General features: G+C 42.0%; 3 protein-coding genes across 13 annotated transcripts; 1 reads left to right on the top strand and 2 right to left on the bottom strand.

Moving 5' to 3' along the window:
* Positions 1-38,286: 38,286 nt before the first annotated feature.
* On the bottom strand, positions 38,287-51,016 carry FAM76B (family with sequence similarity 76 member B). Of its 4 annotated transcripts, none has more exons than XM_058861406.1 (10): positions 50,719-51,016; positions 50,551-50,615; positions 50,014-50,068; positions 48,365-48,520; positions 47,254-47,450; positions 45,303-45,350; positions 45,023-45,103; positions 44,213-44,348; positions 41,470-41,571; positions 38,287-40,860 (listed from the first exon to the last, which is right to left on the bottom strand). In XM_058861406.1, the coding sequence occupies exons 1-10, from the start codon at positions 50,821-50,823 to the stop codon at positions 40,771-40,773; spliced, it is 1,035 nt and encodes a 344-aa protein (XP_058717389.1). In that variant the 5' UTR covers positions 50,824-51,016; the 3' UTR covers positions 38,287-40,770. The 4 variants fall into 4 exon arrangements, with proteins under 4 accessions (XP_058717389.1, XP_058717397.1, XP_058717403.1 ...); XM_058861414.1 differs by having other exon boundaries at positions 44,213-44,345; XM_058861420.1 differs by lacking the exon at positions 45,023-45,103.
* A 458-nt stretch (positions 51,017-51,474) lies between these two features.
* CEP57 (centrosomal protein 57) lies at positions 51,475-74,141 on the top strand. Of its 3 annotated transcripts, none has more exons than XM_058832993.1 (12): positions 51,475-51,585; positions 55,979-56,126; positions 56,559-56,715; positions 59,656-59,835; positions 60,191-60,312; positions 61,192-61,308; positions 65,800-65,877; positions 67,027-67,131; positions 67,290-67,370; positions 67,721-67,965; positions 71,389-71,533; positions 72,912-74,141. In XM_058832993.1, the coding sequence occupies exons 2-12, from the start codon at positions 56,037-56,039 to the stop codon at positions 73,146-73,148; spliced, it is 1,557 nt and encodes a 518-aa protein (XP_058688976.1). In that variant the 5' UTR covers positions 51,475-51,585; positions 55,979-56,036; the 3' UTR covers positions 73,149-74,141. The 3 variants fall into 3 exon arrangements, with proteins under 3 accessions (XP_058688976.1, XP_058688986.1, XP_058688966.1); XM_058832983.1 differs by having other exon boundaries at positions 51,503-51,585; positions 55,918-56,126; XM_058833003.1 differs by lacking the exon at positions 55,979-56,126 and having other exon boundaries at positions 51,477-51,585.
* A 1,405-nt stretch (positions 74,142-75,546) lies between these two features.
* On the bottom strand, positions 75,547-138,089 carry MTMR2 (myotubularin related protein 2). Of its 6 annotated transcripts, XM_058832936.1 has the most exons (16): positions 134,377-134,483; positions 133,561-133,631; positions 116,217-116,322; positions 100,465-100,540; positions 97,137-97,231; positions 96,858-96,968; positions 94,747-94,848; positions 93,975-94,058; positions 87,055-87,204; positions 86,076-86,264; positions 84,210-84,395; positions 83,146-83,352; positions 81,480-81,572; positions 80,068-80,181; positions 78,481-78,657; positions 75,547-77,519 (listed from the first exon to the last, which is right to left on the bottom strand). In XM_058832936.1, the coding sequence occupies exons 2-16, from the start codon at positions 133,563-133,565 to the stop codon at positions 77,358-77,360; spliced, it is 1,857 nt and encodes a 618-aa protein (XP_058688919.1). In that variant the 5' UTR covers positions 133,566-133,631; positions 134,377-134,483; the 3' UTR covers positions 75,547-77,357. The 6 variants fall into 6 exon arrangements, with proteins under 6 accessions (XP_058688919.1, XP_058688911.1, XP_058688944.1 ...); XM_058832928.1 differs by lacking the exons at positions 133,561-133,631; positions 134,377-134,483 and adding an exon at positions 137,909-138,089; XM_058832961.1 differs by lacking the exons at positions 133,561-133,631; positions 134,377-134,483 and adding an exon at positions 134,660-134,678.
* Between the last annotated feature and the right edge of the window lie 6,090 nt (positions 138,090-144,179).

The raw sequence follows: 144,179 nt of genomic DNA, 5'->3' as shown, positions 1-144,179 counted from the left end.
TAGTCAGGCTCAGACCCTGCAGACCAGCGTGTGTCGCAGCTCACATCACAGAGCAGATTAAGCATGGCCTTCTCTGCCATCCATTCAGGAAGGAAATACTCCAGCAGAGTGAGTGCCTGGCTGTGCTGTTGCATTCAGTGCTGGGTAAACACAGAGGCTGTGGTAGACAAGCACGAGTTTGCTTTACTTCCTTAAGAAGCAACTGCGTGCCAAATATGTGTAGCTACATCAATATAACAGAAGTATGCAAAATTCAAACCCTTTGAATTTCATTTACACCAATTACACAATGTCTTTTACACCAGAGGATATTCCAGTCTTTCTTGGCAAAAGACACTTCCGGCATTCAGCAGTGAGTGCCTGTACAAATATCAGAGATATTATGGATTAGGACCTAACCACGTTTATGAAATTATGTCAGGGGAGGTTTGTGTTGGATATTAAGAAGAGTTTCTTCACTCAGAGGGTTGTCAGGTACTGGGACAGGATCCCTAATCACGGCACTGAGCCTGCCAGAATTCAACAAGTGTTTCAACAGACTTCTCAGGCATGTGGTGTGACTTTTGGGGTTGCCCTATGCAGAGCCAGGATCTTCATGATCTTCCAACTCAAGATATTCTATGATTCTATAACATTTAGGGTGACACCTCAAGCCCCAACTGTATGGCTGTTTATTTCCAATCTTGATATTGAGGATCCCATTCTAATTGCTGGCAGTCAAGGATTCCTTTGATTCTAAACTCATTTGAGATGCTATAGGGCATCCTCATCTCATCTGCTCCAAAAGGGCACAGGTGTCCAGATCCTGTGCTATATCTGACAGCCTTCAGGGGTGTCCCAAACAGCTCTACTTGCCCATGTGTGGATGCTCTGGCACATCTCTTCAGGTTAATTTTGTGTTTGCTCTCCTTACAGATCCAGTCATTGCACATCCCTCACAAAGCTGCTGTTTTCACCTTTCCTCTGCCAGACCATATGATTTAATGACACCTTTCCATTTCTGCTTTCTGATGCTGAAAGATCATTGTAGCACTAACACTGGCTTGCTTAATGTATTGCAAAGAAGACACCTTCAGTTGCTAATGATGATTCAACAATTATTGACACCAAACCTTCCTTGCTTAGAAGAGCTGAGCCCTTCTGGCTGGGCGTCATGTTTGTTAAAAGCTATGGATGTTTTAACTACCTTCCCAAGCAAAACCCATCATCATTTAGGCTTCAATTAAAGAGAAAATAAAAAAGATTAAATACTACACAACAGTGTTTCCATACCTTTATTTTATAAGTTGCTGCTCCCAACCCCCTACGTTTGCTCCTGACAGCCTGGTGAAGAGGGTGTGGGACTGGGGCAGGGAGAGGCTGGAGGCAGATTAATGGTGACTTTCTGAAATTTATGCCTCTTTGAGAGAAGTGAGACTACAACCAGAGGTGGCTGTTAAGTGTCAATGTGACAGGGAATTGCAGACACCTCAGGCAACGTTGGGCTCATGCTTCACAGCTTTTATTTACTGAGCCAGACCCAAATGAATATGAGCAGTAGGCAGGAAGGAACAGAACAGCATAAGGAATGTTTCCTCTTTCAGCTTCTTAGTGCTAAAACTGACCCTGAATCCTGCTCATTCACATTGTAAGCTTTAATCCATTCTCTTTTATTTTCTTATAGGTGCCAGCAAAATCTCCTCTGTGGGATGCTGGATGCATGGCAAGTTGTGCTAACTGCATATCCAAAATTTGCAGCAGGTGCTTGATTTGGCTTTTACCCTTTATATGGGCCTGAAGTGAAATCCTGACTCTGCCCTTTATGTAACCTCCCCAGAGGAATGGGGCACCAGCACGGATGAAGGAAATTTTGAGGAAAGGATGTCATGAGCTTCCTTCTGTGCTGACACTTAAATAGCTGGACAACCTCTGAAATGCCCTCTCACAAACTCTTGCTTCTTGAAAGGATTCAGTCCTTCCTGCCAGAAAGCAGCCCATTTGTTACTGCCACTCTGGTGAAATTCTACAAGACAATTCAAGCACAGAGGGCTCATCTGAGCAAGGCTGCACTTCCTTTAAAACTATACAGCACCAGTGGAGAAAACTCTCAGTTTTGGTTTTGGCCATAAACACTGCAGTTCATTGGGGGCCACTTCTGTGTTAAAGAATGCATTTCCCCACTTTGTGGGGAAGGCTTGTTCCTGTGCAGAGCTGGTCCTTATTACCCACTTATTACATGTAGATCCCTTATTCCAGAAGCACACTGGCTGATGTACAAAGGAGCAAGGTTGTCCTCTCTGGCGCCAAGGTGTATCTTCACCTACCACTGTAGGTGAAGCAAGCCAGGACAGCGTCTGGATGAGCTGACAGGTACAGTCTGTACCTGTGTTGCCTACCAAAGTAGGCTCTCAGCCTCTGAAACAAGGTTTTTATTTGGAATGGTGAGAAAGTTGAAATGCTGAAATTGTCTGTGCATGGAGAAGCTGTACATTAGCGCAGGGCTCAGGATGCAGGTCCAGACCACTCTGTAGGAACTGATGCCTTGAGAAGGCTGACCTAGAACAGAAGCTAGACAGAGTTCAGAATAACTCTGTGTTTATTGAAAGGCCTTAAAGGATACTCCTTGGGCAGTACAAGAACCTGGCCAGGGCCACACCCAAGATGGACCTAAAAATGGTCAAAAACAAAAGGACAACCAGTCACAAGGTCTCACATTTTTAAAAGTTTTGATCTATCTGTATATTTGGGTTAATTGTCCAATTACAGCTTCAGATTATGAAATCACATCCTTCTTTTCTCTCTTCAGTCCACTGTTGTTTATGCTTTTGGGCCTGAAACTTGTAACGATTGTCCTTGGTATCAAGCTGGAAAAGGAATTGTTTTGTCTACCTACTCTGTGAAGAGAGCTCACTAACACTATGAAGCTCAGAACCACACACCTAGGCAGCACAGAACCTGGAAAATATGAAAGCTAAAACTCAGGGCATCAGAAGAGACTCATCCTTTCCCGCAGCCCTTGGGTGCTGGTGGATGCAGGCTGTTTGCCTCAGTCCATTCCAGCAAGGTTCCAGATTACTGGGCACACCACACCTTCCCATGGGCCTTTCACCTGACCAAGAGGCAAAACATGCAAACATGCCATGCATTCACTGCAGCCTCACTTCACAGGCTGAGCCAGGCCTGGGAAAAGGCTATTTGTCAGGTAAAGAGAAGGGTGGAGACTGTAGTGAAGAAGCCCTGCTCCCACATCAGACCTGGTGAGATGCCAGCAGTGATGTTGCATAGCCTCCAAGCAAGGTCCAATTTTAAATTTACATCACATCTGTGCATTTTACCAGTGCAATACTCCTCATAAAACATTCACATGGATTGGATTTCTACCAGGTCTTCAATGTTTTGAAAGTACAAGGTGCTGCTTTGGCAGAACTGTCTTGCTGTAAGGCCCTGGATGGCCTGAGGACTTGTGAGAATTTTGCAAGCTTGACTTATTCTTTTGCTTTTTCTAAGGTTCTGCCAGCCTGTACAGATCTTTGGTGATCTTCAAGAAGGCCGTGACTGACACTACATGGGCAAAAATGTTTAAGACTATAATGGATAAGGCCCTTAATGGGAATAGAAGAGCTCGGGAACCCAACCTCTCATGCAACTTATGAATCTCTCTGCGGAAATCACTTAGGACAGGATCCTCACAAAACACTTGTGTTGGAGTCTGAAATACAGACTGTGTGCCCTTGCTTTTAATGTTTAGTTCTGAGATTCAAGAAAACACTGAATTTCATATAACATGAAATTCATGAGCATGTTTTCATAGTAATACATGAAAACAAATGCTAAAGTTAGATAAGAAAGGTAGGTGTGTAGATTAGAAAGTTTCTTAAATCACTGGGTGAAAAAAGTAGTTTAGAGAACAGGAGACAAGATGGAGGATTTAGGGTGTTGTCTCTTGTCCTTCTTCTTTCTTCTTCATGTTCTTCTCCTGGAGGTTTTTGGGTAATAGTGAGTGATTGGATAGAAAATGCCGCAGTGCATCACAGAGGTGATGGGTCATTGGGTCATTAAGAAAAATAATATACGTGTCTATTGTTAATTGGGTAAAAATAGGTATAAAGATAAAAGAACTGCGTAGTTCGGGGCCATTTTGTGTATCAGACATGAAGTGTGCCACAAGGCCTTGTTTGTACCATCAGAAGAAAGAAATGTACCAAATTGCAAAGATTAACCTTGTAACCAGCCTGGAGAGACCTGTTAACTTTTGTAAGGATCCTGCAATAAACACGAGAAACAAGATTCTAAGGAGCTCGAGAGTTTACTTCAAATAATGAGAACTGAGAGATAAGTGGAACTCCCCACGAGGGAGGATCCCAGAAGAATTCAGCCCAGAGAAGGCTGGGGAACTATAGAAAGCTGTATTCACAGAAAATTCAGCCCAGAGGAGGCTGGGAGACTATAGAAAGGCTGTATCTACAGAAAATTCAGCCCAGAGGAGGCTGGGAGACTATAGAGAGCTGTATTCACAGAGAATTGAGCCCAGAGAAGGCTGAGAGACTAAAGAAAAGATATATCCACAGAGAACAGAGCCCAAAGGAGGCAAGGAAAAGAGAGACAGAGGTAACAACTTGTGTCACCCAAGGACTCCTGAAACAGGGGAAGTCCAGCTTTATAACTTTCAAGGCCATTTTCAAATCCCACTCTTCTTGAATGTCTACCTGGTACTTTATAAACTACAGGAAACTATGAATTTCTGTATGCAGTTCAGTGTGAGATGAGGCCATGAGAACTACTGAATATTTCTGCATTACAAACACTGTTGAAAAAGTAAATCCCAGCCTTGTCTTTCCTGTGTTGTTTTGTTTTGAATTTTCCTCTGATTCATCTGAAGAGAGCATGTTCCAGAGATGTTTCTACCCACAGTGTGTCACATTGATCAGTTTCTGCAAGTAAATAATTTTCCCACTGATCTTCCCCATTCTGTATTCCCAGCACACTTGGTTAGATGGACGTGAGTCTCTCAAGAAACACCTGGTAGCTTCTGAAAGCTGTGAAGTCACAGGGGAGGAGGTAATCTCCTTCCTGAGTCAGCTCTCAGCTTGTGTCCCAGACTGGTGACAGTGAGTATTGCACATCCACTGAAGGTGCAGTTGAAGAGGCTGGGTTTTTTTCCTCCACACACTGAATGAGATTTCCCAAGATCACTTTGTGACAGCTGAGCATTAATGATGCTTCAAAGCTTGGTGGGACCTGGGAACCAGACTGCCATGAATACCTTCATGCCAATCCATAACAGATATGTAGGATAGGTATAAGGCATAAGGAAGATTTGGTACTACTGCTACCAACAGAGAAAAGGCAAGCAGCCCCCTCCCTCTTTAGTCTCATCCTGTCCCTTCTTTCCTCTTGTTATTCTAAAACCTTCATTCAGACTTGAGTCTTTGCTTGGCTGAGTCTTCATTTTCTTTTCCTCCCAGCAGTCAGGTCACACCCAGATCCTGCTTTCCTGCATAGCACAGTGAAATGCCTGCACTGCCTTCAGCCTGCACAGCCAAAATGTGGCCAGACTCTCTCCCACTCACACTTTCCTGACTGCTGGCTCTTCCTTGCTGACTTGGCCAGTGACCCCTTTGGTCTTTCTCAGATGTCTTTCAAAATTCAGCTGCTGGCATCATTTTCCAGCACCCACTCAGTCTGAGCAAAATAACTCCCACACCCCATTTGTGAAAACATCTTTAAAGCAAACAGAGAAACATGTTCAATTGTTGGGTTTTTTTAATCCTTCCCACATTGCTGGGCATTTGAGTGCTAAAACTTGAACAGCAAGTAACATTATACCTGGAAATATTTCATCAGCCACTGAGGATTTTTGAGTGATGATGCCCTAAGAAAAGCCAGTCTAGTTCTGCAGAACCTTGATGAGAAGCAGCTCAGCGCCGGAGCAGAGGGAGCAGCAGGAGAATGTAACTGTCCTCTAGTAAAAGACACAGAGAAAAATATGGAAACACACAAAAACAGTGTGAACGTCCATCTTCCAACCATCTGGTGCCCTCTGAGGCTGCTCTTGTTTCACTCTTCTTTGCCAAGGAACTTGGATTAAATATTGCACAGAACAGCTCGTGGAAGGGGAGAAAATGGAGAATGAAGAAAGGCCCTGTGGAGATAGGCACAGGCCTGATGTTGGGACAAAGTACTGTCTTGTGCCCCAGGTGAGACCCTAAAGCACCATTACTGATGTTCCCTCACTCATCTGGTCAGTCCCAAGACTTCCCAGTACACAGATTCCAAAGGAGACTAGAATTTGTGTGCATCCCTCCTCTTCCTCAGTCTGTCAGTGGGCAGCTTGGGCACACTGGGATGTGGGTGGAAACCTACAGCCTCAAACCTGTGCTTCCCACCTCTGGGATCAATGTCTCAAATCCCAGGCCAGAAGCACAGGGGTGAGGTCACACCTCAGGCCAACAACAGAGGTTGGATCCAGCCTATTCAGTCTGACCCTTCTGGGAGAATGGCTCAGGAAGAAGACGCAAGGACAAAGCATGTGTATGGCTGAAGTGCATCTAGAGGTTCATGTTTTGCAGAGAAGTCAGACAAGAGAATATATATTTTGATGGTCTTAATGAAATTACAAATTCTTTGATGCCCAACTGAGGTGAATCGCACATTTGAAATAAAATCTTGTGCAGGTTCATAAGTTAATTTATATTTTCTCTTCCTATCTGATCTTTCATAGTAGAAGACTTATGAATACAGACTACACAGAAAATTGGCCATTATCTGCTGGAGAAGAATTAGAAATCCAGAAGAGTCCATTTAGCCCCTACTTTTCCAAACACTGAGGTTATGTGTAAGCCTTGGGTCAGATCTGTTGTTGCTATCAGTTGGCACAATTCTGTTTACTTGAGGTTATATAATCAGAGGATGACAATCTTCACCTCATGAGGACATGAACTCTGTACACAAGAGCATGGAATGATCCTCCTGCTCATTGCAGGGCCCACCCAAACCCACTACAAAGTGGTGACTCTCTCCAACACACCTGTAGAAATATGAAGAAGAGGAAAATCCAAAACAAGCCATGCAGAGGCACAACACTTTCAGCCCTAAGATACAATCCAGGTACCATTTTCCTGCCATCCCAAGGGTATCAATGCTTAGTACCCAAAGACTTACATGGGGTGAGAGTTGAACCAGCTTTCCCTTCCCCTCCCTCATGCTGAGGTGCCCCTCCTGGGCCTTTAGTAAACCTGCCTCCCTGATGAGAAGAGGGTCATTGTGATGGAAATACAGTGAGGCAATGGGCAAACACGTCTTCACATCCTGATCAGAGCCCTCTGAAGTTCCATGAACAGTTTTCATTTTAAGAGCTTTGCTTTGCATTCTGCATTTGGCTCAGCTATTGTGATGGTAATTACTCTATTATCTCACCCTTGGCTTTCAGCCTTGTGTTATCATGCTGAGCAAGTCCTTGGGAACATCTTCAGCAGGATAACTGTTTATAACTTTGTTAGAGCTGGAGCATTCCATGGGATCTCATATCTCTACTCTGAGACCATCTCTTCTATGCTTGTTGCTGTGGAGCCAGAAAGCTCTTACGGAGACTTCTTTAGAGGGAGGGGGAAGAAAGTGTACACTGGCTGGAAACCGAAGGAAAAAAATCATGAGAAGGGTGGATGCAGAAGACAAAGTAGTGACCAGCTTCTTGTAGGAACATGGTATCCACACGGTTACAGTCTGGCCAGAAGGAAGGTAGCATGTACACACACAAAATCATTGAATCAACTTAAGGATGTTTACTGCTTTTTAGGACGCACTGTACTGCTTTGCAAAACTTGGCTTTCCTGTCTCAGGTCTCTCACTGTCTCTTTGTTAAAAAGCATCTCTACAACCTGCCTCCTTGTGCTCATTCAGGAAAGGCTGCCAGGCTGCCTCTTTGCTTTGCCCTCTGCTTCCCAGAGGGACCTCAGCTGCAATGGAGAATAACTTCTGTCTCTTGATCACTTCACATTCCACCACAGTTTTCCTGGTTACCAGCAGTATAACCTAGCAGCCATCTTTCACTTAAACAGCAATGAGAGAGTGCTGTCAAAACCAGGCAGGCATCTGTGATCAAAAGTCAGAGCTGCATGCTGACCACATATGAAGGCATGCTCCAGGGTCCTGCCCAGCTGCCTGGCTCATGAGAAGATGGTGTTTTGTGGTGTGGTTGTTAATCTCTGAACCTTGGAATGGCTGGAGAGATGACATCTCCCCTGCCACCTTGCTGCAACTTTGACAAACAGGGGTATGTGAATGGGCACTACGTTACAACACACGTGTGCGAGTCCCTGACAGATATTTCCCAGGGAGGAGGCAGGCCAAGTTAAACTTGGTGCTGATCCTACCCCTTCTCTCAGCCTACATCTGGGATGTAAAGGGCACTTTGAAAAACATTTCTTTTTCAAGCTTTGCATGTGCACATCTCCTAACAGCTGTGAAGGCTGTTTTCCTTTCTGCAGGTTTTGATGATAAATACTTTAAAAGTAAAGAAAATAAGGTGCTGGAGGTTTTATTGTCTACCAAGTAACCAGAGAAACCAAGTTATTCCAAATATACTGGCATATCCAGAATAAATAAATGGCAATCGATACTTGAGTGGAAGTTGGGCATTTCCTTATCAGTCATGCCCTTGTAATGTTATTGTCAGTGATAATATCAATATCCTACATAGCAGGATTTGTCTGACAGTGCTCTTGGGTTTTTTAACAATAAAAAAAGAACTTGGATCGTAATCTCAGAAGCACAGATGAACTTTTATCTGGGCTTTGCTTTGACATTACAGTGCAGGTCACAGTGTTTCCTCAGCATCATTTCTGCAAGTACGTCAGCCTATAGGCATTTCTTCATTGATCAAAGGGAAAAATGCAGCTTGGTAGGGACCGTGGGAGATATTCTGGCCTCACCTGAGGCAGGGCTAGCTTCAGAACCTGGACTGTATTGTGCTCATGTGTCAACCACTGAGATGCTTTAGCTGGGCTCCAAGGAAGAGGTCACCAGTGTTTAAGAGGATCCCAAGGGAATACAAAATATTGTCCTGAGTTCTCTATTTAGTGAGGAGAGACGCTGATGGGGAGGGAGCTGGGACTGGGGACAGATCTCTGTTTGCCCTTCATGTAAAAGTCATTCAAGGTAAAAGCTTATGGAGGCATTAAAGCTTTAAGCACACAGGGGATGTCTAGAGCTGATACAGGCACCCCGGTACACGGATGTCTCTTACCCATACATGAGAGGGAGATACTGAAGTTCAGCAACTCCAAATGAGAGCTGACACACTGAACAAAGATTCAGGCAAGCAGCACTGTTAAGCAGTGGGTTGTCTCTGAAATCTCACCTTTCTTCAGATTTCTTGATGAGGCTGAGCATCTTCAATTCCTGTAGTCCATGAGAGTATGGAGACAGGCGTTTTTCCACAGCATGCATTACAAAACACCTCCAGGAAGCAGGAGATGTAAACTCTGGAATGCCTGGAGGTTTTGAACCCAGGGGTCCCACATCTGGCATGTATGGCACACCCTGCTGGGGAGAGGTGACCCAGGATGCTGGGACCAGACCAGGACTAAGAAGGAACCCAAGAATGCAGACCAGCAATGGACTGGAGAGAGGTGGGATTTCTCAGGAAAGGAGAGTCCAGGAGCTGCAGCCCTGCAGACTAGCTATGTGTGACTGCACATAGATAGTGAGGGTATTTTTGGGACACAGCAGTAAAGCCAAGTGAAAATTAACCTCCCCCTCAAAAACAAGTAGGTAAGCACAAAGGGCAAGCTGGGTCACCCTTCATGCTATGTTCACTTCTGATGAGCTGCTACTGGTGGTTTTTTACAGTCTAACAGATCAATAGGTTACCTGCAGCAATGGCTTGCATCTATGTATGATACGATCTGTAACATGTGTAACACATTTAGAATCTCCATACCTGTTTATAACAGACAATAATCATCACATAAACTTCTATAAACTACAAGTGCACAGGGCCCTAACATGTTTCAGCACAGTTTAATGTGAAGTGGCATCATCAATTGAAGTCATGTTCACACGTCTCATATGTGTTATCTGTATTAGGGATCAAGTCCTCAGGGCTTCAGTCCTCACGAGGCAAAAGAAATGCCTAATTTTCTGAGGTTTTAAAGATTCTATAAAGGGTCACCTTGGCTTTTCTGCAGAGTCTGTATCCCATTATTCCTGACTCTGTTTTGAATTACTTTTCTCGTACTGCAGGGAGGAAACTCTCGCAAAATAAAAAGGGGTTTATATAAAATGTCTATGCAGTGAAATACAGGTGCATTTATTGATAATATGGATGTAGCCTTGATAGTTTAAGGACATAGAGAAGGCATGTTTTATAGACAGAGGCAATACTTTTTTATTGAGTAGACTTTCTGGTCTTTACATCTTTTTCTGCAGTTGGAAAAGGGTGTCAGTTCACAGGCAGGCTCACAAGCCGTTCTCCAAGTCCCTGTTTGCTTTGCTCCTCTGGTCAGGACACATGCCAGGGCGTGTTGCCAGGAGCTCGGGTGCATGCTGCAGTCATGTCTACAGCACAGCATTGCTTTTCACCCACACCTGCTTGGCAGCTTTATAATGAACTGTCCTGTGTTTTAAAAAAGGAAGTGGCAGAGTGTTTCCACCAAACTGCACCTGGACAGTAGAGGACAGGCCAGGCAGGGTCCACGGGCAATGGAGGGAGAGGGCAGTGCCCTTCCCAGCATGGCACCATCCTGCAGCACCCAGCCAGAGGAGCAGAGCAAGGATGGGGATGGTGACCAGAGGGGCACAGCCCAGCAATGTCTGTCCCCGGCTGCACGCAGCTGCTGAAAACACAGCCACAGCTTCCTGATGCTCTGGCAGCCCTGAGAGCACTGGCCCCTCCCTGAGCTGGACTGTCCCAGCTCAGCAGTCTCAGCACATGCCAGCAGGATCCAGCACTGCCCAGAGCCCAGAAGGGCTTTGTGTTAATCTTATTCTGCAACACAGCAGCAGCAGCAGCAAGTAGCTCACCTATTCATGTGAACTGCAGCACACCAATAGCAACATTTCATGTAGGTGTATGAGAGATGTGCAAATGCTGTCCTGCTTCTGGGCTTGCTGGTTTTGGCTGTAGAGAGAGGCAGCCAGTTACCACATTTACCACCCTGGAGAGAAGGGTAAGTCAGAAATGAGTGTCAAGTGTTGTTTGAAGTACCACCACTGTGCACATGGTGTGGTTAGAGTGGCCTCAGCCCACGCTGGGTGCTACTGCAGCAGCAAGCTCAACACTGTCCCTGAACCTCAAGCAGCATCTCCCAGCCAGGACAGATGGGCTGTGCTGAGCATGTCTGCACCCCCGTAAGCCACAGTATCCACATAGCCCAGGTCACAGCTGTCATAATGTGGAGATCAAAGCCGAAAAAGCTCAAGAAGATCTCCCAATGGTTTACAGATAAACCACTCTTAGAGGGGATTAAGGGAGACAATTGTAACTTGTATTATATGAGCCAGGAGCTGACTTGGTTTGAAAAAGTTTGTCAGTGAGTAACTTCCCACCATAGACTGCTGTCAACTTGTGTAATGCTGAGCCTGATCATGCAGAGGTGCCTTGACAGGTCTGTGCAGTGTTATTTTTCAACTCATTACTCAATGTTGCAGCTGAATCCATCAAACCAAAGGTGATTTTACTGCCTTTTGGATAAGCAAGTCAGTGTTTATTCAAAAGGCAGGCTCTTCAGTACAGCTGCTATCAGTCTTTTCACTGAGTCAGACTCAAAATGAAATGTTTCATCTCAGCAGATTGGAAAGGGCAGAGTCAGTATTTCCCCTGAGGATTTCAGGAGAGCTCAGCTCCAGGAGGTTGCTTCATTATGGTACTGCAAACAGATTCCAAGGCACGCATGTCCGTGTGTGCGTGTGTGCCTGTATGCCCACACAGACAGGTCAGATTTTGCTCTTATCCTTCCAATACACTTGCTAAACAAAATGAGTATTTAGGGAACGATTCTCCTATGGTTTTTGAAAATTTCAGCTTGGAGCAAGTTGAAATACCCACCTGTTGTCACCTCTTCATTACCTAAAGTGTTAAGTGTTCTCTTTGCATGGCTGTCAGAAGTAGCATTAATAACAATCTCCTGCCTTGTTGGCTGAGTTGGGGCAGGCTTTTGTCGTACTAGTTAGTAAGAAAATGCCTTGAATAGTTGATGATCTAAAAAACGAAATAGGAATGAAAAGTCCCCTATTTTCCAGATGTTCAGCTGTGGTTTAGACACACAAAAAATTAAATCCTCTCTGTGCTGAAGTCAATGCTGAAGCCTCAGTAGGACTGCAGGTTTTATCCCAGCTACTGAAACAAAACATGAAAAAATGTTAAAGACCTGGATACTTGCCTCCTTAAAAAGGCTTGATGGAAGTCCGTACGGAGGCGGGCATTGAACATATTTCTTTGGTCCCATATTTGTATATTAGAACTCAACCTTTTAGTTGCTAACTCCTAATGCTAAAAAATGTAAGGGGCAATGAAAAACTGGCCATGACATTGGTCTGAGCTATGCAATGAAAAAAGCTCAGCTGCTGGTTATCTGATAAACTGTTCTAAGCAAGTGACAAATGCCAGTCTTTACAAAGGAGAGCAGTACCTCACGCTGTGCTGTGATGAAGTGTTTGCAAGCCCTGTGCCATTCCACTGCTCTCAATACCCTTGCCTACCAATCCATCGCTTTCAGAGAGCCGTGGCTGGTGCCGTCTCTCTCCTGTCTCCAGATGGCTGCAGGATAGATGTTGGTGTGGGAGCCAGTCATTGCAGCTTCCTAGAGAGTGGATGTGGAAGGGTAGGTGATTCTGAGGCACAGCACATGTCATCCAAAGGCTGGCAGTGGAAGTGAGGGGATTGCATGATAGCGAGCTGGAGAAGCATAAGGCTTCGTGATTGAAATGAAGTAAAAGAGGGACAGGATGAAGACCCAGGGGAAAGAACTGACTAAGCCATGAGAAGATGGACAAGGCACCAACTGGAACTCTTCCAGCTCCAGTTCTCTCCTCATGAAGAGACCTGTATGAACTCACACACACACACGTAATGAATGCTCCTTCATATAAACCAGCTGCAAATGTCTTACCTGCATTGGATTATTTGTTGAGGTCTGTTTTAAAGGAGAGCTGTATGTGAGAGGGGATGATTGCAAATGGTTTGACCTTTCACCAGAGTCCAGCTCCAACACAAACTGGAAGGGCTGCCATTTGATGACTCTCTAATTATTTTCAGGAGACATAATGAGACAAAATCTATCAGCAATAAAAAAAATAGTCAGAGGTGAAGGTGCTTTCCAGCTGGACTAGGAAGAGGCAGCTGGTTATAAAATGCCTGCTTTGGGTCTTTGTCTTGCCAAACTTGGAGAGAAATCATAGGGCATGCAGAGAAAAAAGCCTTGTACTTCAAAAAATGGAGCTGAAAGTACTCTCAGGTTGATCTCCTTTAAAGTGTTTTCTGCAATTTTACAAGTGAAGTATGCTGCTTACAAATGGAAAGGTAAAATTAAACTTTTGTCCAAAATTATTCATGGTTGCTGGTTTTTCAGTTGCAGTAACTTCAACATTGATAGCACAGATAAATCCATCACAGTCCATCAAGGAGATTATTTTTTGCCTTCAGCCTATTCTCAATCTCCTCAGTTTCCCAAACATGAGACTGGACTCCCAGTCTGTTACAGCCTGATGCCCACAATAAAAACCCAAAATGCAATTTAATTCCCCCAAGAAGTCTAAGAAAATCCAGTTCAAGTCCTACTATATAACATGTCAAAGCCCAAAATAATATCCTGTTCCCCAGATTCAAACAACAACAACAACCAACAAGCAAATGATCAATCAGGATTATAATTTTTTTTATGATGGTCACTGTTGAAGAAAATATTTATTGGCAATCTGTAGTATCCTAAATTAATTTTCTCCACTCAAGTCCATAATTTTTTATTGCATATGACATGCTGACTCAAGACGTCTCACTGTTCAATATAAAGCTTGCTCTGTCTTATTAGCCATGCAGCCCATAGGCAAAACAGTGTGATGGACCCCATGTGGCACAGAAATGTTCTGAATGAACAGAAACATCAGGAGGTGCATTCTTCTGCTCAGAATGAGTCTTAACAACAGCTGTTCACAGTTTCATGATAAACTTCTTCTTCCAGTTTGGGGCAATTATAGCACCCCCTCCCCCATGTGCACACTCTGTTGTGCTGTTATCTGTTGATGTCTGCTCAGAAGCTGAGAGGAATGATCTTAACACAGATTGTTTTAAAATAATATATTTGTCTTAAAACATATTTTTGGTGGGAATATGTATTTAATTAAAGCCAATGTGAACTAGTTATCAGGTTTGTTTTAAGGAAAAAAAAAAGCACTCACCTTAAATACATTTTCTTATCTGCAGATCAGCCACAGTCAACCAAATCAAAATTTGACAGAAGTCAGAATGCCATATTCATATTATAAAAGATGATACCAGAAATATGGATAATTTCTTTTGATCTTGGACTGGAAAAAAAGTTTAAAATCTTGGTGCTATGAAATCTGTATTAAGGCTCTTGAATACCATGTGTTCCAGTAGAAGAGAATTCTTTGCAATAAAGTGTTAGCAAAAAACAACTCAACCTCCATCACCATCAGCTCTTGGACTCTCCATTAACATGAAAAATATAAGGTCACAGCAGTGAAAGCACTTTTGCTCTAGGGGCTGCTACCTGTTACCTCATTATACACAAGCCAAAGTACACTTGATGACTCAGGGTAGACTTTAATGAGAAATGTGCTGTTCATTTTTTGTGACCCTGTACACTGTTATTAACTCTTCTGTCCTCACAGCAGTTCAGTAATATACATATGGATTTGAGATATGTGCTCTGAATGTGAAAGCAACATTATTTTCAGATGAAGTACAGTTGTGGGGATATTTAAACAAGAACAGGCTGCTCCAAGCAGAAAACATACTGAAAGAATTGGCTCTAAAACCAATATGAGACGGAAAAGTATATCTTAATATAAAGAGACATTGTTTATAATTTGTATGGCTAAAAAGAGAATGGAAAGCAACATCTGTATCCTCTTTGCTAATTTTGTTTTACAAATGCACTCCAGCAGCACACACCACAAAAGGGTCTTGTGGAATAAAAACTGGTGCAGATTAAAAGAAGAATAAACACTCTTCCATAATTGCAAGGTAGAAAGGTAAAGAGGAAAGTTCTTCCCTATAATTATCCCCAAGCTTTCTGTCATTCCAACAATGCTATTTATTGCTGATATACATGTTGTTTACCCAGAAAAAAAATGATTAAAGCCTCAGATATTGTGAGAGACTAGATTGTTAATGGTTAATGGCTCAAACAATCAGCAGGGTGCTTTGCTAACGATGAGCAAAGAAACCACACAGGTGCAGAGGGGTGCACACCCAACATCAGAGGCTACAGCTGGGTGTTGAAAAAAATAAGGGAAGAGGCTGAGGAGAGGCAAATCTTTCAAAGTGAGGTAGTGTTTTCTATCATGCTGAAGCTGAAGTCCTTACACAAGTGGCTCATCCTTGAAAACTCCGCTCCAGAGAAGTGCCAGGACATTCAGCCTGAAGGTGTTCATCCCTTCTGGTGGGCCAAAATTGACTCAACTACATGTAAGAGGCAGCTGTGGTGTCTTTGAATGTGTCAAACACTCCTGAAGTGTCCTGTGATCCACAGCACTACATCATCCAGTGTAAAACTCTCTGGAGGAGGTGACTGGGCATTCCCAGTGAGCCTGAACATAATATGAAGACACCAGACTTTGTGTTTTGTGGGTTTCCTCCACCCCAGTGGATGAAGACTTGGCACTAGCTGTACTTTGTCCATGAAAATGTATCTTGAAGAGTTGCTCTCAACCTTGGTAGGCTGGAAGAACCAAGATAGCATAGGGGCCTTGACCCCCAGAGCGTGGAGCTGTGGAATTTGTTTTGTTTTTCTGCCTAGGGAAAGGGAATGGATTCCTGATGGATCAAAACCATCATTTCAACCAATGCAGTCTGGCCATGTGATCCACGGGTGGGGACTATGTACCTTCCCTTCCCTTCCCTTCCCTTCCCTTCCCTTCCCTTCCCTTCCCTTCCCTTCCCTTCCCTTCCCTTCCCTTCCCTTCCCTTCCCTTCCCGTCCCTTCCCCTTTATATTGTTGCATTTCTAACCAAAATGGACACATTTTAAAATTTGCCAAGGACCTTGTTCTACCTAAATGCTATAAAGTTTGTTTATAAAGTCTCAGGACTTCCTGAGAATTTTGCTGTTCCTCCTGCTCGCTGCTGCTCCTTGACACTCCTCTGCTGACATACTTCAGAAGCCCCCTGGGCCAGTGGCTCATCCGACCTTCAATGCACAGCCAGTGCGCAGAGAGCCAGCCCAGTGTGAAGCCTGAGCCAGCAGCTGCCCCTGGCTCTGCTCAGTGACCTGGGCTGATGGATGGGCACTGGGGCTATGCTCTGACTGTAGGGAATTGAGTGCCAGTGCCGGCACGTGTGTGCAAGCTCCGGGAGCACAGAAGGGAGATCTGAGCACCATGGTCCCCTTTATTGACCTCTCTTTATATCTGTCATGTTAGTAATGTGCTTAACTGGAAGCCATAGGACTTCTTCCCCCCCTCCTCCCCAGTATCAACAAATAGCTCATGACATTGAAGTTAAACAAAAGCTTTGCCTTTGCTTTCCCTGTTGCTGCAGTAAATCATGCTGTCACGTTGCCATAGAAACGGCAGCTATCACAAATATCGGCACATCGTGGCATCAGAGCAGCCCCAATAGCCAGGTCTTCATTCTGGGGCCAGTCTTCTGTGTTCCTTCATCCAGCCCTGTGTTTCCAACTCTTCTACAACATGCTACAATTTTTGAAAGGAAAGATGAAAAAAGAGATATTTAAGTTTTATTCTTGGGAGTGGAGAGTTTTATCAAAGGGGATTATTTGTAAAAACCCACGCTTTTGTTAGCTCTCAAATACTCAAGCAGAGTTGGACAACAGACTATGGAGACTTGAGACTTTGGTGATATAAATTGTTAAGTTTACTAACATTTGAAAGACAGTGAAGAGAAAACTAATTAATTGCAAGTTGATTTGAAATAATCTGTAAACATCTTTGTCAGAGAGGACAGAGAGTTTTTTTTCCTCAAATATTTATGAACCTAGAGATACAGATGGGTAGTGGGTGAGATTTTTAAGACATGCTATGCTAATTTATATTCATCGGGGATTTTTGCATTTTCTATAGCAGAATTGGAAACCAGTGGAACATTTCCCTTCAATCCTCCAGCTCCCCTATGGACAAATATCTATTACTTTCATTGAAAACCCATTATAACTTCAGTATTGTCCAAATAAAGGACATTGAGCTGTGTTTTAATTTTGCTCTAGTGTAATGAAGAATATCTTTTGGGATAGGCTTGAAATCTCATCAATTTTCACTTACAAGAAAGGTTTGCAGTCACATCAGCACATGCACATCATGTTTCATGCACTGAGTACAACAGACAATTTTAACTTTTTTTTTTCAGGGAACAGTAACATGAGTTTTCAAAGACACTTGCTTTTTTATTATTAAAATGCCTGTCTTTTATTTCATTTATTCTGCTTTTGCTAGCCACATGGTTAAAGTTAGGAAAACAAACAGCAGATACCTTCCAGTGAGGAATGTTTACATTAGGTCTAGCTTATCTGTGCAAAGAATAAGCTATGAACTCTCCCTGGCCTTTTGGATAAGCAAACATAAACCTCATTTCCCTTTATTGTCCACTCCACGTAATAACTAGCCTTTCCAGAGGGCTTCACAGAGGTTATTCAGTCCAGGATGGCTCCTGGGGTTTTCCTTTAATGACTGAAGGGATCACTGTGTGTGTTATTGAGCAGTAATATTGCAGTTGTGATGGTCCAAGGATAAAGCACACAAGTTTGTAGGGAGAGGCATCAGCTCGTATCAAGAATAATCAATACAGCTGGAAAAAGAGGAGTCTTCAAGCGTGAGTCTTTCCTTCTGTCTCTGGAGGTAAACTGGTGTGCTCCACAGTTCATACCTCCAATCCCACAATCCCATCTCTTTTTTCTGAGCATTCATACAAATCCTGTGAGCTAAACCAGCTCAGGAAACTGGTAGAGAGCTAATCCAACAAAGAGTAGTGGATTTTTTGGGGTGGGTAAAGAATCTGATTTAGCTCCTTACAGGGTGATGCTCAGACCTGTAGGTGCAGAAGCAAGGGAGAAGACGAACAAAAGAGACAGAACGCCCTTTTTGGTGACCATGACATGTATAATTTTTGCAGTTGTCTCATTTCATGGTAGTGAGGCTCTGGTTTGGTTTGGACATTTCAAAGGGCTTCTTTAACTCTGCTCACATGACATTCTTCAGAAACAGCAATCAGCCTAACCACAGTAAGGATACGCTTACGCTTTCAGTAGCAATCAAGAGGTGGATGATGCTGTTAACATGCTTCATCAGAGCCTTTTCAGCACTTCCCGCAGCTCCTGCTCTTTCTGGCAGGTAGGCACTGAGACTGTGGCTTTCTCAGGGCACCCACAGAGCTGGTGCCAGCACTAGCCTGAGTAAGATTCCTTGTTTCTGATCATCCCCTTATCTCTATAAAGACATGCAAGATTAAATAGCTTGAGTATCATATTCTTAGTGTGAGGGCCTCCTCCCTAGAACACCAAAGTTATTGAAATTGCTCACTCTAATTTAAGTGAGATTTGGATCTGGTCTCACACAGGTTGGCAATCAAAGTGTGTTTAGGTATCTTGACCTGCTGTAGAGATTATTTCATTTAAAAGGCAAGGTAAAACTATCAAATCTAAGCTGCAGGCTAAAACATGGCAAACACCTCTATTTATTTTTTTTTTTATTATATATTGTGGTATAAATCTTCATTGGAGTAATTAGATGATTTGTTTTAAGGAGATGTACAATTTTGATACAAAAAGTACAAGGATAAAGTTTTCACCACACTTATTAACATTCAAACTGTAAAAAATTATCAGTGTTTTCTTTTTGAATATGTGCAGACTGGTAATGTATATTTTGACAAAACCAGCTAATAACTGTGTACTTTTAAGAAGAAATATTTTTTAAGGCAATAAAGTTATGAGCTAAGAGGCCTAGAGCCTGTGTACAGTTCTAAAGCCTCCTGTTTCATTCAATTCATAAAACTGCACTATGTTTTATTGTCTCCCACATGAACACAACATGAACACGAGCTGACTAAACTGAGGTGCTTAACTGTGTTATGAGCATAAAATGCCTCACCCTTATCTCATTTCTGTCTGCTTTCACGTGCTGCAAACTTCATGGTGGTTCCTTTGAAAGCTGCTCTGTTCCAGTGACTCACTTGAAAATTATGGAGGGTTGTGTCTAAATGTTCTGTTATGAAAGAGAGAAAAATAAAGATGCTTCACTGTTCTCTAATTTAAGTAGATTTACACAGTTACTGTCAGCAGTCAAGATTATTTTTCGGTAAAGGCATGACTCCAAGATCTTACCTTGGTATTTCTCCGTCAGAAACCTTCCAGAGAGATCTCTTCCCTAGGAAATATTTATTTTGTTCACTCAGGTTTGCAGTGTGAGCTTTGTAATACTGAGGGACAGGCTGCTGTCTACCTGGGCAAGAAGAAGCTATGGAGATGTTCAGGGAGAAGTGGCAGCAGCACAGATTTCTTGTGTAGCCTGTGAATGGATCATTCCTGCAGCCTGTGATGGAGCTCAGCTCCCTGTGAGGGCTCTTGCATGGGTGTAATCACACCCAGACAATCACATCAATCACAGATGCTGTCTGCTCCATGCTGCAAGCCACACTGCAGGCCATGGAGCAAGCCATGGCCACCAAGTTTTAGTCCTAGCGAAAGGTCAGATCATGTTGGCCAGAGTGAGGCAGCAGGAAAAACTAATGGTGTGTCCCTCCAAAGTTTTGTTTGGGGTATGTTACATAAAAATCAGGCCAGCTCCTCTAAGTAAACAATACCTCATGCTCTAGAGGAAGGCAACTCTTCTCCCGTGAGTCGCTGAAAATCTGAGGTGAAAGCAAATTTCTCATCCCAAATCATAATATAGGAGAATCAGATAAATGGGCAAAACCAAGTTTCTGAGATACAGCAAAATACCTGCACTGAAACACGGCACCAAAGCATCACTGATCTCCAGGGAAGGAAAACCCTGCTCCCTACTCTTTCTGCAGACAAATTTTGTAATCAGAGAGTGAAAATATTCTCCTTGATCCCTATCTTTCTTATAGGCCATCCTTCAGTATTGAAAGGGCCCAATTTGTCTCTCCCTGGAGCCTTCCAGTCTCCAGGTTGAACAACCCCAACTCTCTCAGCCTGTCCTCACAGGAGAGGTGCTCCAGCCCTCTGATCAGCTCTGTGACCTCCTCTGGATTCACTGCAACAGGTCCACATCCTTCTTCTGCTGGGGGCCCCAGATCAGGACACAACACTCCAGGTGGGGTGTTACCAGAGCAGAGGAGGAGAATCCCCTCCCTTGACCTGCTGGTCAGGTTGCTTTTTAGGCAGCCCAGTCATGTTTCTGCCAGCATTCATCCTGCTATTCTGATTTCTCTCTCATTTATTGAGCAAACTTCTGAGAAACTTAGGTTAGGGTTCAGGGTTCACATCTTGGATTCACATCTTGCCAGCCACCTGCAAGCAACATGATATCCCAAAAAGCCACATCTTGTAGAATTTCCTGGGTCTTCTGCTGCTGCCCTTTGCATCAGCAGGTGCCCTGACCAGGTCTTTCAGAAAGAGCCATATTAAAAATTAAGAAAAGATGTTCTCTGGAGGGCTTGCTATAGAGGAGGATAAATCTTCATCACAACAGGCAGCACCTGGAAGGGAACCTTCAGATGCTCAGAGTCGAACCAGGTCAATCAGGGGATGCAGATTGGTTATCTTGCCTTGGCCCCAACTCATTATCATACTCAATTTTTCAGACCTTTCAGATTTTTTTCTGATCCACCTTGGGAAACTGAACTACATCATGTTTTTGGGAGGGCCTGTATTGGGTCAGTGGTCTGGAGAGAGACTGTAGCAGCGGGGTGCTCTGTGCATCCTGAAGAAAAGTACAGTTTTCCAACTCAAGTGAATCACCACGCCAATTTCTGATACAGACCTCCCCAGCACTCCTAAATCTATACACAGTATGGAGGAGGTTGAATGTCACCTCAGAGGACCTCTCAGAATTAGCACTCTCATACCAGAGAATTTTTAAAAATACATTTTCCCTAGATTTAATGCCAAATTGTGTACCTTTGCTGAATTTTACAATTTAATCTTCTCTTGCACAGCCTTTTCACCATTGCTGTGACTGAAAGCTGCTTAGTGACCTCTGTTGCAAGACCTTTTGCACCTGATTTCCTTGCATTTTCTACAAAAATAAAATTTCAAGACCCTTAAAGAAAACTGAGGCTTCCTAGGTAATAAAATCCAGACATCCAGTGGTTTATTTCTTGTCCACAGATTCCTTTTAGGGTCTGCAGGCACAACACCAAGGTACTAATTTTCTTCTGTAAATGTGGTACTGGTACTGTGACCACTCGTATCACACCACCATATATTGCTCTAAGAAATCACCACTTGCTAGGATTCAACTCTGTCATGATAATAATTCCTTTTTTTCTCCTGCATTTGAAGTTTGCACTTGCTTGCCTTAGTTTGTATGCCCAGGGGATTCTGTTTCCCATCTGATATTCTGGGGAGGATAATATTCTCAGTGACACTGCATTACTTTCCTTTTGTTGATTTCTTTCCCATGCACTAGGGAGAATATCATCTTAAGATGAGCACTTTGTATATTCTGTTCATTTAGAGCATTGGTTGTTGGAGCAAAGGTCAATGAAAGACAAAAATATCCATGTTCCTCTGCAGGGCACTGGAACATGTAGTCTGAGCTAGAGGAATGGTCCCAGAAACAGCTGTGGCACGAGGTTCTTCACAGGGCCCAGCTGGCTCTGACTTCTCCCTTGTCCCACAACACTGACAAGTAGCAGCAAGTCCAGACTGAAAAATCAGATAAAGAACAGGCACCTGTTCTTTATCATTGTTTTCTTCCATGGGCTGGTTCATGGGAAAAAGGGAGGAAGCATCAACAGTATTCTCATGCAGGTGTGAATTTAGCAGGAGCAGGGCTTGAGTGAGGATCCAGCTTTTCATCAAGAGCACAACACCACCACCAACTTAGCCCCACAGGTAACCCATGCAAAGGGAAAAATGGAAATTTCATCTCACTTTCTTCCTCTCTGTAAGCAAGTGGATAAAATTAATTTCTCTCTTTTTCTGCAGTATCTTCTGATGGAAATACTTGCATTCTAAAAGTCTTTCCTGGAGCAAAATCTGCACATTTGTTCACCTTGGACTCCAAAATTCTAAATAATGTTATTTCTCCTCAGTTACACAGGCTTGGCACTGGCTATGCTGGAGTGATGTCAATCAAATTGGGAAAGTCATCTCACTCTGTTATTGCTCCATCCTTGATTGTCTTTCTCTACAGTTTATTCTTTTGCAATTATATAGAGATCTGTCACACGATTAGTAGCTAGCATAACAAAGTTCAGCAGTTCATAATCACTTAAATTTCCTTGTTATGAAATTCCATGGAAAAAAAAGAGAAGGTATAGCAAAAGTTTATTTGGAAAAGCAAATGTTCCAGGTTGGTATTCCAGTCATTAACTACTGTCTAATAGTCAAATTCTTGGCACATTATTGTTGCAACTTTTCCCAGCAGGACACAGAAATTGGCAAGGCAATCATCAAAGCACATAAGTGCATGTCTTAAGTAGATGCTTTAAGTTAATCATACGGCCAAGCACTTTGCTGAACTGGGAACTCTGCATTACACAGTGGCTGCTTCCAGAGGTCTGGCCCACAGACAAGGAAGTGTAGGATTGAGAAAAGGAAAAACTTGAAATTATATGGTAACTACTTCTGCTTCAGAAAATATACAGTCTTAGTGATGTAATGAAGCATGAATTTAAATAAAAAAGAACATTATTTTACTAGTCAAAACCTATCCACAGCTTTATACTCAGCCTATAACCATGGAAGGACATCCATGAAAAACAGGCAGAGGCCACATGGACAGAAAAAGTGTAGGAATAGGCAAAGGTGATTTCTGGGAGATGAGGACAAATGATATGTCAAGGCTGATGCCACTGGCAAACCATAAAGGATGGTTGCTGTAGGAAGATGAGAGGCATGGCTGAAGCAGAAGTACAACATTGGTAGAAGCTTTAAGCAACACAGAGTGGAAGAGTAAAGACCTATTAACAATTGACTACATGCAACCCTTCTGATTTGACTTGCTATAAGCATGGCTTGACATAAGCATCCATAACATGCTGTCATACCAGGAGTGATTGACAGCACTCTGCCTCCATCCTCCTCCACAGCTCACCTCATCAGTATAATCATCTCCACACCATTTGTGAACATGTATGAAGAGGCATTTTGAGCCATTTCCATATGCAGGGATACTTTCAATGTATGTGTGTTTATTCTGTTCTTCTACCTATGGTTCAAACCTGATTCTTTAGCCTATGAGCCTGCCCTGCTATGCTATTATCACAAGAGCGTTTGAAGTGTTTTTCCAAATAAAAGACAGGCACAGACTTTTAAAAACACTTAAAGGACTGTAGTTCCATGAAACCTGAAGTCTCAAGATAACAGAGATAAGGCACTGATTGGAAGATTCTTCTGAACTTTCTGATAGGAGTGTCAGGAAGACAACAATTAGCTCTAAAATGGCTTTAATAACAATGTACTTTTCCAAGAAAACAAACATCATTTTCCACACAAAGTTCAGCATGTACAGATCTGTAGTGCAAGTCAGGTTTTTTTTATATGCAAACAAATTACTCAATAAATATCAGCATCTAATCATGCTATTTTGCAGTAACAAAGTTCTATTATGGCTCCCATGGCAGAGATGCATTATGAGAAACAAACAAATTTGAAACAAATAATCACCTCTAAAAAATAATAGAAAGAGAGAGGACTGCTTTTGTTCAAATGCATTTTCTGTTTTGGGATGCATGAATTATTAATCATCACTGTACAGGAAAGTGACTTCCACTCCCAAAAAAGAAGACTAAAGTTAAAACAAGGTGGGCTCGTTCTTATTCTAAACACATGAATTTAAGAGAAGACGGTCTCCTCTGTTTTCAGCATAGTCTTTCTGTATTTAAACAATTTAAGCAAGTATAAATGAGATCAGCATACCTTTCAGATACCTACAAGGAGAACACTCAGATAGCAAAACATCATTTCCACGCAGTTCCAGTAAGCATTATGTTGGTAATTTAATGACTAATTGCAAAATCTATTATCCTGGAGAAGAAAAGATTTTGGAAGATTTGAGATCAGGTTTCAAGTTTAAGAAAAGAAGGAAACAAAAAAAAGAACAATAAACTAAATACTGAAAAACACATGCATGACTCAAAGTTCTGCAATAGAAACTGCTGTAACTTCCATACACATTAACATGATTAAAAACAATTACATGATATGCAGTAAAGTTGAGCTCTGTATCAAATGTAATTAGAAAATTTCAGAGAACAATTGAAAATAAAAGGGACAAAGAAGCACGAACCTTGCTTTGCCAAAACTGAACAGCAAATGCCTGGGAGGCCTAAGCAGTAACACTTACCAGGCAAAACAGCAACATCTGGAAAAGGCTTGGGAGGCCACCATTTTCCAAAACCATCCATCAGAACTGCCAGGTGCACAGAGTGTCTCAAGCACTGAAGTGTCTAAGGCTGCCTACTCAGCAGAGGACAGATAAAGGAGTAGGGGAACAAAAACCAGCCCAGGAGAATATGGAGATCAAACTATTATGTTAGAGGTGGCAGAGCTTATAAATATTGTTACTGGGACCTGGTTGTGTGAGCACAGTGGGACAAGATGGTGACTCTTGCTGGGTAAAATCTGCCTCTGAGGAAAGGCCAGTTTGTTTTGAAGACTTGAGTCAGACATAAATAATGGAAAAGCCTCATAATGGCTGAATTTAGCCTCCTGTGCCTACCCTAGTGACTAGAAGCAGAAATAGAATATTTGGGGCAAGAAAAAGAGTGCTGAGTTAATTTAGAGCTGTTTTTCAAATAAGCTTCTGGGCCAGAGGCTGGTGTTGGACTTGATGATCCTTGTGGGCCCCTTCCAACTCAGAGTATTCTATTGACTCTAGGTTTCATGCACATTTTTGTAGGTTTGGAATATTTTCCCTTACTTTTATCTCAGTCTTTGAAATGAAAATAATCTGCAATTTTCCAGGCTGTACATAACAGCTTCAAGTGCTCAGGAGGCATAGAAACATGCAAATCCTTGGTTTATCTGAGGAAAGAAAGAGCATCCTGACAGTAGTCACTGCAATGCTGGAAACTATGAGCCATTAGTGGTATTGGCATAGATACACTTAATGTAAATGGCAGCACAGACTCAGAACATTGATACCCGAGCAAAATCAACTCTGCACACTTGTAAATATAAATGCCAAATAACTGCTTTGCAAAGAATGGTAAAATATGATTAAATAGGGAAAAGCAGATGATAAACACTTTAAAGGAAAGAAAAGATGTGCCTCCATTTTCTTCTGATCATGTTGACCTACTTCTAGAGATAGACACATCTTATGCACACAGCTTATGCGCACAGCTTATCCCTTGCAATATATCAGTTGTTAACTCAAATGGCTGCTTTGGAATCAGGGAATCAGGGATGATAGCAGATCTGTTGTGCAATGCTCACAGGCAAGGGAAGGATAGACACCAGCTAACTCAAGACCACAGAAGACTGGCACAAAGAAAGTCCATTTAATTTGAAGTTAGCTTGCCCTTCCCAGTGGGACACGATGCAGATTCCAGACCTAATCTTACTACACCACCACCATTTCATATAAGACCAACATTTACACATACACAGATAATAAGAACAGGAAATGTCTTCTATACATGAAAATCTTACCTATGTCGTAGACTCCAGGGCATGATGTTAGTCATCCCTGCAGTAAACTCTAATCATTCAGGGCTATAATTTGATAAGCAGGCAAAGGTGGGCCAACTATGCATTTGAAGATAATCAAATCTCTCAGCCATTCAGGTCAACCAAAGCCAGGGTGGGAGACACTGGGAAGGGCAGAAGTGAGGCTGCAGGACAGAGGTGCACTGAGAAATCTGTGCAGAAAGGAGACCAGGAGACCCTCAATCCCTCTCACTCCTATGGAGACACTGACACATGCTGGAAAGCACAAGATTCCTTGTGCTGCTTCTCTTCTTTCTGCCCCAGCTCCTTTGTAACTATTGATCTTTCCCACAGCCATCATCCTGCTTCCATAGGACCCTTCAGCCTGCACCTACTATCCTGCTCCTAGAGGCCGTTTGGAAACGTCTCCTCCACAATCCACCCTGGGAGAGGAGGGGATAAGCATCCTACTGTTACTCTCCACAATGAACATGAGAAAACCGAAAGGAAAAAGAGAACATGAAAAAGTGTGAACATCTCTAGTCTAAACAGTCAAGGAAGACAAAAAGAGCATGGGAAAAAAGTAATCTGAATTCCGGGTGTAAATGGGAAACTAAAAGCGGAGGTGAAGTCCCAAGAAGGCTGGCAGAGGAACCAGAAAAGCAATCAATCTCCCCAAAAAGTGATGCAGTATCAAGCTCAAATCTTATTTGCAATATTTTAGATTTCATACAAAGAAATTTAGTATGTGTCTAATAACCAGCATTCAGCAGGTAGTTAGCCATGTTTTAAAAACCTCTCTAATTTCCTTCTTTTATCAGATTTCCAACATCTAATGTCAGATATTTACTGAGATCTATTTATTTTCCTTCCTATGCTTCTCAGTCCATGTAGCTATCAAGTATAAGGACCGGTATTTTACTAAAGTATCTGTAGTTACTGGAGCTTTTTTTTCCCAAAAAAAAGCTGTTCTCTTTGTCTAATCCTTGTGCTTTTCTAGTCTCACTGTGTGAAAGCAAAATCAAAATTAATATCCACAGCCAAATGAGGTGCAATTCATGAATACAAACCTAGAGAAGGATAAGCTGAAACTCCCTCTGCTGTCATGCATGGCATTAATTTCTCCATTAATTAATGCCTCTTTTCCCTTAGGGTTGCTTTGTCCATTGATAATTTCTCAAAACAATTCATTATTTTATCCATCTGATTATATTGCCACTTTATAAAAGGCATTTATTATTTTTCATCTTAAGAATTATTTTTACAGCCCCAGTGTAGAGACAAGATGTTTTGCTTTTGTTCTTCCTGAAGGACTTGTATTTTAATCAATTCACAACATAATTACTGTGTTTTATATAAATACCAACATAAAATCTTAACTACAACATTCTCCATTTATCCAGTTAAGTGTTTCAGTGCTCCCCAACAGTTTTGTGTTTGACCATCTAATGTTGTTTAAGGTATTTTCAGAGAGCAGAGCTATTTTACTGGATAGAGAAATGAAGCAAAGCTGGAGAGTTCATTGAAAGAACGAACAGGTCCAGATTTGCACTATGGATGGGGGTTGAGCTGATCTCCCCACACACCCAGCCCAGGATGCTCCCAGGTTCCTTTCTCCAGAACCAGCTCTGACACAGTGCATCCAGCCAGCCTCATCAGACACTGAATTACAGCTGCTGTTCCCCAGGCATCAGGGCCGCATACTTCTGCCTGGTAAACACTTTTGGTGCACAAAGCATGGATGGGGCTTTGAGCAGTCTGGTCTAGACACAGGTGTCCCTCCCTGCCCATGACATGGATCTGGAGCTAGATGATCTTTAAGGTCCCTCCAACCCAAGCAACTCTATGAACACAGCTTCTAAAATTCTGTCTTGTGAAGTGTTTGTATTTGACAGGGATTTATTTTTTTCCATGGAATTTAGTTCAGCCTGCAAGATGTGGCATGCAATAATATTCCTCCTCTAGAAGGATGCATGATGCTCTCCTGGAGAAGTCTGCCAGTTCATTTTGGATATTGACAACAAGCTACATCTTTCTCACAAAACCAGGATGCAGATCAAACGGGAAAAACAAGCGGCAATAGATCTCCTCTTTGTCATGAACAGGTGCTATAAATTCTTAATCAGGTTACTAAGCCTCTTTGCACTCTGACAGAACTAATTGTGGACTTGGCTATTTATTGCCAGAAGTAGGAAAGAGGAGTAATATTACACAGCAATGATCTCATGATGTCCTCTCTGGATACCCCAGGACAGCAGTTCTGACTCTGTAGCTGCACTTCAGCCCTCTGCAATCTCAGCCCTACAGGAATGGGACTGGAAGAGCTTATGCAGCAACACAGACTGAAATGTCAGGATTAGTTCAGCTACTATAAAATGGCATAGGTTGGAAAAAATATGGAAATTATAAAAAAGTAATTTAGGGTGAAAGGACATTCTTTTAAAAAGCTTCATGCTATCAAACTGTGAGAGAGAAAAGATCCTTAAATCTATAAGATGGTCTGCAGCCTGACATTTTTCACTACTCTGGCATTTCCAGATAGTTGTGATTAAGGAAAAAATACCTTGGCTATAAGTATCTGGTTCCTCTTCTGGAATCCTGTCTTGGCAGGAAGTATGACAACCTTCCAAGACATGTTCTCCCTCCCCAAATACAACTGATTTTTGTTAGAAGACTAACATCATCCTCATTTCATGACTGCTTCAGAATAAGACTGCTGATCTCTAAGTGTTGGTTGGAATTCCAGGAAGCCATCTCTTCAGGAGACATAGGTTTCCCAAAGTACACCAACCTGTCATTTAGCTCCATCCCAGACTCAGAGACAAGATAACAACAGACAACCAATTTGGGTTCCAGCTGGTGAAACAAGGGGAGAGTTAAAAACACCTTTGAGTACTCCTTGATTTGGATAAATATTAACTTACCCATAGTGTGAAAGGTCATTTAAGACACATTAGAAAACACTGGGGAAGTAAAATGGTTATTGTAAAGAAGTAAAAAGGTTTAGAGTATTCCTGTGATGTTATTTTAGCTCTAACAGTAATAAATATGCTATTTGTTTTTCATACTAATATGTTTCCATTTACTTGGCAAAAGTGATGACAACAAAATTCTGGATCACATGACAAAGTAAATACTTACAATAATGATTTGGTTAAATTTTTTCCTCCTCAGTAATTTAGGATTACTGAGTTCTAGTATTGTCAAAAAGAGCCTTTGTAGAATACCATATGGCTAAAAACATAATGAGTTTTACTAAAGTTCAGCAGAAGGTGTGTGTTTGTATGCAGTGACTAAGCATATGCAAGTAGGAGGCAATTACAGATGGTTGGAAATATGCTACTACTGCAGAACACATATGATGTTTTGTATCGCAGAGCAGAAAGCAGAAATGCTCTAAAGTACCAAGCTTGGCTACTAGCAAATACTGTGATTCTGAATTTGTGTTATTTAGGACCAGAGCATCACACTCAGCAGCTGCAGATCAGCAACAAAAAGTTGCTCACTTCTGTTTCTTATATTGAAAACAAGTTAATGCAACCATGAAAAGTGTGCAGAGGGAAGGAGAATAGACCAAGGGGGAAACAGTATGATACATCCAGTAAAAGCCCCATTAAAAAGAAAACTATGAATTACCTGTGACACAGCCATGCTTAGAGCACTTAGGAAATTAAATCTTTTTACTAAATATGCCAGAGTGGTTAGCCTGCATTCTCTCCTCTGTTTTGGGGTTGCCTTGTTGATTTTTTGCTATACTACAGTTCTGAGATTGGTTTGGGCTGCTACTGACTGTAAAATGTTAATCTGAGGGGTGTTCATTCTATTAGATAAACTATACACGTGTACTTGCCACTTCATCTAAGCAGTTGCTGGTGTGTTGAAATATCAGCCCTAGCAGTATTTGCCAATTTTCACCCGTCCTGGAGATGGAGGTGTCCTGGAGAGGCTTATCAAGGGATTGCTTTGGAAGTGCTGAGTGGGAACTGTCATAAATAGGAGGTTTGTTGGAGAGGTCAGGGAAATAAACAAGTCACAGTCCCTTCCCACCCATGTGAAGGAACAGAGACCTGGCACTGGATGACAGGTTTGTATTTGGAAAAGAGGTATTTACAAAATAAAACCCAAAACAACAACTTCAAAACCAAACCACAAACCACTCCCCATTCCACCTATTTATGTTTTAAACCAAAGAACAATCCTACTATGTCTACCAGCTGATCCAAGGTAGGCTGAATGGAAAGAGACATCCTGATTTTAAAAGAAAATAAGTCTATAAAAGGATAGAAGGCATGACTAGGACCCATGACCAAATGACATGTTACTAATGCCACCAGCTTTAGTCAAGAGAAAAGACAAATAACAAGGTATTTTATATAGATATGAAAAAATATTTATATTCTCAATAAAAAATATTATACAGTACATTGTATTGTATAATATTATAGTATATTATACATAATTATATTTTATATAGATGATATATATAATCTATATAAATTAGAGCTACTCATTTCTTTTTTATTTTCCCCTCTAAGGTCTGTTTAGCAACATTATTGTATAGTCAGCAGGGCATAGAATTCTGCCTTTGAGCCTCAAAATTGTATCAATGAGTGCAATTGCATTTTGAAAGTCTGGGAAAATGAAAAGAAGCAAGCATTTCCCACTTGGACACAGGAGGTAATATACATTAGCATACTCTGCCCAGAATTTGCATGTGCAGCAAAACCCTAAGAAATAAGTGAAACAGAGGCCTCTTTAGGAAAAGTTGCTCTAAGAGCATTCACACTTCCTCTGTTAGGAAGTTAAGACCCATATACAATGATGTAAAATAGGCTCATCCAGAGGGCAACAATGAAAACTCTTTTTTTTTTTTTTACTCTAAATTGCTCTCTGGTGACTTGATGGGAAGCCTATAGGCTGACTGTCCCCCTCGTGGGCAGTGTGAATGGCCAAAAGTGACAGAGATGTTTATTCTGGTGGAACTGATCATTGAAAACATCTCAGCTTGATGTTAAAGAAGCTAACAGAGGTGCAATTTGAGCAAATTCTGGTCTACCCCTCAGGGGTCCACCATCTGCATTGCCTCTTCCTTCTCCAATGAGCCTCATATATTTTCCCTCTCAAGGCTTCCATCTTCTGACTGGCCATCAGTACTGGTTGTTGTGAGGCTGGCAGCACACCTTCAAAAGGACAGAGAGAGAAAATCCTGGGCAGGATGAGCACCCAAGCAATTCCAGCTCCCTCTCTCTTGTTTAGGAGAGCAGATCCCTGCTGAAGCACCGTGTCAGGCTTTTTGGGGTGTGCAGCGCTGTCAGTCATGAAGACCTATGCCCCACTACGAGGTAACGCGTGGCGGCTTGATGAGCACAACCTCTGCCAGCCTCTTGGAGAATGGCTGTAGGTGGACATGGGCTGGACCTCAGCCATCCCAGTGCGTGGGATGAGTTGGAGAATAGTCACTCCGGGGTGGGCCAGAACAGCTCTTTCACTAGTGCCAGCACCCAAAAACTGGGGATTTTTACTCTTGGTAAACAATAACCCTAGAACAACAGCTGGAAATGTATTTTACATTAAGGAGCTGATGCTCCTCTTTCATTTCTCCCCCCGCCCTCACCCCCCCTCCCCCCCCAGATGTACGGTGACTAACTTATTGACTCCTGGAAGAACAAATCTTACTGTGAAGAGGAAAAGTCAATGGTGCTAATTAGCAGCAAAGTGACAAAATTGAATAAAAGTGCTAGGAGAATCTTTGAATACACTGACCCTTGAGGGCAGAGTCACAGTCTTTAAATCCTAAGCTAATGAATGTATTAATGAAGAAAAACCATCACAGAAATTGTGATAAAATTGATCAATTTATGGACCTTTTTGCCAGAAAATGCAACTATGGTTACAACACTAGTACGATTTAAGAAACAAGTTAGGCTAGAGGGAACTTCCAGTGGGTTTAAAAAGAAAACTTACCTCTTGAGAAATTATTTTCTGTCAACTACCAAAAGAAACCTTTCATGTTCTACCGAAGAAGCAGAGAAATTTTTAGCCTACATAAATTACTGTTTTTATAAGCTCGATTCTATTTCAGTAAATAATATATCAATATCTGTGTTCCCAACTATAGTGGAAGAATGAAAAGCATGTTTTTGTTGTGTTTTCTAAAACATACTCATGTTTTTGTCTTTATAAGATAAAGCATGTTTATCAGTCTGATAGCAGTCTTGACAGTAGAAGCAAGTTTATGGGTGTATTCTGAATCACTATAAAATTCATATGTACTGCTTTTTCAAATTATATCAGTTGCTAATTTTTTTCCCACACTATCACTTAGTTTAATCAAAATGTAAACTATGACAGAATTATGAACAGATTAGGATGGTATCTTATTTTTGCTATCATTTCTGTATGCCTCAGGAACAATATTCAATGAGTTGTTGCAATGATACTTTTCAGGAAAATAAATGCACACGTCCTCATGAGAGCAAGCCAAAAAGAGTTACACTCCTCATTCAAGTGGAGGAATATTCTCCTGACACAAGGAAAGATGTGAAGAGCTACTCTGTACTGTGAGTTTGCTTTTTCAACTGAATTAATAAAGTAAAAATATATAATAATATAAAAATTGTGGAAAAAATACATAATAAACCCCAACAGTTCCAAAATACTGCTTTTCTGACTCATGACTTAGGATTTTGATACACATCCAAACCCAGTTTTAAGAAAACAGAAGTTGTTTTAGAAGTAGAGTGCTTGGGACTTCACAGACAAGAGGGGATACAGACTGAATGTGATCTACTATTGTACTCCAACCATAGCCACTTGACAAAAGGTAGTAGGTATCTATGGATAAAGGGAAAGGAGCACTTCACATATTCTTGAGGTCCTACATGCTTCACACCAAACTTAGAATGCTGTTGCCTAACACAAAACAAAATAATGTAAAAGGGCTTTAGAGATATGGACAGCAAGATAAGTACTCTTGGGAACTTTACTATTTTAAAACAGACTTGCTTATAACTTTGCATAGTACAAGAATTATATCATGCTGGCAACAGATTAACAGGAAAGAAATAGATGGGAAGTTACTTCTCATTGCTCTGTTTTGCTACCAAAAATAGTTTTTAGAAATGCTTCTTCATGCAAAGCTATTTCTTTTACAAGCTCAGCAAACTATCTTGATGTTTATGTAACAAACGTACATATAATTTGATATGCTTCCCTAGTGCAGCACTCTGTCTAGCAGGTGAATGGCTATTACAAAAAATGTTGGGGCTTTTTTTTGTTCTATTCAAATGAACTGAACACTGTGAGGGAAAAACTGAACACATCAAATCATTGCTTACCTACTTTTTTCATTCAAAAATATTGTATTTTAATAGATGAAGGAAAAAAAAATAATTATTGCCCTGTTTAGGTTTCAGAGTTACAGGACAGTTGAAGTTGGGAGTATCCTCTGGAGGTCATCTGGTCCAACCCTGCTGCTCAAGTAGGGCCACTAGTTGCCCAGGAACATGACTGGGTAGCTTTTGAGTATCTCCATGGATGGAGACTTTACCACCAACTGGACAACTTGTTCCACTGCACACGTAGAAAAAAGCATTCTGAAGTACTATATTCAGCATTTAGGATATTCTCATTTTAGCCTCAGTGTTGTATTTGAACAGGAACAGCTATCCACTGTGCGTGCTGGCTGCTGCACAGAAAGCAGAACCATACACTGTGGGGTTCAAGCAGCATCTAGTGGCTAATCTTAGGTAGGCAGCCTTCCTACTTAGCTCTATTTTCCCTTAATATATTTAGCATCAGGAAGTAAGGGAAGGGATGCATTCCACCAGTTTTGATAAACAGGATCCAAAAGTGTGCTTGCATTAAAAAAATCTTTATATATCACTACATTTAGAGCAAACTAAGAGAAAAAAAACACTGTACTAATCAAACCCTACAAACTGCGTATTTATCACTGGAGAAAGACTGAAGTATCTTCAAGTATCTTCAATGAAAGAATGAATAAATAATTTTCAAATGCATCTTACAAGGCAATTTGTTCTTTATGCGAATTAGCATTATGCCATTGCAGGAAAAGGAGGTAGCAAGTGCTCACTCCACTTTTGCAGGTGTTATAAGATAGCTGGAGGCTGTCTTGTGCACAGCGAACATGAAATGTACCTCAGTGATGGGGAAGGTCATGGAGCAGATCATCCTGTGTGCATCACATGGCACGTGCACGACAACCAGGGGATCAGGCCCAACAAGCATGGATTTGGGAAAGGCAGGTCTTGCTTGACCAACCTGATCTTGTATGCTGACCCACTTGGTAGATAGGGGAATAGTGTGGATATTGTCTGTTATATGTTATATATTATATATATAATAATATGGACTTTAGTAAAGCCTTTGACACCATTTCCCACAGCGTTCTCCTGGTCAAGCTGGTCGCCTGTGGCTTGGACAGGTTCACTGCTAACTGGATAAATATCTGGCTGGATGCCCAAGTTCAGAGGGTGGTGACGAATGCAGTTACATCCATCTGGCAGCCAGTCAGAAGTGGGGTTCCCCAGGGATCAGTATTGGGGCCACTCCTGTTTAATGTCTTTATCAGTGGTTCAGGGAAAGGGATTGGGTGCCCTCAGTCAGCTTGCAGGTGACACTGAGTATGATCGTTGATCTGCTGGAAGGTAGGAAGGGTTCGCAGAGGGAGTTGAACAGACTGGATTGATGGGTTGAGGCCAATTATACAAGGTTCAACAAGGCCACGTGCTGGGTCCAACACTTGGATCACAGCTGAAGAGTGGGAATGCTGGACAACAGCAGCTGAACATGATCCAGGGTGTGCCCAGGTGGCCAAGAAGGCCAGTGGCCTTGTGGCATCCTGGCCTGGATCAGCAGTGGTGTGGCCAGCAGGAGCAGGGCAGTGACCGTCCCCCTGGACTCGGCACTGCTGAGGCCACACCTCAAATGCTGTGCTCAGTTCTGGGCCCCTCAGTGCAAGAAAGACATTGAGGGGCTGGAGCGTGTCCAGAGAAGGGCAGCAGAGCTGGGGAAGGGTCTGGGGCACAAGTCTGGTGAGAAATGGCTGAGGGAGCTGGGGGTGTTTAGCCTGGAGATAAGGATTGGCAGGGAAATACTGCTCTCAAAAACCACCTGAAAGGAGGTTATAGTGTGGTGAGAGTCAGTCTCTTCTCCCAGATAACAAGGACAAAAGGAGATAACCTCCCCAGTGCAGTTGGAGGCTTATATTGATTATTAAGAAACATTTCCTCATGAAAGGGCTGTCAAGCATTGGAGCAGGCTACCCAAGCAAGTAGTGGAATCACCATCCCTGTGTAGATTTTGTACTTAGGGACATGGATTGGGGGGTGGACATGGCTGGGTTAATGGTTGGATCTCCATGATCATTCGCAACTTGAAGTCCATGTTTGTATGATAAAGGCTTTTTGTCTATAGTAACTTTATTGTACCTGTCAGGTAAGTGACCAGCAAACAAATCCTTTTACATCTTGAAGGAATGATTGAAATTATTGTTCCTGGTTGTGTTTTGTAACATGCTCTGCAACTACAGCACTGCAACAGGTTGTATGAGCACTACTAGACTGCTTCGGTGGAGTTGCCTTGAATTAATGTGTTTGCCTTTCAGCAGTGGTTTAAGTTATTCCAGCAAATACAGCTTTACAGCTCTTCCTTCCCCTTTTTGGAAGGTTGTGAAAAGTTTCCCAAGGAACCTCTCGAAGTAAAACTGAAGACATGAGTTGATACACCTGATGAAGGACAAAATGTGAATGCTCTACACCTTTTATTGAAACACATTTATCTGTTGATTTAAATAATGGAAAACTTCTTAGGGTTTTCAGCATTCAGTTCAAAATAAATTGCTCTAAAGTACTGAAAAAGTGGGAGAGGTGTTACAACAGGAGGTAAAAATCAATTTGGGAAAAATCAATTTGCAAATTCTAATACCCACAGAAGCCATAGGAGGAATACATTACATTCCTCTGATCCAACCCATAATAAGATTGCCTGGGTCTAAACTCTCACCTATTTGTTAGTCCAATCTATTTTTTTTGTCCACAAGCCCTTTGCCGTCAAAAGAAGACCCTATAAAAATAGTCTTCTGCTTACACTTCCAATACTAACCTTTTATATGCAAAGGTGATGCAGGTTTAACTTTAAGTTAAAATTAACTTAATTAAATTAAATTTATTTATTTAATTAAAATTACTATTAAAATTAAAAATAATAAATTATTTAATTAAATTAATTAAATTAATTTTAACTTTAGCCTTCAGTATTATCCGGAAGCTGGAAAGCCTGTTTTCCAATTGACAATTAAAAATGAATGTACTTACCCAAGTACTCCAAAGCCAGAAACTTTTAGCACAAGGAAAATGGACACATCACAAACAAATCTCTATTTTCCCCGGCTTGTCTAGCACATCAGTGTCCATGGCACTTAAATCTCCTTCAGCCAAAATGCAAAATTAACTTTACCCATCAGGACATATACTGAAGAGAAATTACCAGGAGCAACAAAGTCAGTTAGAACAGTGCTAGCTTACTACAATGAACATTTTCAAAGGCAAACAGACAAATCCAGACTTGTTTTGTGTTTAGGTTAAAGCAAGGGAAAATGTCAATGATTCATGTGCTGTTGAGTGACATATCTTCAGGGACAATTTCTGTCTAATGTGTAAGAACAGGGAGATAGTCACTTGGAGTCATACAGTGAAACTCGCACCATTGCGAGCTGGGGTTATGGTATGCAGTGGTCTGTTGCACTTTTAGCTGTTTTTTCCAACTTACACAGTTATAACTGCTTATAAGGCAGATGTTACATTGTACATCTCATACAATACAACTTGTATTTCAATTTAATCAAGTGGTTTGTTCCATTCATTTCTAAAATCTGGACTCTAGTATTGCTATAAACAAACCCCAACAAAACCAAAAATCTCCCATAAGCAATGCTGCATTTTAGATATAGAAAATATGTATCTCTTAAAAAACCCAGCTGTATGATTCAGTACATTGCATAAACAAGTAACACTGGTATCTCAGAGGTCTCTCTTCCCCATTAGCCCTGACACCTCCATTCTCCTCCTTTCTCCAAGAGCACCACAAACATCTTCTTTCACCTCAATAATCCCCTTGTCTGATACCCCCTGCTTTTTCTGTGGGATTCAACAGAAGTAATTTCATATATCAGTACCTCTTCCATGAGGAAACCTAAAGCAATTGCACATAATATATCAGAAAATATATCTTCTATTGCAGTACAATATTTTTAGTAATAATTTGAATGAATAAAAATTACATGAAAAGCTTTTACTCCATTTCAAAATATATAGTTTATAATCATAAACATCAGTGTTTTCATAAAAATCAGTGTGGATTCTGAACTCTTGAAGGTACTAATGACCATTAAGAACTGCCTGAATGCCTATACACAGGTTATAACAATTCAAATCTTCTTTAAGGAAGTTTGCTTCAAATGATCCAAATCTCTTTTCAGGAGTCAATCAGTTACATGGCCAGTTATACACATATTTTGCATGTGTCACATGGAAGCCACACCTAAAATAAATACACCACAGCTGGTTTTGACTTGCTCTCAGCTTTAAAAATAAATGGCTTCAAAGCTGCTGTTGCAAGTTTGCATTCAAATGAATCCAAGAACAATCCAGTATTAGAATAGCATATTGTTCATTACTATACCTAACACAAAGAATCAACAGTCTTGATTCTTGCGCTCTGAGACTCAAAGATTCTCCCCTGCTCAGTAATTGCCTTGACCAGATAGATACAGAATCTGACTCTCTTGTTGTAGTTGGGGTTGTTGGTTGGTTTGGGATTTTTTTTTCCATTTTGGACTTTAATTGTTGAATGAGAAGTATTCTTTTGGATTGTAGAACGACGAAGATCAGTTGCTGAGAAAAACAAAATGAGATTTACAATGTGGAGCAGCAGTGCTCTAAACACTAGGAGCCACCATGACTGACAGCCAGCAGGATGCTGGTGTGGGGGCACCTAACTCCTCCTGCCACAAGAAAGGGAACAAAGAAATTATCAATGTCACTTCATGTGTTTTTCTTCTCCATTTTCCAGGGAAATATTTCCATGTATTTATAATTCTGTTGTAGAAAACAAAAATATTTTTATGACACAAAGTAATCTGTAGCTCTAGTTTGTTACAATCTGTAGACAGCCTAAGGTGTCTAATCTTAACAGAAACTGAAATATTAAATTCTGCCCATTTTTTGGCCACAGACTTTTAGTGAGTGATGCAGCATGAAAGATTAACACAAAATAAGGATTTTTGAATAATTTTTAAAGGACAGATGAATGTTTTGACAAGATTTTATTGTGAAACATTTGATTTAGAAAAGGTACAAAATGCCAACGGTCAGATGTGTGCCAGTACAGTATTTCAATAATCTATACATGTGGACAGCTGAACAGCTTCACTGCAGAACGTGGATTTGGACAAACTATCTAAAAGGGGCCCGCGATATTCACAGGTTTAAAGTACATAAATAACTTGAGCCAAAATGGCCATTACTGGTCAATGCTAATCAACATCTGGAAACAGGCTAAAAAGCACAATACAGTACAACAATCTCCTCGCAGATCCACGTTTAAAGAACATCAGTTTATTCTGTCAATAATCTACAGCTCCAGGACATGATTCTCAGGACTGGGATTTAGTTGGCTAGTTAAGAACTTTTAAAAAATTAATGTTAAAAATGAGATTATGTAAGAAAACCCACAGGTATTTAATCAGAACTAAACACTGTGAAACCCCTAAAAATTCTTCTGACTGGGATTTATAAAGTCTATTACTTCTAATACAGAACTTCTGTTTGTTTCTTTAAAATGTCCTGACTGCAGCTTGAACTGATAACATTAAGTAATCATAATTCAAACATTTAATTATGCTATTCATTTCTGTATTTTAAAACTCATTTCAATGAATATGGGTCACCATCAAACTGGAAAAAAAAAATGACCCAAATACTAACGCTGAATTAATAAAAATCACAAATTTGTATATTAAAAAATTAATAACAACCCCAAAGATAGCAGCATTCTCCACCCTAGTTTAATATGTTTAAAGAGGAGCTTTTATAAACTTAAAAAGTTGATTTTAGGGTATAAAAATACACATATACAATATGAAACAAGGTATCTCAAGCTTTTCATATTTTTCAGTAGTCTGTAGCTGCTGGAACTCATTTGAACTATTGAAAAGGTGTTCATAGTTCAGTAGCTAGGTGAACAGACAAGGGTCTATAGACTTTTGTTCTTTAATTAAAAAGGTGTAGCTGTTTCTACACAATTAAGCTTGTTGAAATATCAACAGCTACCCTGTTACCAGTCAGTATCCAGAGCTGACTTAAACCTTTATCCAAGTAAGTCTACTTCCTTTTATGCTGATTCATAATTTACCTTCCTGAACACATACCTTGGGGTATACTAAAATATTGTATAATAGAAATTTCTGAATATGACTCATGTCCATTAGCAGAGCTAAACTTAAACTGATGTAATTTAGAATGAAAATCCACCCAAAACATTAAAACCCACCCTATGACACCACATCCATTCCCTTAATTAATTTCAAGGCCATTAATTTTGGCTACTCTTTTCTCATTGTGTATCTTCAGTGGGAGATGTGAATCTTACAATTCATTAAGAAGAATCATCATAAGTTACAACCAAGTATATTAAATCAGACAGCGGGGAGTAAATGCATTTAAAACTTTGAGTGTGTATCACTAGCTAAGGATGTAACATTGGAGGTACGATGTCTGCTATGGAATTAAAATTAGTGCTGTGCCAAATGGGAAAAATGTATAAACAAACCACAAAACTCCAGTGTGGCAAAAAAAACTTTTTTTTTTTTTTTGTTCAGGAAGTGTTTGGCATAAGCAGCACTAATAAAATTCTACACCTCACAGACACAAGCTACAAAGGTTATATAAAGCCAATACTCACTGTCCATCAATCAGCTAGCCAGCTCTTAATGCTGCCTCGAGCACTGCACTAGCCACGGTGAACTTTGTTTCAGATTCCTCTGTACACACATTTATATTTACATAAAACATTTATTAAACATGATTTTAAAACATAAAAACCTTATGTACAAAATACCAACATTCCTATAAATAAACAGTTGGAGAAAGGCACTTGCAAGAAAAGTCTACAGTAAATCTTACAAAAACCACACTGCCTCTGTTACTGTACAATAGATAATCTTTCAGTCAGTCCCTATCACAAGAATGTAAAACACTAATTACTTGTTATAACTAAGAATATAACCGTTACAGTTGTATTTACACATACATATATGCCTCTTTTTAGTTCCACTTGAGAGCACCATGATTTTCATTCCAAATTTATATTTTCATACAAAGTAAAAGAACAGTTACCAGAAACCAGTGTTCAGTGTCACTGCGGATTCATAAACTTTTGGCTGACATCAGTGTAGTTTAAAAGACTCAGTTGCTACTTTGTAAAAAGTACACCTAGTTATTGCATGTTGTCCTTTCAGAGAGAGCACTGCTATGTTCTCTATGCAATTGTTTAATACTATTGCTGGCAAAAGGTTTCCAATATCAAAAAAATAAAAACATCCTTCAATCCAGTTGAAGTATTTCATCTGAACAGTAACTAAAAAATGCTGCATATTAATTATAAAAACATGTAGGAAACATGCCAACTAATCTGGTGTGCAAAAATATTTCTTCCACTACACAGGATTTTAAGGGCTTCACAGAATTACTCAAATGTACATTGAGTAGCAAACCTCACAAAGAACCAGTTCCTCAAGGAGATGTGAGGATACTCCCACTTTTATCAAACTTTTTACCCTTTGACAATGCTGCGACCTGTTTGAGCAGTTCTCTGTTTTTGGCCTGCAATACAGATTAAAAAAGTATGAGTTACTGAAATACTAGTGTCATGCACTTTGCATTTATGAACAAATTCTCAAAATGGACATGCTTAGAACATTCAGAGAATGTAATGATCACTTTTCAAAGATCTGTATATGCTTTTTGATATGCATATTCTGTCTTCAACAGTGAAAGTAACCACATTCCCTATACTGCAAAATTTAGTATACCCACTATTGCACCGAGTGTCTGTTCAGTCTATGATTTATAAGGCAACTGATTCAGACTTTCTTCCCAATAAAGCATGCTTTAACAAAAGACATCTAGCTGTCAATGTGTCAATGCTGATAAATTGTCAGAGAACAGACACAAAAAATAAACTTTGAGAAAGCATGTGAGGTAAGGTTTTACCTTTTAAAGTTAAAAGAGTGAGTTTAACTCATACGGAGACTGTCTGTTGACTGCAGAACTGCTGTACAATGCATCTGAAGTTAAGCAAGGCAATGACCACTCATGAGCTTGGTATTGCTGTACTGGAGTGAACAATCCTGAGCGAACAAGCTGAGTGAGCAGCCTGAGTATACGATTCCATCTGAAGTGTTTCCTAAGTATTGATAAGCAATTACGCACCTGCAACTGTTCCACAGTTTCCTTGTGAGCTTTCTCCATACTGTTCATCTTTGTCCTCAAGTTAGACTCTTGGTACTGGAAGTCTGCCTTCAATTCTGTCAACTGAAAAACACAGATCCTGTGAAGATTCCTTGAACTGCAACAGGATGCATCTTCTAGTCAATATATGAAATATTTAGTGAAGGCTCAGGAATCTCAGGAAACACTGTATTTATTTACTGTTGCAGTATTGACAGCTCAGCACTTGAGAAGCAGTTTGAAAATCTGTATACCTATTTTATTTGCTCAGGATTTTGTATAAAAAAGGCTAAACCTCAACAAAAAAACATTCAAATACAAGACTGGTGATTTATAATGTTTGCTGCTCTTTCAGCTGTGAGATGCTTATCACAATCTTCAGTTGCATCTCTCAGTTATATGATATGGTAGCACCCAAAAAAACTTCTTCACAAAGACAATAAAAAAAGATTATTTTGTGTTCTTTTCTGCTACATTTCCTCCTAAGCAGAAGGATAAATACATACAATGTATACATTCCAGATTTACCAGGAGATGAAGCCTCTTTGCTGCCAAAGATGCCTGCTATAACAAACCAGAGCATACCCTCCTAAAGTGACTACCAAGACTGCTATTGCCAACCTCAGTATGTGTCAAATCACATGTAGTGAAACAGACACTGTTCAAAAAACCAGTCAATCAAATGGTCAAGTGCAGGTGTGTTATTATAATGGTACATAACTCACTGAACACACACTGCTGCTCAAAGCATGCACTTATGGCTGTGGGTCTGCACAGGGCATCCAGTGCAAACCCACATATGTCACAGTAAACGTAAAAAAAAAACTACTGGTAGTGTTGCACCACAGTAAAGTATGCAACCAGATGAGCAAACACGCTACCTGTGAACATTCAGTAACCTGTGGTCCTCTCCTAATAATGAAGTCTCAGGGCCCCACAGTAATGTTTCGGTTTATCACTACCATTTTTGTGCAGAAAGACAAACAAGGCTAGTACTGCAAACAATAAGCACTGATAACAACATGGCTGATAACCTGACTCATAACAGAAAGTGATGAATGAGTATTATCTGTAAAGCTGGTGTACTGAGCAGGTTTTGTTGCCATGCCATAGAATTCAGAGGTTTTACTTTTGGAGCTCACACACAACAATTCAAAATTGTTCAAATGCTGTCCCTTCAAAGGACCTTAACAGGAATCTCCCACAGGTATGGCTCAGGCTTTTCACCCAGTATACGTCTTCAAATTTACGATCTCACAGTTAAAAGAAAATCTGCAGTATGTTCATTTGTTGTGATTTTTCCAACTATGCAAACACTGTATAATGTGTTCAGCTTTTCTCCTCCCTGCAGCAGCTGAAAAACCAAGTGCCATTCTGCAAGTGAGGACTTCATGCCTGAAGGAGACTAGGTTTGAAGAAGTCTAAAGTCAAATAGTTTTAGCAGTGGAGATATTAAAAATACAAGAGGCTCTCCCTACTGAAACAGCACAAAACAAGTCACTGCAGTGATTATGCAGAAGTAGGTGACATTCCTTACCTACCACTTTTGTTAGCTTTTCCCAGTAGACTAAAAATAAAAAGATAAGTGAATTTCCTACTGACTCATGATCTACTCCTGCCTCTATAAGAGAGATCAGGGCCTAATGTCCATCCTTTGAAGCAAATACCTAAAGAGAATCCATGACAGACTGTTCAGCTCTTTCACATTAGACACTTAAAGGCTTGAAATAGCAAGTACTTCTAACACTAGGTATAATTTAACAGTGACATAGATGAAAATGGGTTCAATATCCTTTACAAAACACAACTACGTGTGGAAATGAAGATTCTGAACTGTGGTTTAAAAGTGGAAGCATTTTCCTTCCAGTATGAATGTTTCTTAGCCATCAATGTTTGGTAGGCCACCATCCACAATCAAAATTTTACTTGAAAATATAATAAATTTGATTGAAATACAATTCCGTAACCTACTCAATCCTGAACAGATACTCTGGAGCCACTGTTACAGTGTCCTAAAAGCATCTAATTATCCAGATGGCAGAGAAATAAAGTAAATGCAAATCAAAGTGTGTATTTGTTGTTATTTCTCTTTTCTTGTTAGTCATTAGTTTGTTTGAAGGATGAATATTCTGTAAGAGTTTTGCTGCAGTCACTTGGGCCTGATGATTTCACTTAACTTTTGTTGACTGATAGCCACTTAATCCAAGCTCTTCTTCTAGTCTCTGACTAACCATGAAGACTTGACAACCCACAGTACACATGCTTACCAATCCTATAAAAACAAACCACTTAATTTTCATACATTTCAAATGTAAATTTGGACACTGACTTACTATGGTTAGAGTTGCTTTAGTTTAAAACTAAATAAAAAATATGCTAAACTCAGAATGGTTACTACTATTTGCCATGATTCAGTTAAGAGAATGTAAAACACACAAACCACTGTCTGGCACTTTATCCATGACCTGTGGCACGCAGCCTGAGTAACAGGCTAACTTCTTCGTGGCTGAAGAGAGTTAAAATGAAATACTCTTCGACTTAGAGCCAAAATATATTCATGATACAAGAGTCCAAAACCCTTCCTTTAAATGTTAAGATCTGATTAGCTGCTATATAAAACAATTGTATCAGACTTTTGTTTTATCTTATTGTTTTGACATTTTTAGGAGACTACAAAACGGGAAACAAAATTATAAAGTTCTTATTAAGCAGGTGTAATTTTCACCTTTTTATCTTTCTCTAAAATAGTCTGATCTCTTTGCTGCAGAAGACGTTTAAGTGACATTACTTCTTCTTTCAGTTGACTTATGAGGACAAAGTTGTCAGTTCCTCCACTGTCTGCAGATTGATTTATAGAGCTACTAAAAATGAAAAACAATAGTTATTTACAGCATCAAAAGAAAAAAGAAAAACACTTTAAAATAAAAAATTCAAATTCAATAATTAATCATTCCATAAACATCCTTAAGGACTAATGCAAAAAAAGTATGTACCTGACAGAAATTGATGCAACTGGCAAATTACCTTACTAATGGCACACATTACATACACCTGCAGAAATATAATTCAGTATTAGCTTTGAGGGGGACAAATACCTTTTGACTGAAGCAGCCACTTTTAACTTTTATTCTGACCATTTGGCCAGAGACAGAATAAAGATTCAGTCTCCCACATTAAGATTCAAAAGAATTCTCTAGATACTGGGTCAGCTTAAAGTAGCAGGTTCTACCCTGCATCTAACTGATAACACAATTCCCGATGTAAGGAAACACCATTGTGTTGATAACTGTTACTTTATACATAAGCTTTGTTTAATTTTGCCCCAAACATATTAAATGCAGGAAAATAGTGCTAAGTTTCTGCTAACAAAGTAACTTAATTGACTGACAGCACTCAGATGCCACCCAGTAATCCATCTGGCAGGACATTAAGTTTTACATCCCTCATTCTTCAGACAAACACAGAAGGGCAACTGGCCACAAATCAGTGCTCTTTTTGGTTGAAATGGCTCAGCTTTACAAAAATGTAACTTTACCTATCTCCATTTGATGGCTTGGATTCCAGTTTGGGCTTTTTCTTTGGAGTTTCATTCTGAATAGCTGCAGAGGATTTATGGCTGAAATCAAACAAAATGTAAACCTAAAGCCTCATACTATGCAACTCTCTAATATCACCATTTGGTACATGTAAAAAAACTAACTCATGCTCCTAGGTGGAATGCTAGAGACTAGCCAGAAATGCAAGAAAAAAGAAATTCTTTAAATGAAAACTGCAAGATAAATTAAGAGAAAATTAATAAATAATATCATATTTACCTCTGTTTCCATAGTCCCTGATCTTGTTCTGGACTTAGATTGCTGATTCTGAAATATGTAAAATGTACACGGTAAATGATCAAACATGCCATTATTTATAAGCTTGTGATTGGTATCGGTACTTGAGAAAAACCCTTCCCCCCCTTTTTTTCCTAATACAGTGAGCATTTATGAATTTTCAGTTGCATACTGAAGTTCCTGACCATGCTTTAGTATGTCAGGATGCTAAAAAAGTATTTCTTGGCTAAATATCTACACTATTACAAGTCACAAGGGGTAGACCTCAAGACTGATGGCCAAACTATTTTACTGATACCTCCGTATTTTTGTGAACTTTGTCTTGCTAATCTTGTACTCAGCAAGATGGTCTAAAGCAGCTCTCCATACTGCCATATGAACACTGCCTGAAGTGGTGCTCATTTGGTGCCATAAGAGTAAAGTTAAGTTTTGGATCCCTGAAAATAACTGCTGCTCAGGTCTACCCTCTTGCTTTCAATTGTTTCAAAAGGAACTAATAAAGAACACTGATATAGGAATGGTGGAATGTAAAAGATTGCACTGAGTGGAATAGTTTGTATTTCTACCTCATTGTCTCTATTGTCTGATCTTAACAATAACTGAAATGAACAGGGAAAAAGAGCCAATGGACCCATGGCAGTCTACAGAAAAAAAAAAGGTGGGAAACCAGGAACATTGTGATCTGTATCGATATGCATGCTGTTGTAACTCTTGAGTACATCAGATGCTCTGCTCTGTAGCAAAGAGCTAATTTTTTTTTAATTTCATCCTTACTGTACCTGTGCCAAATGCATTAAATTAGATTTAACTTTCTGTAATTCAATTTTCAGCAGAGACTTGAAAGAACAGGAACAGTACAATAACTCTATGCATGACAAGAATAATTTTTTTCTATGAATTCCTAAAACTCTTTCTTAAAGTGGAGGTATGGGCCTTTCTCCTTTACTCATTGCCAATGTAATTTCATCTTATTTTGCTTCTATCTCTAAGTCACACTTAGGCAAATTTCAGACAAGATGAAAAATCATAAGCACTGGAAATGTGAAGTTTAGAAGGAAAGTGTCTGTGTGTCTGGGATCAGGGGCATAACTATTGCAGACCTAGCACTTACTATCAAACACAAAAAATAAGTAGTTCTGAAGTTATGCTGCCACAAATCTATCAGTGAGAATAAGAATCATGGCTACTATTATAGCAGCACAAAATCCCAAATGAATTCTGGGGTTTATGACTAAATAAATTGGTATGTACGTTAAGGTTGGTTTATGCCATGGCCAGAGATGATGTGTTGAGAAAAGTTGCAGAAAATGGGACAAAACTATGTGAAATGTTATTAAAGTGACAGAGTTAACTGAACCAACAGTCTTACATCCCTATGTCTGTATCACAGCCACTCCCAAACTGCCTACTTCAGCAGTTTGAATTAAGAATTGATTATTAAAACTAGCAAAGAGGTACAAACTGGTCCTAGACTGAAGGTAATCCCACACTCCTGTTTCTGCTTCTCCTCTTAACTGTATTTGTACAAATAAGTCAGGGTGAGGCAAGTCAGGAGGAGGATTCTCACTGCTAATATACACCTTTGGCAAATGCATGTAAAATAGCAGGTACCACACAGCAGTTGCTGCCTAGAAACACAAATACAAGTTTACCCTCCAGTAACCGGTTTCTGTAGCCATTCCTAGAGCCTTTTTCCTAGACTTGTTACAATTTATTAAGTCAACTAGTTTGACAATCACCAAGAATTTCTTTTTTTTTTTATGAACCACCTTCATTCAAACTCTAAGAATCCAGGGATTTTGACAGACCATGAAGAACAATGCTCTGCTACTGCTTTTGACACCATGTTTTAAACAGTTTTTCTTATTCAGTACAAACAGAACACAGAAGATGAAGAGCTACCAACAACTATTTCAATTTTTGAAATACTTACTTATGATGACTGCTGCTGTGACGATGATGATGGTGGTGATGGTGGTGGTGTTTTGAATGATGCTGGTCTTTCTCAGTAAGAGATGAGGATGAGGAGTTAGAATGTGAAGATCCCAGACTCTTCCTCTGTTCTTTTGTCTTCTGTAGCACCCTCTTGTAGGACAGCGTGCAGAGCCAACACAACAACTTTCCATCAACCTTTTGAGAAATAATTTAGGTTTTATTTCCAAGTACATTGCACTAGAGAGATATACTCAATATTTGCAAGGATATTTTGTTTCACTTCATCCACTATCTTGGGGAAAAACAGACATCTTTGCTATGAAACATTGCTATTGTATATCCAATACGTGCAAGTTTCTTTTAGTAAAGTGAATCTGTTCCACTTTTCATTTCAAATTAGGCTACAAAGAGTCCTAGCAATTTTTGGACGTGGTCTGCATCACAGAAATAACAATAACTTTTTAAAAGGAAGGGTCTTTTTTAGGATAGACATCATGTGCCCTCTCTCAACCTATGATACTGCAGGCAGAATCAAGGTGTCCAGCCAACGTGTTACTTGTACCAAGTAAATTCTTCTGTAAAAACAGCATTATTCTTGGGTTCAGTCAAGAGGCTTTTGAGGTCATTTTCTCAGCACCTTCTGGAATGAGAAAGTGGCACTCACCAAAGCTATTTCACAAAACAGAACACAAAGAGCTGCTCAGAGCAGTCTACCTCTCTGGTGCTCTACTTAAAGGCAAGGCAGGCAAATAAGAAGAAGGAAAGTGACAGATTCAAGTTATGAACATACATAAAATCCAGCAGAAAATAGAAGTAAAATAAATATCAAAACATGAGGAACTGTTAATCTGCTTAGCTTCTGTTCCCCAGCTACAACTGTCTGCTAACACTTATGCCTATTTTTAGAAAGAGTGATTTAAGTAAAAGTTAGCTCAGTAGCTAAAACAACACTTGCAAGTTACAAAATTTAATTCAAATATTGTAAAGCACAGATCAGCAACTTTATTCTAGTATGAGAGAATCTAAGATACATTCCTGTTAATCTTTCTCTTCTGAAAGATGAACACTGTTGTCAGCCTAAGCCATGAGAGATGTGGAACAAAGCCTACCTTTCTTCTTCCCTCCTCTTTTCGGTCAAAAGCACATTGCTGTTTGCACTGCTCACAGGTCTGAGGCGGGCCATACTTCTTCTCTGAGTTGGTGCAACGCTGGCATTTTGTGCCAATAAATGCTGCAATAATGTTACAATATTGACAAGGCTTGGGCTGAAAAAAAAAGGTTGAACTGAAGTCAATACATTTGTATTTTCAGTAATGAGGACAGGTATTTCAATTCACACAATGATGCATTGAAACTAGTAGAGCTTCAAATTATCTACCTTAAAGAACCTTTTTCCTAACACTTTTATCTTCAGTACTAAACTTTTCCTCTAAAATGATGCTTCTTCAGGGGTTAAAACCAGCCTGGACTTTCCATGAAAACCCAGACACAATAAAAGAAACACACACAACTAACTGGTTACTAACCTCTACAACTACTGCTTTTTATTTTATAAATATGTTGATATTTTCTCTCAGTTTTATTACATTACTTAAGAAGTTACTTAGGGAAATTTAAAAAAAGAGTAACCAAGTGGGTTTTTTTTTGGACAAGAAATTTCTGACGGCATCCCTCTCCTTTGCACAGCTCAGGGATTCAATAACCCTACAGTTCCAAGATCAGTATCCTAATCCCTGCAATTCTGCAGGAAACTTAAACAAAGAAAGCTCCACCACCAAACAAAAACCAAGTTCACATCTATCTGGTCAGGTTATCAATTTTTATATCAACTAGACTAACACAGTGCTGAAAAATAAAATTGATGTCAGTTTTCATAGGTTAGAATTGGCTGATTATCTTCAGTGCAGTTCTGTTTTCTGATGAACTACTGATAAAATTGTTGCTGGCTCTGTCCTGCAATTCATTTTGCTGCATTTTAAGCTTTTGAAAGCATTTCTTTGTTCAGTTTACATACACATTCACAAAGTGCCTGACTACATACCAACAGCTATTACATTTCTCAAGTAAGTTGAATTTCAACTAATATGGTTTTTGTCAAGTATAGGGAAGTTATGCCTTTTTGTTTCACAACAAGATTATCTTGATACCTCCTAAAAACTTGTATCTCCAGGGCGGCTCAGATACAATGTGTGCATTCACATAATAGAAAAATTCATTTTTCCAGCAGAACTGAAGCTAAAATTCAATATGAGAAAATGCAAAGTAACATGAATGTAGATAACACTCAAAATCTTCTGTACTTATTAGCTTAACACGATTAACATGCATTTTTTAAGACTCACATAATATAAAGTATGTGGTATTACTAGATTTTCACATTTACCACTTCTTAAGAACAACGAGAGCTAATGGTCTTCCTGCCATGAAGCACGTGCTTATGAGAATATGCAGGGAATAACTTAACATGCTTGGCATGAATTAATGCTGCTTTGTTACAAATAGCTATACTGAAATTATTCTTAACTGTTAAGCTATACATAATCCAAAATGATTTCAATTTGGGAAAAGAAATGGTAACCCACAGAAGAAATCAAGAGATGTCAATCTTTTCCATCACCTTTCTGGATGGTAATCTATAGTGTGGGTTTGTTTTTTGTTTTTTTTTCCTCAAAAGAAGATTAGTTACAAGAGAACTTTGTCTTCAGTTTGAAGCACAAATAAGCTCAACTTCAGCCTTAAGAACCAAGTAACTACGCACCGTTCCGAACTGCTTCACGTTTTGGGCACATTTCTTGCATATTGTGTTGGTTTTGCTAAAGAGATAAAATGGCATAACATTGAATTAGGTGACAAAAAGACACTTTGACATTCTTTCCCCACGCAATTACTTGCAAACAGAATCAAAAAGAGTTGGGTTGGAAGGGACCTCCAGGCCAATCTCCCTGCCAAGGCCTTGAGCAGGTGACACAGGAACGTGCACAGGTGGATTCTGAACCTCTCCGGAGAGGGAGACCCCAGCACCTCCCTGCACAGCCTGATCCAGTGCTCTGCCACCCTCAGTGTAAGTAAGTTCTTCACGTGGAGGTGAAACTTCCTGTGTTTTAGTTTATCGCCACGGCTCCTCATCTTGTCCCAGAGCAACACCGAAAAGAGCCTGGCACCATCCTCTTGGCACCCGCCTGCCTTGGAGATATTTATACGCATTGATGAGATCGCCTCTCAGCCTGCTCTTCTCCGGACCAGCCAGGCCCAGCTCCCGCAAACGCGCTCGCCCCCGAGCAGACGCGGGCCGTACCTCTCCTGCTGGAACTCGGAGCGGCAGTAGGTGCACTTCACGATGGGGTGGGCGATGCGGCACTCCTGCGGGGGAAGCGCCGCGTTACTGCCCGGCCGAGCCCCGGCCCGCGCTCCGCCCCCGCCCGCCGCCCCGCCAGCAGCCCCGGCCGGGGCCGCCCCGCCGCACCTTGCACAGCTGCTGGCCCTGGGAGAGCTCCTCGAACGGGTACCGCTGATTGCACTTGGTGCAGGCATAAAGCGCCGGGGCGGCCGCCGCGCCCGCCGCCGCCATCCGGCGGGGCGGACACGGGCGGGCCGAGGGAGGGGAATGGGGAGGTGCCGCCGGGGCGAGGGACGGAGCGGCCGCCGGGGCCGCCGAGGAGGAGGAGGAGCCGCCGCCGCCGCCGTCCCGGTGCCGCTCCCGCCGGTGCCGCCCTGGGCCCCGCGCGCCGCCCGCCCGCCCGCGTCCCCCTTGTGTCGGCGGCAGCGGCGTCACCCCGCGCGCGCCCCCCGCCCTTCCCTCCCTCCCTCCGCCCCGGGCCCGGGCTCGCGCTGCGCCCGCGCAGCCAATCGCCGCCCCGCGCCAAACCTGCCTTCGAACGCCGCCGCCCAATCGCCGCCCCCGCCGGCCCCGCCGCCGCCAATCCCGCCGCGGGCGCCCTGCCCTGCGCCGGGCGGCGGCGGCGCCCCTGCTCTGCGATTGGCCGGGGAGCGGGGGCTCCCTCTGACAAAGGCCGGCCTCCTCCGCCCTCCTCCTTCCGCGCGTGCCCACGCGCCGCCCCCCCGCCCGCGCGCCTGCCTTCAGGGGCCCGCCTCCCGCCCGTCCTTCTCGATTGGCCGAGCGGCGCCCTCCCTCTTATTGGACATCTACTGTGTCACTCAATTCTGAGAGGGGAAGGGGCGGGACTTACACCCGATCCTTCCTTCTCATTGGCAGGCTGGGATAGCAGTCAAGCGAGCCGCCGCGCGGGTGGCGTGCCTTAAAGCGACATGGGCTAGCGCGGGCTCCCGTACGGCCGACATGGCGACGGCGGAGCGCGGCCATCAGCACACGGTGAGGCTCGGAGAGGGGCCCCGCGGTGAGGGGCGGGACGGGTGGGAGGCTTATGAAATCCCGGGGGTAGCGGCCCGGCAGTGGGGGCTGGCGGCTTACCTGCCCCCAGCGTACCGGGAGCCGTACAGGCTGTGGAAGCTGGCTTGTCTGTTAAATGATGTATATATCTGTTTTATATATATATTGCATGTATATGTTACATATATTATATATGTATGCATCCCTGTGTATATCTACACATGTATGTAGGTGTTTATATGTGCGTATGTACGTGTGTGTATATATATACACTTATGTGTGCATATATGTATGTGTATATATATATATGTGTGTGTGTGTGTGTATACATCTATATATATCTATGCATAAACCTATGATGCTTTTGCACACGTTTTCTAAAGCGGCAGGAAAAAAAGGTACTCTGTTATTGAAAGGAGCCCTCTTGCTGTGCCCGTAGCAGTGTCTGAAGATCCTGTTTGTGAGTGCGTGGGAATAAATTGTTGAATTTGGTTTGTTCTCAGCAGGAGCCCGGGGCCGTGGCTTTGGAAACACCTGTTCGCGGGCAGCTCACACCGCTCTGTGCAGCGCTGGGGCAGCCGGGCGAGCACGGCAAGCCCGGAGCTGCCAGCCAGAGCTGGTGGAGGATTCCGCGTCTGGTTGTTTCTCTTTGTCAGATGGAAACATTCCCTTCAGCTGAGGTTTAGCTTTAGGCGATCCCTGTGCCCTTAGGCGCGTGTGGGAGCAGCTGGCGGGTTGGGACAGGGAAGCGCCTCCACGCCGGGGAGCAGAATTTCCGTGTGCGCCCTGCTCCCGAGGCGCGGTGCAGGGGAGCAGCGGGACGCGTGGCACAGCTGGTGACAGGTGACACGAGGAGGGAGCCTGTGCTGAGCTCTGTGCACTGAAGCTGGCTGCCTCCACCAGGTCGACACCTCAAACAGATTCCCAGCTGGGGTTCTTGTTTGAAGTTTTGCCGCGATGTTTGTAGCTTTCTGGAATTAGTTGTCTTTTTCGTTGCTTTTCCTTGTTTTGGCTTTTTTTTCGTGTGAGCTGTGTTTTACCTGTGCTTCGGAGGAGCAGAGATGGTGAAAAGGCTGCAGCGTGATGGCCAGAACAAAGTGCGAGACCACTCTTGTGAGGATTTGTAGTTTGGGATCTCACTTGCCTGGGTGGTGGGCACCCATCGAGGGGGGTTCCCTCTTGTGAGTCTCTTGCCCTGCAGTGTGCTCCCATGCTTACAGCTGGGCCAGCAAGAGGAATTTGAGGATTCCTATCTCTTTCCTGACTGGAATTGTTTCTAGCATGCCTGGAGAAGAAGACTCAAAAGAGTCTTCGACAGGTATACGGAAGCTCTTTAATCAATTTAGTTATCTGAACAAAACTGTTTTGGGGAAAAAGTTGCCCACTGTAGACTTTCTGTACGTGTTCAAAAAAAGAAACAAGCCCTGACTTTATATTTTTCTGAACTTTGAAAGTAGTTGCTTTTAATACATCTGGCACTCTATGGCAGATAGTTGACAAAAATTACTGTATTGTGCCAACATTTTTTTCTCCCCCTTTGATGTAATTGCTTAACTAAGTTACCTTTTTTTAATGTCTGCTTTTAACTAGAGATGTTATTGAATTGTAGAGTGCTCTTGACTCAGTCTATATCAGGGAGCCAGCACTTGGCCTGTGGGTGATAGGGGCTGTCCTTCCTTCCCCACTTTCCTAATACTGCAGTAATGAGGGAGGGAAGGCTGCTAATTGAGATTGTCCCTCCAAAATGGCTATGAAAGTTTGAATAACCGGGTACCTGGATATTTTATAATCACTACATTCAGTATCTCATTATTTTGGATTTTTTTTTTCCTCATTCCCTACATAATTTTCCTGAGTTTACTTTTTTTATTTTTTTTTTTTTAATGAAGTGCAAAGACTTATGTGTGTCACTTAAAACATTACCAGGTATCAGTGTTTTTTTCTTTGTTTTCTGGTTGTGAGCAGCCAGATGAGAACTTGCAATAGCACCCATTCTAATTTAATCCCTTTTTAAAAATACTTTGTGTATGAGTTTGTGCCTTTTTTTTCCCTGCTCTGTTCAGCCTTTGAGAGCTTTGGGAGGTCCCTTCGTGCTGGTAATGTGTTATCTCTGGTCTGTGTTTTTAACATTGCCTTTTGTCTGCTTGAGTAGGCAGCTGATATGCAGTGGTGAAAGCCGTGGATTTTGGAAGGCAGTGTTCTCAGACCTGTGGAGATAAAATGTGCTCAGCTCACTGTTATGTAACAGGTTGCACTTGCCTCCTTGTGGGACTGTTAAGCTTCTTCATCTACTGCTCTGAGGCTTTAGTGTGGTTTACAGAAGGAAGGACTATGAGGAGTACCCTGAAGGAGAGGAGATGCAGCAAGCATGACCTAGCTGAGATGCAGAACAAATATATAGTTCCCTTTTTTTTTTTTATTTTTCACAAATTTCCTGAGCATCAGAACATGATATTCTCTGTGAGACTTTCCAAGAGCAGGAACAAACTTAAATTATTTTTAATGACTTGAGAGCTAGGGAAGAAGAGCAGATAATTGCTGTGATTTTTGAATTTTGTGATGGGAAATTCCTTGATCCTATTTGATAAACTCCCAATGCGTTCAAATTATTTCAAGTCACTATTTATGAAACTGAATATAAGCCGCTCTTTTGCTTAAAAATAGATAAGAAAAATATATATGATAGCAGATTATTTCTTAAACTGACAAAAGATCGATTGCCTGTGTAATAGATGATATACCAGCACAATATTTTTCAGTAGTTATTTGAAGCAGATATCTGTACTGACTGTTACACTATTCAAATTACTATAACTAACTATTCAAATTAATGCCTATTCTCTGCATCCAGGTGGAATTTAGAAGACATGTAACTAGTCAAAACCTCAATTTGCTTTGCTTTTTGTGACTTTGGTGCTCCAGGGTTTTGAGTACACCAGCCTTTTCTTTCAGTTAGTCTGCTGTTAGCTAGAAGAATGTTACTAATGTCAGTAAAAACAAACAGAAGAATTCCTTTACTTTGGTGTTTTTATGCAGTTACATTTAATTCTCAGACGAGGCTTTACCTGTAAAGACATAAAAGACGAGAGTGACATCTAGAAGGATTGTGATGCTGTCAGCCCTATTTTGTTTTCAAACTGATTCCCATTTTTCTTTAGACTTTCATGGGGTACCTTTGGTTTGAATCATAGCAGCCAGGATATTGATATTTGAATCGATAGTTACTGGCTGGGTTATTATTATTTGAGGCTCGTGTTGCTGCTGTTTGCACTGCCTGCTGCAGAAGTGCTGTGTTTTGCTTAGCTCATTTTTACTCCATCGTTTCATTTCAGTATTCTGTGCTCATCAATGCCATATCCTGTAACACTGATGGTATTTTTGATGTTAGCACATAACAGGCTTTTGATCAGATGGATTCCTGTGTTCCGGTTAGGTTTGTGAGTGTAAAACAGTGTGTTTATGCATAAAACACCTGTTCAAAATAATTTTATTAAAATACTCTTAATTAGGGATTAGTGTTTTAATTCTCTTTCTGTGGTGTGCAAATGCAGTTATTTTGAGAAAAGACATTATGTTCTGTAGGAGAATGTTATAAAGGCAGACTGCAAAGCAGTCATAAAACTGTGCTTAGAAACACCAATTGATACATTCAGAGTAGTTAGGATCCTAATTTTCTTGCCCACAGTGAATCACTTTATTTGTAAGAGGAAATCAGTTGTATATGGGGTTTAAATAACTTTAAAAATTTCTTAAATTTTTTTCCCCATATTTGGCTCCTCGTAATGCATTATGGGCTGTTGTGTAATTTGCTACGAGATACTTAATACTTTGTGTATTTTAGTTTTGGTCATGATATGCTTCCAATGACTGGTATTTGCAAATGCATAGAAACACCCTAGCAAGATCAGCAATTGCTTATTTGACTTACTGATGAAGGGGAAAGCTGTAGGAGTTTTGCATCTGCCTGCAGCCCATCTCTTAGGTTGCCTTCAAATTCTGTCACTGAAATGTTTAGTCATGTGTGCAGTTAAGAGAAGTTAAAAATAAACATTTCATTTAACTTATATATGCAGGTTGTAAAGCTTAGGCTAGGTAGAGAGGTTTTTGGGTTGAAAACATAAACACTGTATTCTGCCAAGGCTCCTTTATTTAGAGGAGCATCTTCCCAGGGAGGTGGTCCTTTCAGGTCATTGCAACATCCAGAGCACAGCAGGTGTTTGCAAAATTGGTGCAGACTTCTGGGAAATCCCTGATCTCTATAGCCTCATTTTTCAGAGCAGTCTGAAGCTGATTTAAGAGTATGTTTCTGCTTAGAGGGAGAAGTACTTTCCTGGCTGTGATCTGCTGGTTTTCCTGTGTTGACACCACTAATCAGGTGTAGCATAAAGTTAGCTGGATGTGTCTTGTGAAGTTCCATCTACTAATGGAAAGATATGGAGGATGAATTGAAGCGAGTGGAATTAGAGGGATTGGGACTCTCACCTCACCTTCCCAGCTGCAGTGTATCCTGTGCCCCAAGTGCAGTAAGTGAGCTCTCGTGTTAGATCAGGGGTGTGGAACCATGGTTCTGGGTGTGCCTTATCAGGTTTTGCCACCATAGTGCAGTATTTGTGCAGTAAATATAGCCAGTAATTAAGAAGGTGGTTGTTTTCCAACTGATTTGTGGATTGCCTTCTCCCAATATGCAGTGGACAGTACAAGTAAATGGAAAACAAAAGTGTAGATCAGAAACTAGTATGGGAAAGACATTCCTCTGTTTGCTACTGGGGGGGGGGGGGGGGGGAGTTGGATGTAAAAATGGCACATCCTAAGGCTATAAAGAAGGAAACTTTTGAGTTATGAGTTTCCTGTAGCAGTACTTCTACACATCATCTGATAGAATCTTGCTTTTCTTTATTTTTCTTTCTATGACAAAGAAACAAATGTGCTGAATAACAGTTTTGTTTTGTTTTCAGGATGATCTGCACAAAACTCCTAACTCTACATCAGCCACAGATGGACTTTCTTCAGCTTCATTTATAGAATATCCAAAGCACAAGCCATTTATTAATTCAGATTTGCAGTGTTCCTCGTGGAAACCAGTAATTCCATATCCTGAAAGCAACAGCAGAGGTAATAGTTCAGCAAAGTTGTTTTCTTAGGTATTTCCAAATTGTGGTAAAATACTTCCACATCTATGAAGGTTGCAGCCTTTTTATCCTTATATCAATTCCCAGTGATGTCCAGCTCACCTGTTTTGTAGGTCCTTGGCACTTCTCTTTCCAAAGAGCACCTGAAGATAAAAGCCATCTTACAGATGGAGAAAGAAGCTCCTCTTCGGTAGTAGGGAATTGTAAAATTGTCTGAGTACTCTGTGAAATTGTACTGACATGTTTTCTTTGTCCCTTCTTCAGTTTTCCTCTCCTTCAGCCTTTCCCCTCCTGAGTTGATAGCCGAGTTAGAAATAAGGAGACTTTAGTCCCCAGAATGGTTTGGATCAAAGGAAGAGGTTTGATTCTGTTAAAATTGGAAGGCTTGTCATGGATGAAGGGTGTGTTGTGAGTATTTATTTTATCAGTGAAGACTTAAAGGATATAGAGAAGGTTTCAGCAAAGTGCTGAACTGAGAACTCACAACACCAAAAAGGAAGGCAATTTTAATCCCATTTATTCTTCTTGTTTCTAGGCTGTTCCTTCTCCCTCCTTTCCCACTCTGGTCCTGGTGTTCATCTCCATGTAAACAGATTTATCTTGCATGACTGGACATGAACAAAAAAACTATTCTTGGTTAGTTTTCTGTTGTTTTAGTGAATTAGCTTGTCATGTAGTGAGACTTACTCCAGAGCTGCCTTGGCGTACATATAGGTTGCATCATGAGGAGTTGGGAGGCCAGAGCAGGACAGATCCTTTGAAGAGCTGTTTGGCTCAGGGTCATTGCAGAAATGCTCCCTTTAAGACTGGAGTGTTACAGAGGCTTAAGGGTATGAACTACTTGATATTTTTTCCTTATCTGGAGAAAAGTGAGAAATGTTTAGGATGAATCCTAATATTACCCAAACTAAGTAAAAAATCAGGGTGATAGCCTCAAGTCCCTGTTCCAATAACACAATTAATGTCTGAGTTACTGGGGACTTGTGTGTTAATGACCTAAAAGATGAAATCTCAGTTCTTGCAGTGCTATTTAAAATGCAGTATGTATTCTCAAGGCCATCGGTTTTGAGAGTGCTGTTGACACAAAACTAAAACAATCTTTACAGATGAAAAATTGGATGTGCAGGGAAGAGCTTCCTTGTGAATTACTGATGCAAGTGTATTTTTCTAGAGTGTGCTTCATGTTTCATTAGCAATAAAGTTTTGATTTCCAAGTTTTCACTTGGCAATTTTTTTTCTAGCAGTGACTCTGCCAACTCTGAAATAAGGATGGCTGGTGGAAGACAATAGGATAAATTATACCCCTTTTTAAAAACTATCAAATGTTTTTATTTTCAAAAAATGTTTAAATGACATGCAAATGAATGTGATTATGTACTGAAAATTGAATCCAACACATGGATGATCCAATATGCTGCTTTTTTTGCATAGCTTTTAAAAATGCAAAAATGTTCTGGAGTGTATATTTTAGTAAATTTAAGGATATGAGAATTAATTTTAAATGGCAAAATTGATTTGATTGTTTTTGAGGGTCCTTATGGCTCCTCCCATTCCCCATATGAAATAAATCTTATTGAAAAATGCTGAAATTGAGTATAGTAAAATCTGTTTGTTGTGGGTTTAATGTCTTTGTGTGGTATATGTGTGCTAACATGCACAGTTGGCTTTTAATACTAACAAGAATGACTGAATGATACTTGGCCTGTTGGGTTTCACCTTTATCTATTCACTCCTTGAGTTGCTTCATTGCTGTTTTTGTTAGTCCTTATTGTGTGCATATACAGAGATTTCAACATAGCTTTTAACAATAATAGTAACAAATCTGTTTATTGTTTCAGCTATGCCCATTTCAGCTGAATCCTAGGGACAGTAATGTAAATAGAGGGGGCAGTTGGCGATTCTGATATCGCAAATAGGATCAAATTATCAATAACTTCCTGTTAACTGTTACTGCTGTTGCTGTTTCTTATGTACTTAGCAGGTTTGCATTGATGTGATACTCTCTTGTGCTGTTATTCATTTCAAGATTTGATGAATTTTTATTCTGGAATGGGTTTAAGCACAAAGGAGTGGGCTAATGTGACCTTGCAGATTAGTCTGCTATTTGAGCTGTGTGTACAGGTGTTCTTATGTCTAACTTCAGCAGCACTGTATAGGGGAAACGGCTTATGGTTATGGTTCCCTTCACAGAATTAAATGGCTCAGCTAAGAGATGTAATACATCAGATTACCAGCAGATGGTCTGATTGCAAGGTGATGTGAGTTCTGTTACAACTGCTTTTCTTTTTGTGGTGAAGAATATAGAAAGGCTTTGTTCAGTAACTGCTAAAGCTAGGAGTGCAGCTGAAGGGGAAAATGGTTCAGCACAAAGGGGATGTATGTTTTTAGGTGGAGGAGTGGAACACAAGTACAGAACCAATAGAATAAAAAAGAAGTCCACTTGTAAATAAGCACGTATATAGCTCTTCTCAGAGTTTATCTTTACTATGCTCTGTGGCCATTTGTGGGAACACTGTGTTGTGTACTTGTTGTCATAGGAATAATACTAATACAGCAAATTGGCACTGTTTTAACTATCTAGTTGTGACTCTTCATTTCCTTTTGATAAAGGGTCAGAGGATGCACTGGTTGTTCTTAATCAACACAATATTTATAGGCCTTGTTCTGGGAAATAGTTGTATCTTGCCCAAATGTGTCAGGTGAAGAGTGTGCACTAAGGGCATCTCTTTGTTTGAGACTAGTTTTAGAATCAGTTATGGTTTAAAGGGAAACAGGTCTTAATTCCTGGAAGGACTGTTGGATGCTGGTAAGGAACACTCTGACCTTCTTACATAACATGCTTTTATAATAACATTTCAAGTTCAGTGTTGTCTTGAAGTGGTGATTTAATGGTATCTAACAAAAGGTGCTTGTTCAATTGCAGCAATATTTTCTGCTCTGAAGAATCTCCAGGAAAAAATTCATCGACTGGAGTTGGAACGGTTTCAGGCAGAGGAAAATGTAAAACACCTCAGCCGGGAAACAGCAGACTATAAAAAAGTACTGACTGAACAAATGCAACAGGAAGAGCATGACAAGACTGAAGTGTCAAAGAAAAATCAAGGTTGTTTGCAAACCATGTATAAATACTATACAACATTGATGTGGATGAAACTTGATTCCTATCAGTGCATAGACCAATTTTAATTTACTTTGTTAAGCATCTTTTAATTTGTAATGGCATGGGGCGCTACAAAGATATAATTTTAAGGTATTCTTCATTTTAGGGATGTTTATGTATACAAAAGTTCATTAGGCATAATATGTAAGTTTCTTACATAGGTCCTTTTCTTGTTTGCTTTGAAACTGTCCTGAAAACAACAACCAAAAAAAGTCAAAACAAAAAAAAACCCAACAACAACAAAATCCCAGGAACAAGCAATGCATGATACCTACTTTCTGCCTTCTGTTATCTTCAGAATTGTCTTCTCAGCTGGCAGCTGCTGTGTCTCGATGCAGCCTTCTAGAGAAACAGCTGGACTACATGAGAAAAATGATCCAGCATGCAGAAAACGAGAAGTCACATCTCTTGGAGAAACAGGTGTGTTCCCAAAACTATCTCATGGTAAAATAATAAAAGTCATTAATTATGTCATGATTTTTCATAGTTACTGTCATTTTAATACTTTTAAGTATGGATGTCTACTTCTGCTGGATGGTGTGTATTTAGCTATGGATAGCTTCCCTACTTAAATTTCCCAGTCTTCTCACGAACCTGGTATTTTCTTTGTGCACCTGTTTCTAAGGCAATAGCAGGCTCTGGTATTAATATGAATTGTTTGCTTCTGCATGATTGGCTTACTGCAGTAGCTCATCCTTATCTTCCAGTGTTATACCTGTGTGCCACTGGGAAAAAACCTCCCTTTCGTGTTTACAAGTCTTCAGGTCCTTGATAATTTACTAGCACTACTCCTGCTAGTAAGAGCAAGAGGGCTGAAATACTGTTTCTCTAGAAATAGCAGTAGAATTTCTATTTCCCACCATCAGTGGCTGGGATTTGGCCTAATCTAAAATGAACTTGAATTCTGTTTTGTAGGCTTATGGGTCGTCTAGAGCTGTTTGTTCATTGGTTTCTGTGGCTATTCTGTTTCAGTCTGTTAAATATTTACTGAAAAAAAAAATTAATAAAGCTGTTTCTAATTTCTGAATTTTTTTTTTCCTGTGTTGTGTTGGGAGGAAGGAGAGACTGCACAGTCCTCTTTCAGATCTGGTTAAATGTGCGGTTTCCATATGTTGGTGGACCGGTGGTGCAGTTTGTTCCCTGATTGTGGCAGCATCTAAAATTGCACAGAGGAAGTTGTAGTTCCTTTGGTCCCTTTTTGTTTATGGGCCTCTTTTGTGCTCCAGACACAGGGTTTACAATAGATGGTCTTGTTTTCTTGTGTTTATAATTATTTTCCTTTTCACTTCTCCCTTCAAGGGCTCCCTGGAAAGAGATCGGCTTCTTGACCAATCGCATGTTCAGTCGAAATTGGAAAAGCTGGATATACTGGAAAAAGAGTATAGCAGACTAACTATGATGCAGTCCATAGCAGAGGTCTGTCATTTGTCTTGGATACTGTATCAGATTTGTCTTGTTTATTGTAAACTGCACTTTATAGCTGTATGGCAGTAGCAGAGCTTAGCAAAACTTTGTGCTTTAGAGTAAGACGGCAACTAAACTTCATTTTAAACTGAGGTGTTGTGAAAACTTGAAGTTATTGCTGAAAGTCTACGTGTCCAGGTAGGCTTTGGGTCACTGTACAGTGCAGGAGTTGGAGTTTTATTATGCCTTAACAGTCTGCTGGTGTTCCTTTTTTGTGCTTAGTTGGTGCTTAGGCATTATAAGATTGCAGCTATTCATAAGATCTTGACTTGCTTTGCATGCTACTGGATGCTAACAGTTATTTTCTGTTATTATCCAGATTTATCTTGACTTGTATGAATTTGATGTATTTTTTTTCCTTTTAGCCTTCCTTATTAAGAAAGACAATTATTACTAGTTATTTTGTGTACAGACTTCTGGAGCTTTGTGTTGCAAGGCCTCTAGCACTGGGTGACTCCCTGTGGGTTTCTGCCTTTTCAGGACTCTATTTGAATTGGACTTCTACAAACTCAACATGACTGTGTTTTGTCATATTCTGTTGTGGTGGGTTCACCCTTGAATTTTTATAATTTTTGTAATTTTATGGTGAGAAATTAAACTCAGTCTCAGCATGGGCTGCAAGGGGAATCTCTGCTCTGGCATCTGGAATATCTCCTCCTCTTCCCTTGTTGACCTTAGGGTCTGCAAGGCTTCTGCTTTCAAATATTGTCACTCCTCACTTCTAGCTGCAGTTCCCCAGCAGTTTTTCCCCGCCCCCCGCCCTTAAGTCTGTAATCCCAGAGGTGCTACCACCATTGCTGTTGTGCTCAGCCTTGGCCAGTGGTGGGTCTGTCTTGGAGCCAGCTGGCGTTGGCTCCATTGGCATTGGTTCGGTTGCAATGGGGAAGTTTCTGGCAGCTCCTCAGAGAAGCCACCCCTGTAGCCCCATGGCTACCAATGCCTTAAACCCCATACATCTGTGTACCCACTGATGTCCCATCCACATACCTCTCTGCTGCTCTAAGAGAGACCACAAGTCTCCCAAGCCTGGAAACTGCAGAGAGGTTAACCAGGGAGAGAATTTCTTCTGCAAATTTCTTTCCTGTTCCCCCAAAAAGACCAGATGGTACATGATTATATTGTGGTATTGTGGATGGCAACTCTGGAATCTATCAAAATATAGGCTTGTCACCCTACTTACCACCTCTTGCCTCAGGTGGTGAAGTAGATGGTGTTTCTCCAGAAGTACATAAGGAGATGTTTGGTAGTAAATCTTTACTGCTTGGCTTGCTGCAGGATATTTAGCTGCTACAACTATTATTGGGAGTCCTTGAGCCAAAGCAGCTGTAACAAGCATTTTAAGATCTTGACACCTTGTTGTGGTGAGCTGCAGTTGTGGAGTACAAGTGGTTGCGTTGTTTACTTAGGCCAAACACTTGGAAGGAGAAATAGGAGTCTCCTGGGTCTTGTACTGTGAAAGTAGCAGTAGTTTCCTTGGGTTAGACTTGAAATAACCTGTTCAGCAATTGGCATTCCCTCTGAAAGGCTTTTAGCAAGTTTTTCACTGGTAATAGCTGAAGTTTGATGAGACTGGGTTGTTTGCCCTTTTGTGCCTGGCTGATGAAAACAATTTCAGCCTTATGGTTCTTTTGCGTTCTTTTCTGGATCAAACCAGAGGCCTTTGATTCTTTAGGAATTAGTAGCTGTCACAAATACGTTTTGGAGGAATTGGGTGTTAAATTCACACAGTTTTGAAGCAATTGTAGGACCTGAAATAAATCTGGATTTAGCTATGATAAGTCATTTTCCTTATGATCAGTATGTAGTCATGAGCCATTTTCTGGCTGACGGGTCTGCCTGACTCTGTGGTTATAGGCTATGTTCCTATGTAAGCATTTATATGATAGGTGTTACTGGAATATCTTCAAAGAATGACTGCACTCTACTCAGAAGCATTGCATCTGTTCCCTCTTTAATCTCTGTTGTAGTTCTGGTGAGATTGTAGGAACATTTTCAAGTTGAATTTGAAGCAAGAAATAAGAGACTGTTTTGTACATGATGTGCTGAAATGGATGGAAAGTGGTGAGGTGATGGCTTGTGAGTGAGCAGTGATGTATCTGCCTCTGAGTTCAGACACTGACAGAGCTCAAGTTGTGTGTGGGTCTTACTTGAGAGCATTTAATCTCCTCAGAGCCACTACTTGGCCCTATAATTACTGTCTTCAAGTAATTTGCTAATGTCAGGAGTGGCTGTGAAAAAGAAATGCTGAGATTCCTATTTATGTGGAGCACTTACCCTTTGGAAGTGCTTTGGAGGCATCTTTATTTCAACTGGAGTCCTGCAGTGCACTCTCTGGACAGTTAACTGAGAAGATCTGAACATGTCTGTGTCTGAAGATGGAGTAAAGAAACGTAGCTGTTCCCTAAAAGTGCAGTTTAGGCTGTGGTCTTCTGTGTAGCCAGATGACCAGAATTTGAATGTGTGTGTGGACGACATTTTCAACAACTGTAGTTTGTAGTAATTGATCTTAATGCTAACCATGAGACTTAAAACCACCCCCCAGTTCTGTGGGTTGGGCAAAACACTGGAACAGATTGTCCACAGAGGTGGGAGATGCCCTATTCCTGGAAACATTCAAGATGTGTTTGGACAAAGTTCTGAGCAATCACCTGGTTTAGTGGAAAGTGTCCCTTGGACTTAGGTGACCTTTTAAAGGTCCCTTTCAACTTAAACCGTCCTATGAGTCTGAGATTCTATGACTAGGTGGTTCCATGAAATTAATTTTCTGTTAAAAAACAGGTCAAAAATATGACAATGAAATATTTCTAATTTGTCGTTAAAGTTTTTTGCAGCAGCTCCTGGTGATGGAGTGGATGTTCAGGCAGCCCGGTGTTGACCTGCAGTCTGCTTGCTGCAGCTTGCAGTGCTGTCTTACATGATGGGCAGCACTGCTGGCCAGGGTCGCTTGGCTTGGCTTTGTGGTCTCTCTCTTAGGGACAATCCAGTAATATGCATAATACCTTCTTCTATAAAAAAGTAAAAAGAAATTATTTAGGGAAGCTAAGGTGGAAAAATAATTTCTAACAGGGTCTGTCACAGATGATACAGTAAGATATATTCTTGCTGTGTAGTCTGAGCTGCAGCTGAACAGGTAGCTGAGGGAATCCTCATTCATTTTAGAATAAAAGCCTTGGCCCGGCTCCATGTCAATCTTTAGTTTAAACAGAATATTTTCCTCAATATTTTCGTACTAAAAATTCTGTCAGATTTAAGAGGTTAATAAAAGGTCCTTGAGACTGACCACATGGATATCAAGAGTTGTATCAATAACTGTAAAGGGCAGAAGGTGATTTTAAGTTACTTGGAATGCCTTTGTTTTGAATGGAAAAAAAAAAAAATCATCAGAATGATTCTTTCATTCAGAAGAAAAAGTTGGTTCCTTTGTATAGTGCCCTTGTCCTCAGTGTTCATCCAGGCTTTTGCCTTTCAACACCTTTGTATAACAGCTGCTTACATTATTCTTGCAGTTAATGCTTGAGTAAAGCAGAACTAAAATATTTATTACTTCAATGTAGTGGGTTTATAAACAAGCAAGTGTACAAATACAGCTGTCACTGTATAGCATGCTTTTCTGCCTTAAGTTTGGTTAGTGTCTCTGTGAATGATCAGTCTTTGGGGGAAGAGAAGGGAAATTGTTTTGGATACTGGAGCTCTGAATTATTTTTTCACTGCTGTATAAAGCCAGAAAGTTATTTGATAACTTCCGCATTGGGAATTTCAGTGTATCTTGTTTAAACAATGTTTTCATCTTGTTGGAGGTTTGCAAAGAAATGTGGTTTTTTCTTTTCTTTTGAAAAAGAGTTTTAAAAGTGTTCTTACATGCTTTTGTGATAAGAAGATGAAATTACTTCAGTTTTATTTAAAGGTATCTCAGGGGCATCATACAACCTTTCCTCCCTCTTCTTTATTAGTAAGGTGGCTAGATGTTCAAAAATTCTTTCCTTGTAAGAGTGTAAGTTACAGGTTTTAGCAAAAATACTAGTGGTTTAAATAAAGCAAGTCTTCACTTGCCTTACAACAACATGTCTTTGTTAGCTCTTTTGTAGTACAGAATCTTGGAGGAGAACGTACACAAAGCAATCTACTGTCTCGGGTGTTTTTAAAATTGAAGAGAAAGAGCCCTGTGTATTGCTCTCTGTGTGTTTGGCTGTGACTTAACTTCAGATACCAGTTGTGAAAGTAAGAATAGAAAATTCAGTTTAAATTTTAAGCGTAAGTTTTTGACTGCTGTATTTATGCCTATACAGGTGAAGCATCAGCAATCATTCTAATACTCAAGTCTTCATTTATCCTTAAGTTGTAAAATGAACTCACAGTTTTGTGCAAGCTCTTAGTATTGTAGGCGTCAGGAGGAAAAAAAATATTTTGTTAGTAATGCTATTATTTTTGTTCAACTTTGACTAGAAAAAAATGAAAGAGCTGGAACAGAAGCTTCATGAGGAAGAACATGCAAGGAAGCTTGTTCAGGAAAAAGCAGCTGAGGTAACCAACAGGAAATTTCTTTTGTACTGGTATGCACTGTAATTAGCTCTTCCTTTTTATCAAATTTTCAGCTAAGCTTACTGAAAGTGCCCCCATGTACCTCACAGAATAGTGAAATCCTGGTTTTAGTCTTTTTTTTTTTAATCTCTTTTGTTTCTCCTCCTGCCTGAGGTACCAAATGTTCTGAAGTTCTCTGAGCTTTTTGGAAATTTTCTTCTATCACCACATGTGCATTGAAGCTTTGATTTTTTACTAGAAGTTGGAAAAGAGGAGTAGCAATTCAGACTAATCCATAATTGAGTATGCATGGGAACCTCTCAATATATCAAAGTCAACGAATGGGCTCCCTTATTCATAATTGTAGTTAAAATACTGTAGAAGGTAGCAAAAAAGAGGCAACATGCTCTTGATTATGAGCCCTTAAGGATGCTGGCTGGTCCTCTAAGCTGAAAGTGTGGTGTTCGTTATGCATTCATTGTATGCTGGAGAATTATGGAGGTAATGTGTTAGGCTCTAACACTAACCTTTGCCATGAATTTGGTGTGATGGGGAAAGTGGTGTCTCAAATTAATAATCAAATTAATTATGAAAATAATAATGAAAAATTGTGCTGTGAATGCTACTTCAGGACACGATTTCTAAAGCTATGCCGTATATTCTTCTTGAACGGCAAAGTGTGCTAGGATTCTCACTGTTGACAGGAAGTTCTAACCTTAGCTCTTTCAATAGATGGCTTGGTGGTTAGTTTTTTATTGTGGCTGGTTGGCTGGAGGTTTTTTTACTGTCAAATTCAATAGAACAGAAGGAGTAGTTGCCTAGTAACTCTGTCATGGGATCAATTGATCATGGTTGGGTGGCTTTATCTCCCCAGTACCTTGCCAAGTGTAAAGCACAGCTGATGTTTTGGCACTTGCCTGCATGGGACTAATGGACTAAGGCTAATTCTCTAATTTACTAGGATTACTGATGAGTAGTGCTAACAGAGGAAGTATTTAATGTTTAAGTTGACCTTGGACTGCAAAAATAACCTAAAAATTTACAGCCCTTCTGGAGAGCCTGTGTTTTAAAAATTCTTGCAGTTCTCCACTTGCACTGTCTAACTATTTATTAATATAATTTCAGTAACTCCCCTTATTCCCTCAATTGTAGCTTCAGACAGGCCTGGAAACCAACAGACTACTGATTCAAGCAGCATCACCACTGCTTTCTCCAAAAGCAAGACAACCCAGGAAAAAAGCTAAGCAGCCAGAGAAGGTAAGATGTGGGGAAGGGAAGGGCAGTTCCTGAGGAGTTAAGTAAGGTTGTGTGCATGTGATTAGGGAGCAGGCTGCCCCTTTTACTACAAAGTAAAGGGAAAGTGGGTTTGCTGTAGTATAATTTTTGCTGAATACTTGTCTCTTCTTTCTTTCCAGAAATGCTCTCGTGTAAGACATCCCACTGTGCAGCCCCATTACAGATTGTGTCTGGGTGATGTACCCTTTGTGGCTGGGAAGGTGAGCTGATTAATTCCAAGGCTTAGAGCTCAGTAGCTGCAGCTCCTTAAGGGACTTTGTCTTGGTGCACTCCTGACACCCAGTGGTCAGATCATTTAATTTTCTTCAACACTTTTCATACAGATTGTCTTTGAAATATTTGTTGGTGCATATTGACAACTAGCTGAGTTAGTATTTCCAAAAATGGGCCTGTACTATGCTGCTTGACAGGATGTTCTTGTTAGTGCATATTAATTCAAACAAAAATTACATTCTTGTCAGCAAAACAAAAGTGGCACTGTTTTTAAATGCTCTTCAGTATTATTGAGTTGTTGATAATGCCATTTAAAAGAAGTCTCTTTTCCTTTCAGTCTACCAGTCCCAGTCATTCAGTTGCTGCCAACGTGCAACACGTGCTACACCTGATGAAACATCACACAAAAGCTTTGTGCAACAGACATGTGGTAAACGATACTCCACTAGCAAAACCCACCAGCATTGGCCATCCTGCCAGCAAAAGCAGAAGGCCACCCCTGCCAATGGACTCGTCCTCATCTCAGGAAGAGCTCTCAGAAGTGTTGCTGACTTTACAAGATGAATTTGGACAGATGAGTTTGTGAGTGTGGTACATTTTCTTCTGCAGATTATGAATGCAGCTGTTTCAAAGCCTTGTTGCTTTGAACTTGAGAAAGTTCTTAGTTTAGGAAATCTCTAGAATGTAACCTTTGTCTTCCTGGCTGCAGAGGCTGTCAGTTTTCCTTGCAGTTAGAGGCTCTGCTAAACAGTCTGTACACCAGACCTGTGTTTATGTGCAGCAGTATTAATTTCAGAAGAGGGAAGGGAGAAGTGTGGTCATGGCCCCAGTGCAGTGAACTGTTCTGGTGTGGACCCAGCCAGCACAGGACCCTGCTGCCACTCTGCACATACCCCTGCACCCATCCTTCCCCTGTGTTGGGATGGGCAGTATTCACCCCTTATACTGTACCATTTATGTCCTGCCCAAGCCCCACACTTTCCAATATGTCCCAGTTAACCACCATCACCTTTCCAATCTTTTGATGTAGGTACACACAAATATTATTCCTGTAGTCTATGGACTACATTACTAGTCCATTGAGTTAATTTAGTCCGTGACTTTGGACTCAGCTGTCATAACAGTCTTCCAGCGCAAGAAGAACTGGTGGGTGGATAGCTGAATGGCTGAAGTGACTTAGGGATGTGGGTGGATGAGAAGCTGGACTTGAGCCAGCCATGTACACTCACAGCTCAGAAAGCCAATCCTGTCCTGGGCTGCATCCACAGCAGCGTGGGCAGCAGGGCCAGGGAGGGGATTCTGCCCCTCTACTCTGCTGAGACCCCACTGCAGTGCTGTGTCCAGCTCTGGGGTCCCAACATAAGGATATGAGCCTTCTTGAGTGAGTCCAGAGGAGGCCTACAAGGACAATCAGAGGGCTGGAGCACCTCTCCTTTGAAGACAGGCTGAGAGCGGGGGCTGGAGAAGAGAAGGCTGTAGGGGGACCTCATTGTGGCCTTTCAGGGCTCAAAGGAGGCTACAAGAGAGCTGGAGAGGGACTTTCTACAAGGGTGTGTAGTGTTTGCATGAGGGGTAATGACTTTAAACTGAAAGAGGGCAGACCTAGATTAGATATTAGGAAGAAATACTTTACTGTGAGGATGGTGAGGTACTAGAACAGGTTACCCAGGGAAGGTGTGGATGCCCATTCCTGGAAACATTCAAGGCCGGGTTGGATGAGGCTGTGGGTAGCCTGTTCTACTTTAAAAGGTCCCTGTCTATGGTAGGGAGTTTGGAACTCAGTGATTTTTAAGGTCCCTTCCAACCCAAATAATTCGATCAGTCTGTTCTTTGACCTTCAGCAGCCCCGCACCGGAAGGGTTGTCTGAGAGGCAAGGCTGGGTTGACAGATGCTTCATTTCCTTTGTCTCCAAGGCAGCTGTGTGGAAAGCCCACCAGTACCCTTTTGAGTCCTTAAAATGCCCTTGCCCGAGACAGTCAGTGCCAAGGGTGCACAGAACCTCTGGGCCACTCACAATGGGGTGCTTTTGTCAGTCATTTTGTCAGGCTGGTTTCAGCCTCCAAGACCATCAGCTATTGGGATGCCCATGTGTCCTGGGGTCACTTCAGAAATACAAATGGGTTCTGGCCCTGTACAACTTGATGGCATTAGGGTACACCACTGTACACCAGAGTCTGCTGAAGCTTTGTCTCCCAGGGGCTGATGTGCCCAGACCATCTGATCCACACAGTCCAGTAAACCTGGTTGTCCCTCTCCTGAACCTGGCTCAAGACAGGGCTCCTCTAATATTGGTCCTAGGGTTTTCCATTTTCTGTAAAAAATAATTAGAATTCCTTTCCATAGGATCAGGAATAAGATCAGCCCTGCCACTCTATCTGGGAACTACCTACTAAAGACTTAAGCAGCAACTTCCCTGGAAGAATTCCTATTTGTGCTTGCTTTTTTCCTACATTTCACTTACCTGTGCCTCTAGGGTTGAGGTATAGGTTTTTCATCCCACTTCATGTTCTCCCTGTGGTCCCACAGGGGAAACTCGGGATTCCCTGTGGTGTGTATATCCTGTCTTGTGCAGAAGGTAGCTTACTCTGTTGTGGTTTCACCAGCACCTCAGTCCCACGCAGCTGCTCGCTCACTGCCCCCAGACACAAATCCTCCCCTGACCCGAACCCCATTCAGCACCATGCTGGATCCCAGCACTGGGACCACGCTGGATTTAGCTCCCGTGGGATATTGCGAGTTCTCAAAGGCTGTTGTAACCGGCCTGGAGAAGGGGGAGCTGTGTGCGTGCTCGCTAGGCTGGCTGGCCGAGCAGGGGAGGAGAAAGGTGTAATTACAGCGCTCCCCCAGCAGATGGCTCCCGCAGCGCGCGGAGGACACCCGCTCCTCCAGGAATTTCATGGCCAGGGAATCCGTGGCAACATAAACCAGCATTGCCACCCGCCACTATTAAACCAATACAACGATGCCTAGAAAAAATGTGTCTTCGCACGCTCTGGCCAGACCTGTCATTAATCCCTCACGGCACATTGGGTGCCAAAAAATACTGTCTTGGTTTAACCCCAGCTGGCAGCTCAGCACTGTGCAGCTGTTTTCCTGCCCCTCTGCTCTGGTGGGATGGGGAGGGAAATCAGGAAAAGGAAAAACCCATGGGCTGGAACAAGGACAGGTTAGTAACATAAATAAAGTAAAATGTAATGAAAAAGGGAGAGAAATAAAATCCAAGCATGTGATGCGCAGTACAGTTTTTCACCAGCTGCTGACCAAGGGCTGTCCCCAGCAGCAATTGTCTCCTCATGGCTAACTCCCCCTAGTTTATATACTGGGCATGATCTTCTGTGGTATGGAATATCCCTTTGGCCGGTTTGAGTCAGCTATCCCAAATATATCCCTGTCCCAGTTTCTTGTGCCCCTGCTCACTAGCATAGCAGGAGACACTGAAAAACCCCCGGCTTAGGGTAAGTACTGCTCAGCAACAATGAAAACATCAGTGTTATCAACATTATTTTTGTACTGAATCCAAAATGCAGCAATGTAACAGCTTCTAAAAATGAAAACTATCCTAACCAAAAGCAGGATGTGGACAAATCCTGGACAAGTCCATTAAAGGACAGCTTTGCTGGGTGTTTTGCTTGTCCTGGTTAACAGAACATGAATTGTTACTGTACTGCACAGCTGCAGTTAAGTACAGATACACAAAATATTAACTGAATGAGTGCTGAGATTAAGCTCTCAAGGGGTTATTTGGTCATTTTGAATATGCATTTTGAAGTTGGAAGCTATTTAGATTATTGAGCCTCAGTGTTGCAGCAGCCTGCCACCATGATGTGCTACTGTAATAATGCTGCAGACTAGCAAAACAGTTCTTACAGGTTTGTTATGGTGTGTTGAACATGTCTGGCTGCTGATGCTGTGGTTTCCTAGAAGTGTTATTTCTGAACTGGATACAAGATGTAGAAGCCAATGGAGCCTGATGCAAGCCTTGTTCTGTCTGAATTGTGTGCTAGTGATCACCAGCAGCTGTCAAAGCTCATCCAGGAAGCCCCAACTGTTGCAGTGAGGGAAGATCTGGAGAGGGAATTGGAGGCACTGGTGGGAAAGATGGAAGCAAAGGCAGACCAAATCAGCAAAGTTCGGAGGCATCGTTTGCAGGTGAGTTTTTTTTGCCTGTGTTCATGCTCATGTAGAGTTGCTGACTTAAGCAGGGCTTTTGTATGTTATATCCTAATCTAGCAGCAATTGCATAAAGCAGAAGTAACTAGAGTAGCATTGTCTAATTCCACCTTTGATGTCCCAAAGTTAGTCTGCATACCTCCATCTACCCCAGTATTTTTGCAGAAACCTTTCTGTTACCCTTGTGCCCACTCTTCAACCTGTCCTGGACAGAGCTTTCACATCTGTTCTCACATTGCATTTTACACTCCTCTTGTCCCTTGAACATTGTTGAACAGTTTTCCTTTACTTGGAGTAAAGAACATATTTATGTTTTGATTTGCATTTTTTTAAGACTCAAAATACTTGTTTTGCCTGCTTTATAACTTTCAGAATGTTTTGGATAGTGAAACCTTCTCATTCACTGATTCCCCATTTTCTTTTGTCTTCATTAATTTGAGTGAATTTCTTTCAAAGAGCTTAACCCCATGTGTTTAATCTGGTTCAGTTCATATGAATAACGATTCACCCTCACCTGATGTAGCTTATACACAAAACATGTGCTGAGATCTGACATTCAGAATGGACCTGTGAAATGCTTGCTGTTAGAAGCATTACTCACTTTTGATATCTTCAGAGGAACTGCTGATTCCTGACAGAGAAGCAGATGTGCTGTAGTTCCCAGCAGTAATGATGCTGCATGTGCTATTGGCAAAAGTTTTAGGAGCTGGGGTTTAGGAAAACTGCTTCATGCTGTCAGCTAGGAGGAGGGTGCACCCCCACCTGCAGAGAGGGGAGCTATAGAAGCCACCCATGTTGTGGTTTGGGTGAGAGAAGATATGAAGAAGAGAGAATGTGTCTGAATCTGTTCAGTTCCCCATTCAGTCTTTGCTGGGGAGTACTGAGACTCACATGCTGTGATTTTACAGAGCTGTGTATGGGTACCACCTTTTCACTCCAGCAGAGCTCTGGTACTCTTTCAGAGCTACATCTGACAGTGACTACCTAAAATTACTAGTATGTATGTAAAAAAACCACTGTTTTGTTTTTAATCACTGGATGGTAAAAGTGATAAATCAACTTTTTTCTCTGCATCTTTTTATGTTACATTCCTGATGGCAATGTTCCCCCATAATGAACTACTCAGTTTTTAGAGAGGTGGTAGATCACTGTAAGCTAAACACAGCTCTAAAGATACAAATATAATGATGCTTTGTAATGAAAATAAAGTATTTATTGTTCAGTGTGACTTGGAAACAACCATTTGCTTACCTGAGCAAGGTAAGTGGTGGGATATTTCAGCTGATTGGAAGAATTGCTGGACATAAAACTGAAACAAGATCAGTTCTTAATGTTTTTCTTTGGACTTCTCTTTCAGCTAGAGAGACTTAAGAGAGAATGCAAGTCCAGAAAGACTCCTGCTAAACAAATAAAAGACAGCAGGTTCCCAGTCAGTGAGGTTAAAGTAACAACTACAGTAACCACAAAAGGAAAGAATGCAGGTCCCATCAAAGTGAAGCCTGGAGAAAAGAGTCGGAAAAATCTTCAGTTGCTGAGAGACATGCAGAGCATACAGACTTCACTACAGAAAGATGATATCAGCTGGGACTACTGACTTTTCTGCAGAAGATGTTCTTGAACCATCGTGGCCAAACTTACATTCTGGATCTAAAGCAGCTGCCTTTCTTGCAGTGTGGAAGAGACTACTATACGCTAACCGCACTTTTGAAATACAGGCTTACAGGCCCTTGGCTCTCCATCCCTGCATTTGGTTGTATATATTATGGTCTAGCTTAAATCACATTCCATTTTCAAGGTACATGGACAGTGAACCTTAACAACAGGGCTCCCCCAGTTCCCTGTGTTATGGTTCCAGCACACTGAGCACCGCACATTTGCGTGGGTTGGTGTGGGGGTGTGTGTGTGATGTGCCGTTTCATGCTGTTGATCCAGGAGGCCTCTCAGGATGCATCTTGTGTGAAAACAGTGCTGCAGCCCTGCGTGTTGAGGGCTTTTGTCAGTTCTGTTCTGTGTGCAGCTGCACTGACTCCATCTCTGGGAGGGTCTGAGGGAGAACAGGTAAACTCTTTCAAAGGTGTTCTGTAGGGTTCCCTTCAAAAGGTGTCCCTGGTTCTCGTTCTGCTGTGTTGCATTAGTCAGCATCAGTGGCAGTGGATGTTTGAGTACTCAGAAAGGGAGCAAAGTAATTTATGAATTATGTTGCTTAATGATCAAGTGAAATTTTTCTACAGAAATCCTGCTTTAGCAAAAAGCTGTAGGATAGGGGATAATACCCTGTTGTTTCTAGCTGACAGCTTTGAGTGGTAAAGGAGTGAGAGAAGCTGTAAGTGTTTTAAACTGCAAGTGCCTCAATCGTGCCATTTGGTCCTGGCGTCTTGCTTTTAACTTGAAGTATGTGCTTTGATGAGCTATCAACTTTGGTAGTAGTGCAATTAAGTTTGTGCTCTGACTTGCACAGCTGATTAAATGTTATTTATTATGTTAATAATTTATAGAACTTCCTATTAATGGAATGTATAGAAGACCCAGATTACCTGTATATACAGTTGAAAAATAATAAAGCCGACTTGCCTGATGAATGCATTGTGGGAAAGCTGCACTTCTCTGTATTAGCTGGGTGCTTGCTGCAGCACTGTGCCACAGCCAGTGGGCTTTTCATGGCAGGGTGGCTTCTCCCTGGTCAGGGTGGTGAATGAGAGCTGCAGGTAAGGGTAGAGTCAGAGTAGTCCACCCTTGCCTGTGGCTGAACAGGCAGGGGACTCTGCAGGGTCAACACAGGCACAAGGGCGTTGAGTTTGTTGCCTGGAGGTGATCCACCCAGCTTGTCTTCTTCCACGTAAGGCACATAGGGTGTTAGCTGCTCTTAGATGCTGCTAACCAGCTGTGGTGGTTTAACCACTTAAAGAGCAGTTAATGCCAGGGGTCCTGAAAAATCAGCTGAGACTTACACTCTCATTTTGCCTGGGAAGGAGCTTTGGAGATAAGCTTGCTCGAAGATGGGTCAACTTCAGCATGACCTCAGGCTGCCCTCTTGCAGCTCCGTGACTGGTGGAGGGGAGTATTTTAGGCTCCATCTATGCTCCCTGCAGCGAATGAATGAAGTGCCCGAGTTAGAATTAAGCCCACTGAGCATCAGGGAGCATCCACTGAGTTGATCACAAATCATCCCAGTGAATTTAGGCATAAGTTATATGCAAAAATGTCTTTCTTTCACAGAGAAGTTACTGTGTTGCCAATGCACTGTAAGGTGCAGAAATTGTGGAAGTCTGTTTTAGTCATGAACATATTTCAGAATACTTTGAGCAAAATACTTTCACAACTTAAAAAAACTCTGCACTTCACAGTGCATTAGACAGTAGCTTCTGTGAGAGTTGGGGTTGTTTAGCATGGAGAGGATGAGGCTCTGGGGTGACCTTCTAGCACCTGAAAGGGTTATTAAGAGAGCTGGAGAGGGCATGTAATGATATGACAAGGGAGAATGGCAGGGAGAGGGCAGGTTTAGATTAGCTATCAGGAAGAAATTCTTTACTGTGAGGGTGGTGAGACACTGGCACAGCTTTCCCAGAGAAGCTCAGGATGCCCCACCCCTGGAAGTGTTCAAGGCCAGCTTCAATGGGACTTTGAGCAACCTGATCCAGTGAAAGGTGTTCCTGCCAATGAGGGGGGGTTGGAACTGGATGATCCTTAAAGTTCCCTTCCAACTCAAACCATTCTGTGATTCTATTTTTATAACACTGAGCAGCTAAGCACTGTATCTGTATTAATACTGGTCTATACAGGATAAATGAAACTTGTCCAAAGATGAATCTTTGTTTTCTGTCATTCTAGACTTCAGAGTTTCAACATTAGCAACTTGAAAGGCCTGCTGCAGAAGAATGAGAGAGATTTGGATTTCACACACTGAACTTGCAGTGCTATTTATTTAATGTCTGCATGTCCTGCAAGCACTTTGGAAAACCACATAGTTGAAAATAAAGAGTACAGGAACTTAATCCATTTATCCATTTTTATTAGTGTTAAGGAAACCAAACAGCCTTCATCAAGAAACAAAATATACACACACAGTCAGTTTGCTAATACAGAATAATGCTTTAAACCATCTTATATAGCGATTGTACGTAAGAGCAGACCTGCCCTTTAACCTCAAAGCAAATCCAAGTCCTTAGAAAGTATTTTGTGTGGATTCTTTGCACTATTGAACCATAATGTGTCAGGCCACCCTATACCAAACGTGGTGATGCTGTGTAGCCTGTTACTCATCCTGTTGGAAGGTGGCTGTGGATTTCTCTGTAAGCACAGTGTGGTGATTGCAGCAGTAGAGCAGGCAGAAGTGGAGAATGCAGGAGGAAATGACTGCTAACTGCCTCGGAAGGAATGTGGCTTTTGAAAGGCTGTTTCTTAGGTGGAAATGGGTCTACTCTTATGCTCCCTCCAAAAATCCTTCTCTAGAGGAATAGCAGCTGACAGGTATATTAAACAGGTGACCACGGTCTGGGATCTGGTCCTAAAAGAGCAACACAGGAACCCACACCAAGTAGCACCCCTTCTCCTCAGCAGAGAGGTGGAGAAGCAGCCTGAAGACCTTGGACATACCTACCTTTGCTCTAAGACCCCTCCTCGGCAACCCTGTGCTTACCTGTTTGGAAGAGCAGGGGGCAGTCATAGTTTCACCAAGTGTGAATCTCCTACAGTAAATTTTTGTATTAAAATTGAATTTCAGCTTGAGTTTGAGTGACACAGTTCTTGAAGCAGACTATGAGGAAAAAGGTAGGGTGTAGAAAATGGCTAAGCTGTTCAGTCTGCCAGAAAAACCTAAAGCAGCAGTTGCAATGCAGGCAGAAAGGCGTCTTTGGTTGATGCACAGTTGCTTCCATTAGTTAGCAGAAAGCTGAAATACCATAAGTACACCACTATAACCCTGCACAGAAGCATTAAAATTGCTAATTATGCTTACCCAAGCAAAATGTAATGGTTGATCCCAGCAGTTCACATGTGCCCCTTGGTATTCCACTACCTTTTGCCCTGATGACTGAGGCACTGGAGGCCAGAGGGGCTATGGAAAGCCCAGGGGAGGCACACTCTGCTCCCCCCTCTGAAATAAAGGTGCTTAAGTTGCATCCTGGCACACCCACTGTAAACCATAAGTGAGATTCTAAAGTTGCAGAGGTGGAAGTAAAAGTTGTCCTACAAAGTCAAGTCCTGTATTGTTGTTCCTCTACCGCAGTGTTTTATTAGGAGAAGCTGCCCTTTCTTTAAATAAGGCATTGTTTACATGGCTTCCTATGATCTAGGTTGAGGTGAAGGGAATGACTTGTTTCAGACACTGCTGTTGCTTGTTTCCAGGTGTGCTGGCAAATGCCCTCATTCACTCTGCTGTGCAGGAGGGTGTGGATGGCACAGCTGCATCTGAGGCTCCAATACAAAGTCAGGTTTGGCCTTTCAAACTTCTGAGCAGATGTTTTTCCCCCAGGGTACTTCATGGTTGTGCACAGACTCTTTCAAGCCAAGTGATTTCCAGCACATCAGTGAACAAAGAGCAAGCTCCAGGCTTCTTACAGATGGTAAGTGCAATTGGCTTGTATTATAAGCTAGCCACTGAGAAGGGTAATTGCATAGGGAGCCTTGTCTGTGTTGGTTTTTGCTTTAAGCTTTCTCTAGTGCTACAGTACTAATAAATTACCCTGGAGAGAAATAAATAAATAGGTTGGCATCTCCCAGGCACCATGCTGGAAATCCAGGAGGTTTCAGAAAAGTTGTCTCCCATGGTTCTGGGAAGGTAGTCAGCAAAAAAAAAAAGTCTGTATTATACAACTGTCTGTACGGGCGTGACGCACTGTGCGGGAGAGCTGGCTCGCTCCGAGGATGAGGTGGAACGGTTGGTGATTTCTCTCTGCAGCTCCTCCACCTTCTTCTGCAGCTCAGCCCGCTTGGCCAGAAGCTCCTTGTAGCGATTGTGAACAGGTTCCTGCAAGGAAATGTGTAGCTGAGGACTGGGGGGGGGCAGCATGGAAGCCTGAAGCACAATACTGTTGCTGACCTTACAGACAGCTATGAGGGAAGGAGGTGGCTGAGTGTCATCAGTCTCCAGCCCACAGGTACCTGAGTGATTGCTCTGGCTCTGGGCTGCTCACTTGGATCCAACATGCACAGTGCAATGGTGGCTAAACAAAGTCTGTTTTGAAAGACAGCAGTTGCTAAACTCTGATCTCTGGCATTTCTGGGGGATACTGGCCATGGTATCTCAGCCTAGACATACTTTCAGGGGCTTGGGAGGAAAAAAGCCCAGCCAGATTTTTCTAAATATTTTCACATAGTTCTGACTGTTTAACAGTCAGTACTGCCAAGTGTTTGTTCCTGTCTCTAACGCCGCAGATCTGCAAAACTGTTACCTGCAGACAGGCACTGAGGCAATTGGGAATTTTTGTCCCTACTAAAAAGTGATGTCAGTGTTCAGGGTCATGCTCAGACTGCTTGTCTCAGGTGCCTGCCCTGGGCAAGCCAGCTTCCCTGCTGGCTGGGGTCAGACTCCTGTGCCTCAGGCAGCCAAAGCAAGCAGCAAGTTCCCATTACCAGTAATTTAAATACAGCCCCAAGATTCCTATCTAGAACCCCACATCCAGAGAAGTCTTAGGCGTTTTAAGATCATTTGTAAAGAGAATTCAGATCATTTTTTCCCACATTCTAAGTGAGAAGTTTCCCAGACTGCTGAGAATCCCTGAAGATTTCACAGGGTGGTGATGTTCAGCTGGGCACCGGCACTAGGCAGCTCTAGGTGGTGCTTGCTCTTGCTGCCATTTGAATTGAGGCGTTTGTTTTCAGATTTAAGCAGTGGCAGCATAAGCATGTGCATTACCTAAAGGTCTTGACCTCTGGAGTAACAGTATTGGTACTAGCAGAGAGGGAAGCAGGAGTAGGAAGAGGCATACCTGAGGCTTCATCCTGGGGTTCCAGCGGATGTAGTAGCCAACCCACAGCTCGAGGTGGCGCATGCTGGCCACAGGATACAGGACGTGGTTGGAGTAGCTCACGTACAAGGGGTTAGTAAAGTCTTCCAGTTGGCTGTTGATGTAAGACCAAAGTGATACAGTCTTTTTTGGAAGGCTCTGTAAGGGAAGGGGTGGAGGAGGCTTTATTTGCCATACGAATCCCAGCTATCTACAAACTATAGCAGCACAGACACATGCCTGTCATTAATAATGGAGCTGGTTGTTTTTTGTAGCTTAAAAAAAACCCCAAGACTGTTCTTTTGATGTGGTTATTGTACTCAAAGCACATGGATGCAGGCAGGCACACACGCCCTGGCATGGAACAACTCCTCTGGCCCACCCAGCTGTCAACACAGACGAAGAATCACCATTGCTACAGCGAGGGGACACTGGCATGTGAACTCCTAGTGCTTCAGCTAAACTTCACTTCTCTGAAGTGCTCCTGGAGGACTTGCTGGAGTATTTAATTGCAAAGGAAGAAAAGAAAACATTTGACTTAGGCCCTGATCTAGTGGAATAATTATGCCTGTGAATACTCCCACTGAAACCAGTGCTGAAGTACTTTTTAGATTAAGTACTTCACTAGGCTGAGGCCTTTAAAAAAAACCAAACCCACATGCAAACAGCATGCAGGTTTTCTTCCCTGGAAATGACAATCATTCAATCACTGTGGACTCTAGAGAAACAGGGACACTGATTTCACTATAGTAAAATGCTATCACTTATATCCTCCAGCTAGTTCTTATGATTATTTTTAACTGATGTTCTAGCAAATGTAATCACATCAGGTCCACACAGCACTGCCCTTGTGTACCTCTGTGCTGTGAGGCTGCAGCCTTTGGTGACAGAATGCTTCATCATCAGGTAGGTGAGACAGAATGAGTGCCACAGTTTTCCTTCTAATTCCAGACTGGGTCTGGATGTACACATCTCTACACTCCTCCCTGGGCAAACAAACCTTGTCCAGACAGCAGGGCAGAGCTGGCTTGTGGCAGGATAGAGAGGCACGTCCTTAATCATAGTAGGAGAGTTATCCTCTCCCAGGATAGCAAGCACAGCAAGAACACACATAAAGACCAGTTACTTGCTGTAACCTGTGTGTGCAGAATGACAGCACACACACTGGGTAGTTAAAAGCACCCTAAAGGGACCACTTCAAAGAAAGGGCACAAAAAAGTACCAGTTCCCACTGAGATGGTTATAGTAAACTGGAATTCAAAGCAAAACTGTGTTTCCACTGCCTGGGAGACACCAGGAGCCATTCAACCACTACTGACTAGCTGGAAGTAGCCAGAGTGTCCAGAAGGGAGATGGTGTTGCTCTGAAACATGAAGCCTCCAGTTTCCATGAACAGCAGTTTATGCAAAATAGGAAAATCTCCCAAGTCCCAGCTGTTGAGAAGGGGGCTTGGCATTTCCAAGACTCACATCTATAACTATCTCTGAGTGAGGAGCCAGCTTCTGTAGCAATATCTGACCAGCTAAAGCAGTCAGAACAGGCTTCTACTTCAGAGAGAAGCTGTCTTACCTCCTTCACTCTCTGCTGCTCACTGCTGCACAGGAAGGTCCCAAACAAACAGCTGTACAGGTGATCCAGGATGGTGATCAGGAAGTACTCATTAAACTCAAATGCTGTAGGAAACTTTAGGCAGAAATAGAAAATTAGATTGGGATTTTAAAACAGGAAAATAAACTTTCTCCCATGCTGTAGTCTTGGTAAGGAGTTGGTCTCTTGACTTGCAGAACAAGATCTGTTCCCTGCATGGCTGGATATTCAGGGTCATATTTGCTCCTTCCAGGAGCAAGAGTTTCCCTCTTGGAGTGCTGCTTTCCATGTGCAGAGAGGAATTTTGAGCAAAAGCCAGAGGTCTGAGGGGTTTAGAGCACTGTGTTTATAGACACTCAGTGCTGCTTCAAATTGAAGCTTGCTCTGCTATGCCTGCCCCTCATGACAAGCCATGGAGCTGGACTATGAACAAAAGGCACACGTGAAATAAATACATCCAAAAAGTGGAGATTTCCCAGGGCCAAATAGAAAAAACCTGGATGCCTAACACAGGACATCCCCAAGGGAACAGCAGAGGCACCTTGTGACACAGGTCAGCAGGAGCAAAAGGTCTATGGGCACAGGCCATGTTTGCTGCTGAGTTCTGTGCAGAAACAACCTGACCTGAGACAGGGACAACTGAAGCTCATGAAGGGTAAATAAGAATAAATGCAGTGAACTGCAAAGACATGCAGGGGTGATGGAGAGGAGAGCAGAAGGCCTTCCTCCCTCACAACCACCCTCCTCTTCCCAGGCTGCCCCAGCTGTGACATCCTGGCCTCACCAGCTGCAGGTCAGGATGCCCAGCTGTAGGAGCAATCCAAGGAGACCACAATGAAAGTGACTTTTGATGATGGTAAAGCCTCCTCTTCTCTATGCATGGATGTGGTACAGTGTCATATATCTTCTCTTCCAGCTTTTTTGCAGTGAACTGCCTCACCACAGCTGACTTTGGTGTCACACAAGATACAAAAAACCTTCCAGGTTCCATGTGCCTGGGGAAAAACCTCCCAGACACAGGGGATCTCTTCCGGACTGTACCTATGCCATGCCTGCTCTGAAGTGAGGCACTCAGCTCTCTACCCCACATAATGAACAGGGAACAGTACATTTGCCTTCAGAAGAAGTTAAAAAGGAGCAGGTTACAGGATCAGCTTGAGCAGAGGCAACAGGGATCCACTGCACCTACCATGCAAGGGACTTACATTAGCAAGTGCTTTTGGGCTCTTTCCTAAACAGACTCCCAAAAAGCCTGCTGCCAGAATCAAAGCAAGAGTACAAGCCCAGGAGGGAGAGCCTGCACAGGTCAGCTCGGAAATCATTCCTGTGTGCAGATACTGTGCCATGTCTCGGTGCACTGGCTCTGTGGACGAGGGTGCCACCCAGCAGTTTACCTGTCTTGTCATTTGCCAGACACAGTCGATGAACTGCAGGAAGACGGGAGAGCGATCTGCATCTGCATGATTCTTGTCCCCGTGGCCAACTCTCTGAAACAGCAGGACAAAGAACACGAGTCACGCAGGGCTTCATGGGGAAACTGCTGGGGTCTGCTCTCAGTCACCTAAACCTTTACCAACGGCTTTAAAAAACTTCAAATGAATCCTGATATTGCTTTGTCCCTATCAGTGGGTAAAGGAGTAAAGGACAGCTACTCTCTTTGTCTTTGAAGTGAAAATTCTTTATGGGGATATTTTCATGCTAAGTTAAAACAAGAGTTGTTTGAGTAGAGGCTCCAGATGCTATGCTGGCACTGATTTCAGTTAATAGCTAAAGTTCAGAAGGAAAAAAATGAGAATGCTTTTTGTTTCAGCTGCAGCTGTTGTCCTGGCTACTTCAGTAGTAGAGGGTGCTAGATGCAAACACTACCTACAGGCACGGCATGCAGCGATAACCGTCACGCAACACCTCGCGTCTTCCAAGAGCTGTACAAACACCAGCACAGCCCATCTCCTGCCACCTCCAGAGAGGCAGCAATGACAGTATTCTCAGAAGCAGGCCTCCAACCCTGACCGTGCTGTGTGGCCAACACATGTGAGGCACGACTCCTCAGACCTAGCAGAGTACATTAATGGTTATATATTATCCAGGAGCCCCAAGTACTGCACAAAGATAGAACAGGAATAAGTAACAGAGATCCCTAATACTGTTCTCTCCTCACCAAAGGAAATAGCTGTCAGTATCTTCCATGTCTAGACAGTGAAGTAGCTAAAACACTCGTTGTTCAAATACCAGGTAACAAGTTTTGCTGCAGCAGAACTTTAGTTGCTTTAGTGCCTCAGTTTCCCCACCTTCCTCAGAGCATTTGACAGTGCAGCCCACCACTGCAAGTGCTGTACACAGACCTTGTTCTAGCCCTTGCAAAATTAACAACCACTAGAGATCAGCGATGAGCAAAACACAATAGGAACAAAGACTGAAAGGATACTACTGAAAGGCTCTCTCAATTCCCGTCAGTGCAAACCATAACAAACTGCTGTGTCACAAGCCCACAAAGCTGCCTCTCTGCCAACTGCAAGGGCACAGCCACAAACTACTCTTGGTCCAGGTGCAAACTGCTCCTCTTTCACCTAAATAATTAGAAGCCTCTCCAAAAATAAAGTGCTGTGCCTGAAGAAAATGTGAGGTCAAGGCTATAAACAAATTCCACAGCCTCTTCAATACCAAAGTATTTCTTAGATGATGGTGTCCATGCAGTCTGAGAAAATGGACTGAACTGGAAAGAAAGACAAAAAATACCCCAGTGGTCTCTGCCTGCTCCCAGCAGAAATGCCAGCACTGAACCCAAAGCACACTGCTAGTTTAAGCCTAAACGTGGGATGGCATTAACAGTCAGACACCTGAGACATTTAAATACCACCTGTTCATTGTAACTAATCAATACAGCCCCAAGGAAGTTAAGAGATTAATAGAACTATAGGTAGAAAACAATAACATCAGCATTCACTTCTCTTCTGTGAGTTCAGCCAGGAAACTTCTCACAGGAAATGTTAAACTCCTCTGAAATCCTTCAAGAGGGACAGTAACTTGCTGTTCAGTGCCATCCGTGGGCTAGTGACTCACCAGCTGAAATCTGTGGCCGAAACTCAGCCACTCCTTCTCCACGAGCACTTCAAAGCCCCTGATTGTTCGGTAGTAGCCATCCAACATGAGCAGGGCGAGAGAGGTGAGCTGGGCTGTCCGGTCCCAGCCATCACTGCAGTGTACAACCACAGATGTCTTCCCTGATTCCACTTTGTCAGCAATCCGAAGGGCTCCAGCAAGAATGAGCTAGGACAAGGGAAAAAACAAATTACAAAATCTCTTTGGAAGAGAAACTATAAATGAAAAATGGCTAGTGACAGCACAGGACAAACCAAGGGCTCTGCTTGCCTCAAGGAGCATGGTAAATCAGTTCCAACTACTTTATAACTAGGACAGCGAACTGGTGAACACATTTTCTGTTCCAGCAAGATGACGACACATCTAAACTGTAGTGTAGGCACAACTCTAGAAGAGCCCTTGCATAAAGCTCAGTCCTTGGACAAGTCAAGATTTACATGCAGGAGCATTTTGTGTCTGATAGGAATGGCCATCACCCTGCACCTGCCCCAGGAGCAGATCTGCCCCTGTCTGCATAAGCAGAGCAACAATGTAAGCTGGATATTTTTAGAACAGAAAGAATATTATTTGAAAACCCGTATCTTGAGAAGCCAAAACATTTTGCCTCCTTATTCTGACTCTGCTTGGATTCCTGAAAGGCTGAGAGGGCCCCAAACTCACAGTGTTTGCTTGTCTGGACCAGCAATAATGCCGGGATGTCAAGGAGTGGAGTCAAGAACTTGGAAACTCTGTGACTCCTGAGCTCTAAGCAGAGCTTTCAGAGTTACACATCACCCAGGAACATCCTTCACTTCCAAAACACCATCTTTCAGTATCTCAGTCCCCTCCCTTCTCCCTCTTCTCATCTGCTTAAGATTCCTCACTCCAAGAAACTATGGTTTTAATTGCTTATAAATGGAAAACAAATTCTAAGTCTTCAAATTTACAAGGAATTGAGAATCCTGGAGTTAGCTCTGGTAATCTTTCCCAGACTGATAAGGACTTGTGGTTGCTCAGCCACATGCAGTGGACGCAGACATACATACCTTGATATGCTCTAGCCAGTGAGTTGACTCTAAATTAGACAGCCAATGAGTCTCCTCGATATTGGGATACACAATTTCTTTCAGTTTTCTCAGCGACTCTCTCATAACATGAATATTGTGAATATCCAGGAACACTAATTCTGCATTCTGATAGGCATCCTCGCTCTCATAGCCCCCTCCTTTAGCCTGAAGAACAAAATTCACATACAAATCATTAAGCAAAACCATATTTTGTACTTTATCCCAGTCATTTGTCCTGAGAAAGTAGCAGCTGACAAAATACCACAGTGGCTGGGCTATCTAAAGCAGGCAAAACCCATTGGCTTTATCTTACAGCTGGGCGCAAACATGTACAGCCACACACTTTGCATCTCTTCTGCAATACCTAATGAATGCTATAATTTTTACCAAAGAATATCACATTACAAGCATTTTTTCCCTCTATAATTATCATTTATCCCCATTCAAGCTCATTACATTTGCTAATCTATCATTTAAAAATTTACCATACTATTACAGAGGAGGATAACCCACACACTAATTGCCTTTCCTAAGTAGTGGGAAAGGCAGATTTAAAAAAAAAAAAATAAAATAATCTTTACTGCAACAAAGCAGCTCCACCATTAAAAAAAGCTTGAAGTGATGGCATGGAACACAATTTTTAGAAGGGTAGAATGATGGACTCTGGGAACTACTGACCTGTCAGCCTCATATCTGTGCATGGCAGGATCATGGAACAGATCCTTCCAGAACTAGCGCACATGGAGGACAGGGAGGTGATTCAGGATAGCCAGTAGGGCTTCACCAAGGGCAAATCCTACCTGAGCAGCCCAGTGGCCTTCTAGGATGGAGAGACTACAGTAGCAGACAAGGGAAGGGCTATAGGTGTCATCTACCTAGACTCCTGCAAAGCCCTTGACACAGTTCCCCACAACATCCTTCTCTCTAGACTGGAGATGATGGGCAGACAGTTTGATGGATAGAAGTTGGATAGTCACAGCCAGAGGACAGCAGCCAATTGCTCAATGTCCAGGCAGTGACAAGTGGTGTCTCTGAGGAGTCCATATTGGGTCTAGTGCTATTTAATGTCTTCATTGGTGACACAAACAATGGTTCACTTGATCCCTCATCAGGTGTACATCTCAAGTGTACAAGTGATCAAGTGAACCCTCATCAGGTGTGCAGATGACACCAAGCTGAGTGGTACAGCTGACACTCCTGAAGGATGGAATGCCATGTCTGGAGTACCTCTCCTGTAAGGAAAGGCTGAGAAGGGAAGGACCTGGAGAGACCTTATAGCAACCTTCCAGTACTTAAAGGAGGCTTATAAGAAAGATGGGGACAGATATTTTAGTTAGGCCTGTTGTGATAGGACAAGGGATAATGGTTTGGAAGTAATAGAGGGTAGGTTCAGACTAGAAAAAGAGATTTTTCACAATGAGGGTGGTAAAACACTGGAGCAGGTTTTCCAGAGCAGTGCTAGATGCCACATTCTTGAAAACATTTAAGGTCAGGTTTGACAGGGCTCTGAGCCCTGTTAGAGGAAGCAGTCTTTCAACCATGTGAATTGAAAAATGGTAATACACAAGGTCCAGGTCTGACATCAGTACTACTTTAATTTTTTTGTCCCACTTCCAATCTCATTTCCCATTGTAAATTACTATAATGGAACTTTAGCAGTCACACTGACATCTTACAGCTACCAGCACAGGTTTAAGTCTATCTAAAGAATCATTTCATTGCATGCAGACTTCTTCTGCAGTGGAAAACCCTTTTGTGATCCTTAAGAATAATATGAAACAGTGGTGGGAAATGTGCTCTAAATTATTACTTTCCCAGTTTTAGACAGAGAAAAAAGTACCCAACCTTATTGGCTACAGCATTCACACTAGGCCTTGCATCAAATATGAAGATTTTATGGGACTGAGCATTAGAATCCATGATGGCTTGAAGGTACTTTTCATCTTCCTTGCTCCGCTTGCCACTCACTCCCACCATGGGCTGGCTACAGCGAGTGATTGTTGCTTGACTTTCTGGGTGAATCCAGGACAAGACCTTTGAAAACAAATGGGAAATAAATAAAGGGAAAATGGGATTCATTAAACCAGTGAAGTGAACTACCTGAAATGGCTTGCTCTGGAATCCTGTATCAGTGGGTTCCAGAAGGCTGGATGCTATTAAATCACAACTGAATGAAAGAAAGAACTCTTCTGTCCTTATTCGTTCTGGTGGCATTCCCAAAGTTTGAGCAAACAAAAGGTGATCAAATTGTTTAAGTCTGACTTTTAAATACGATGCAGATTGTTTTTCTGGCTGTTGTGTGAGTCAGTATGTGGGCTATGCCTTATTTATCTTACACCATGTAAAAGTTAAGCATTTTAGGAACAGATTGAATTTTCTATAGACCTGAGGAATAAACCAGAACCTTTCCATTTACCCCTTAAATAATCATCATAACAATGTGCTTTGTCTTAATTTCATTAAATAAGTGCTGTCATCAAGACTATCACTACATATTTCTCTGTCCTGAAAGTCAGAGTAGGCCAGACAAGTGTAAACAGCCAAACAGGGCTGCCTTGTGTTTCCCGGGAACTGAATTGAGATTTGGTCTGAATTGTACTAAATTATCTTATCTTCTAGTTTTGGTTTAGTCTACATCTCATTCACAACAGTTGTTTCAGCAGATACTGTTTTCTATGTTCTCAAACATGTTGTTGTCACTTTTATTATCTGCTGACCATATATTTGCTCCCTGGAATCCACTCAGCCTGATCTTGGTATTACTTATTGCCCAAAGGTATGTGTAACAAAACCACATCAAAGTGGCTTCTTCTGTCCCACTCACTGGTATGCGTCCTCTGGATCTGAAGGATGCCACTCTCTTTAATTCCTCGTCGGGAATGTTTACAGGCACAGCTAGAATGGCAGGGTATGTATCACACAGCTCATAGCGCTCGTTAATCTTGGTCAGCCTCCAGCTTTCATTGGGAATTCCCTAAAGAGGAAACTGCAGGTTAGCAAATGAGTTGTTCTGAGACCCCAGCACAAGACAAATCCCCAGACCTGAAATTCAAGGCAACTTTTGTTAATGAAAGACATTTAGGGCTCGCACCTGGGAATGCATTATCTTGGTAACTTGCATTTCATGTGTCTCCCCAGAGAGGTGGATGTTTTGCTCAAGTCACTGAATAGCAGGGAAACTGGGCTTCGGGCAGGGTCACCTATGGCAAAGTAACTGTGGAGGTTACAGGTGCAGCAACACAGGTGGTCCCCCTGAGCCCATCTTTAAGATACCTCCTGATCTCATCATGGGCTTACAGGAGAGCCAGGAGCAGGATAGAATGGGTGACCAACTCACTCCCCTCATGGCACTTAGCTCAAATGTGTTGGGTGAAAACTGGGGATACAAAGTGGAGCTATCAGATAGAATGGAGGGGAGGGGGAGAAGGGAAAACGGGCAGTAAAACATCCCAAAAAATCAGCCTAATTTGGGCTTAGTTCAGTGTTTGTGGCACAACTGTACAAACCTCTAAAGACACCAAAAATTTAACAATTGTATGTCTCTGCTTCCATGACTGTGTGTGATGAGTAACTCCCTTGTTTCCATCACACTAAGCTCTCTGGTTGTACTAAGGACTTAGGCTGGGAGAGCAGGGAATCTCCACACATCATACTCATGATCATAGAGCTCATAGAGCTCAGCATGCTGTGATGGAGAAGCCACTCAAAAAGCTTCCTAGACAACCATCTCCAAGTAACACCTGAAGCACAATGGGGATGACCCTGACAACCTGCAGACGTGGTTTGGCTCATGCTGGGAGAGAACAGACCAACAGGGAGTGGCTGGTGCAGCTGCCTGCAAGGAGAAATTTAAACAGACCCCTGCTGCAGGAGGGGTGAGCACTGACACAAAGCATCTCTGTGGGGAAGACACATCTGCTGCAGCAAACATGGCCAGGCTGTGAAACACCGAGTGTGTTTCAGGGGAACATCAACTCTTTACACAATACACTTCTCTGTTCTAATAAACACTGCTTCATTTTCAAGGAGGGTGGTGGGACACTGATTGCCACTGTCGCGGCTCCCACAGGAAATAAACGACACATCCAACACGAGTCAGACGAGCTGTGATAATTACAGCTGACCCACACACACACTGCAGCGCTTCCCCATCCCAGTGGTGAGTCACGCTGTCAAAAAAGGTCATGGTTAGAAATCTGAGGGGAGGCCAGACCTTCTGTCTAATATCAGTCACACAACCTGCTTTGTGAACCACTGCTGTCCTTCGGCCCTCCCTGGGAAGGAAATGTTACTACAAGGATCACCCCAAAAGCCTGAAGGAAAGCTATTTTTGGCACTGTCTGAAGCCAAAGAATTGGCAGAACCAGACATCAAGCAGTGTGTACTCACAGTTCAAGCTCACTGATGGGTAAAACATGCTCGGAGGTCTACCTGCTGTACACAGCAAGGATGGAATCTGCTGGGCCCACCAGCTCTGCTTCCAGCCAGGGAATAGCTAGACTCTTGCCAGTGACCAATGCGTTTACTGCCTGGAAGTGGACTAATGGCAAATCAGTTCTCAGTCCTGTCCTAATAAGCACATGCAATGGAACCATAAGCAATTCCTGAAAATTTCATCTCCCCAAAATCTGAATGAAAGCTGTCAGCACAGTCTTGGCAAGAAAAATGGGAGCTAGCAAGCAGCTGCATGGAAGAAAGGCTCCTTTTCATTTTACCCAGCAACTCTGCCAATGCTTATGGAGAAGACCAAGGAGTGGGCACTGCAAAGCACCCTCTTCACAGTGTTGGGCAGTGTGGCTTCAGAACACACTGCCTGGGCCAGAACTGAGCTCTAAAGCTCTCCAAAGCTCTAAGTCTTTCAGCTGCCACACTAACAAATTTGAAAGAAATCTTTCCTCTGCAATAGTCCAGACCAGAAAAATCCATGACAAGCCCTCAAAGAAAGAAAAGATGCTGTGTGTCAGCATTCAAATTTCTTTTGACTCATGGGGAATGTCTGCTTTTCCCTGGCCCAGAAGCCTTGAATCACAGCACCACCCATAACGCTCTGGATTTGGATCGTGACTTTCTCTAAGGACTGGAAACAAACAGAATTAAGCCAAGTGGGCTAGAAGAGAAGCTGAATTTGCATCTTCCCTGGATGTTTGCCATAATGCAGTGTAGCTTCTGCATTTATTCGTGCTCCTTCACATTTGCCCTTTCTCCAGCTGGAATCAATAGAAAAAGCTAAACGTGATATAAAGCACACTGGTATTTCCTCATCTAAGCAGCATTTCACTGCTTCCCGGTAAGTTGTAAGCACCCAAAGCCTACTATGAAACCAAACTGTTACAGATGTAACTCAATAAGCCTCTGCAGGCTAAGGAGTGGCTCTCTGTGCTGCCTGCCTGTGCACCTGCAGGAGGAGCTCAGGCATGCCTCTCTAAAAGCAGGGTTGTGATCATCCTGAAGCTGCCAGGACACATGGCATGGCCATATTAGTGACCAGAGACTTCTGCACAGGTATGTCTTCTTCAGATAAATTAATGCTGCTAGCAGCCCCTGATTCTAGGGGCATTCATATCGCTGGTGGCTGCCTGAGGGCAAAATGAGGAAGGCAGCAAAGCCACAGCTATAGTCATAAATTAAATATACCCATGACTGTTCTCACTAAGCCCCACTGAACCAATGCATTTCACATCTGTACTAATAAACTCATTTATCCTCCAAACAGGATATTTTTTCCAAACTGCCACTGGTGATCCTTGACTTGCATCACAGTACCTCTGTGAGTGGCTAAAGATGCTCAAACACACTCACTCAAAAGATGAATGGTAACAGTATTTAGCTATACCTGAAACTTGCCCCTGTGCTTGGGTACACTCCTTACAACTGTATCATCTAACCACAGAGACATAGCCTTTGTGTCCTCTCCGCACACAAACTGGATTTGGTTTCCCTCTAGAACGACATTCATGCCTTACTGTAATGACTTGGGTTTGGTTATCACTTGATTTATGCTTGACATTATAGAAGACAGAAATTCTTTGTTTGCAGGGAAAAACTGTTGATGCCACACCAGCACAGCACAGACACCACCACCATGCAAAGCACATGGTTAAGGTTAAGCACATGGGGATCCTTCACTGATTGGAAAAAAGAAAATTTCCCTACATGCAGTCACACCTCTCTATGGGATCAAGCAGATGCACTCTGAGATTAGATATGTAAGTGCACCTTGATCTGCAGCAGGCAACACAGGACAGAGCTGCAGAGCCAAGCTGGTCCCTCTGCCATTTACTGAGCCCAGGCCGTGTCCGCTCCGTTCTGCAGTGGAGACATACCCAGCATAAGCAGGACCTCAGTTAAACCATGGGACATTTAACAGTTCAATCCTCACTTTGCTCCCCTAAGATACACCCAACAATTCTCTGGAGGATAATATTATCAACTCTACCTTTCCCACTCTGCTTGTACACTAATGCTGGGCACTTCTTTTATCCTCAAAACAGGTCAGTTCTTCTGAATTATTAGTTTCTACATGTTTTCTCTGAAAGCAGCAACCACAGCCCTACACTGTGGCTCCCCGGTAGATATGACCAGAGCAAAAGATATTAGACAAGAATTACTTTTGTAGGGAAACATCACACAACTTCACAACCTCTTGTAATATTTTCCAAATGCTCCCCACCTTATTAAGGAAAATAAAGCTTTAAGTTACTCCAAAGGCATCTTAAGGACTTTTGGTTTCAAGTGAGTCTTATTCACTTTACAATTCTGTTTTATATTCTGCCAGCCCATGTGTAATAAAAATCAGGGAGCAATTTCAGTTTTAAATTTCATTTGCCACATGTGATTCCATTTACCAACTAAATCTCAAACCTCTCTGAGTTCCTTTTGTTCTCTACAGGTTGTTTATTACTCCCCATAGTTTTACACAATCACAGATTTTTAATAAGTTACACATTTCCATCCTTCCCGAGAATGCTAACAGGGAAGTTAGTAGTTTACTGAGCATCTTTCCTAATTGCTACAACTGCTATCATCTCAACATATTCGTATTTATCTTTATAAAATATATAATAAATAATTAATACCACACTCAGCTTGCCACGCCTACCAGTGTGGGCATAGATCTTACCATGGATCTTGGTTTAAAAGTCTTTTCTGGATGTCTGGTAGCTGGAGTTCAGTTCTGCTCTACTGCCCTCTCCATGTGCCCCTGCTCCCACAGGGAAAAGACTGACCCGGCCTAAGATATACCAAGTTAATGCCTGGCCATCTTGCTGGGCTGCTGATACCCTAGGCCAGCTCTTCTCTAACAGTTTTTAAACCAATTCCAGAAGGTCCTGCTGACAGTACATATGTCCTGCTTTTCTATTTCTGATCACAATTCATAGAGTCAGAGACAGGTAATCCCATTATCTGATTTGATGATGCCAGTTTTGTTTCACTGTTAACGAATCCCTGCTGCCATTTCAAGACATAATCCTGATTTACTGCAGTATTTGTTATTGCTTTAGCAGAACCTGGTTGGATTAAGAAAAAAGGCTATGACATTCACACAGATAAATTGAACATCCATAGTTACAAATGCTGGAATTAAATAAACAGACTGAAATACCTAAAAGTTTTGGAGGGAACATAAAGCATCAGCCTGCAGGACCTAAATCAATCTACCAAAAGGGATGAAATTCTCCTCCTGGCCAGATCACAACATAAACATCTACTGCAGTATGGTTTTCCTCTTCTTCAGCAGCTGGTGTTGGTCACTTTTGGAGATAAGGAACTGGAACAGATGGATTGTGTGATCTGGAATGGTAGTGACCATAGCCTATCACAGGTAAAACTCAGAAAGGCTGTGGCTGCAAAAAATCCTGGTTTGGATTCACTTTTGCAGCTACCAACATAAGGAAATGACCGCGGGCTTTAGCACATGGACATTAGTTTGGTTTCTTGACACAGAGGCCATCACACAAGTTTGTCCTTCTCACTCACAAACAACACAAAAGCAGGCCACAGCACAAGTACACAGTGCAGCAATCCCTCAGCTGTGTCATGTTTTACATCCATTTGCTTTACAGAAAGGCCATGAAGAGCTGCAAATCACAGGCATGCAAACACATGTATCCTTTCACCATGTAACCAAATTCCTGACGAATTTGAGATGCACCAAATCACAATAAAAAACTAGTATGAACAGAAAAGCTTCTAACATAAAAAACAACATGCCAGGATTTAGAAAGTGGAATAATCTACATTGAAATTATCTAAGGTCACCCTTTCTTCCTTCCAGGTGCTGTAAAAATGTCTTCTGTACTTCACCTGTTTTGACATGCTTGGCTGAGTGAATGCTGTGTTTTCCAGTAGAGATTATTTTGATAGCACAGGTATTCTTTAGCTGTTACTCCAAAATTCTCAGCCCTAAAAAGAAGCATCTTGCTCAAATAGCTTGGGCTGCAAATCCTTCTCTACAAGCAGATCTTCCAATAAAATAACCACCAAGAAGGAGGTAAAAAAACAAAGCAGTAATTGCTGCATTATCTGATCTTATGGTCAAGTTGACCTTAGACACAAAGTGATTACAAACAATTAGAGTTTGTATCAGCCAGGAGTTTAGATTGTGGCATCTCTTTGCAAAACATACACTTCTTTGCAATGAAGTCAGCATACAGTAAGATACAGTAAGATACATCTCACTTCCCATTAGCAGCCTAGAAGCCAGTGATCTATCTTAGGCAGCTATTTTAGGAGAGAACAAATCACCCCCAACAGTGAAGCGCTCTCTCCCATCTGTTAATGACAGGCCTAGATTACCAATTTAGAAGGCATGAAGACTAGAGCTAGAAAAATGAATCCTTAGGTTTTGGGTTCCAGGAATCGATGAAAAACTAGGCTGGGACAGAGGTCTGGTTTTGTTTAATTTGATGAGAAAGACCCAAATAAATCTTTAAATTGCATGGCTTAAAATTTCTTAATTTTACAACGGAAAATTGGTTTTACTCTGACGGATCTGGAAGAGACAGAAGCTTATGCCCAGGGCAAACCTGCCGCCAAATAACGCTCCTTCTTCTACTTGAGAATTTTATTATAAAATAATAGTGTGATTTCATTATAAAAATCAAAATTCTCCCATCTTTCACTCCAGAGAGGACTACTCAAGTTTTTACCACAGTATTCCTAATCGATAGCCTGTCACTTCATAATCATTAATACCTTCGATCAGTCTACTCTGGACACACTACAACTGTGTGTTCTAAACTGTGACGGTAAATCACAGTACTCTCTCTCTAGGTTGATCCTTATGATGGGAAACCACACCTAAGATAGTGAAGGCATTCTACACTTAATTTTTTACCCCCAAGTTGCTGTTTAAGACAGGAGAACTTGGAAAGAATTAAAACTAATACAAGCAAGCACTGAAGTGTGAAATTCAACAATGGGATGCCTGTACATGAAATACACACCATCCATTCCTCACTGCCAGCAGCACCTGATCACTAAGCCAGAGCATTAGTTTTTTCTACCAGAGCCTAAAGTCAGCTCTCTGCCACCTGAGCTAATGTCCATCAGTGGATGCCTCCATCTCTAAAGCTGTACTGCTGTCAACAAGCACTGCAGTCTGGAGATCAACATCCTAACTAAGCCTGCATGGCATTTGTCAGCAGAATCATTCTCTGTTCCATGTAACCTGTAATTATATTACTGCACAGACCTTTGTTCCTGAAGAGTAGAGGATGAGGAAGGATCTGGCATGATACCCACCTGTCTTCTGTACTCCCAAATTGGGTCATACACTTTCCATCCATTTTCTGGGAAAACCTCTTTGTACTCAAAGGCAAAAAGTGGCTGAAAGAAAGAAAATTACCATTAAGAGCCCATTCAGAGCCCATTTGCAGGATGTTTGATATCTCCAATAGTAATTCAAGACTGACCCTTCTTTTTCCCCACTGCATCACTTTTATTTCAGGGCTTTATAGAAAAGATTAACACTCTCACTGTAGCAGGTAATTAGTACAGCAATATACTTTCCAATATGTCCCTGATTTTGCTTGGCTATTACCTAGTACTTCATGGACAAAAGGAGTTTTTTATCAAAGAGAAAAGAAAAAACTACTTAGGTAAGAATACTCTTACAGATTAACAACCAGATCCTTTCAACCAGCATTTGAAACAACAATTGCAGTGTCATAACATTAGAGAACAGAGGGGTGCATTCCAGATTTGGGACAGTGCACCATTAGCTGTAAACCTCTGACAGATGTCACTGTGATTTGACTACTTTCCCTCCGTTACAAGGCTTTATCAGTAAGTCATTCCCTATGCATGAAGGAAGGCCCTGTAACAGACTTTTCCTGTTTCCTATATGATCTAAACTCCTACAGAATTAAGTTTAAAACAGATTTGAAAACCAGCACTTCACATCCTTCAAGAAAATGCACCCCACGTGTGAATACTGTATTAAGTAGATGGGACAGAACAAAACAGTTTACTGCTACTCTGTGTGTGTTGGCAATTGCTGAAGGAAAACACTTACCAGATTATTTGAAACTGGAAAAGCGTATTTCATTAGGTTCTCAAATATGGATCGTCTAGTTCTCCCTTCAGGCTTATGAGCAAACCGCAAGTTTCGAATATCCTAGGGGAAAAAAAGAGAGAAATCAAGTTGCAAATTTCTGAACCACTTCAAAATCCAAGAAATCCAAATGGGAGAATTCAAAATGGGGTCACATGACAATCTCTTTCTAGCACTGATTTAATACTGTACTTTGAACAATGTTGTATTGCAACACTGGGCTTGGTTCAGGGGTTTTCTACAGCCTCCAACAACATCAGTGCACCCAAGGGAGGGCACAGCTGTGCCTGACCACAGCATCTTGCCTTCACATGAAGCTCTTCACCTGCTGGAAGTCTTGAGGAGTGCTCTGCTCAGGAAGAAGCTGTTTGACCAGCAGGACTTTGTGAGACAGACCTCCTTGGCTCTCACTGAACTCTCAGGCCAAGCCCTAAGACCACTGGAGGGGATGGACTAACAAAGGCTCTACAGAGCTACTGCAAGTAGGGGGCCCAAGAACAGCCAGCTGGGTGCAAAGCATCCAATACCATCTCCCTTCAAAGCTTCCATCTCTCAGAGCACTCAAGAGGATGTCTTGAAACCAAGAACTCCTCCAGTTTGTGCAGCAGCACAGTGTAGACAGAAAGCGGTCATTCAGGACCTCCTTTCCATAGTCATCTACAAAACCAAATTTGGAAAGTAAATAAAGCATCTCTAAGTTTTTCTACCCAAGCCTGCAACTATAATGCTTGCAGTAAAGAGTCTAACACCAATCAACAGGAAACGAGTTATCAAGTTCAAGTACATGAAGATGGTAGAGCAAGTCAGAAAATGAGACAAACAGCTGAAGACTTTGCTTCCTCACAGGGATTATATGCCTTGTCTCAGAGAGAGAACTTTTCAGGATGTATAAGATGTATCTGTACCACTCTGTTACTGCTGTGTGCATATCCCGGTGAAGCAAATTGACATATATAAATATGCTATAAAGGGCCAAAACACCCCTGCTACTGTTTGTGCCTGAGTTTGCCATACAGGGAAATAATACAGTTCACTCTAAACCTGACCAAGTGTGCTTACACACAAAATGGCTGAGGACTAGGAATCCAGATCAAAACAGGGAACAAATTAGCTTGCCAGCACAAGCACCCCACCCTATGTTAGCCAGGGTGGACTATGACTGCCATGGGATATGGGAGCAGCTGGATGATTTGGTACGGATTGCAGTAACTGGTCTTGACTCAGCACACCCACAGCTTGACAGTCTGCTTAGCTTCCTGGTGCCTCTAAATCACAGCAGTGACCAGAGCAGTTTGGGATTCCTTTTCATTCCTCCATCTGCTCTTATCCAGCAAGTGGCATCCTTTTAGCATTGAGGGGCTCTGACAAGCTTCTAAGCAGCCCAAGACCTACAAGGTTCTGAATCCAGCTCTTCCGATGTGGTCACTGAGGGAAGCAGAAGAGCCATGCTGTCTAGAAATATGGATTTAGGAGATGAGATGGTAGCTTTATCTGCTTTGTGGGCCTATAGTTAAGCAGACATGAGGAGGCAAATTGTTAATTTTTACTGCAGTCTGTATTTCCAATTATTCCAAGGGCTCTTGAGAGGCACATGTGAAATATGTACTGCCTTGAAAGAAATGAAAGAACAGCCCTGACGAGGACTGAAGGCTACTCACCAGCCCCTCACGGCAAAGCCCTCACGGCAAAGCACAGCAGCAGGTGGACATGAGCTAATGATTTAGGGGATGAAACGTGCCCCTTTCTTGCTGTTGAAATGCAAATGAGTGAAAGGTCTACTGAATTCCACAGTAACTGGAGTCTATCTAGGATAAGTCTGGTGGGCAACCATGAGAGCTGAGGATGCAGGCCTATATTTCCGTTCAGGCACAAAGCCTGAAAAAAGGTTTGGACCTCTTCTCAAATGAGTGGAGCTGGAGAATACTGAAAATTACTTCTAAAATCATGTTTTTTGACACCTGTGAAGTCATGCTGACTGAAACATTTTGCAGAACTTCCTACAGTACTACAGAGAAAACCTTTAAAAATACATGTTCCCCTTCCCCTGTTGTAAAACACAGATAAAATTTTACCTTGCATACAATCTCCAGCCCATATGAATTTTCACCGCGACTGGAAGCACCTCCAATTTTCTCCACTCTGTTGATTACACCTAAAGATGCATCTAGGACAAAAGGAGGGTCCTGTAGACAGTTGAAATTTGTGAGTTTAAAAAGGGGAGGGGGAACAAATCCCCAGCTCCTGCTCCCTTATGTCTATATTCCAAAACATATTGCCACACTTCACACAGAAATACTCTCAAACAACACCTAAGTCTACAGATTGAAAAGCAGATTATTTCATAAGCTTACCCGTTCCATGCTTTTAAAATACAGTCTATAATTGGTAACAGTAAGGGTTCCTCTGATTGCTCCAGTGAAGGGGCAGATGTAAGTAACATCCTTAGCTTAAGGAAAAAAAAAAAAAAGAGTAGCTGTTAATTTCACAGTTAATTTACGGGAGAAAAATTATGCCAGCAACAATAATTGTGGGCTCTACCTTGCAGATCATGAAAGCAAAACAAGCTTAATCTGTGGTTCTAGCCTAGAGCTAACTTGCAAGTTTCAGTTCTGTAGCAAAGGTAAGAGTTTGGGTAGAGACAGTACCATCACCCAGAATCCTAAATTTGCACAAAAATACTACCCCTGTCAACAGGCCAGTGTTTGGTGCAAACTGTTTGCTCTTGCTGCCAGTAGCTGAGAACATCATGCATGAAAAGAGGAGAGCACTCCTGCCTGGATGCACACATTTGAAGCTGACAACAATCTGTATAAAAGCTAAGGATTGTGCCCAAGATGGTTTGTGCCACCAGGAGCAGGAGAAGGCAGCTCTCATACATGTGACTTTAGGATGCTTGGGTCTTTCTGTCCACCTTTACACATGGAGTCAGCCCTGGGACGAAGGGCCTCATGCTAAAAGCCAGCAGAGCTGCAGTGATTTGCAGAAGCCATGAATCTGTGTAACACCCAGCTGCCAGTGATCTTAGGTCTGAAGTCAGCGATCAAGTTACTCTGCACAATTCAATTATTTTTGAGCCTGAGTGACGGTGACTCAAAACAGTCCCCTTCTTAAAAGGCCTCAAATGTTTCTCACTTATTCCAGCAAAAGGCAAGAGGTGCTGCTGGCTTTCCACAGCAAACACCTCTCCTAACTGCCCTTCTGTTTTATATCAATTAAAAATGCCAAGATTTAAGTTGCTGCCTCCCTACCTCTATCACGTCTTCTGCCACTGAAGCAGTTGTCTGGCAGTGTCGAGCCAATGGTTTACAATATCACCAAGAAGTTATGACACCCCTCAAAAACACAGAGGAGACACACTGGCCAGAGCTACCAGATCCATGAAAAAGCTCCCTGGATAATCTTAATAACCTCAAGCCCCCAAGCCCTAGGGGACCCATTTTGCAAGGGCTGTGTCAGAAGGACGGCTCGCCTCCCACCCAGAAGACAGCCACCATGAACATGAGGTGTGAGGCTACTGGGGGTCAGAATGGGAATCTAAATTTCTTCCAGCTTTACCCCATGAGATTTAGCCCAGAGGGGGAAAGAGAAGAAGTCTGCCTTATTCCAGGGCACTGGCAATTAATATAACTAAATCATCCTCAAGTCAGCTCTGCTTCTGCATTGTCTTCATTGACTCTCGAGATCTGATGTGGAGAAAGATCCTTAAAATATTAGAAGTGAGTAATTTCGAGCAAAATATGTAGCACGCAATATCTGGTTAAAAAGAAATAAAATATACATATCTATAAAAAACATGCCAGTAATTCCATTATTTATTTACTTACATAAATTTACATGTATTTGTTTGAAGGACAATTAAATACAAAATGCTTATAGCCATTTCTAATTAAACCAAGTGTTTCATTAGTGTCCAATTATTAATCACTTCTTTTCAAAGACTAGTTTGACAGAGGTTTGAAAGCAGACTCAGGAAGCATAACAAGGGTGAGGGCAGCCTGCCTAGTTTTTCCACTGGAGTTCTCATTACTCAAAATGTAATTTTGAAATGCTTAAAAAAACCCCAGCAAAATCCACTAATAAGAAAAGCGTGCATTTACATCTGAAAAGGAACAGGATTTCTGGGTAAAGAGGAAAGGTGCTAGAAAAATGTTTTCCAGGTAAGGAACCCCAGGCACGATCTCAAACACTGGCCTTGCCAGCTTGTAAGCCACACCACCTTTCACATTTGCATTTTATTAGCCTGGTTTCCTAAGGAAATAATTTTACTTAATTACACTGCGCATGTACAAGCGTACCTACACACATGGCTCGTCTGACCTTAACCCTGCCACAGCTGTATGATTTCAGCAGTCTCTACTTGATAAACAGGCATCTCCAAGGCATTAAAGTGCTTCACTGTTTGTGAGAATGAATGCCAGGTATAATAGAGAGGTTGTGGTGGTGCTATCACCATGGGAAAGCCTAATGAGCTCAGCCTTTGGTATGTATAAGAGAATACATATGGGGGAAAGAAACTGGAAGCCACATTTACTAATTCCCCTACTTGTGGAATTCCTGTCTTTTACAGGCCAATCTTACCCTAGATTATTGGGTTGGCTGAAAATATTTTTTCTTCCCTTCCCTGTAAAATACAAGGAGGATTACATTTGCCTTTCTTCACACTCTTAACAGGAAACAATTATTGCTGATGAATAACAAAGATTTCCTTTTTGCTGCCTTTAGCTTCTTGGTGGAACAGGCAGCTGCTGTCTGGGCTACTCCAAAAACCACCCAGTCTTATAGATTTACATGGCTCATCACACCATTTGCCAACAGATAAAACACTGGTAATTCTGATCTCTTAAACCATTCCCTAGGAACCCTTCTGCCTCACTGTCAGAGCTAATTATATCTGTGGAGTGAGTTAGATATCAATCTGCAGTGTATGGTTGGAGTACGAGTTCAAAGTCCTTAGGAAAGAGGTTGAGAAAAAGATTAATCATTGAGGTGGGCTGTTTGAAGGTTTTCTTGCTTGTTTTTATATTGTTGTTGATGAGTGCATTGTTTTGTGAAGTGTTTTCAATTTTCATTTTTTTGGGTTTTTTTTTTATGTTTAGGACTGAAGTTGCACTCTTCCTTGTCATCTTAAGAGGAAGGCAACATGTTAAAAAGGCAAATGCAAAATCTTTCACAGCAAATTAATCAAGAGGCTTACTCAAGCCTTCAGAATGGAGAGCATCAGCAAATCTGATGCATGTCAGGTGGTCTGGATGAAAAAAGAAAAAAAACATCCCACATCACAGTAAATTCCCTGCAAAAGCACTGTATCCTTTCTTAGAGCCCATGACAGAGATTTGACACATAACTGTGCTGTGTCAGCCTAGGAAGTTACCCTGTGGCAAGGACAAACTGAAACAGTTGATCCACATCCTCTCAGGATGCAGCAAATGAAGAGTGGTACAATTCACCCCATCATTCATGGTAAGAGTCTTGAATTGCTTTGTACTTGCTGCGTGCTGAAAGAAGACACAGTTACCTTGGCCCATGTGACGTGCAGTAGCTCAAATAATGAAACAACCTGATCATGGTTCCCAAAACATCTGCAATTTGCTGTTGTTGATCAGTGACCACCAAGATATTTTGCTCTTAGGATATTCTACTGTTTGTCAGCAAACAACAAGGAATTTCCTCTTCACATACCCATGTCTTTAATGGTTTCCCCAGGCAGCAAAGGTGGCTCTTCCATTTCAGCCAATTTATTAGCCTCCCTCAGGACCTAGGCAAAAGATACAAGTACAAACAGAAATTCATTATGTTCTCACAAAGCAAGAAGCTTACACTTAGAGGTCATCAGTGCCAAGGACAACAAATATTGAAAGATCTTCAAGTACTGCCTAGGGTCTCTTCAGAGGTCAACACCAGGCTCTGTGCTTTGGCAGCACACTTTCCAGGTATCCTTTCACGCTCCAGCCTTCTCTTGCCCAGGCCACCTTCACAAGTCAAATTCTCTCACAAGTATGGACAGAGCCAAAGGAATCAGTTCCTTTCCCAGTTGAAGTGCTCAGCGATTACCACAATGACACCAACTATTCAGCAGAGCAATTTCTACTTAACACTGAGGAAAGTTGAAGAGGACACCCTGGTCACTCCACTGTGCCCAGTGAGGGTCCCACAACTGCAAAAGTCCTGACTTGACTCAGTTACAAAGGTACCATTTTGACAGGCATATATAGGAGATACAGTTTTGATTTTATTTTTTTGGCTGCCAAATGACCAATTCTTCACTGTTCTTTGGGTTCATGTTATACCACAGGCCATGACTTCTCAGACCTGTGATTGCATTTACACAAGGGTTTTCACAGGAACAGCTGCTATCAGGGGCAGATAGACATTTTAGGAAAGCATGGCTGTAACTAGGAGAAAGTCTAAACCTGTAAGACCTAGGAGAGAAGTGATCAAGATTAAAGTTATGTCTATGTGGCCAAATGCAGACAGATTTAATCATGTCCATGCCTCAAACTGGACAAATGACCACAATCTCAGCAGTACAGTTTGCTCAACCTCTTCAAACAGACAGACAGAGCAGGTAAATTAGTCCAGACTCTGCCTCATGCTGTAGCATGAACTTTGAGTTCAAGGTTGGTGTGTGCCTACCTGGTGGAGACAGGCAGAGGGAGCTCACTGCTGCTCACAACTGAATGTGCAGGCTCACCCAAAATGTTTTTCTTTATTATAATGCAAGGAAAGAGAAAAGTAATTGTTTCAATTTGGTATCAGGAAATCCTTGCAAAGAAAATTCAAAGACATAGCCTAACGTGGCATTCTAGAACCTGACATGTCTGTGGTCAACTTTCATGTAGGATCAAGCCAGAGGGAGAGCCTCAGGGAAGAAAAATTCCCTAAACTATGCAAAAAAAATTGGAAACAAACCCAAAGAAAGCCCTTGCCACAATAAGAGCACATTCCAGCATTTTCACACAACAGATTGATGCATAGATGAAAAGATTAACAAGATCAAAGCCTTCTTGAGAACAAGATGTACATTTTTAAAAATGCATTCAAAAGACTCTTAGGGAAAAAAAAAATTAATAATAAAAGCAAGTACAGTCCCAGCTTACTAACAGAAACCTCACAACTGCACCCACTTAGATCATGTCTTACCAGGGAGGCTGCCAGAGAAGCTGGGCTGGGGTCCACAGGGTGAGCAAGGAGAAGTCACCATTGACAGAACTCACAGTGGCAGCAACTTGCTGGGAAAGTTCTCTTCCCCCACATCAGCAGTATCAGTAAAAATAAGGTTTTGCTGGTATAACAAGCAGAAATCGATGCTGAGGACTTCTTGTCAGCACAGCTGTGCTGGCCAAAGATCATACACCCCATCAAAGCTCTGACTGAGGACCTCCCTTACAAAAGCCTGTGATGTAGACCCACTCTCAACTCCTGTGCGTCCAATTTTGCGCTTGAGTAACAGCCCTGAAATTTGCAGGATAACATCTGGGTTATGATAAATGAGATGGAGGCTTCTGGCTAATTAGCCCATAAGTGGTGGTCATCTTTTTGGCCTTTCATCTTGGAAGGACATTAGTGAAAATACACTCTGCGTTCAGAACACGATCACAGCTTCTTTGAGAAGGTCCGTACCCCACGCGGGCAGCAGCTGCTGCCAGGATCACTTCGGTCAACAGCTGGACTCGCCGCTCTCCTGCAGATGTCAGCGGGAGCACGTCCAGCTGTAAACATTTGCAGGACTGGGCTGTATCTTAAGCCAAAACAAATATGAGGTAAGACACATAGAAAGAACTCGGTATGACAAACATCTGCTGAGGTGGCAGAGGTGGGCAGTGCTCAGGTGGGCTTTAAACACTGTCCTGCAAGTGGGGGAGAGAAGGAGGGAATAGGCAAGCAGAATGAAAGACAAGGACCTGCATGTCAACACTATTCTCTAAAGACAAGGTTGAAAGTCTATTCAGTTTAAAAAGTGTCTTTTGTAAGTCTAATAAAATCCATCTGCTCACTCACAGTTCTCTGAGATGTCTCCAGGATCAGAGGAAAGGGTAAGCAATCCAAACCTATGCTTACCTCAACACAGGGCAGCAGACAGCTGGCTTCCTGGAAGCACAGCACTTCAAGGTCAGCCTCCTTGCCTCCCCTCTTATTATTTCGTTGGGTTGGTTTTTTTTTTGCTACAGTCTTGAGGACTAAACTCATTTTCACCACCCCTCAAGTGACTTCAGCACAGTACCTATATCAGGTAGCAAAGCACTGACTCCATGATGATTTCAAAGTCGGTGCGAGAACATAATCCCCTGGACAAGTCATCCTTCCCATGAGGCTGAGACAGACATGGTTAGAAAGCCCAGGACAAACACTTCTCTGTTGTGCCAGTCTATGCACTGTCTGCTCAGCACTAGATTTTCAGTGAGCCTCCAGTTGGAACATGGGCACTTGAAACCCATCCTGAAAGAAACCAAAAAATGAACGGTAGGCATTTTCCTGAAACCCATCTCCATCAATGGCTCCATAAAATTGATTCAGGGAAATGCAATCTGTGGGGCTGAAAATGTAGGCAGCAGGCAGGAGAAGACATCTGCAGCACCACTGAAGGACAGGGGCCAGCAGCAGGTAAGAAAAGTGGGTGGATAAGAGAAGAGGAGTTTTGGAAACAGATCAAGGAGAAATAATGGTATGGGACAATGCACATGAAGATCTGAGATGACGTCAGTGTCATAAATGGGCCCTTTGCTCTTTATATGACTAAGGAGATGACATGAAAAGCCCTTCCATCTTACTGCCAATCCTTCTCTCCCCCTCAAAATCCAAAAATGGTTCATTAAACTGTGAGAAAAATCTTTTTTTGTACATTAGCCTATTTTCAAGACTCTAAAAATAACACTCTTGGGCCCAAATTTAGCCCTCTGAAAACCTTACAAAATTAAATTAAGAGCACCAGTAAGGCGAGGAAGCAGGGAAGGGAGCCAGGGACACGACTGCGGCAGCCTGGCTGCAGGGGGGGTTCAGCAGCTGCTGATACATAAATGCTATTGAGGCAGGTACCACATATGCCTGCAGCTGAAATGTGCTACCTGCATGTACCTTAGCCTTTTAAATTCTTTTAAAAAATTAATTTCCTTTAAATTCATTTCCTACTGGAAGTGCAATAAAAAGAATTCTTAGAAATCTGCAATGAAGAACATATCTACAGCTGGGCAAATCATTATTACTTAGGAATAGGACCACACTGACATAGTCACACACGGCTCTTTCTGCAACAATCATTGTCAAACTAAGACCCTTTCTGTAAGAAACCGATACAATGACCAAAAACTAGTGGAATACTCTGCCTTGACTCTAAGTCAAACAAGGTCTTTGTTATTTTTTCCCCACAAAATTGTTACGCTTGGAAACTGAATCTCTGAAGGAATGAAGGCCTGTTACACACCAGAACAGCCTTTATTTCTGTATTCTTTTACTAAGTAACATCATCTATCCATCCCACCTGTCAGCAGCTCTCCCTCTAGATGAAACAGCTCTCTAAGATTCTGAGAATGGGAGTACCTTAGAATCTAAACACAAGTCCTGGCTCAGCTCGGAGGGTGTGAGGACTTTGTGCCACCACCTACCTTTGTCCTCTGCTCAAGCAGCGACTTGGCAGAACAAACCCACACTGCTACATTCAACAACCACTTCTCTACTCCAGCATCCCACCCTGTGTAAGCTCCAGCACAGTCACCCCCAGCTGAAGGTGCAGAGCTCTCTCATGCCCTCCCAGCTACTTCCCTCAAGACAGGGAAGCTGCTGTTTTTTGAGGCAACCTCCAGATATGAGCAACAAAAGAATCATCTCCTTTCCTTGCATGTATGGGGTCAGGAAAAGAGATTTAGGTCCTGCTGAAAAGGTAAGACTGCTGTGATTCAGAGTATTGCAGTTCTGGCTAGTGTCTCCAACCATATATTCACATTGCCTCCTAACACAGCAGCCAGCATGCTGCTACAAAAATCCCTCTCCTGGATGATGTTCCTGCACAATTTGTGCATGCAGCTCATCCTGAGCAGCTGCATCCAATCCAGGGTGTTACAGAGTTGAACTGCAAGCACACTCTCTGCATAGGGTCTTGAAAGTCCGTGCACCACTGAACAGTGTTCCAGAGGGACCTGAGAGGGTACATGACACTCTAAATTCAGGGTCTGCTTTTTAACTGTGAACCAAACAGACGCCGTGTTTTCCTGTTGTAGTGCCTGGTGAGGTGCTTGCCTACCAGCGATGCTGCACAGCCTGGCTGACAACCCCCATCCTGCGCTGAGGCCAAGCCAGGACTGCCTCCTCCTACCCACCCTGCCAGTGCTGCCATTGCTTCTCTGCCTAGTTCAGTCAAGATGCCCGGGTCCACTCTATGGCTCTTATAATGGAAGTTTTTCATTTCATTTTTTCAAACCTGGATCATTTTGCCAGGACTAGCTTAGGGTGTGACTGCAGGAGTGAAGGCAAGCAAATCCTGGGCAAGAGAGAGGGAGCAGCTTGAACCATCCAGGGAGAGAGTAATTTTATCCCCGGATACTGCACAAGCCTCCTGATAATGAAGATGCACGAGGACAGCACCTGAGGTCCCTCCTAACCATTTACCAGTTATTCTTTTTTTACTTTCTCCTGAATATTTGAGTCCTGAAATCCACAAAGGTCAGATTGTTTGGCTTCACACAACTTAAGGGGAGACAGGTTTGTGTTACCAAATTGTTGTGTAATATTTTTCCCAAGTCTGCAGAGATTCTTCTACCCTGAATCACAATAAAAATGAGCAAAAGGAATCTTTTTTGGCTTAGACAATATTAAAATGTACCCTTTCTGTATTTTTTTTTTTTCTTTCCTCTGAGTTAATCTCTCCTTGGTAACCTCCTACACACTCCAAGTCACTTTGCACATTTTGAACAGAGCTTTTGTGCATAAAGCCACAGCACTGGTACGACACGTTCAACCCGACAGCATGAACACCTTGCTCCTGTATTACTCCTTTCCCCAAAAGCATGTCTGCTCCATCTACTGAAAAGACAAGCCCTCCAAGCTGGGAACTGCTTTTGTTCCAGATACGCAGTCCTGGTTTTATGTTTCCTACAGCAGGAAGGCGGTCGCTTAACTGGTCCCTTGACATAAACATATCTAACCTGCCTGTACAGACAAACATTGCACATGCAAGAAGTGCCCTCGCTTCTGCAGCCCCTGCACTCGGATTTGGCATGTCTCTGTCTGCTTCATGAGCATGCACTGGTCAGCAGCTACAGGTAAAAGATATGCTGCAGGGACAAGAAAGCACATGTTGTACATTTACAAAAACATGTCTGAGAGAGAACGAGTAGAGTTCAAAAAAATGTATCTTTTCAAATCAAGTGTGAAATATGGAATTGCAACTCAACAGCCAAGTGAGAGGTTTAATCTCCTGTAGGAAAATACCTCTCTGATGTTACACATTTAAAGGACTACCTAGGAATATTCTGGTTATACTCAACATATCTAAACTTTTCTTTACTCCCTTTTTTTTAATGTCTTTGTCTTAAAAGATGGAAAATTATTAAATGCCCTCCTTAACCACCATTTTTGCCACTTTGCAGGCAGGTAGTGAGTAAGCTCCAGGAATATCCATTTCACCTGAAACTGGAGATATGCATCTGTGCTGGTCCCCCTAGGCACTCTGTACCAGTTGGTGGAAAGCAGGATACCTAGGAGATGCACCTTTAGGATAAGTACCTTTCTTCCAACTGAAGGCTAAGAACTAGGGTAAAGGAATGTCAGTGCAGATCTGGAAGGGAAAAGCCCAATGCTGGTCCTTCCTTGTGGCCAGCATAGCAAAACGCAGTCTCCTGGACACCTACAAAAAACTGAGCAGTCATATCCTATACTTTTAAGAGAAGTACAAATGCACTGTGTATAGAGAGGCAGCAGGGAATGAGTCAAGTCAGATACAAATACTGCATGGATTTAATTTAAAAAGGCATGACTTCAAAGCTTGTAGGACAGGTTGTCTTAGCTGAGGTATAAAAAACAGCTTTTGTGACAGAGCTGGCTCTTACCTGCTGTCACAAAAAACCACATAAGAGAAGTCAGCCTCTGTGCAATGACTTAGCCATACGACTACTTTTACATACTTGATTAATTTATAAACTTTGTTTGTAAATTAATAGCAAAAAATATACACTTACATAACTAATGCTTCTCTGCTTTAAATGCCTTTTTTTTAAATGCCTTTTTGGGGGTCTCAAACCACATTCACCTATTCCTTCCCCTGAATTTCCCTGCCACTCCATTTATTCCCTCTTTCATGGCTGTTTCCATCAGTCAGTCAATGAAGGACAGTGCCACTGTGGCAACTGCATCAAGATTTATCATAACTCCAATGATAGTATAAAAATACCCAAAACAAAACCGATAGTAAAGCTCTTTCAATTCGTGACAGAAAAAAATCCCCACAGCAGTCTTAATTCTGTCCAGCTGACATTGACAGAAGCTGCAGAACTGACACAAATCTGTGCAGAAACAAGATGACTGTGCATAGGACATTTTCTCACAGGTGCGTAGGTTTCTTCTCTAAATGAAACATTTCTTACCACAGGAAAAAGGGCATATTTTTCCCAGCATTTTACTGCTAAGGTGCTTCTGTCCTTTCAGTGCTCAACCATCAGGACCATGGAACAGAAGCCATTCTTAGTTGACTGCAAACACTGCATTACTTGGAGGAGAATTTCAGCTGCCATTTACGGCTATTTCAAGTGTACTTGGAGAAGATTTGTGTGCTAAGAATCCTACTGGAAATGCAATAAAACATAAACTGAGCAAGTAAATGGACTTCGGTGATTATTTTTGAATCATTAAGAATACCACAGCAGAAAGACTATGGGAAAGAACAGAAATATCTCTGCATGACTGAGGCACAGGGACTTTTCTGAGGATTATGACCAGATGGCTTGAAAAACTATGTTAGAGGCATTCAGAGCTGCAAGATATTAATTGCAGGGAAATGCTTTATGTCTTATTCCTTTGGGATATTAAAAGTTCAAAGGGGAAAAGACAAAACACCATGGACACATGGATCATTTCAGAAGAGTACACAAAGAATCAAATATACCATCCAAAGACCACATCAAGCCCATTCAGCTCCTAAGAGAGCACTTGGCCAAAGGCAGCCTCCTAGCTTGGTTGAAAAAAAAAACAACACAAGAAGTACTTCAGTTATCAAAAAATGTTCTGACAACAGATCACATATTACACTACTCTAAAGACAGTAATCACATACAAAGTACACTGCAACTACCTTTTAACTACACCTTCCTGACACATCTAAAAAAACAAATCACAAACTGTGATCTCTACCTACCATATAGGTTTTGAGAAAGCATAAAAGTGCTTGAGAAATCACTTGCTTACTTACCACTGCCTTGAAAATCCTTAAAAAGAAGCTGAGGATTATTGTATTTTAAAAAAAAGAAATACAGCCCCCAAGGTAATATAAAGGGACTCCTCTGCAGGAGGAAGCAGTCACCATGCAGTGTTTCCCTGGGGTTTTCTGCTTTGTTTTTTCCACGATGCTCTTCTCCACTCAGACCCAAATGTCCAGTGATGAAGAACAGCCTCTCTGGGCTCCCTGGGCTGGTGAATCTCCTGGGCCTTCGCTGCACAACTACAAGGCAAAGCTCAGAAGCTCAAAGGAACACATTGTTGAGGGCCACTCACTCAACCATGGCTGGCTTGTCTCTTCAAGTTTGTATGGCTTGGTGCCTCAAGACAATTCTCTCATTAGGCTCTGACAGAAAGTCGTCATTGACTCAACTCAGCAACGCTCCCTGGCACAGAAGGTTGCAGATATTATCTATTCAGACAAGTCCAACATTTTTTAATACAGAACCTTCTTCACTGCCAAGGGTTCCACATACGTCTCAAACCACAACGCCTCTGTTCTCCATAAGCTGCTCAAAAACTTTGGACAGCACATTAGCTTGACTCTATTTTTCTGAATTTTGTTTAGCAAACAACTTAAATGTGAAAAGAAGATTAAAAGTTTCAAGGACACCATTCAACCAGTTCAGTGAATTTCATATCAACAGTGTTAAGTGACAGAAAAACACTCTGACCAAAAACAGTGACTTATAAATTCTACCAACTAAAATAAGTCACAGAATATTGCCGTCATTACTAAGAATTTCACTTTCGAGTTTGATCCAGATAATTATATATTTATAATGAGAAAATAATCATACAGAGGAGAACAAAGATGTTGCATTCCGTGCAAAAAACATCTACAGAAAATCAAATCTTGGCAGGCACTGCATGTAATCACAAATCCATGTACTCCCTTTAAATACCATGCTTGTTCATTCCTGCCTGATCTGTCCTTCAGTTTACAAAACTGTATCTAACGGGGGCAGGGGGGGAAGCTACCTCTTACCTGGTTTTACTCAACAAAAAGAAAATTCTTGCACTTTGTAGCTAGGAGAAATACGGCAGTCGATTAGGAAGAGATGAAAATACTTTTGAGAACATATGAAGGCCATTTGCTTATTCTCTTTAGCTTTCCATTCCTAATAGATGGCAATCATAAATACTTCCAGAGATTTCTTTCACTGTGCCTTACTTCATATTTGAGCATTTAGGTACCTCTATATAAGAAAAATTAGTGATGTTTGCTGTCTTTGCTCTTTTCTAACTAGATAAGCACTTAGGGAGTATTATTTCCATGTAAAGGAAACAGAAAACTGACTGTATCTGGCTTTTTTCCCTATCTAATTTGCATGAAATCAGTATTTTTCAACCCAGAGGCTGACTACTCTGTGGGTTTGTTTCCTTGAAAGTGGGAGGTGCAGAAAAGGACTTACTGGGGAGAGGTGCAAGGAGGGGACCAAGATTTTCCACATCTTGGGATATTTTAATATATATATAGTTTACATAAAAATACTATAATTCTTATGAAATAGGCACCATTTACTATAAACTGTAGTCCTCAAAAAATGTGGCAATGGCAGGGGCTAAATTCCACTCACTGACAGGGCTGTCCTGGTATGACTGTGCTTATGGACAAGAGCATCATTCATTCTCCAGAACCAGTCCTTTGTGCCTTTGTTCATCAACAGCTTAACGCTCCAAAGAAAGGGAGCCCATTTCCCCCAGGCACACACACGCAATTCGTATGGTCAAAATCAGAATTTCAAGACAGTTAAAATATGTTTTCCTGTAAGACTTCCTTACTTCTCTTCTGCTGCTCTTTAAGTCCCTCTGTTTGACACCTTTGATAACAAAGAGCACTGCCTGTTCTTGGATTTGGCCCTTGGACTGCATCCCTGTGTACAAAGGGACCTTTGGAAATACTACTGGCAGGTCAGGTAAAGGCCACTTCTGCCTGCATAGCTTCTATTCCTGTACAGTCACACGAAAACGTGAAGTACCTCCATGTGAGAACGGAACCGAGCAATGATGCAGAGAGATATACGGTCAAGTCCTCATACAGTGACAGTAAAAAGATGAACAGTTTATTCAATTTCACTGCTGCATCACCAGCTTGCATCTAGCCAAGTGTTTTGTGACCACAGGTCAATTATCTTCACCATCTGGTGGCTTGTGCAATACAGTCTGCAACTTAATAGCAGTCACAGTCCAGTGCACCAGGAAGGAAACCCCCCAACATGGAAGACATCTTTGCATTTGCTATGAACTAGGCTGCTTACAGGCAGTCCTATGCAAAGAGTCAAGGGTCAGTCTAAAACAGGAATATTTATCTCCATATATTATCACAGAGCCGACTGGCAGGGCAGAAAGTCTTCAACTACCATGGAGAAGCTTAGGCAGAGGTTTTGTCATGATTTAGTGCTTCCAAGCTAGCATTACCCACTGACAGAAAAGTCCCTTAAAATCAAAACTGAAAAACATTGCTTAAATGAGTGCTTAGAGTTTAAAACGTTATGTCACTCTCTAAACCCAGCTCTTGTTGAACATGTGTTACACATAACCAAAGCCTGACACACTTCCTGCATTGGCAGGGAGATAGTAATGGAAAAGCTAACTGAGGCTAGTTTTGGTGATTTACAGCAAAGGATGGAGGGGGGGAATCACATCTTTTTTCAATATGTTTTTCTACTAACAATATACGTGTTTTACACAAAACTAATCTAAGCTACTTTGCACTAAAGCTAGAATAAGGCAAGACAAAGGTGGCAAAGTCAGTGACTGGCATTCCAATTAATCCTGCCCAGTATCACCTGAGGGACAGGATTTACCTCAAATTTACAAGTTTACATCTGGAGATATTACTCTGCACTCTCTCCACAGTCAGAAGAGAAACACATTAGGTTCTCAAACCAGATAAAACTACACCTTTACTTAAGCCCAGTTAAAGCTGGGATCCATAGAAATCACTTGCTGCCCCTCAAAGTATGTTCCCAACATCTGCACCAAGGACTTCTCTAGCTCAGCTCCATGACATTCTCACATAACATGGGCATATCCTTAAAGTTGAGATAGATCAGATCATAAATGATCTATGTCCTTCTATTGAGCGCAAAGGAATTATGGTTGGCTACCTTGAATGCAGGCTTGCCCAAACACATTTAATCCAGGAAACCTAAGGAGACAGCAACAGTATCTATTTACTGTCTTGGAAGGAAATACTCCTTCATATACCTTTTGTCATGCACCAGTTATGTATCTTACAAAATAAACCACATGGGCTTTTCTATAGTCCCTGACCATACATGTAATAGATAACAAATGAAGGTTACACAAGCCACTCTGTTTCTTCCCATTTCTAACCTTCAAGTCCTGGGAATGCTACAATAATATTCTTGCATCTCATGCATAAACCTACTGTAAATCCACCAATTCCTCATATATTAAAGAGGAAAATCACTATGCAGGGAACAAACGGTCATGAAGGTCATATGCTTGTACAGTATTTTTTCTGGACTTCCGAGAGTATCAAGAATTGTGGATCTTACTGTTGCCCTCAAAGGGGAGAATGGCTTAGTGGTCACAACAGTGCTAACGACAAAGATTTAAACAACTTTTTCTGAAGGGTGCATAGCTAAGCAGGTGACACACAGACCTGCTGTGGTTTCCTACTCTGTAGGTGCAAGAAGCAATATAAAGAAAACATATGAGATTCCATCCTTTGGTTTAAGCTTTTCCTGCATACAGTCCAAAACCAAACAGAACAGGCCTTAACAAATTTTCAGGCAAAGGTACTGTTCTTAAAGCAAATGTCAGCAGGCTCTGCTGGCCATATCCATTGCTACTCAACTGCAAATGAACAGGATCCAACCCTTTTATAAGAGCTACTCCAAAGCTTTGAACATGGAAAACTTCAGGCATTATCCTATAAAGCAACAGCTACCTAAAAATGAAAATCCCTACTGATAAAAGATAGAGCATCAGCAAGAAGACTTAAGTATAAAATGCACAGACAGATCTCCTCATATGCACAAGAGAAAATACTGCCGACAGGACTTAGAAGCAAGAAACTCACTGTATTTTATTAACCACCAACTTTCCAGGTCTGTAACAGCTATTTATACACTCCAATCCCTCTGGCAAAGTTGGACTTAAGGTGGCTTTAACATCTCAACCCAAATTACAAAGTATCTATGGATTTCCAACACCATTTTCACTTCCAACTACTTCAATACTGTTCTTGCCTGATCTGTAACTTATGTTAAAACATATGGCAGTGTATTTGCTAAAAAATACCTTCAAGAGTATATACTCTAAATCAATTCTAAACAGCTTTGGATTTGAGATCAGGAAGGGGGTGGAAAGAGAATCTAAGAGCACTTCATTGTTTTTCTGTTGGGGTTTGAGTTTGTTGGTTTTTAACTTTTTTTTTTTTCCCTCTTTTTTTTTTTTTTTTTTCCCTATGAAACAAACTGAAGCAGCCAAAAGTTATTTAGAGTTAGTTTATGAAGTGAAAATTCTGTAAACTTTCTACTGGAAAGGTAATTTAATCTCAGTTCCAGATACTGACATGCTCAATATACATTTAAAAAAAAACCCAAACCCTAACCTTCATAAAGGTTATTATTAAATACTTTGGAGAAAGATTTAGGAAAAATACTGCACATGCATTCAGTAGGAATCCTCAGTGGTTGTCTCATTTACCTCATTACTCACATGCATGCACACACACAGAGTGTTAATTGCACTCTAAAAGAAAACTGCAGGCACAGACTGCAAGAAATTAGGTGGGTCCTTCCCCTGGTTCCCTCCTCCCAATGGACGCCTACCATTCTTCTAAAAATTCCCCACAGAAAAAGAGAGTGCTAATTGTAGCTATCACAAAGTGTTTTTCCATCGTCATAGAAATTTAATTCCTAAATTTGAGCCAATGCACACGCAGAGGCAGAGACCAAATAGAGGTAGGAGTGATGCTGAATCCACGTAGCAACTCACTCTAGCAGGAAAAGTTTAAACACACAACAAGATCACAATCCCATAACTGGCATATCCATGTAAAAATCTTGAAAAGCTTATTTTCAGCCTCTTAAAGCTAACTGATGCAACACTTTCCTGTGAGAATACTGCATAGCCCAGGCACTTGCCACCCATACCACAGAGCTACCACAAAATGCATCAGTTCCCTCTGCAGGGCTTGTTCTCTTACATTCTTTCAGGAACAATGTGGGACCTCTTTTTGTCCTACAGTAATGAGATGCTTAGCTCAAATCTCAGTACCTGGTAACACTTGGGAGTTCATGTTGTCTTGTGCCAATGAAAGGTGCACAAGGTGCCCATGTGTGTAAGGAAAGCATTAGAGCAGAGAACACACTCATGCCACCGTATCAGTCAATGGCACTGCCTCATCTGCAGTATCCAAGGCAAGGCCACATCTCAGAAAATTTAAACAAAATAACAAAAACAATCAAGAATTTTAAAAAAATCTCTCACAGAACTGACTTTCAAAACTTATGGAACTGTCACATGGCAGAGATGTCAATTTGAGAAAAACCAGACAAAGAATGACAAGCCCCGGAAAAGAATATCCGTTGTCCTTGACTTAAGACCTGAAAGAAATCAGCATTAGCCGACCACCACTCATAATTACTGTTCCCTTTGGGAGCTGGCATCAGGCTGCAAGAGGAAGCCCAGGGATCAAACAGTAACACTCCAGCACAGACAGTGATGATTAGAGGACAAATGGTGGGTCTGCAGTTGCACTGGCAACACCAACATGAGAGGCTGTATAGTAGAGAGGAGATCATCTGACCCCCAAGAACTGCTCCCCAGCACAAGACACTCTCAGGAATGAGGACTGAAATGATGAATGCATGAGCTCCTCTAGGAGAATGAAATCAACCTGTAGGAGTGGAAACTGCCCCTTTCTCCCTATCCTCAAATACAAGTAGGAGCATGGGAATGCATTTTCTCCAGGTCTGCCTACCACTGACAAGCAGCCACTCGAGTGTAAAGGAATGACCCAGCTTTACACCTACACACAGCTGCACTGCAGCCACTCACAGCACCTCTGCAAGAGTAAGCTTTAGGTGAAGCACAGAAGGCATGTGCCCAGTTTGTGTTCACACAGAGTTGATGCAGGTGGAGAGCAAAAAGCCTTTTTCCAGCAGAAGCAGGTGCTCACACTTAGCCTGCAGTGACTTTATTGCAAATAAGTAGTCCCCTGCTTTGCCATCTCTCCTGAAACACTACTTTAACATGAAAGAGGAGCAGTATTTTTTCCAACCAAAGCAGAACTTTAGATTGCTTAGAAACAGAAAAAGTGGGCAGGCTGTGAAGAAATCACTCCTGCATATTACTGGAACTGTGGCACAGCATGAAATTATGGTCTCCTAATGACCTCCAGGAACACATAGGCATCTTCTGCTTGAAAAAAAATCTCTCATGCAGCTGAACATTCCTCTGTGGAACATTCCACTGTTTTTGATTGCTAGTGAGTACAGAGGCCCTGTTGAATGGGAAACCAGACAAACTGATGAGAGCTGGAATCCCTACCCAGACAGCTTACAGCTCACACAGATAAGGTGACAAAAGTGAGGAAATAATCACAAGACACAATCAGGATTGCAAGGAAAACATGTTGAGGCGTCTTAACCACTAGAAGGGAAAGGCGACTTCAGTTCTAAAAAGGAAATATTGGCTTGTCCTCCACTTCTAAAGGTAGTCCTCAAGTGTCACAAAAACTGTGGTGAGAAGACGAGTTGTGCATCAAAACTGAAAAAGAACTCCACATATGCAAACTTCAGAAAAAAAATATGAGAAAGTGAGTTTATTATTTTATAATATTATATATATAATATAATATTATACAGCTAGAGCTTTAGCAGAATTTGCAGTCTTATTTAATCAGATCAATAAACCACTTAGCCTCAGCCTAGAAATGACATTTTCTGTATATTAGAGTGACTGAACACCCTGACTTCACAAGGGAAAAACTAGAGACATATTACAAATTTCCATATTCAGGTGTGTTCAGAAGGTAATTTTTTGTATCCACAGGCAAAAGGTGCAAATTATCATAGAATGCACATAAACTACTGATTAATTTCTAAATCTTAGCTTAAAATTGGCTAATAAGCTGCCTTTAGAAAGAAACCTTCATAGTCTTGTCACTTACGAACAGGTGGACTCTGTTATTAATTATGGATGACTGAGACAACACTCACGGGATGAAAAATCACCATGGTTGTCAAAGGAATTAGCTTTGTACTCAGAGATTTTTATGCAATTTTACCATGTTTACGTTTTACAAAGACTCTCAACCACAGCTGAGAATTGCTCAAGCTATTACTAGAATGTACCAGTACCAAAAGTTTTATACTCGGGGACTTTATTTTTTTAAAGGTAAGCTATATCAACAAACCCCTTGGTTTCATAAGAGGAACATACAGATAGCTTTCAGAACTTCTGTGACACTGAACTAGAACTCTGAATTTATAATTAACTAATCTAATAGACTTAAAAGAGCCCTGTTTGGATCTTTTTTATGTCAGAGAAATTCATTGTGACAGAAGATTATTTTTATCAGCTTGGAGATTGCAATCTTTCTCTGAAAGAAGGTACTTCCAAGGACTCAGTGTTTACAAACAAGCAGAAACTCTCAAGACAGAACACCTTGTATACATATATATACACATAACAGGAAGAAAAAGTATATAGAACTGACAGATTGAGGATTTCACTTACTTAAAGCACCTAAAAGAAAATGGAGTGGCTCTGAAAATTCATCTCCAAGTGAGGATTGCAGAGTCAGCTATTACAAGAAACAACCTTATAAAGAAGGACATCACACGGTAGAGAATAAACTTCAATTTCACCTGTTTGACTTTGGGTCCTTTCAGTAATTTGGCTAAATATATTTTGGCATTACTGAAAGCTGACGTTATTTTACCATAGCCAACTCACAGAAGCAAGATGTTCTCTGAAAGAGGTCACATTTTTGTATTTTTGTATTTTTTAAGACAAAACATACATACCCTTAAATCTGGAGAGAAGTTGTCTGCTGAGGTGGAGATGGAGTCAGATGACAAAGCAGAAGCAGATTTGGTGTGAGTGGAATGGTCCGACTGCGACGTGGAAGCGCTATAAAGAGAAACACCAGAGTGTATCAAAACTATGCTCAAGCAAGTTCAGAAGCTGACAAGTTGAGCCACTTGCTTACAGTCATATCAGGCACTCTTCACTATTCCTACCCTTTCCACTCTCAGTTAGTCAGCCCTCAGCAGTGCTTTAAGAGAACCTGTTCTACTTGCCATTACCAGGAATTACCATAATGCACAAAACTCATTACTAAAGCTCAGCTCAGACCGAGCCAACATTAACACAACCACCAGTTTGTGCTGAGGAACATGCTCAGTGCCCCAAGCTGGGTGAGCAGCTGCAGTGGAGCTGCAGGTTGAGCTGTGTGTGGCGAGAGCCCGAGCCAAGAGGCCAGAACTGCCAACCCTTTGCACAGTGAAGGGCCTGGGGACCTGCAGCGTGGCCAGGTGACACTCAGAGACACAGCAGGAGCCACTGAACCCCAGACCTTCCTTCATTTAGACTGTCAGGGTATAAAAGCCCTGGGTTTCCTTTGTTTGGGGTCCCTCCTCAGAGGCACCAGCTCAAGCTGCTATTTTGCTAATTTGTTATTGTACCGTGATTAAATTACTTGAAGGACTAGGGTGTCTAAGACACCTACGGGAAACCTGGGGTCAAGACAGCACAGAAACCTGGTCTGCCTGTGAGTGTGGGGTGTGTAGCTGCAAAGGGGCTTTGGTCCCAGCTCAGGTGGTGAGAGGGAGACTGTCAGACTGACTCCTGGATGGTTGGATGGGCAAGTTTCCTTAGTACTGGATCAAATCCTAAATTACAGAAACTACAGAACTAAGGGCCTCCATTTCAGCCCTTCAGATGGGAGATATTAGTGTGCTGCAAGGGGATGAAAACAGACAGACTCTTGAACTCACGCCAGCACAGCTCCAACCGCAGCTGTACAGTGGTGGAAGAAATTCAGAATTAAAACTCTTTTCATCACACACAACTTTTCTTCTTCAAGGATACGTACAAAGCTGAGGAGAATTAAAAAGACTCTCCCAGCATACATCTCTGGTAATATAAAATGTGATTTGCAAAATAACAAAGGAAAACAAATTTTCCTTTTCTGTTCAGTTTTCCTAATATAGCTTTAAACAATTAAAATAAGTTTATATTTTACAGCATTTTTATGCTGCAACCTCTCCTAGAACCCTAGTTACTTAAAATTAGCATTTGTTACTAAGTCTTTTAAAACCCCAGATGACTGTAATGAAAGATCATATGTGGTACAACGTTACTGCCTGAAGTCACTGTACATAGTGATAAATGCTACCTGTGCCAGTTAATTCCCACAATCTTACCAACCCTAGAAAGGCTTTAGCTGGCTGTAAAGACACTCCTAAGGATCAGCTATCAGACTTGGAAGCCTAGCCTTGGCCAAAGCAGAATACCAGCAGGAGTATTACCATAACTACTTATATTAATTAGACATGTGACAACCTAGAAATAGCTGCATCGGAGCTTCCAAAGGGCCTGGAGATTTGGTAATTTTCTGAAAATCTTTTTGATGCTGATAGCCACCAAAAGGCCAAAATGTTCCATTTTTATTTCTATTCTTTGGACTTTGGCAAAGTGTTGCACAGGGAGTGTTAAAAACAAAAAGGACTACAGAGAAATTGGGCTCTTGCTGGGAGTTAGTCCTGTCTGCTCAAGAATTAAAGAGCACTGTCTCTTTCATCCTATGAGGTAGAAACTTCAAAATGGAGCCTTTAGGAACAGTAAAAAGTTATTTAACAGAAATGACACTGGTGTGCCAATCGATTAGCACAATCGATCCACTGAATGCACTTGTAAAAGGTTCAACAGCTAATCACTCAGCCTTCCAATGTGCTCAACTCCTCCGGTGTTGCCAGGTAAACTCATATAATTCCAGATGGCCAGTGGCACTTGTGCATATAACTCATGCCACAGCCACCCTACAGGCTCTGCTGGGGCAGAAAATTATCTTACACTAGAACAGTAAGAACTGAATCTGCAAAACCTCCCGTTGCTGTAAATGAAAAGGCCAAATATAAGCACTGAATTTGTGTATAGTTTCACATTACAACAAAATTGATATAAAGTGTCTGCTGCTGCTGATGGGCTGCTCACATTCCCCTCTCCTCTCAACCCAGACTACACACTGCTGCCATCTCCATTGTGCTGGATGGGCATCATGGGATGCACAATCTGCTGATCTGATGGGGCAGTAAACTATTAATAAACATGAAGAGAGTCTTCTGTTGGGTAACAAGGCTGATTGGATTCATTACATGGCTATATAAATCATCAGATGCAGCACAGAGAGGGAAGGAATCTGTATCTGGAGATGATGAGGAAGGCTGAGAACACTTTGCGCACAGCAGCCTGCAGGCATGCTAAATTAGGCTTAGCACTAAACCACATTTTTACATTACTTTACTTAAACGAGCTCAGACCCCTTATGTGCTCCCTTGAAACTTCTTTCAGCCTCGTTTCTGTATGGTCAGTCTTCATTTTCCAAGTGTTCACCCTCATGTTTGCACCCATTTAATTATCTTGATTTTTAAAATCATGTTAAAAAAAAAGAAACAATCATTCCACAGAGCAGCACAGAGATGGTACTTAGTGTACTTTAAGGTACCCAAAGGTACTTAAAGTTACCAATGAAGAGCAAGCAGATACTATAGATGCCTTGACTATTGTGTGACAAGCCTGACTCCTGTCCCTGGGTCCCTACTGTGCCTTCTCCCACACCGGCTCCAGCCGGGGGAGCCAGAGGTTCAGGGTAAGCCTCCAGAAGCCATGCCTTCTAGCTCCCTCCCCTTTCAGGGCCCACACTTTGGTGTATTTAAATGCATTTTAAAGGTCAGCAACTCTGCTGGGTTTACAAGTCCTTTAGCACAGGTGTAAGTACCTAAGCCAGGGCACAGCAGCAGCTGAACTGGCCCTGTACCCCACACAGGACAGCTTACTCAACCAAGCAACAACTGCAAAATCACAGTAATCTACTGGTAGAAGCATTTGCATCGAGCTGGAAAGACTGGACAGGTTTAGTGGAGTGTGCAAGTCTCTCTGCCCCACAGCTAGACCCAAACAGCTCCCAAGAGCTCTGTCCAACCTGCTCTGAACAGCTCACAGGGAGGGAGAATGCTAACAAAAGGATCAAAATTTCACCGGTTTTTCTCCTGACACAACTTCTCTGCCTGCATACAGTCCCACTGACTGCTTAATACACAAGCAGTGATTATCTAATCATTGTAGACCAAAGATTTTTATGAAATTGTTAATTAATTTCACTTTGCCAAACTAAGGGGCAAACAGCATTATGCAAGGGAAAAAGAAAAAGGGAAAAGGGGGAGAACCATAATCCACAGCATGTCTGAGCTGTGAAAGTGTTTTGTGTTTGTTGCTCACGCTTGGATTCAAGTGGCTGTTAAAGATGGAAAGCATTTGCATTTTAGAAGTAGATTTTCAAAAGCTCCCCACACCAATGTCCCTGTGCTCCTGAAAACCAGCAGTGAAGCTTCCCTCCAGTGACAGCAGTGGGAGCTTTTGGGAAGCAATGCCTGTAGACACAGTGAACAATAGCCCAGGATTATGCAGCTCAGCACAGTATGCAGAGGTTGCATGTGTTTGGCTTGCTACCTCTGTTCTCCTCATCTGCCATTTCCAGGGAGCTGACATGGAAAGAAGGAGCAGACAGCAGAAAGGCTGCTGGTTTGCAGCTCCCTCCTCTTATCATTGTCAGGCAGCTGCACAGCTCCAGCTCCACTGCTTAGCAAACTGATTAATCTGATGTCCCTGCATGCACATGAGAAGTTTATTAGTTTCGGTGGTTTAGTCAATCTTAGCTCCCCTTTTCTGCCAATACAACAGCAAAGATCCTCAAACCACAGTTTCATATGCCTTTGGGTGGAGGAGAGCAGGAGAGCATCCTGGGACCGGCACGCAAACTCAGGGTGAGGACACCAGAGCTCCCTCCATGCTTTGCCACCAGCCCTTCTGCATCATCTCAGGCAAATCATTTACTCGTGCTTCTGTCACGGCTTCTGCACATTATCCCGGCTTTTGCCAATGTAAAGTTAAAGCTGTCTCGTGCAGTACTTTTGGCAGCCTGACGAGTATGTCTGGCATCAGTTTAATGTGCTGAGGACCCCACGGAGGACATTCTGTTCTCACAGGGACAAACCCCCTGCATTTCAGCAGTAAGGCAACACAGAGCAGACCTGTGGGCTGGCCAGGGAACGATGGGCACATATAAGTGCTGGGTTTGGGGACACCTGACAAACATCTGAGAACACAGGTAGGTTTGGACAGATCTCAGCCAGGGTTAAAAATCAATAGAGCTGTGCCAGTCACTGCTAGCTGAAGGTCTGGTTCAACACTATTTAAACGTGCAAAATTACAGTATTATCTCTGAATCTCATTAAGGTTCTGGGGAACAACATATACTCAGATTCACAAAATACTTTGAGCTCTGCCTAAAGGAAAATAAGTGAGCTTCTGTGAGGAACCAGGGAAGACCAAGGACCTTCAGGAGCTCTTCTCTTCCCCATGCTTTAGGCCCAGGCAGTTCCTCATTGTCCTTGCTGATGGATGTCTATGTTAAGTACAAAAAGAGACCCCCTTCAATAGGTCAAAAGCACCTTCAGTGAAAGCACCTTACTCCTGTGACTTCCATCCCTATCTACTCCTCATTTCTCCCCCACAGCAAAGCAGGAAACAAGTCTAGGATGCAACTAACACTCAATCTGTGTCTTTCATCTTGGTAATTATTTTTATTATTCAAATGTTTTTCTTTATAGCCAGATTTTGAATGATAAATGAATCCAAATGCAAGCTGTTGGCACAATGGTCTTATACAATGTCTCCATGCAGTAGTAACCCTTTGGCTATATGGAATGCATACATACAACTAATAAGAGTATTACACTGGAAACTGAACACAGTGACTCAACTCCTGATAAAGTGTTCATTGTTATTATTAGGACTATCCCACAATATGCCAGATGGTTTTCAAATGTAATTCAGACTCAGACTGATGCCCTCCGGTGGTTCCTGTTCAGGCAATTGAAAGGTATTACTGCACCCGTAGCAGAATTGAAGGTATGCCAGCGTGCTGAGCTTGAACTGTCAACAAAGATAGAAAGAAGCTGCAAACAGAAGTGTTTGTGATGCAGGAACTTGACCTGTTTAACTATGAACATGCAGGGGAAATATTGCAGGTGAAACAGATGATAAAGTCTTAAGCTACTTCAAAAATTATCATTAAATGGCATTTGCCATTAATGATACAAGACAATCTCCCTGCAATGCAAAACATGTGGTATATAAGAAAAGTGAGGAAGAGAAAGAAAACTTGTAGTTGCCATTTATTTTGGCAATTGTTACACTAAGAGTTTGACTATGAAGTTCTTTCTTTCCTAGCATAGAGAAGCAATAGTTTTCCCTGGAAGTAGAAAGCGTAAGTACGAACTTTTGAAGAGGGCGATTTAACTTTGTGAGGATCTGAGCATGACAGTGAACCCAAGTAAGGTAGAAGATAAGCACAAAGATGCAAAGAAACTGCTAAAACCAAACCATGAAGCCCTGAAGCTTTAACCTGATTCAAATAAATGCACTATTTCTGCAGGTCTGAGCTCTCTTACCTGTACCTTTACCCCTGCTGTTGGGAACTGAATACAACATTCTTCATACTCCAAACCCAGGACAATTTACTTTGGTGTCTTCACACTCCAGGGGAAAGAAAAAGTCCTACTAGATCTCTATGAAAAGCTTTCTGTGAACATCAGGCCAAAGGATGACCGCTCCATGCAACCTCTTAAGTCGTGTGACTCAAGAAAAAAGTCACAGCAACCAATTTCATGTATCACTTAAAACCAAGCAACAACTTCCGGTAAAATCTTAGAAGTCACAGAATGAATATGAGGTGTGATCTGGCTAAATCATCTCAACCTGTAATTACTGAGATTGGTCATTTCTGAGCAAGCTCTTAGAAGTGTGCCTTATTCTGTTCAGCAAAAACATAAAGCATACATATAGTCATTCTACTATATTCCTGATCAGCAAGAATGTAAATTATATACACCTTCCTGAGGACAAGTAAATCCTACACAGAAAGAGACTGGGTACCATGAGGGTAGCAAGACACTGGCACAGGCTGCCCACAGAAGTTGTGGATGTCCCATTCCTGGAAGTGTGCAAGGCTAGGTTGGATGAGACTCTGAGAAACCTGCTCTAGTGGAAGATGTCTCTGCCCATAGCAAGGGGGTTGTAACTAGATGATCTTTAAGGTCCCTTTCAAACCAAACCATTCTGAGGTTCTATAACACTTGTTCAGACTGAAAAGTTAAAAAGAGACTTTTGTCTTGCTTCAAAGTAAGATACTGTTTAAAAAACAAACAAAAAACCAAACCAAACCAAACCAACAAAAACACACACACACAAAAAAGAGACCATAAAAAGGAAGAATACTATTAAGTTCTGATCCCTAAAGTTCCCCTCCTAAATCCAGGAGCAAGAATATGCAGGTGAATTTAACACCCAAAACTTCACAAAAAAATTCATGGAACAGAAGGGAAACACACCTCTGCAAAGTATGCCTGCTTCGATTTGCAGTACATGCATAGGGCTTGAGGACACCTATTTTTTGTACCAATGTCTTAAAATATTAACCTGGCTCACTCCTATAAATAACACAACCAAAATCAGTAGTCAGTGATGATAAAGCCACCTTTCCAGAACCTTCTTTATGAATATTCTTTCCCTGACAGTACAACAAGCAGCTGCTTCATTGCTCACAAAGATGTGCTAATTACTCAGACACTAATTGGCATGAGCTGCTCACACCATTTCTTCTGTATCAAACAGAATATTCTGTTTCAATAGTCACTGAACTGACTTGAAAAACAGGTGACAAAATGCACCACTGAGCAATACAGTTTCAGACATAGAGGTCATAAATGAGAAAAACACTGTAGAGGGCAAATTTCCATTTCCTCTCTTCCTGTTTTTTTAAAAGTTTCTCATTATGTACATTCCTGAAAACTAATCAAGGTTAAAACTGCAAATTAACAACGAGTGGCAAATACAATTTAATTTGGAAGCTTTGGATGCCAAGAGAGCTGGGTCAAATTGATTTGAATTTACGGAAGGGCCATGAATAGAAGCACTTGTAGCACTTTTGCAGTTCTCTTACAAGTATAATGCTGCAGAGGTATCAAGCGCTCCCCCCTCACTTCCCAAACTCAGACTGACAACACTCCCACCTCAATACTTCCAACACTCCTGTTTCCTCAAGAGAAGAAAAAGGTAATACTGAAAAACCTCCTGGGTCACATCAGAGCAGAGAGAGACAAACTGGTGCTTGTTCCCCATGAATATGACTCTGTCCTAGCCAGTACTGGCTGAACTGGCCTGGGACACGCAGCTGTTGCCCGCATCAGACTCTCCCATTTGCAGCAGTTCTCTGCAGATCTGTGCTAAGGCAAAGTGGTCCCCACAGTCCTTATCTGTGTATACACACATACTCCTCAGGGTCCTCACGAGTCCCTTGTACACCCCTCTCCAGGCACGCACTTGAAAGCTCACTTGGCATCTTGCTGGAGCCAAGGCCTTGCAGCAGGAGCTGGGCACTCAGTGCTGGCTTCCACTCTGCCGTGGCGCCAGAACAGGCTCTGCTGCTGTACATTAAGTTTCAGCATTTTAACACCACCCCTCCCAGGACAGGAATCCCACAGTGGTTGGCACCACGTGTGCCCATTATGACAGGCAAGCCTTTCCCAAAGAGATTTCACTGACAGACAAAGGAGTGGTATCTCCAGTGAGCAGGGCTTGGATCTTAATTCTTCACAGCAAAACAGAAACTCAAAACAGACTAATTCTACCTAGACAACAAATGCCACCAGAAACTACCTATAGCATATACAAGATGCAGCCTTAGCCCTCTGAGCACCCAGGAACATCTTTTTAGGCACATGCAGGACAGACAACTATTAGTTTCAGGTGAGCTGACTGGAACTCACCATTTTTCTAAACATTTAAAGATCTCCGTTTAACTTCTGCTTGACCTGTGACAACCTCAGAGGGGAAGAACAAAAAGCCATAAATAAATATGCTTTTGAAGGAAGACTGCCAGGCTGCCTTAGGCATTCAGAGAAGGCAGACATTTATATTATATAATAATGTACTCTCGCTATTCAAAAGGGCTGTCAATGTCAAAATTTACCATCATCTAAAAGAGAAGCCATTTTAGCAAACAGATCATGGTGCATGTATGTGATAGACGTAAAACAGCCCCCCCCACCATACCACTTGCCTGAATGAAAAAGTCACTTCTGTTGCCAAGCAAAGCTGGGTCTCAGTCTGACTTCAATGTTCCAAGGGAGGAAAATGACATTTTTTTAAAAGTTGATCCTTCCAAGTAGCATCCTTAGCTGAACATACAGTACATCTTTTCCCATGAGCCATAAAGAGAATGTCCTATATTTTGACTGTGAACAAGCTTTTCTAGGAATGCAAATTTTGCTCTCAATAGTTACACAATGGACTACAGTGTCACAAGCACCGTTCGTGCTCCATTAGTCATTCTTTTATTATTTTTTTAAACTGAAATTCACAAAAGGCCTACAGTGTGTGTACAGCACTTGCTAAACAATAGGCTGATTGTTTAAAATATTTGCAAGATTCCAAGAATAAAGACCAACGCCCAAAGACAAACCAATATGCATATTGGTCATGTAATTAATAACAGCAAGGAGCCTACAGTATCATGCTCTTGTGAGTCAACAATCCAGAAAGGTAAAAACCAGGAAGGACAGGAGCTATGAGACCCCCTGAACCAATATTCTCTGATCAGCACAAGACAGATAACTACAAAATGATCTGTATTCATGAGAGAAACAAAAGAGAAGTTCAGTTTCTAACAAGCTCCCAGCTGGTATGGGATGATGCTCACTTACAAGAGCAAAGAAGAAAAAAAAAATTCAAGTTGTTAGACTTCTGCAAGGAACTGACATTTTGACTCTGCTCCATCAATTTAATTTCAGCCTATATCCAGGGAGTGCAGTTAGTTCCTGCCTTCTGAAAACAGGCTGATAATCCAGTATTTTTGGTCTGATTCCGGTTCCTAATGGAAATGTTTGAATTGCAAAATACACCCCAGCACAAGCACTTTTACTTGCAGCATTAGGAGTTTGGGCAGGGAGCGGCAGGCAAGGCAGGCATCCTACCTTCCCTAGGTGACACACAATGGAAAGACAGCCCTGTCCATCTGGCTCTGCCCTAGGCCTTGGGAGGAAGGCTTGACAGACCTCCTAGAGATGGGTGCACACATCTGGGTCTGTGCTCCAAAGCTTAGGATTTTCCTGTCACCAGCACAGGCCTCTAGCACTGAACATAAATCAAGACTATAAGATGAAGAAAGGTTCAAAACACAATCCTATTTACTGCCAACATAAACAAGATTGTCTGCTAGAACAGTGCTCCCACCTGCTCTTGTCTGTGCCTTCCTACACACTAGGTTATTGCTATGCTTTTTGGCATCTCTGGTGTTGTTCAGAAGAAGCTAGAGCCTTTCTTTTCAAATATTAGATGCTACAGAGGGCAGGACTAAACTGGAAGTGAAGAAGATCTTGCCTGCCCTGAGAAAACTATTTCTAGGTCAAAAAAATATGTCTGAGGTGGAGACATTCCAGCACCTCAGGCTTCAGATGGCTGAAGCAGTGCTGCACAGGGACAGACAGAAAGCCATCAGGGAGATCACTGATTGACAAGACGTCTGGCAAGAGATTTCCTGGGCTGTGACGAACCAGCACATGTCCTGACCTGCAACTTCCTCTCCCAGACAGCCCAGGCAGCTGCCTCAGCCAAGAGAATCTCCATACTGCATGACTGCTCTGGGGAAACAGGAACTCACAAATTCAAGCGTCTCCTGGTACTACAAGAACACCCACTGTCTCCTAGCCCTGCCTATGGAAAATGCTGATTCCAGGCATTAGGACTGTCCTGCAGCAGAGAACTAAGATACCAGGGTGGTGCTGCTATCTCCTACATCACAGCAAACCTGGATTTCCCACTGCATCCCACAGGAGAGAGCTGGCAACATCTAACTGTCTCCACATGAACTTTGAATAAAGACAAAAGCCTATTGAAATCTTATGGAAATGCTACATACAATTCAAAATCACTCCTGCAGTTAATCAATATTTTAATCTACCTTATAAACATTGACACCCTTCCTTTAAAAACTTATCAAGCCAGAGAAAGACATACAAGTAAAAAACAATCAGGATTTTGATGCAAATTCAGATATTCCTATGTCAAATTACAGAAATTAGCCCAGTACTGGAGAGCAAAGAGAAATTAAAAAAAACCAAAAACATGGAAACACAGAACATCAAATCTTTTGTTTGCTTGTTAATTTTTATTTTTTAGGAAAAATCTATTAACTTGGTCAAGGAAAGAAAGAAAAACAATTATATTAATGTAAGTGCTTACCTTAGAACAGAAATAAGAACGATCTGTACTCTGGCAGTGCCTCAATTTCTAGTTATACACTAAGAACCAGTTGTGTTTAGATTAACCAAATATACCTGTACTTGTCACAGTTCATGTGCTGTCTCAGTTTTTCTTTAGCTTCTTTCCTAAGTCCCTATTTAAGAAACACCTTAGTTAGAATTTAACACATATTGTTAAACTTTCTGATTTTCTTTAAAACACAACCCCCTCACCCCAATAAAGCTAACACCCACAGGAATTAAAAATACCAGTGATTTACTAATCAATGACATTACTTGTTCCATCATGGGAAAAATCAAAAGAAGGAGGAAAGATTGAATAAATATAGCCAATGTGGAGAGTCTTGTATCACCTAGGAAAACTGTAACACCTTGCTAAGTAAGCTTACACAGACACTACGCAGCCATGTGCTCTGCCACATTCAGCTCAGAAAGAAAATACTGGGAACGCCTTTATTCTGTTAGCAGTTCAGCCCCTGCATGAAATTGGTCCCTAGCAAAATCTCAAGGCTCAAGTCAGACAAGTATTCAATAATTTGGGGCTTTATTTCTAGAAATTCTACCTTAGACAACACAAGATGTTTCCAGAAACACAGAGCACTTGTGTGAGAAGTGAAGACTGAGAAGGGATCTCATCAGTATCTCCAAGGTGGGTGCCGAGAGGACAGTGCCAGACTCATTTTGGTAGTGCCAAGAGACAGGATGAGGAGCAATGGCCAAAAACTAAAACACAAGAAGTTCCATCTCAACATGAAGAACTTCTAGGGTACATGTTGAAAACAAATGTCTTTCAGATTCTTCTGCCTTGCAGTGAAATGAGGAATACAAACTATGCAGGCTCATCTGAGGATTTTCTCTTCATCAGTTCTCATTCATCTTAAATGAGGGTTAATCTAAGATCACCCACAGCCACTTCCTCCTGCCATTTCTGCTTCCTCAAGCAGAAATCAGTGTATGAGGAAAACCAAGTCACTCAAAAAGGAGTAGGATCAATGAGGTCAGAATAGTTTGTCTCTGGCTGGTGGATAACATGGGTGTCTTTGCTTCTACTTAGCCAAGGGAAACCCAGGCAGTGGAGTTTAGACAACTATTCAGCCCTCCTGGAGTGGACCCTTATCTTTCCTCTACTGAATTACTTGTGGAGTATATTGACTCTGCTGAGGGTAGAGAGGTTTTAGATACCTACTTCTCATGGAGGTACAGCAATCTGAACCAGATCCTACCCTGGTTGCCTGAAGATCAGTGTCTTGTGGCAGAGTAGTTTGTATTTGCTGTGTGTTTAACTGAACACGACCTTTTGTAGATACCAGAGAAAGCAAAGGGAAATGCAAAAATGAGAGAATAGAATGTATTTCTCCAACTTGAGAGAAGCCTTGCCCAAAACAATCTGCACATATTCAATGACATCCTTCTTATCTAGACATTCCCTTGTGTTGAAAATAAATTAAACTTTTTCTGTAAAGGAAGAACTGCTGTGCCCTCCCTTCCTATCTCCATTTTTGCTTAAATGCAAAACTTGTTCACAAGTTACTATTTCTACTCCTCTGTCAAACATGGCTAAAAATGTCCAAATGTTAGAAAAATTATTAGTGACAAACTACATAGATATATACACATACATGGAGAAATATGGCTTAGGAAACCAGACTACAAATCTCGGCTCTCTTCTCAGTTACAAATATATTTAGTTAACATGTAAAAAAGAGGAATGCTGTGAGTTAAGAAATAGCTCCTTCCTTTTTTGGAGCTGAGAACAACCCAAATTCAATGCTCGCTTTGCCCTTACCACAATGAAGGGGAGGGAGTTCTGTGTAGGTAGTCACATCTGAATTACTCACTGTAGGCTCTACTTAGAGTCACTGTGGAGAAACCAAGATGACTCATTCTTCCTCATTGTCTACAAAAATAAAAATAAAAAAATAATAAAAAAAAAAAGAAAAAACACCAACCCAGAGACTACCAGAACTCTGTATCAATCCAATCAGATGAGAAAAATCTCATGCAGGATGCCTGTATTTTTCTGTATGAAAGGTGGAAGTAGAAAATGGAATCAGAATATAGAGTCTAGAATCAGCGTATGTTTTAACAAAAAAAGGTGAACTCTGTCTTTCTGTGGTGCTGGAGACAGCAGTGATCAGCAGAAGCTGTACCCAAACAGGTGGGAATACTGAAGGCCCAAGACTGCCCTGCTGGCACAAATCCTGAACAGACCCACCAATAGTCCCACCACATCCTCCTCCTCACACCCCAGTGTTTAATGACTACTCTGTTAGCATGTTGCTTCACCTTTGAGGAATAAGACTTGGGGAAGTACTCCCTCATAAGTACTCCTTCATTTTCAGTGTGGGAGAGATATCGATTCTAGGACTGGAAGATACAGCCTGAATGTTCAAGAACAGTCTACTCCAAAAGTCAACATGGGTAAAATATCAGCAGATGATCCCACATTTTTCATTCTGTTCAAAGAGGTTCTGCTTAGAAGTGAGATGCTGATCAGTTTTGATTTGTTAAAGGTATCCATCTGCTGGTTAAATCAACTGATTTTGACAGTCATACTACAGCAGTTCATCTCTGGTACTACAGGTCCCAGTGACCTGCCCTTACCTTCAGCATCTGCTCTCCACAGCAGGCAGACAGGCCCTTCAACCTCACAACTGCACTGAACTCATTCCCAGCCTCCAGCCCTTTCCTGGGCAGATTTAGCTGAATCTGTTCATGAAGGCAATCCTACTACCAATGTGTGCAATCTTTCTCTTCGAGAAGACCACTGAGCAGTGATATCAACTGAAGTCAACAATAGGATTTATTTAAACAGCAATAAAAACAGCACAAATGCTTTATTTTCACTAAAGGCAGAAGGTACGAATGAGGCTGTGGTTCAGCTCAGTAATTCATATATCAGTTTGTTTTGTACCGGGGTAAAAATGCAACAAACACTTTGACCACAAAACACCAAGCAACGATCAGAGGTATATTCACTCCAGCAGTTACATTTTGTACAGATAAAAATAGTTGGGTTAACCTTTAGCCCTGTCATTCAGTACTGCCATTGTTCTTCATAGACCATAAGCTTCGTAGTGAATTTTCAAGGGGTGTGTCACTTTTGCTTTGCCTTCACTTTTCTTGGCCTGCTTGTAGCTTTGGTTTAACTGGTTTAGGTGTGACCACAATTCCTGTAACTGGTCAGGTATCTATATCCCCCTCTGTTTTATTTTTGTTTGTATGTGGTACAACCACAGCTTTGCACAGACAGCTGTAAAAAGCAGCTGTTCTACAAAGAATATTTACCACTAATGTAGTAACTTTGTAGAGAGAAATACAACAGCCTGGTACCACAGCAGAGGACTGGAGAAGTGGAGACAGAGGATGTGGCTTGGAAGAGTAGAAGTGCAGGATAAGAAACACAGCACAGGCTTGGCACCTGAGACCATGGTCATAAACAAATCACCAATGGTCAACCAAAGAAATGCAGACCTGGAGCTGGACAAAACCAACTTCAGAGATAACAAAGAAATAGTATCTAATACCCATAAAAGCAACTATATATAGCAAGACCTGAGACACAATGTGGAACTGCAGACCAAAGAAAAAAAGAGAGGCATGTAAAGTTGTTTTAGCAAACACACTAAAGTGACCCCAGATGGATCCTACAGAAAAGAGGGAGAAAAGGGGAAGGGGGGAACGAAAAAGGAAAAGGAAAAGGAAAAGGAAAAGGAAAAGGATCAACATGATGAACCTCATACTTCTCCCAGGAAAGGACTCCAGATGCTGACAATTTGCTCTCACACACACTACTACCAGAATAAAATCAGCAACCTTGGAACCCAGTGGAGCAGGAGAGGGGTGAACGTAACACCAGGAAAAGGGATAGAAACCAAGAACTAAAGGTATGACAGTTTTAACTGCATTATTATTCTTTATTTTTCTGTAATAATTGCATCTGGACTAATTATAATTAGACTACGCTAAGAATAAATTCTTTGCTATAAAGAAACGTGCTGCCTTTTTGGCCATGAACAAGGTTTTGAATGTAACACTTTGTCTGGACATGCAGTCTCCACATCACAGTAAATAAATCCAGATAAAAATATTGTTTTATTCTAAACAGGTGTTGCCAGTCTTCCCAGAACAAAGAAAAAAAACCCTTATAAACTCCTGTTTTTCCAAATAGTTCAGCAGAAATATGATCACACACCCACACCTGACCCAGATCAAATTTGAATCATTGGGTGACCAAGCATTAATGATTCTGGAGCCGTGGCCAGAAGACTACAGAAGGCAGATCTGTAAAGTGGGAGTATTTGTACAGAGCAAACAAAATTACTACAAAATCATCTTGAAGAGGTTATGGACTCAAAAACTGCTAACACTTTCTCTTCATCAAATATCAGTGTTTAAAAAGCAATGGCAAAGAATTCACATAGCAGAGAAGCAAGAGAGAAACAAAAAAAAAGAGCTACCTTGAAATCACTGGAAAGTTACTCAGTGAGAACATTCTCTGGCAAAAGTAACTGCAGATGGTAGGAAAGGGAAAAGCGAACACTTGAAAAGTTCCACTGATTTGTTGTAGTCTTTCACTGATTTTTTTCTTCAATTAGCTCCCAGTTACTGGAGCAATAAAAAAGCCAGATGTTATTTCAGTTAAAAGTGAAGATGGGGTAATTACTGTCACAGTGTCTCTCCTGTATTCTCACTTGCCTGGGTTATCCCAGTCACTGTACAAACCAAGCACTTCATTCCCTCCCTGTAACACTTCCCTCATGGTGGAATGGGCTTCCCATGGACAAATACAGAGACTTTTTCATGTGCTGTATTACGACTACATTTGTACATAACACCCATATATCAAGGTGACCTCTTCCTTCATTTCTAATGAAGGCCTGTTTGTTTTCTTTGACTAAGCTTTTTGGTAACATAGAATATCCTGAACTGAAAGGAACCCAAAAGGATCACTGAATCCTACTCCTGACTCAACAAAAGCTCTTTGGTGTATGGATCAGGTCTCTTTTTACACTGCTGATGCCCTCAACACTGAAAAACCAGTGACAGTAAAGCAGGTCATCGGGAAAAGATTAATGAAAAAGAAGATGTGGACAATCGATTTGCTGAGCCATTAAAGAGGTATTATGACCTTTCAAAATGCAGTTCTTGCCTGTACACACGAGGTGTAAGAGAATCAGAAAAGGAAGGGAGATGATAAAACATCAGAAATAGGTAACAAAATATGTTCCAGACAGGTGTTAACCTATGAGGAGTACAATCATGCAGCAGATAGGAATTGCATAATTTGACATTGTCAGGTCACCCACAGTCTTAAAATTCAGGTTCTGTAATTGCACCCATGCTGTAAATAGCCTGTAGTTAAGGAACTACATGTACAACTCAGCACTGTCTAGCAAACAGACAGCTAGTCAACATAGCATTACCGTCTCTCTTCAGAGAAGGCAGCTCTTGATGGGACCCAAGAGAGTCGTGTTCTGAGCCTACCCTCACTCCTCGCCAGTTGTCAGATCTAGCCTCATGTCTCCAGTTTCTCATCTCATCCTTAGACTTTCTCACTCTGTGCCCAATCTCTCAGCAAGGAGTCTCTACTCAACTGCACTTCCAAGAGCTTAGTAAAATTATCCACCAGGCATTATAAAAAATAGAGTAGTCCTGGCTTAGGCACAATTAAATAGCTGTTCCCCGTCTCTTCAACACAGAAAGCATCACCATCTGTACAGCAGTCAGAACTACTACACTGCAAATTCCTGTGAGGCTTTTAAACACCAGTGTAGCCTTAATTACAATACAATGAACAGGTGAGTGTCAATTGTATTTTACATTCTCAAATGGAAAATATGCTTAAAACCAAATATTTTTTTAATCAATAAAAAGCATTTCATTGAACGGTCAGAACTGGGACCAAGAGATGTGCATGCACCTGGCAGAGGAAAACTTTTAAGCTGAAGGTCTTGCGCTCTGAGACAAGTAGAAATGGTTTCTGCTTAATGCAGGAGCAGAAGTGTGCATCACAAAGACTGCTAGTAAAAATAATTTGTGAATTCTTTAGAGGGAATGGTTTCTCTTCACTGCTGTAAATTAAAAGCTCTAAAGTCTTTTACACTAAATGTTATTTTCATTATTCTCTGTCCCAAACCCTATTAAAAAGATTCTCCTCATTTTGCAAATCTATAGGCAGACAGAACTGCTATTTATCTTCACAATACACAGTACTCCAGAAAAAACACCCCTATCTCAGAATGGACTTCAGTTGCAAATAAGTGTTAGAAATTATCACTCATTTATTAAAATCAATTACAGTGAGCCCATCTGGAGTCACTAATTGTTTGTAGACATAGTGTCAAGTTCCTGAGATGCAAAGCCAGTTCATTATCAACACTCGACCAGCAACATACTTGTCTTTACTGGTAACAACTCTTGAGAAATCTTGCTTTGCACTTACATGAAATTAAATGCAAGAAACGCTCTCAAAACCCATGAGGAAAATGACAGCTACTCGCATTTCACTGAACACCAGAACTGGCAAAAATCTTCCCTTTCAAACTCTAACTTCAATGACTCATCACAAAACAACTCAATCAGCAAAGCTTATACATCTGGTAGCAATGTGGTGCTACAGCTAAAGCCCTCCTCAGCCAACAGCTCACAGACCCAACTTCTTCCAGCATCACTCTCACCCATGGGGAAAGAATTCCTTCAACATAGCCTTAAATCAGACCAGGTATTGACAGGGCCTTATTTGAGACAAGGGGGAAGTTCATACCTCATGGAGTTACTGGTTCAACAAACCTTGCTGCACTGATTTACACCGAGTTTCTGTTTTCAGACTTATCCCTGCAAACATAAAGACAAGGAGCATGATTGCTCTCATATGCTTCAGTAAAAGTGCACTGCATAGGATCCACCGTGTCTGCAGACCTCTGTGGATGATAAACACCAGAACAAAGGTGATAACAAGGAACCAAGAAAGCGGTAACATCGAGCACTGCTACAGTCAAGCTGGTGGGAAACATCTACCCACTGCCTTATCTTTCTCTCATTTTATACTGATGTTGAAATATCACTGACATCTCCTAGAGCAGATTTTTTACAGTACAATCACCTCCACCCTTTTGTATAGGCAATACAAATTTATCTTCAGCAGACCTAACAGAAAGCCTCTTAGATACTGGAGCATTGTTCAGACTGAACTGTGATATGCTTTTTCTGAGGAATGCAGAGAGATGTATGCTCATTCAGAAACTACAGAACATAACCACACAGAGTGCATGGACAAAATGCCTAATCACTTCTCATGGAAAGTAAATATATGAAGTTTGCCACCACTTTTTTCCCTAAAGTCATATGTTCTGCTAAAGTCACACACAACTCAATCTGGCTTTCCTTTCACAAAAGGAAAAGATTATGGTAGAATTTTGTTGGCTGTTCCTTTGAATTCCAGAGGTCAGAGGGTCCGTATGCAACCTCAAATCTGCAAAAACAACAATACAACAAACCCACACACAAATTCATTTTAAGAATGGTCTTGGAAGAAGTCTGAATAACCAGCACAGCTGAACTGTGTTTATCACTCACTCACCTAGGATTCTCAGGCCATTCTAGAGGTATAAAAGCAGTCCAGAACACTGAGAAAAGCTCACTCTTCTGGACATAACCATACTGTAGCTCATCAAATGTTTGAATCAGTGTTTTACCTCACGCCGCCTTCTGTCTCACGGGTTGTTTGTGGACAGACACTGCAGATGCACTTCTTTCAAGCTGCTAGTCAAATACCACCACAGCTCTTTATGAGTAGCTGGCTCATGGTCATGTGTCTTCCATGAGAACAGGACGGAAGGGGAATGTCCAGCCTAAGTACTGACCTTTAGAAACCACAGAGAGCTGCAGAACCCCGTCCTGTGCCACACAAAGCCAGCAGTGGGTGAGACAGCTGAGACTTGAAAAGCAGAACAGCTGTTTCAGCACAACTATGAAGGCAGCTGAGTTAATTAGCTGTGACCTGCTCATCTGAAACTAACTTGGCACTTTCACAGAGAGCTGGCAATTTTTTACCCTGTACAAACAATTACATTGTAAGTCTCATTTAGAGTTTTTCAAATGTTTTTCTAGTTGGGACAGAAAGTAGGTAACATTTGTTTAATTATTCCTACATCTTCCTCAAGGATCAGAGGTATTGCACATCACTAGGGTCTACTAAAATATCAAAGCAACTTTCACTGTCAAATGCCCTTACTGCTGTATCTCATGTGCTTTATTAAAAGACAAACCTATAATGTTCTTCAGGACACTTATTCAAATGTGTAGCCTTATGTATAAGTAAACTCTATCAAGCATGTCTACTTGAGGAGCTAGATCTTAACTACCTCTAGAAACACTTCTAACCAGGAACTGAGAGAATCCAAAGAATGGACTGCTTTATGTATTTTGTGTTAGCACCTTTCCAAGTCTTCTAGATCTTGCACAAAACAATTCAGTAACTACAACTCAGTAAGGCTTCACATGGCTAGGTAATGGTGATTCTGGGATGAGTGACCTTTGAGTCATTTTTTGGTTTTTGCTCCTTTTAAATAAAATAGATTATCAAAACTGATGACAGCATCCTCATGATTCATTGTGTTCCTCGTATCACCCCCAAAGCTACCTTCGTCTTTTTAAACAAAATAGTTTGGTGAAAATGTGTCATAGGTTACAATTTGAAGCTGGTCTAGCTGTTAGATCACAATCACACAGATTAAAATAAGTATATTTCAATGCATACAAATAGTCCAATTAGCTTCAGAGAATTATTCTGATGTATAAAATCAAACTGCAATACAGCTTTAATGAAAAAAACAACCCGATGATAATCAATCTGCTGTCCAATTCATAGACAATTATTTATTTGTGCATACGCATCACTAGATTGGCAAGGGAAGCTGATAATAAACATTCTGAAGGTCACCAGGCATCTCTCATTACAAGACCCTAGTCTTATTTTTTTATAATTTTGCCCTGACCTTGAACCATTTTAGTTAAAAAGTTTCACAGCATATACCAACTCAAGATGAGGGTGTTTTTATTAATAAGTACAGATGAAAAACATTAATCTATTTAAAATACCTATATTTTATTTGGAGTACATTAAATCCCCCCCCCCAACTGGATAGCTTTCTTCTATGGGTTCTAGATCTTCAAGCAGAGACTTGAGATTCTGAAAGCTTTTGAACAAGCTTTTTTTTACATCCCAAGAAATCTGTTAAGAGTCTGGGCCTTTGCAGGGCTTGGAGGACACAGCCTTGTGCATGCTCAACAGGAACAGATTTATCATCTCAATTTCCCCACGGTTCCATTCGTGCAGGGCATGCTGCCGAGAGGCTCAGCAGGAGCTTCCTTGTAGCCACTGGCTCTTCTGAGTTAAGCTCTCTTTAGTGTCCATAGGCCTCTTAGAGTGAATGACCTCCAGATGGGTCCAAGTTGCCTGAGCTGATGCAGAGATAAAAAGAAGAATATATTGGGTCAGTTAGGTAAGGGGGAAAAAAGCCTGCAGGCATCTGACAGGGCACTGGTAGAACTGCATAAGGAAACCAGTACAGAGAGCAGGGAACAGAAGAATTTGATGAAGAAGGGTGACTTGTGGGTCAGGAGTCATGAAAGACTCAAGAATGAAGAAACCTGGGCACTGCCTGTCTGAGGAGCAGCTGGGTAATAGCCAAGCATGGGAGTTCTGAGATGCTGGCAACAAAGTGGCCATCAGCATCTTGGGCTCTAAGAAGAGGCAGAGCCAGGAGATCCAGGGAAGGATCCCCCTCTACTCGGCTTTCAGTAGAGCATTTCTGGAACACTGCATCCAGGTATTAGCCCCACAGCACAGGAAAGTCACTATGGAGCTAGAGGAGCACCACGGGGATAGCAGGGCTGGAGCACCCTGCCTGTGTGGACAGACTGGGGAGAGACTGCTTTGGGGGATGTCGTAGGTTAGCTTCACCTTTAAAACCGAGTTAAAAAAAAAGGGAAGTTGAAGCTACTGGTGACTGATGGGAGTTTTTCTGGGACCAAAAAAGCAGCCCCAGTGCCAGTGGAAGATACACAGGAGATGCCAATGGGCTGTTCAGAGAGGCTGTGTGCACTTCACCTTTGTAGGTTTTCAAGACCAAACTGGGTAAAAGCTGGAAGAAGCCTGATCTGATCTTAAAGCTGTCCCTGGTATGAGCAGGACACTGGACTCAGGGATGCTGAGATCTCCTCAGCCTGAGTTATCCTGTGATCCTACAAACTGGGCATGGCAAGAGCAGCCCGACCGAGACAGGAGAACCTTCAGCAGTCATCAGGATATCCTGCTCCCGGGCTCTACCACAACACGAGGGTTTCCCATACCACAAGCCCTCCCAATGCCTGCCCTGGCTACCCTACTTGCAACCTTCTCCACCAAACACAAGGCCCAAAGCAGGATGTGCTTTCAGTCACAACATTCATATATCACTGGTAGCTCATGGAGGGTGGAAGGAACACAAAAGTCTCCTTTCGCTTCCATGGCTTAAGGATCTTGAATATTACCCACGTGGCATTACAAATCATTCAGACCGCAAAGTCAAGCTCTCAGAAAAAAAACATGGTGGCAAAACCACAAACGCTCAACACGCCACAGGAAATGAGGAGCACAAGGCCTGGCGTGGGCACGGCAGCGTGCTGAAAGGCAGCTCCCAAGTGGGTGCCGCGCCTGCCCTTCCAGCAACGCTTCCCTGTGCTGCCCATCTCCCAGATGCCTCCACGCAGCTACCAAGAGCACCTGCCTGTGCAGGGATTTACCGGGAGCCTGGCGGAGATAGCATCGCCTGCTCTGTTTAAAGGCCTGAAAGAGAGGGCCGCAGCCGAGCGGAACCCACGCCTGCCTTCCTGCTCCGTCACCCCACAGCCACCCCCAGCGCAGGGACACCCCAGCAGGAGAGAGCCGACCCCAGGAAAACGCAGGAGCCTGCTGCCCACGGAGGGAGCAAACAGCACCAGCTCCATCCCTTCGGTTTCCTTTTCCCTGGCGGCCCCTCCCCGCTCCCTCCCTCTGTCCCCACGCCCCGCGGTGGTCCCCGGCGGCCGAGCCCCGCAGGCGGAGGCGATGGCTCTGCGGCGGGCGGTACCTGGACAGGGAATCGCCGCTGGGCGGCCGCGCCGCCGCCGCCCGCCCGGCGCCGAGGCTCTCGCAGCTGGAGCTGCCCTCCATGCCGGGCGGCCCCGCGGCGGGCGCTGGCCCCGCGTCCCTCAACCCCGCGGCCGGCGCCCGGCGGGGCGGGAAGCGGCCATGCTGGCCCGGCGTGCCGCGCGGGGGGCGGGCAGAGGCGGGGCGCCGAGGGGGCCGAGCCGCCGCTGCCGCCCTCAGGGCCGGCCCTCAGGTGGGCGCGGGGCTCGGATCGTGAGCGTGCGGAGTGGGCGCCAGCTCCATTTCTGTCCTCTTGAGAAGCAAGGGAAGGTGGCAGCTCCCGGGTTCCATCCCCGGAGCACGGTGGGCGTTGCTAAGAGCAAAGAAATGGTCTCTCTCAAGCATCCCTGTTGAAGTCGGCTCACCTGCATTAGGCTTTCCAGCTGGGTTGTGTACCCACAGCTAAAACAGTTGTGCCCCTCACATTTGAAACTTGCCCCTATCTGCTCGAGAATCCTCACTGAGTCTATCGCTGAGCTGGGAGGAGCAGGGCCTCTGGAAGGTGGCCGGTCACAATCACACGAGTCAAGGCCGCAAGGATCCTCTGTGAGGGTACCCGACGGAAAGCTCGAATGCATCCATGGCCATCTGTGTCCGGAAGGATTTGCAGGCCCAGTTCGGTATCAGGTATTCTGCAGGAAGAGCCATGATACGTCCGGGTCCTTGAAGCAATCGAGGAGGGGGGAAAATGTTCTTGGCATTGCTTACAAGGACTGAGGGACTGCATCTTAAGCCTCCCATATCAAGGATGCAGATGTCTCTCAAATTTTTAGCTGTTTTGACAAGAATATCAGGACGCAAAAACAATGAACCACTGGGGATGTGTTAGGAGGCTGCTGGCCTTCCAGAAAGGCCTGATTGTTGGTAAAGAGCATCTGATGTCAGGAGCATCCATTCAGATGGACCTTCCTGTTTTAAATACTACCTCAAAACTGGATAAACCCGGTATCTTCTAAGCAGTTGTATACTCTGTGGTTGTGGAATGGTTGCTGAAACTTCATCCCTCTTCATGCTCCAAGGAATAAATTAGTTGATGTGTTTCTCTTTGTTGTTTCCCATTTTGTCCTGTCATCAGAAGTCATGCAGGATGCTGAAGCAAGTTCGCAGCATCCCCACCTGATACTGCACAATCCAGCTGTGAAACTGCCTCTGTTGCTCTTTCCTTTAGTCTGTATCAGCTGCTGTTGAGCAAGGTTGATGTGGGTTGGTTTTGAAGCTGGTTTGAAGCTAAACTTGAAAATGCAGCTTTGTTGAAGCAGGGTTTATTTTTGTATTTTTCATTTGATCTTCTGAGCAAAAAGTTACCAAATTGGCAGATGAGTTTTGGGGGAGGGAGAGTTTCAGCCTAGAAAATCAAATTCATGGAGGCTTCCCTAAAATTAAAACTGGTTTATGGTTAAAAGTGAGATCCTTGTTTAAAAAATAAGCTAATTTCTAGTGGTTTATTGCAGCATTAAAATACAAACAAAATGCCTTGACATCATTACAATTGAAAGATCCATAGACCTGTGCTGATTTTGTTCCAGCTATAAAATTATTTTAAATGTTCATCTTTTTTCCTCCCCTCTACTTGGGGACAATGAACATTTTAGAAGCATAATTTATTAATAAAAACCAAGGTACACATGTCATACTGTCTCTTTGCCTCTTCTGTTTAGCTTTCCGTCCACACCTGTGTCCAGCTAGCAGATGGTGTCCTCTGTGGGAGCATGTGGGCAGGGGGTGCTGGGGCAGCAGCACTTGAGCATCTTTGCTAAGCAGTCAGGCATTTCCTGGTAGCCTTTTCCCACTGGTGTGCTCTCTTCCCAGCTTTTCCGGGCATGGAGTTCCTGGTGGTAGTAACCCTTGGGAGAGGTCAGCGCTGTAGAGCTAGCACAAAGCAGTATATGTCTCCCTTTCAAATCTTATCAAATAGCCTTGTGGTGAGTTGGTATTACCTCTATTCCCTCTGCTAAGCTTAGTTTGATAGAGGTGCAGTTGTTTAAAAAAAGTCAAGTAGGAATAAAAACAATATATAAACCTCCATTGCTGTGTGAAAGTATTAGAGTGCCTTCCTTTCTTCCTAATTTGCTATTGATGTGGCATCTCTAAGTAGTTTATTGATGAAGTACTCTATTTGCTTTTCACTGCCCTGTTTTGTTCTTGGCCTTACCCCCAGGGCCTGTGAAACCCTTTAGAAATTCCCACTGGTGCTTTGTAAATGAGAACAAAGCTAATCACCTCCTGCATCTCTCCTGCTGCTGAAAGAAACTAGCAGTCTGCTCAGTGAGTCTTTCTGCTCAACAATACCACATTTTCAAAGTCAGTCAGAATATTCTCTCTGTGAAATGTGTTACCTCAGGGCTCTTAAAAGTGATGGAGAATTAAATAAAGGCCTGACATAACCAAAACCAATTAAGGACAATTCACAAGACTGTTGTATAACTGATGCAAAATAAGTGCAGTTCAGTCTGTTAACCTACTTTTGCTTGCCACATCCCCTACCATTATCTTACAAGTATCATCATTTGGGTACGTTGGGATTTTTTTTGGTTTTTTTTAATGAGGGAATGTTCTGTCATTTTGCGATTTCAACACAGGAAATGGTAAAATTAACATCATGGATAAATAATAAAATTATCTCTGTTCATCTTTAATGCCATGTGGCTGACACAGCTGAGTGATATCTGAAAGAGCAAATGACAAGGATCTTCCTTGAATCAAAGGTATAAACGATTAATTCCAGTTAAAATACAAGCAGACATCCTCCTATACTTCCTGAAATTGTATGTGGTTGTAGCATATACAAAGTGAAAAATACATAGCCCCAGGCTTTCTTAGGTGTTTAGAGTCCGTCAAAGCTGTTGTGAGCACATCACAAAAGAGGATAATTTTATGTACCATGTAAAACATGATTAAGTGTGGGGAAGTCAGGCTTTTGCTTCAGTCCTTCTGGGTGAAAGTGAGATGCTATTTGTATCCATTGTATTTAAACTGTGTGTCTGTTGAATTAAAGACTTTCTAGCTATGTATGTACGTGTGGTCCATACATCTGCTATATCAATGTGCCAGATGTTATGAATCCAGATGTTCTCGTTCCTAGATTAGCTCCTCAGCTTTGCTGCTGCACAGCCAAGCACATGTCTGTTGTGTCTCACACTGCGAGCGTGGGGCTCACCAAAGCTAGGGACAGTCACACATCCTGGACATCCTGGCACAACCTTTTGCAGGGGTCTCGTGGGGATGTTTGGCTGTGGTCTGTGACTGCTTGACTGAATGTCCCTGGAGCAGAGAAGGAATCATGCTTCTACAGTGATCAAAGGGTAGACCATGAAGCAGGACCGTGTACTCAAACGATCCACTCTGAGAAAGCTTGCTCCCCTGCTGCAGTCTTTGTCATAACCTGTGCTTACATGGTACACCTCATCAGACATTCCCCTCCCTCCCCCTCTTCCCATCACACAACTCATCCCATGGTTGAAAGGCCTATTAATAATAAGGGAGTCAGAGTCCTAATCCCTTCTGAAAATGATCACTCTGTCCCTTTTGCTCCAACCCCAACACTAAAATCTTACCCATCCTAAAACTAGCTCTCTTTGCTGCTATGGATTTCCCATGTTTTTGCCACTATACCCATATATTCCTGTGTCCTCTTAGGCAGCTCATGGCAAAGGCAGCTTCACATGTTGTGCCTTCTCTAGTCTAGCCCCCATCAATGAGTCCAAAAAATTTGCAGCATGACTCAGTCCCATAATTGTTCTGAAAACCACACAGCCAGAGACACCTTTGTGTCTTCTTTGATTCACTAAAATGGTTCTGAGATTTATTACATTTTCTTGTCTTCTTGATCTACAGCTAAATGGCAGTGGGCAGCCGATAAAGGATTATCAGTACCTTGGGAAGGGCGGATTGTCACTGGTGAGATCCCACTGTGATCTATGATCATCAAATCACACTAGAGGTGGCATGTGTTCCTTTTGTCAAGCCCCATCAGCTGATAAAGTATGAGGTCAGAAACAGCAAGAGCTTTGGCACAGGCAGAGAGGTTGATGAAGAACAACTCTCTGTGGCTGTGATTTGGAACTAGAGCTGATTGTGGTTGCATGAACATCTGTTACAAAATGGTCCTAGGGTAAATGCACAGATTTGGTCCTGCTGATGCATAATGCCTTTGCTGTTGAAGTTGGAAACTAGTCAAAGCAAAGAGAGGGACTTAGGACTTTCAGCTACACTTAAGTTGTCACTGTGTCTCCAAGGTTACTATACTTCTGGTTAACCTGATCAGAGTGGTCATCTCAGCTCACCTACAGTGTGGTTCTTTACTGGCTATGATGGCAGCCCAACAGTGCTTTTGCCTTGCACCCCTTCCATGTTTGACAGAAGCAGAAGCTAATGATCAATGACTCTTTAACACTTTTTTTTGTCCACTTGTTGGGTTTTTTTTGTTCAGTCATGCACGTATTGATGCAAGGTGATACAGACATGGGGCTCTGGACTCAGCCTGGACCTAATCCTGTACACTATAGTTTGTTACCTGTTTATGAAGCACTCTTGATGGGCATACTATTTTGTTCTTCCTGCTACTCTGTCTGTGTACTGCTTTCTTGTCCTCACTCCCACCACCAGCTCATGGCTGCCCACAGAACAGTCAGGCATTAAATATGCCACAGGCTAATGAGTTCCATCAGGTTCCATCCCAGTGTGTGCTCAGTGTGCACAGTCCACTGGAGTCAGGCAATTCACCTGGCTTTTAATTGCCTGATGCTTTTAATTCTCGATGGCCTGTGCATTATTGCAGTGCTCCATAGCCTGTGTTTGCTTACAGCTACCCATGTTCAATGGTACCAGCGCAGTCCACGGCTGTAGTGCTGAGCAGACAGGGAGCCTGAGGGCTGTCGGCACCTGGAGAGCTGCAGGCCTTGGGCTCTAGGGGCAGGACTTCCACTACATGCTGCAGAACACACAGATCAATGTTTTGTGTCAATTCAAATAAAGCATCTTTTCTCCTGAAGGACTAAATAAATCACAGCAGCTGTCTGGCTGTCTACAGGTTTGGGCTGTTGCACTCCAGCAGCTCCTTGGCATCTGTGTAATGGTCTCCAATTTGACAACATGAAGTAAGAAAGAATTACTCACAGGAGTTAAATTTGAATTTTCTGGTGCTTGTTAAACCCCTACTGATGGAAATAAATGTATTTCCAGAAGCTGTAGGGCAATCAGGCAGGAAGGAAGGATGAGTGGGCAAGAATTGGTTTGGTACTGTCAGACATTAGGAGGGTGTCTGAAATCCCAGCACTTGCAGACTTTGAGATGGGGAAAAGTGTTCACATGGAGGAGAAAAGTCTCTGTACCTCTTGGATCTCAAATCTGTGTTTTTCAGTCCTGATTTATACACCAATTTTCAAGCAAACATTCATTTTAAATTAAGTAATTTTATGTCTACATTGTCTGGAATAGTGCTGTCTATATTGCCTATGTGCACAGAGACTTCTCCAAGTGAGATTTTAATCTGCAGCTTCTATGTTTAATAGCTACAATTAGGGAAATGGTTAAGAATGCTTGATTTTATCGCATTTATACTTCCTTTTCTGTTAAGGAAGATGCACATTTGTGGTAGTGTTTTAATGAAACACAATAAAATGTTGATGGTAAGATCTGCAGATGATATTAAAAATGAGAAGGACACTTCTAGAATATAAAACACAGTAGAAATTAATTCCTTTTGGTTTCTCTTTTATTTACCTTGATGGATCAAACTTTCATGTGGAAGGCTCATAGTTTCTTTTAAAAGCAACAAGCTGTTATGCTCTAGTGATGAAAGAGCTGAGGAGCTTAATAGTAAGTGCATTAAAAATGAAGTATTTGAGACTGTTTCATTGTCTGCTCTGTGTAAGTTACCTGTCTGCAGTGTGTGAGCTGTAGAAAATGTTCAGAAAGCTACTGAAGACTCATTAAGCCCATGGATACAATGAGAGAAGAAGCTTATCGCCATTTCCAATGGAACTAAAATTTGGAAAAGGCAGATCACAGGGCCTTAATGGATCCAGTTGAGAACCAGGCTAAATATTGCAGAGATGAGACAAGACTGTTCCAGAAGGAACTGGTTCTGTTGTGAGCAGCAGCCAATTTGCTCCACCTGGCTCCATGGCCAGCATCCCCCTGACCACTTTTTATTTTAGCAATGTGGACCTACCTAGGGAGTTGTTTCTCTGACTGCAGGACCATTACACACC

Source organism: Poecile atricapillus, chromosome 1, assembly GCF_030490865.1.
Source record: "Poecile atricapillus isolate bPoeAtr1 chromosome 1, bPoeAtr1.hap1, whole genome shotgun sequence".
NCBI lineage: Eukaryota > Metazoa > Chordata > Aves > Passeriformes > Paridae > Poecile > Poecile atricapillus.
Note: the sequence above shows the minus strand (reverse complement) of the source record. Positions and strands in the feature narration are given on the sequence as shown.

Coding starts and splice junctions, on each gene's coding strand:
- FAM76B (XM_058861406.1), bottom strand. CDS start 50,823: ATGGCGGCGGCGGGCGCGGCGGCCGCCCCGGCGCTTTATGCCTGCACC. Junction 50,069..50,550: donor TCCGAGTTCCAGCAGGAGAG/GTACGGCCCGCG, acceptor TTATCTCTTTAG/CAAAACCAACACAATATGCA. Junction 45,104..45,302: donor CAGGGACTATGGAAACAGAG/GTAAATATGATA, acceptor GTTTGATTTCAG/CCATAAATCCTCTGCAGCTA.
- MTMR2 (XM_058832928.1), bottom strand. CDS start 137,991: ATGGAGGGCAGCTCCAGCTGCGAGAGCCTCGGCGCCGGGCGGGCGGCG. Junction 96,969..97,136: donor ATTTTAAAAGCATGGAACGG/GTAAGCTTATGA, acceptor AACTGTCTACAG/GACCCTCCTTTTGTCCTAGA. Junction 87,205..93,974: donor TTTGGGAGTACAGAAGACAG/GTGGGTATCATG, acceptor TTTCCTCTTTAG/GGAATTCCCAATGAAAGCTG.
- CEP57 (XM_058832993.1), top strand. CDS start 56,037: ATGGAGGATGAATTGAAGCGAGTGGAATTAGAGGGATTGGGACTCTCA. Junction 67,132..67,289: donor AAGCTAAGCAGCCAGAGAAG/GTAAGATGTGGG, acceptor CTTTCTTTCCAG/AAATGCTCTCGTGTAAGACA. Junction 67,371..67,720: donor TACCCTTTGTGGCTGGGAAG/GTGAGCTGATTA, acceptor TTTTCCTTTCAG/TCTACCAGTCCCAGTCATTC.